Source organism: Castanea sativa, chromosome 12, assembly GCF_040712315.1.
Source record: "Castanea sativa cultivar Marrone di Chiusa Pesio chromosome 12, ASM4071231v1".
NCBI lineage: Eukaryota > Viridiplantae > Streptophyta > Magnoliopsida > Fagales > Fagaceae > Castanea > Castanea sativa.
Genome location: NC_134024.1, coordinates 9,070,152 through 9,190,013, shown reverse-complemented (window position 1 = coordinate 9,190,013; position 119,862 = coordinate 9,070,152). Strand labels below are relative to the sequence as shown.

Sequence of the window (119,862 nt, the reverse complement as noted above, 5' to 3'; positions counted from 1 at the left end):
GAGATTAAGATGAAATATGAGAGAGTTCCGATTCACCCTTCACAAGAGAAATCATGAAAAAAGCTTTATAATATTCGTCAAGGATTATGAGTTATGTTTTTATGTGTTGTTTTGTTATTTATAAGTTAAAAAAAAGCAGATATTAGCACACTTTGTTTAAATTAAAAAAAAATTAACTATGTATCAACAATGAAGGCCAATTGCACAAAAAAGCTTTGCATAAAGGTGTAATATATGCCTTTTGATTTCTCAAGAATAATGCTATAAGAAATTGTAAATGCATCCATATATCAATAATCCACTTTCTCATATGCTTTGACACCAAATGGTCTTAATTAACTTAATTCCACATCACTAACCCAATTCAAGTTCGTCAAAGACCACAAAATATGCATATGACAATAAATAGTTTTGATACGTTACATAGATCATAACAATAACTTTGAATTCGAACCGTTTTTTGTCAATAAATCTTGAGCAAAATTTTAGAAGCCTACTAATATGAACTCACGCACAATAAACATAAATATTGTGGTAAACTTATATAATCTCTAAAATTAAACCCTCCAAAATATAATTAAACCACACTCCAAATAACCATCAAACAACAACCATTTGATTTAGTCCCGCAACTTAAAGATCTGATTCCAACTACTATTTGCCCTCAAGATCCAATCCTTCTAAACCCAAATCACTTTTTAGATCAGGCCATCCAATCACTTGAATCTTCATTACTTATAACCACTAAAACCTTGTCATAGTTTTTTTCTTTTAAAGTGAGCTAAAAAACCACAGGAGAAAAATTATAGAGAAGGGAAATTTAAAACAATAAAAAGTAGTCCCTTTCTCATAATAATACACTATCAATACTTACTTTAGACTATCAAGCTTGCAGATTGGGTAGAGATGTTCTTTAGTAGACCACTTCTTTGCCAAGTTACCATCATCTATCAAATATAGACAGTCAAAAAAAGTTAGCTGACTAACCACCAGGTACCGCCGAACCACTTAGCTGTCCCTAACAATGGAATTGTAAGTGTGGTGACCCACTATGCTTTAACAGGATAAACAAAGCCATTCATCAAGAAAAAAAAATCGAATTTTGAATTTTCTTTTATTATTGCGTCAATACAAAATAAAACCAAATCTAACCCAAATGCAAACCAAAATCTAACCGCCAAACCTTTAAAACAATCCAACCAAAATATCTTATAAAAAAAATCCAACAAAAATACCCACAAAACAATTAAAACACATGGTTAAAATACTGTTTTAACAAAAGGGTCTACCGTTTGGTTTTATACCATTTCAAAACTAATAAAACACAAACAAAACAGCATGAACAAACAAAAAGTCGCATCGAAGGGCAGGGGTAAATTGTTTGATATGAAATCAATAATTGCTACTATGATCATCCATAAATTTAATCAATAGGAAAAAAAAAAAACTCATAATTTAATCAAGCCAAATAAACTAAAAAAAAATAAATCCAAATCTTTTCTCTTAAATACTTCTATCCAAATTAACCAATGATGAATTTGCATGGATTCTCTAGACCAAACCGAAAGCTTTTATAGTTCAGAAAATAGATTTCAAAGCAATCAATTCAACTTCACACGTATGGAACGAACGAACGACGTGGGTGTGGCAAACACTACCAAAATCTACTACATGAAAAAGGGTTGAATTTACAGCTTGGCGCCAGGTAGTATTAATTTGTTTGCTCATTATTAAACCCTTCTACCAAAATTTTGTCTTCCATAGGGTAATTATTAATTTGTTTGCTAATTTTTTTTCACGTATAAACTCATGTACTATCTCTTTCCTTTCCTACGTGTGATTCAAGAATTTTCACTACTTTGAATAACATACCATACCTCCATAGCCATTTGTGCAGGCAGAGCACCATTAAAACACAGCATACTTTTTCGATACCTAAGCCCCTTCTTGTGTTGGCTTACTCACTTGTAGAGTGTAGACCAACTAACCAGGTGGAATTTGTGTTTTCCATTTTATAGCTTGTTAGCACTATCGATCGGTAGTGGAAAAAGAGACAAAAGTTGCATACATTTAATAACTTTTTTTCCCCCAGAATCCATACTTTTAATAATTTAACAAATTCAAAGATTGAGTTGAAAGTATTTTTCTTTTAATTATCTCGGGCATTCACAAAAAGCATACACAACCTTTGTTGCTCACTAACAATATGGATAGAATTCAATACGGATCTCATCTAATCGGATTGAACTTTATTATTTTCATTCACTAACATTAAACAAATAATTTACTTTTTTTTTGGTGATTATTTTCTCAAGCAACCAAACGATTTCTTAAACAAAATCAAAATATTGAGACCTAAAACGTCATTTCTTAAAACTAGAAAAAAATCCAAGTCCACTCTACTTTATTTTTTCATCTCTTTCAATAGATCAAACTTTCGAAAACCAAAGTTTATGTAAGAAATACTACAATCAAATCAAAAGAATCAGAATAAACACATTCAAATTCCAAGCTCAAATTCACATAGAAGATCATTAGAAAACGCTGAAGAGATGAGATTTCAAAGAGAAATGAAAAAAAATTTATTACCACGGATCTCCTTGATAAGACATACAATCTCATATCCTCCTCCTCACCAACTCCTCCGAAGCATCTTAGACGCCAAACGCTCCTCTTCATGATGATGATGATGGAGGTGGTGGTCGTGATGGTGGCCATGATCGCAGTGGTGAGCATGGGATTCGTGTCCAAAGCTCGAAGATTCACAAACAGCCACCAACCAAAAGAGAGAGAGAGAGAAAAAAAAAAAAAAAAAAAAAAAAAGGGTGAGGAGGGGCTGGAGTGAAATCGAAGTTATAAATATGCTAGGGTTATAAATGCTAGGTTTTAATGGTTTTAAAAAATTAAAAAACTCAAATACGCTTACGCGAAGGCTCGAACGATAGAGCACTTAGCCGTTGCACTCACACCATACCACTAAGCTACAAGACTCTACCATGGCTCTCATTCACATATATATGATATATATATATATATTTATTTATATATATATATATATATATATATATATATATATATATATATATATATATATATATATATATAGTCAACTAATGAAATAACTGAAAATTAAACTTCAAAAATTTCACGACAATCCACCTTTTAATTACATTAGTCTTATCCAAAAAATTAAAACAGTTTATAAAACAAACAAAAGCCATTGTAATCATTTTATAAATAAATAATATTTAACGGTAGTAATATTTAAGTTTTATAAATAAATATTTTATACATAAATATCTTATAAATAGTAATATTTAATATTTAATACATGAATATCTTATAAATAGTAATATTTAATATTTAATACATAAATATCTTATAAATAGTAATATTTATATTTACATTTAATATAGATAGTAATATTTAATATTTTTTGATTAATTAAGAATCATGTGTAAATTAATGAAAATAAAAAAATTATTTTAAATAAAATAAAATTGATAATAAAAACAAAGTAATCTTTTACCCTATTTTTTAAAACAAAGTAACATTTTACTTTAGATTTATATATATATAAATAACTCACTTCAGGTTTCAATACAAAGAAAAAGAAAAAAGAAAAAAAAAATGACTCACTTTAGGTTTCACTACAAAAACTTGAATTTAAACAATTGATTGATGACATGGCTATTAATCTTTGATCACCTTGAAATTTTTTAAGCATGAAAAATATATGAAGATAATGTAATCTAACGGTCGATTTGTCAAAATTCACATTGAATTAAGAAATATAGGGTTGGGTTTAAGTTACACTTGATGTAACTTTAAAAACTGTTACACCAACCAATAAGTTATTTTTGAATTCATATTTTGAAAATCCAACCGTTGGATCACATTTTCTATATGTCTTTAACATGCATGCCAATTTTCATGTCAATCGGATATAATTTACCATTTGATCTTTAAACTCATCATTTATGCGTTATTTTCAATTACAAAAACTTGAATTTAAACATTGATTGATGACATGACTATTAATCTTTGATCACCTTTAAATTTTTTAAGCATGAAAACTATATGAAGATAATGTAATCTAACGGTAAATTTGTCAAAAATCACATCGAATTACGAAATATAGGGTTGGGTTCAAGTTACGCTGATGTAACTCTAAAAGATGTTACACCAACCAATAACTTATTGTTGAATTCATATTTTGAAAATCCAACCGTTAGATCACATTTTCTATATGTTCTTAACATGCATGCCAATTTTCATGCCAATCGGATGTAATTTACCATTTGATCTTTAAACTCATCCTTTATGCGTTATTTTCAATTACAAAAACTTAAATTTAAACAATTGATTGATGACATGACTATTAATCTTTGATCACCTTGAAATTTTGTAAGCATGAAAAATATATGAAGATAATATAATCTAATGGTAGATTTGTCAAAATTCACATCGAATTAAGAAATATAGGGTTGGGTTCAATTTACACTTGATGTAACTCTAAAAACTGTTACACCAACCAATAACTTATTGTTGAATTCATATTTTGAAAATCCAACCATTGGATCACATTTTCTATATGTTCTTAACATGCATGCCAATTTTTATACCAATCGGATGTAATTTACCATTTGATCTTTAAACTCATCCTTTATGCGTTATTTTCAATTACAAAAACTTGAATTTAAATATTGATTGATGACATGATTATTAATCTTTCATCACCTTGAAATTTTGTAAGCATGAAAACTATATGAAGATAATGTAATCTAACGGTAGATTTGTCAAAAATCATATTGAATTACGAAATATAGGGTTGGGTTCAAGTTACGCTTGATGTAACTCTAAAATATGTTACACCAACCAATAACTTATTGTTGAATTCATATTTTGAAAATCCAACCGTTGGATCACATTTTCTATATGTTCTTAACATGCATGCCAATTGTTATACCAATCGGATGTAATTTACCATTTGATCTTTAAACTCATCATTTATGCGTTATTTTCAATTACAAAAACTTAAATTTAAACAATTGATTGATGACATGACTATTAATCTTTGATCACCTTGAAATTTTGTAAGAATGAAAAATATATGAAGATAATGTAATCTAACGGTAGATTTGTCAAAATTCATATCGAATTAAGAAATATAGGGTTGGGTTCAAGTTACACTTGATGTAACTCTAAAAAAGGTTACACCAACCAATAACTTATTTTTGAATTCATATTTTGAAAATCCAACATTTGGATCACATTTTCTATATGTTCTTAATATGCATGCCAATTTTCATGCCAATCGGATATAATTTACCATTTGATCTTTAAACTCATCTTTTATGCGTTATTTTAAACTATAAAAACTTGATTTTATACAAAAACCTTACCTATAGCGGCGGTCACAAAAAACGCCGCAATAGATCTCATCTACTGCGGCGGGCCAAAAATGCGCCGCAATAGGCGACCTATAGCGGCAGTTTTTGCACCCGCCGCAATAGGCCCGCCGCAATTTCGTCTGTGCGATCCGCCCGGTCATTGACCCGCCGCTATATCTCAACCGAAGGCCACTAAAGCAAGTCTATTACGGCGGGTCACTGGCCCGCCGCAATAGTACGCCGCAATATACTAGGTCTATTGCGGCGGGCCATTGACCCGCCGCAATAGATCTCATGTACAGCGGCAGGCCGAAAAAGCGCCGCAATAGGCGATCTATAGCGGCAGTTTTCGCACCCGCCGCAATAGGTCCGCCGCAATAGGCTAGTTTTCTTGTAGTGTAAGATCAATGTGCAACAACTTTAAAGGTCTTGAAGTTTGAACTTCCGTTACAAACGGATGCTTGGACTTCACTTGTTTACCCATCTGACATGATCCACATATGCACTTTTCTATCTTCTCAAACTTGGGCAACCCAATCACTACATAACACTTGGAAATATTTTCTAATTGCTTGTGACTTGTGTGTCCCAACGATTGATGTCATAAGTCTACTTGATTGATCTTTGCACTGAAACACTTGTTGCTTATACTTAGGGTTATACCATAACAGTTGTTAGCAATCCTAGTACCAACACATTTACAGTTACCTCCTCCATCAAGTATCTCACATTCGTACTTGGTAAACAGAACATTCAGTCCATTGTCACAAATCTAACTGATGCTGAGTAAGTTAGCCTTCAATCCATCAATAGACCAGACATCTTCAAATACCGGTAACCCTAGAATGTCCACAGTTCCAATGCCTCTGATCACAGATTTGGTTCCATCTCCAAACTTGAATGTCCCAATCTTTCCTTCAAAAAGTATCTTGAATAGAGCTTTATTTCCTATCATATGCCTGGAACAACCACTATCCAAATACCAAAGACAAGAATCATGTACCTTTAAGGCAGTTAAAGCAGTATAGCGCACATAATTATCATCACATGTAATTATACCAAGATTTTCAGGGAAGACTGAACACATGCAACAAGTGACACAAACCAAAAGTAAACAAAATGAAGTTTTAGCAATAAGAACTTCAAAGAATCCATGACAACAGATGTCAAGGATCAACTCTTAAATCAAATGATCTAAACACTAGAGCTAACCTGCTCTGATAGTACTTGTACGTTTTTAGACCCCTTAAAACACAAGTTGTTTAATCTAGTTATTTAGCCAAGTGATTAACTTAGGTAAATTATTCAGATCTAGGTTAAAACAATAACAATCATATCATGTATTAAACTAGTAGAAAATAAACACAACAATATGATAACCTAAGAAAATCAAACCAGTAAAAAACTTGGGGAGGATTTGACCTAGCTATCCTTAAGGGAAAACAGATCTACTATGAAAGAATTGAAGTTTTACAATAGCGGCTTAGACCACTAACATCCTATTGCTACCTCGAGTAGAAAACTTACTACCAGACCACGTGACAACTTCGAGTCCATGGACTACTTCTTTCTCAGATCAACAGCATCTACAAGTATACCACTTTTTTTTTCTTGAAGCTCTTTATGCAGCAACTGAAATGATCACCAAGCTCTGGACATCAATCTCGATCTTAATAACCCTAAATGTGTATAAAGACAAACACCTCTAGATCTCACAAAAAATTCACACACATAGCATAAACAATAACCTAAGAACGTGGCTAGAGTTTTTCCTTTTATATTTAAAGCAAAACATAAAACCCTACACGTCATATGAGCTTGGGCTAAGTTGAAAAATCTGCAGAAAAAACGTTTCGCACAAGGTTCGATCGATCGAATCTAATTTTCGATCGATCAAGCCTTTCAAAAAGTGAATAGTAATTTTCTGCAATTACTCGATTCTAACTTTACATTAAACATACTTTGAGGAGTCTAAATTTAGATTCTAAGTTTTGATCATAGTTTACTAACATTACATATTGAAGTTCTAAGACATTTAGATCCTAAATCCATAGAACCTAACAATATTGTTTGCTTTGGTCATATAGACCTCATAGCTTTAAAACGCATTATACCAATTAAGGTCCAAGGCCTACATATAATGCATTGTAACTTTCTCTACCTTGGCGATGTAGGTCTCAGTAAAAACTTGATTCCCCCTCACCTCATTTATCAGATCTTTTGGATTTCTGGGTACCCACAATCCACCTCCTTAATTTCCACTTGTCCCTATATGGGACCTACCCACCGGCCCCATGGACAAAGTTTGCTCTAATACTATTTTGTCATGCCGACTGGCATGATATTGTTTTGCTTTAATCATACAAACCTAATAGCTTTAAAACAAGTCATACCAATTAAATTCCAAGGCTTACATATAAAGCACAAAAATTGTAGAACCTAAAAGTCCCAAAAAACACTATAAGTGAGGAGAGGTTAATCAAGTCCTGACCGCGTCTTGCATTTCCAAGATAGAGGAAGTTGTTGTGCTTTATGGACTTTATTTGGTATGACGCATTTTAAAGTCGTGATGTATGTATAACCAATACGGATAACATCATGCCAATGACAGATTGGGATGTGATAAAATGATATCAAAATGAACTTTGCCCGCTAGGGTGGCAGGTAGGTCGTCCCACATAGGGATGTGTGGCCCTTAGGAGGGCTGAATTTTGGAGATCCATAAGTTCAAAAAACCTTTTAAGTGGGTTGAGGTGAGGGGTCTCATATCGTTAAGGTAGAAGAAGCTGTTGCACTTTATACATAGCCTTTGGATCTTAATTGATATGGTGCATTTTAAAGCCCTGAGGTTTGTACGACAAAAACAAACAATATTATGCCAACGATACGTTGGGGAATGACAATATTACTACTCTATTATGAAATTCTACTTATTATGATTATTAGATTTATAGATGAGGGTGATTCAATGTACTATTGTAACTTGTAATTTATAATAAAAAATTTCATAGACAAATTAACAAAAAGAAATAAAACCACAGACCACTTAGTTTTGGGCAGGTCGATATATATGTGCTAGCTAGAGAGTTTTACAATTCTATTATATATAGAGGAATATAACGTAACAAGGTCCAACCCGAACCAAATGTTTGCACTAAAGGCATGCTGCCAATTGTTTCATGTTTAGGCAGATCTAGACAAGTCACTCAGCATGTTGTCATAGATACATAAATTCAAACATTACAACTACTGTCTCATTTATAGGTGGTCCTAACACTATATATAAATATGGGAATATGGGACAAAATTTTAAAACAACTTGCTGCATAGTATAAATGTATTGGGGTCCTTCTAGACAAAATTCAAGAATTAAAACTTCATTCACTTCCCCCCAATCTGAACCCAAAATATATATATATATATAAACATCATTCAATATCAACCACGAAATGTATGAGAAAAACATTATTACTACTATTAGTACCAGTACACATTTACGCTTTCATGCAGGCTGCTCTCAGTCTCAGTTTCATCTTTCTCTTTCACTCACACCCCCGATTTGTTCGTGATTTTGCATGCCGATATGTAGAAGGGTCGACATCTTCGGGGAATTGTGCAGTCACAGTCGGATCGGATGGATGTCTGAGAGGACCCATGCAAAAATATTGGTTTGGTCCCACAGGCTTTGATTGCATATTAGATTTCCATGCCCCATTTGGGGTGTCATGTCCCTTTTAACCCGTTGGGGTTGCATCTCTCCCTTCAATTATTAAATTCACACTTTTTCTAAGATTGCTAATATATACAAAATTTTTGCTTCTTTCTTTCTTTCTTTCTGTCTACAATTAATCCGCACGTTTTCAATTAAAAATTAATGACTAGTACTGCTTTATTGTTTTATTGTTTATTCATGGCCAAATGTATCCAATATCAATTCATGTATAGGTTCTAGATTTTGATAAAACGACAAAGGGTTTAATTTTGGTCATACAATCCAACATATAGGATTGAAATGTACACTATTTTAAAAAATAATATAATACATTCACTTTTAACTTAAAATTTTTCACTTCAAGAAAGAATAGAGATGCGCATTGCCATAAACAAAGCTAAAGCTTGGTTTTGAATGAGTTTATTCTTAAACTCAGAAGAGAATGTACATCATATATGTTTTAAGATATGTAAAGCTCATGATCCTAATGCTTACTCATTTAACATGGCCATCTGGCGGTTGAATATTGTAATATTATTTTATGAAGGATTTTGAGCTTTGGTTGTTAGAGATACTAGCATGTAACCTATGCAAATGCATGGATGCATTTAAAATTAAACACAATTTTTATTATAAAAATATAAATAATTAGTCAAATTATTAAAAAAAAATAGCATGTAACATATGCATACATATGGATACGTACATTTATAATTAAATACAATATTTATCATAAAAATATAAATAATTAGTCAAATTTTTTTTTAAAGTAGACGTATTTAGTCACATATTAAATTTCTTAACCAAATTTAATACAACTTATGATCCTTTTTTTCCTAATTTTTAATAAGATAGAGTGTGTGATGATCTTTGTTGTGTTGTGATTTTTATTCAGTATATGTGATTGGTTTTTTTTTTAATTTTTAATTTTATAGTTCATTAATATTAGATTCTTAGTATCTTGCACTCATTAACTCACTTGGTACAAAGATTAAAAAATTAAGTAGACATATGACACAAACTTAAGTGGATAATTATGACATGATTCCCACATAGATTTAGACACATGGCGCAAAATTGGATTCTAATTTCAAATTCTAATTGAACTTTCTCTGAGCTTTGCATATTAATATATATAGATTACTTAAGAAGTCTGATTATATTTTAAGTCCATGCATACCTAACCTTAACTCTTAAAATCATATAAACCCTACTTAAAGTTCATTGTAACTATATATAACTGAAATTATTTTGAAAATGTAGCTATTTAGATTTTTTTTCCGTCAACGTAGGTCATGAAGCTAAACCATGTAAACCTATTACCTCTAACATTGGACAAACTAATTTATAGCCTAACCGCAATGCAACTACCATTCATAGCAGTTGAGAATTATATGGTAACAGAATGAAACATCAAGGAAGGAAAGTGTTGGATCTCATCAACACAAATTTTTATGTAATTCATTCAAATTTTTATGTAATTCATTCATTCTAGTCACCATAGCCCTTTTGGAACAAACAAGCGGGGAATAGAAAGAGAGAATGAAGAGGGACCTGCCCCATCAAAATTCAATCATATGTCCATTCCTACTAGGTAGCTACTCAACATTTGTCTATAATTTCTAAGGTGATTTAAGAGAGAATGAGAGAGAGTCTGACCCTTAGTACATGTAGCTTGCATGGTTATTACAGTAGGACCCAAAACACAAGTTGACGTAGGTTTGAGGTGTCCACTTCAATGTTGAAAAATGAAAATGTACCCAAAAGTTTGCCTTGAATGCTATTGTTGGCTTGGCAGGGCTCCAATATAAAACAAAATTTTGAATTAGCTGTGTCTCTAATCTCTAGACTCTACTGGTACTGGAGAATGGAGATGGTGACCAATGAGATAAGATGTGGTTCCGCTTTACACGCTTTGGCCCACCTCATGCTGCAGGAATGTCTCAAACATCTGGGGACCTTGTAATTAGTAACCTAAATTTCTTACCACAACCTGCTAGCTACTTCAAAATCAAATGAAAATGAAGAGCGAAGAAGTATATTAATTTCCATTTTAAGGTGGTTTTCCTCTTGTTCTATTCCCTAAGCATGACATTCTCATTTTTAGTTTAAATGTTACAAAATATATTTACCGTTATATTGTTTAAAATTTTTTCAATGATATCATATATTCGCAATAACATCTAAGGAGATAATCTTGGTCCACGCCCAGTTCTCTCTCTCCCACATGTGCCAAATTAGGGGGCTAAAGGGAAGACCAACTGCGTTGTGGTGACTATAATGAATGAAATTTAGTATTGTATTTCTTAATGAGATCCAAAAACTTCTTGTTTCACTCCATTACCTTATGAACTTATCCGCTTTTACCTGATAAGTCCTCTATCCTCTCATAGGCTCACAGTTGTGAGAGAAGGGAGAACTCTTCCCATAAGAGTGAATAATTTCTCTCGAGATTGATAATTGCACAATTTTAATTAGTCTAAATTGATTAGTGTCCAAATTAAAGTTCATTATGCGTTTGTATATATATCTAAACACGTACTTTATGTGTTTGTATATATATTTATTTTTTTGTGAAGGCAATGTGTCATGTTTGTATTGTGTTCGCTAATCATACCAATAGTAATACTGCCAATAGTAATACAGAGAATGAATTCCAAAGAATCACAAAAGCAAATGTTCTTTGCAATCATTGTGAAAGGTGCCTATTTTGAAAAATGCAATCCTTGTGTCCCTTATTGTAGCATGCCTGGTCCATGTCCCATCTTATATGGCTTCTCCAACTTTAGAGGATGTTAAGATTAAATGATTAAATTTTCTCTTTATTAATAATTTGAATTTTTGGAATAATTGGTTATTTATCAAATTAAGAATGCTAGAAAAATGATCATGGTAATGAAAAGCACTGCATCTACCTTGCTTGATGACATTTTCTTGCTTTGTCTATGTTTCCTGCCTTAGTGGACTTTGTGAATTGCAAGAAAATCCAACACAATGAGTTCTTGGGTGAAGTTTATGTTTTTATAACCATTATTGAAGGATGTTAGTGAGGAGCTAGTAACGACTGCTTTCCTTATGAGTTGGTGATGTGTTAGAGTTATGATTGAATGATCAAATTCACTATGATAAATTGTTGATCCTTTCAAAAATTTAAGGTGTTAGAAATATGTGAGTTAAATTATTTAAACACCATTGGAGGGGACTATTTTTTGCTTGGAAAACTGAAGCATGGTTTTTTTAATGCACCAACAAGTGCAGGCAAACCGGTGTGAATTTTCAAACTTTCAAGATTCTTTTACTTCACAGTTATTTATTTTGAACAAAAAGATTATTACACAAAAGATTTTTTTTTTTAAAAAAATCTTGAGGAACATGCATAGCGTGTAAATTAGGCTAGTGTATCTTTATGCCTGTATTTAATTTGTGAAGACACTGTAAATTATTGTAATAATTGTCTCCACTATACCTTTCAATCTGTTTATATAATCGGTATTTAATCTCTTTTATTGCAAAATCATCTCTATTCTTTCATGGAGTGAAAAGTTATTAAGTAAAAAGTAAAAGTTTTTTTTATTAAAAAAAAAATATGATGTAATACAAATCCTTTTTCAGAATCTATGACCAAACTTCAACCTCTTGTCGTTTTACAAAAATTAAAATCTAAAACAACAATTGTAAGTGCACAATTGCACCTGGACCCAAGAACAGTTATGGGCTCAGGCCCAATGAGCCTTAAACAATGAAAATTGTAGAGAGTGGGCTTGAAACCCAGGTTAGAAGTGAGTGAAGATTAAATGACAAACTAAAGATTGCCAGTATTAGGAAACAGCAAAGAGTAATGTAAATAGGTCCCCTCGGACGTAAGCCGAGAGCTGTTCTTATATTATCTCTCTCTCTTTGTCTTTTTTTCTTTTTAGGTTACAAAAAGTTCCGTCCACATTTCTGTTCTAGGTCTTTCCTTAAATACTCTTCTTCTTAATACTTTATACACGTGTTGCCCCCAACTCCTCCCTTAGTATAGATATTTCTTTTCTTAGTGCCTTTAAACAGTAACTAGAAGTTTCCCTTCCACTGTTTAGTGTCACCTCCCCATTAATGCGGCCGCTGTGGTAGGTGTGTGGTCTTTAATGTGGAGGTAGCAGCCTTTGTCTTTGACACTTCTTCAACACTGGTGCTTCTGGGGCATTCAAGGGTTCACCCCTTTTAACCGTTGGTCTTGACCGTGTCATTCCCTAACCTGTACCATGAAGTCCCGGGTTCTGAGTGTCGATCCGAGGGTAAGTTCACATCTCGGGTCCTCTTACCCCTCGGCGCATGGGCCGACCCATAGTATTAACAATTTCCAAACCCTGTGGTCAGGTCGGCCCTCCTTAACACGGCCCAAAAGGCCCATGTTCCCATCAGATCTTTTTACCCCCACAATAGCCCCTCAAACTCTAATTTTCAACGTCCGAGGAGAAAAATAGGGTTTTCGATCCGACGAGAACTCCGTCTACACACTTTATAAGTAATGGCACGTGTGGAAATCGTTTTGCGTCCCGTAAGATGACACTTGGCGGTTTTATTTTCGAAAACGCGCGCATTTATTATTAAGTTACTCTTTGTCTCCCACTTTCAACGCGAGATGGGCATCCAACGGTTCTCATTACTCCACGAAATTTTAGGCGGGACAGACATAATTTCGAGGCCGCCTTTTCGCACGTCGTGACGCTTCTGGAACCCGCGCCTTCATTTAATTCCTCGTGGGGTAATCCCATCAAGACATCGCCATCATACCTTACTCGGAAAACCGTGAAGATTTGCACATCTTGAACCTTGTAAGTTCTTGCTCCTATTCTAAACCTTTTCTCCTCAATATTTGTCCTCTACAACAATACAAACACTCTCCCTTTTAAAGTTTAGTCTATCGTCTCTGTAATGGGAAAATTCAAGTGTCTAGTTGATACCGCCGTCGGGATGGAAGGCTTTAGAGCCAAATACCATATTCCCGCCGACGTAGGGTTAGAACATCGTCGCGGCAACAGCCGTGCCGGTTCTAGGAAGAGGGAGAGGTTATCATCCCCTATGATAGCCTTCATAGAGGGTGGGATGACCCTTCCAATGAAACCCGTAATGAGGAGTATCTTCGCAACCACGGTTGTGTCCCGACCAATGCCTTCCAAACGTTTTTAGAGTTCTAGGTAGTGTAGATGCTCTAAACGAGCAGTATGGGTTTAAACCTCACATGGCACGATGTCGTGTTCCTATATGAGTCCCACAAACTTTCTAAAGTAGGTTATTATATGAAATCTCGGTCTAGCACCGTTAGGCTGGAATCTCCTCTCCGCCCAAATCAAACAAAGGCATGAAGGACGACTACTTGATCGTGTCCGGAACTGCACGATGGCTTTCACCGCCCGCCTGGGGGATCCAGTGCGACGCCGTAGGATTAATCTCCCCACAACACAACTTCTCCTAACACACACACGTAAATGCGTATTTGTATTTACTTAAACTTGTTAAATATTTGTGTGAATCTAATCAGGTTTGTTTGTTTTGACGTCTTTTTGCGTAGATAGAGACGTGCGTCCTCGCCCGAGTCACCGTAACGTTGCCGATTTAAACCGGTACTTCGCTCCGAGGTGTTCGTTAGCGAAGACTTACAACTCCGGGCGGCTCACCTCATTCTCGGATACACTCCCCTTTCCAAAGACTTCCAAGAGATAGAGGACGCCATTATTGCAGCGACCGAAGACGGAAGAGGATCAACGTAGCTCGGCGCCATTTTTTGACGACCGTGACCTCCCTGACGCTCCTAACACCGTTCGTACAACCGGCGATAGCAGAGCAGCAGCCCCCTTGCCGTGCATGCACAAACGCGTCATTCCGGAAAGAGTGGTGTCTTCTTCACACACCCTTGACGACGAGATAGATCAATTCCATCTCGAAGACACCGAGAGACCTCACGGGAACCAGTTTGTAGTGCTTTCCGACGAGGAAGAAGAAGCAACCGAGGCCTCGGAATTGCGGTGGTTTGTAGTTGCCCTTCCCGAGGACGAATCCGTAGAAGACATGGGACGAATGGAGGGTCTTCTCACTAATAGGGTCGCCAAAGCCGCAGAAGAAGAAAAGGGGACGTCCCAAGTTCTCCCAGCTTTACCTCCTCCTCCTCCTCCAGCCGAGCCCAAACGCCGCTAGCCGAGGATCCCAAGAAGAAGAGGAAGGGGGATGATGAGGGGACGACTAATAAAGAGCCTAAGAAACCACGCCAACAACTCCCCGGCCCATCGCCAGGCCTGGATAAGGGCAAGGGTAGATCCCGTCGGGTTGAACTCGGGAAATCGTGACGAGGCTGTAGTGCACCGAGCACCGCCACCCGGTCCCCCGATCTAAGGCCGGACGGCGCTCCTATCTCCCGCGATCCGCATAAGGGCGTTCAACAAGGCCACGCCCACCACCCGGCCGAGGTCCTAGAACGCCCTCTTCTCGCCGCCCAAGGACATGGAGACCTTGGAAAAGATGGGCCAACCACAACTATTCCTCTCTAAAAAGAGACTTAGCGCCGGTAAGTGTTTCTTCCTTCAACAATATTTATAAGTAAATTAGTTTTTCTTATTCCTAACTCCATCATGCTTTTTTTTTACAGCTATTCAGGAGGTCTTTGTAGCTGAAAAGTTTATTGAAGACGCTCGGAAAGCAGCCAGTGGCCGAGCTCGAAGTTAGGGTGGGAGACCTAGAAGACCTTAGGTACACTTGCCGAGAACGAGAAGCCGGACCTTGGAGGTAGCAGAAGCTGAGGGAGAGAGAAGAATGGGGTCGAGTCAAACTTGAAGACCATGGAGACCCGGATAGAAGGACAGCGCAAACTCCTTAAGGAAAGAAATGAAGAGCTCTCCCAAGCTCAAAGGGAGTGCTGATTCGAAGAAACAATCGGCTCGATGAAGGAAGAAGCCGAGCTCCTTCCAACTCTCTCTTCAAGCCGCCAAGCAGTAGTTTTGACGAAGGGGTAGCGACCACCGAGGAACATGACAGAGGAATTCGCGGCTTTATGCCGCGAATGCGTCAAAAAGTATGGGGGAAGCTTTAAACGTGGCAGAGTTCCCGCCTTCTGATTTGGAGGAAGAGAACGTTTGGCTTCCCCTAGAAATACAGGGAGATTGAAGAGGCTCCCCGCTCGCTACTCCTACCCCCGAGACAACTCTTCTCGTTCTACCTCCGATGGTCCCACAGCGCGATTCCCGATCCTACGCGAACCTTTTGGTTCCAATAAAGAAAAGGAAGGAGGAGTAGATGCAGAGAAGGACTTGAACCGATAATGGAACCCAACATCCTTCCAACAAAGACAATGGATAAAGGAAAGCAGGTTATGACTCCTTTTGAGCTGGAGTTGAGAAAGACCAGTGGCACTAGTACCTCTCAACAAGATCCTCCTCCAACAGGACTTAGGACTTAGCTTTAGGGCTTCTCTTTTCCATTCTTTTTGTTTTTGAATTATATATTGTAATGTATATTCAACTTGATTAATGAAGAACAATTTCGTTTGCTTTTCACTTGGATTGTGTCTCGCTTTTCTTTATTCTTTATGTACTTATTACAAAAGTTTTCCCATTAAGTCATATCAAAAGTTTCTCAGAGTATAAAAATCTAACTCCAAGGATTGCACAATCGTAACTTCCACATAATCATGCGTATATTACTAAAGATTTAATACGAGGTGACATAGTTAACACGTTTGAACAATGCCTTGATAAAAAAGGAAAGAGGACTTCATATAACGATTAAGCCCTTATAATGCATAACACTGTTTCTAGTAGGATGTAAGATCCAAGGACCATTCCTTACACAAATTCACTCAATACTTAAAGATATAAAACTTAAGATCCGAGTTAATAAATAGTAAGGTATTAACATCCAGACACAATCAGAAGTTAACTTTAAGCAAAGTCATAGTCCGAAGACAAATCTTAAGCAATCTTTCGTTTAACTGCAAATGTTAGTTTTCCCCAAAGTAGGAGGTCCGAGGACCCGGCATAACTAAGGTTCTGTTTGATTCTTTAAAACAATAACTTCAAATGTTAATTTTCCCAAAGTAGGAGGTCCGAAGACCCGCATAACTAAGGTTCGTTTAACAAATGATAAGACATCAATTTCCACAAGGTTTGTGGTCCGAGGACTACACTTAACCAAGTTTCCGTTTGAGTCTTTAGAACAAGTAACTTCAAATGTTAATTTTCCCAAAGTAGGAGGTCCGAAGACCCGCATAACTAAGGTTCTGTTTAACAAATGATAAGACATCAATTTCCACAAGGTTTGTGGTCCGAGGACTACACTTAACCAAGTTTCTGTTTGGTACTTTAGAACAAGAACTTCAAATGTTAATTTTCCCAAAGTAGGAGGTCCGAAGACCCGCATAACTAAGGTTCTGTTTAACAAATGATAAGACATCAATTTCCATAAGGTTTTTGGTCCGAGGACTACACTTAACCAAGTTTCTCGTTTGATTCTTTAGAACAAGAACTTCAAATGTTAATTTTCCCAAGTAGGAGGTCCGAAGACCCGGCATAACTAAGGTTCTGTTTAACAAATGATAAGACATCAATTTCCACAAGGTTTGTGGTCCGAGGACTACACTTAACCAAGTTTCTCGTTTGATTCTTTAGAACGAGTAACTTCAAATATGAGAGCCAACCATAACTTTGAAACATTAATTGACAAAAGCTTATTTGATTAATAATAATACCTTCTAAGATTATTTACATTCCATGGACGTGGTACAACTCGTTCATCCGTGTCAACTAACCTATACGACCCTACGCCTTCTATTGAAACAATGCGTGGGCCTTCCCGCTAGGTCCTAGCTTACCCCATGCCGGGTTCTTAGAAGTGCCTACAACTTTCCTTAATACAAGATCACCAGCGCAAGTGGCCTTAGTTTCACGTGGGCATCATGTCCTTGTTTTAGCTTCTCCGATAATAAGCCATTTGGACCATAGCCGCCTCACGCCGTTCTTCAAGTAAATCAAGATCTCTCTCTAGAAGTTCCTTGTTATTCTCTGGACTAAAAGAACTTGTCTTTAGAGTAGGAAATCCGTACTCCAATGGTATCACCGCCTCGGCTCCATAAGCCATAGAGAATGGCGTTTCTCCAGTGGACTCCCGCGAGTGGTCCGATACGTCCACAGGATACATGAGGGAGCTCTTCTACCCATCCGCCTTTCGCATCATCCAACCTCTTCGAGCCCGTTGACTATGACCTTGTTAACGGCCTCGGCCGTCCATTTCCTCGAGGATAAGCAGGGTAGAGTATCTCGTTTGTGATGCCCATGTCACTACAAGAACAATATCTAGTAACAATATTCTTCCAAATAAACCTCTTGGAATCAACATCTCGGATATTGGCTAAGTGGCTCACTTTCGACCCATTTAGTGAAGTAGTCCTGTCCCTACAAGCAGCCATCTTTTGTTTCCACAGCCTCTCGGAATGGCCCTACAATGTCCAAGCCCCATTGTGCGAAAGGCCAAGGGCTAGACAGAGGATTAAGAACCTCCCGGTTGGTGGATATTAGTGGGCGAACCTCGACACCGATCACACTTTCGCATAATCCTCGAGCCTCCCTCTCGCATATTAGGCCACCAATAACCCCAGTCGTGGCTCTATGGGCTAAGGACCTTCCCCCAGATGACTCCCACAAATTCCTTCATGCAATTCCTCCGATGATTCCCGTTGATTCGTGGTGTACACACAACAAATACGGTCCCGAAAAGGATCGTTTGTATAGCTTCCGGTCCTCGACAACCGTAAACGCGCGCCTTTCGACGTACCTTTCTCGCTTCAACTTTGTCTTCGGGAAGGATGTCATTTTTGAGAAAAGATATGATTGAATCCATCCAACTAGGACCAGGCCTTATTAAATGGATGCGAGGTGCGTTAGCAAGGCTATAAGAGAAGGTTCTATCAAATCCTCAACGAGAATCACCCTAGGTAGACCTTGAGCCGAGGATGTGGCCAATGTAGCCAAAGAATCCGCATGAGTGTTTCCACTCCTAGAGACATGAGCTAAGGCAAATGAGTCGACCTCGCCGACGTTTAACCCGGGCCAAATATTCTTGCATTCCTGGGGTCTCTAGCCTCCATGGTCCCCATGATCTTGGCCGACCACTAATTGAGAGTCCGAGAACACATGGATTTCTTTGCCACCCATTTTATGTACCATTTGCATGCCTACCAAGATCGCTTCATACTCGGCCTTATTATTAGTAGCCGAGAAGGCCAATCTCAAAGATTTTTCAAAGACAATCCCTTCAGGGGACACTAGAACAAGTCCAACACCGTACCCTCTTTGATTAGCAGCCCCATCCACGTGAACTCTCCAAACCGAGGGTGATACATCCGTGATCACACCAACTCGATTTTCCACCCATGTGTGCTTCTTTGAAGTTTCTTCTATCAATGGTTCCGCAAACTCGCCACCAAATCTCGCGAGGACCTGTCCCTTCACCGATGTGCGAGGCTCCGTATTTAACATCAAAGGCTCCCAAAATGGTTCCCCATTTTGCCACCTTGCCGAGTTTAATGATTACGCAACACAAACCGAGAGTACCGGGTCAAACAACCACAATGAGATTGAAAATAATGAGGGAGTTTGCGCGTGGCGTGGACTACGACCGAAGTGCTTTTTCCAAAGGCGATAGCGCATCTCGCCTCATTCAAGGACTTACTAACGTAGTAGATCGGTCTCTCGTAATCCATTTTCATTCCTTATGAGGACTAGGCTCACCGCGTGAATGGCTACGGCCGTGATAAGCGAATAAAACCTCGTCCACCTCGGGCGAGATAAAACGGGTGGCCGAGAAAGATATTGCTTAAGCGTTGGAAAGCTACCCCGCAATCCTCGGTCCATTGAAACCCTTTCCACTTGTTCAACAACCGAAAGAAAGGACGGCACCTGGCGACCGAGAAATAAATCTATTCAACAAAGAATCATTCGCCAATTTTTGAATATCTTTTGGGTTCCGAGGCGGCTGCAAATTCGAATAGCCTTAACCTTGCATTTCAGGGTTCACCTCTATGCGCCCTCATGAGTGATCATATACCCTAGGAACTTTCCGGATCCCACGCCAAAAGAACACTCTGGAGGCGTTGAGGCGCAACTTATACTTCCTCGCATTTTGAAGGTGTCGGCCAAATCGTCATGTGCGAAGGTACCGCCTTACTCTTCACCACCATATCATCCACGTATACTTCTATGTTTTTCCCCGCTGTCGTTCAAACATTCGGTCATCATTCTTTGGTAAGTAGCCCCGCATTTTTTAACCCAAATGGCATGACCTTATAATGATAGTTCCCGTTGGAGTAATGAAAGCAGTTTTCCCCGATCCTCTAACGCCAAGGGAATTTGGTGGTAACCCTGAAGGCGTCCAAGAAACTCATCCGAGGATGTCCAAACGCAGTAGCATCTACCAGTTGATCAATCCGTGGCATTGGGAACGAATCTTTAGGACAAGCCTTGTTCGGATCAAAAATCTACACACACTCTCCACCTCCGTTCTTCTTCTTAACGACAACGTATGAGCCAACCATTCAGGGTAGAAAACTTCTTTGATAGCCCCCGCCCTTTTGAGTTTAAGAACCTCTTCCTTCACGGCCTCGAATGTTCTCGGGAAGATCGCCGAGGTGGCTGCCTCCTCGAACAATGGCCGGGTTGACGTTTAAACGATGACAAATAAAGCTCGGATCCACGCCCGCGGAGCCTCATAAGGGTCCCACGCAAAGACATCTATATTGTCCTTTAGGAACTCCAACAACTCCATCTTCTCTTGGTATGGCAAAAGTATGCCAACTTGGAAGAATCTCTCTAGATCATCCTGCTATTACAAACTTCTCTAACTCCTCGCAAACATCTTCTGTTATCGCTCCTGTGTGCCTCCCAAAGCCGTTAATTGCTATGACTCCGGATGGGCAAGGTTGATAACTCGACTTCTGACCGACGAAATCCGCCGCCGATATGCATTGCTCGGCCACTAGCCGTCGCCGAGGATCTCCTCAACGTGTTCCCCGAGGGAATTTAACCTTAACGTGCAAGGTAGAGGAGACGGCTTCAGCGTGCAGCCATGGCCTCGGCGAGGATGGCTGTATATGGAGAGTACGCGTCAACCACAATGAAATCTACTTCAACCGTTTCGTGCAGCATTGAACGGGTAAACGGATCCGTCCTTTTGGCACAACGGCTCTCCCTTCAAAGCCAAGAGGTGAGTCATAAGGAGTTAAATCTTCCAACTCCAACCTTAACCCCTTAAATAGATCGTGGTACATGATATCTGCACCGCCGCCCGATCTATCATCACCCTTCTCACATCATAGTTGCCTATTCGAGGGTAACGACAAGAGCATCGTCACGGGGCCGGATAGTCCCTACCTTATCCTCCTCGGAGAAACCCAAGACAGGTAAGGCTCCTTAATCTCTTCGGCCGCTACCGACATCCTCGCTGCGGATGAGAACCCATAATCCTAGTGGGACCCGAACCGGTCCTACCAGTGCGCCGAAGATAACATTAATTGTTCCCCAATGCTGGCCGAGATGAACTGTTCCTCCGGTTGTTTGAACCAACTTGACTTACTTGCCCGGTGGGCTGACACAAGTGCCCGCTTTAACTTTCCCTCACCGACGAGTTGCTCCATGGTTCCACGTGGTCCGACAGCTTCGCAGTATGGCCCACATCCCGATGGTATTCGACATTTAAAAGGTTTTGATTTCTTCTCGCAGGTCCCCTGCCATCTCTTGCCGGGCCATCCGAAGAAGGGCTCCTTGCGAACTTTTTCTAATAACTGGCTGATGCGGTTCTCGAACACCGTACTTACGACACTGGGTGCTGCCAAGCCGGATTGTCCGATGTAATCCCTCCTCGGCTTGTTGTTGTGATATCCGTCCGACCCGAAATCCCTTCTCTCCCGCGGATAACCTTCTCCTTTCCTTTTCCTTGCTCGGTCTTCCTCTACCCTTTTATATTCGTCGATACGATCCATAAGACGGCGTACGCCGCGGACGGGCTTTTTCGTCAAAGATTTTCTTAGGTCGTGATCGCAGAGAGGCCTACCTTAAAGGTATTAAGCGCCACCTCATCAAAGTCGCCATCTATTTCATTAAACATCTCCCAATATCCGTCGGAGTATGCTTTCGTGTCTCCCCTCCTTCATGACCATGGATAGCAACGAATCCAATGGCCGAGGGACTTCGCTACACGTGATGAAGCGCGAAGCAAATGCCCTAGTTAACTCCCCAAACGAGCCCACAGACTCCCGATTTCGAGACCGTTAAACCATCTCATAGCCACAGGGTCCCAAGTCGAGGGGAAGACTTTACACATCAAAGTCTCGTTATGAGAGTGCACCGCCATCCTTTGGTTGAAGTGACTCACGTGTTCCACCGTGATCAGTTCCCGCCATTGTAGATGGTAAAGGTGGGCCGGGTGAACCTCCCCGGGAAGCCTTCCTCTCAATCCTCCGCGAAAACGGAGATTTAGAGAGTTGGTGCAACGCTCTACTCATGGTATCGTTGCCTAAGCCCCTAGAACGAAGCTTCTTACGTCTGCGAGTTGATTGGTCGTCCTCCTCGCTGGAGGATGTTGCGCTAGTGGGGGAATATGACCTTGAACTGTAGCCAACTCCCTATCCTTCTCCGAGGAAGAACTAGACGAGGACGGAGAAACCTTACGTTTAGCACGGCGTAACTTCTTCTTCAAACGATTAATTTCCTTCTGCATGGATTTAGAGCCCTCATCGTAGGTAGTGCTACCCCCTCCTTGAGTATGGCTATCCCCTGGGTATTCTGTATGGACGCTTCCCTCACGATCCCTATGACGTTCAAGACGTTCGAAATGATCTTCCGATTGTGATCCTTGTGACTCTGCATGGTGAGAGCCTAAGCCTGCCATAATATCTCTACTACTTCCGACTAGATGCCCCACAGACGGCGCCAATTGTAAGTGCACAATTGCACCCGGACCCAAGAACAAGCATGGGCTCAGCCCAAATGAGCCTTAAACAATGAAAATTGTAGAGAGTGGGCTTGAAACCCTGTTAGAAGTGAGTGAAGATTAAATGACAAACTAAAGATTGCCAGTATTAGGAAATGGCAGAAAGAGTAATGTAAATAGGTCCCCTCGGACGTAAGCCGAGAGCTGTTCTTATATTATCTCTCTCTCTTTGTCTTTTTTTCTTTTTAGGTTACAAAAAGTTCCGTCCACATTTCTGTTCTAGGTCTTTCCTTAAATACTCTTCTTCTTAATACTTTATACACGTGTTGCCCCCAACTCCTCCCTTAGTATAGATATTTCTTTTCTTAGTGCCTTTGAACAGTAACTAGAAGTTTCCCTTCCACTGTTTAAGTGTCACCTCCCCATTAATGCGGCCAGGGTGGTAGGTGCAAGGTCTTTAATGTGGAGGTAGCAGCCTTTGTCTTTGACACTTCTTCAACACTGGTGCTTCTGGGGCATTCAAGGGTTCATCCCTTTTAACCGTTGGTCTTGACCGTGTCATTCCCTAACCTGTACCATGAAGTCCCGGGTTCTCTGGTGTCAGTCCGAGGGTAAGTTCACCCTCGGCTGGGTCCTCGGACCCTCGGCGCATGGGCCGACCCATAGTATTAACAATTTCCAAACCTAGGGTCAGGTCGGCCCTCCTTAACACGGCCCAAAAGGCCCATGTTCCCATTAGGATCTTTTTACCCCCCACAACAATGCAGTCATTTTTAATTGAAAACGTGGATTGTAAAAAGAAGGAAAGAAAGAAATAACAATTTGAATTATAGTACAAAAAGGCTAAATAAAATTTAAATCCTTTAACTGACTAAAATTAAATTTACACCTCTAACTTCATACTTTTGTTTAATGGGCAATGCTAACGGATGCTCTTGGAGTAATGGATAACAATTTATTTAAAAAAGTTTTTATGGGGAAAAAAATAATTAATATTTTAACAATTTTTTCTATTTTTCATAAAAATTATGTCAAAATTTTCTTAAAATAAATTATTAACCATTGCTCTAAAGACACCCATTAACATGACCCTTGTTTAATTATATTCTATAACTTTCAAATATTTAATTTATTCTTTCTATTAATTTCCTTTTAAAAAGCTCCATTAAGGACCTTTTAATCGACAACATTTTGTTTAACTAATGAATGAGTTAATATAGATTGAAATTTTGTCAAGATTAAAGGATACAATATATAATTTACCCTAGTAAAAATCTTATAAAAACTGTGAATTTAATAATTGAATGGGGGAGATTCATCCCAACGGTTAAAGTGACAGGGAAGGAGACATGACAAGCCAAATGGGCCATGGAAATCTAATATACAATCAAAGCCTGTGGGACCAAACCAAAATTTGCATGGGCCCTCTCAAGACATCCATCCGATACGATTGTGACTGAACAGTCCCCAATAAATCCGAAATTGTCGACCCCTTACTTATCGGCATGCAAAATGATGAACAAGTCGATGGGTGAGAGAGAGAGAGAGATGCTGCTGAGACTGACAGCATCTGCATGAAAGCTTAAATGTATACTAGTACTAATAGTAGTAATAATGTTTTTCTCATACATTTCGTGGGTGTTATTGAATGATGTTTTTTTTCTTTTTTTCTTTTTTAATTTTTTGGTTCAGATTGGGGAGGAATTGAATGAAGGTTTAATGCTTGAATTTTGTTTTGAGGGACCCCCAATGCATTTATACTATATAGCAACTAATTTTTGTTTTAAAATTTTGTCCCATATTCCCATATTCATAGTGTGTTAGGGCCACCTATAAATGAGAAAGTAGTTGTAATGCTTGAATTTATGTATCTATGACAACAATGCTGAGTGACTTATCTAGATCTGCCTAAGCCCATCATACCTAGGCTCAAAATCTAAGTATGAAACAATTGGCAGCAAGCATTTGGTTCGGGTTGGACCTTGCTAGTTAGAATAGAGTCCTATATAATATAAATGCATATAGTAGAACTGTAGGACCCCTCTAGTTAGAGTCAATCAATACCTGTCCAAAACTAAGTGGTGTGTGGTTGTATTTCGTTTTGTTTGTGTGAATTAATTACTTTTCATAAAAAAAATATAATAATCATATATTGCCCTTATCTTATTTACTATCCTCTCAAGGATCATCAAAATTCTTAGTTGTTCTTTTCTTGGCCAAGTGAGGAGACATCCAAGTGATACTGGAATAAAATTGGTTTCCTAGGAAAATGTGGTAGAGTTGATGTATATTGACATGTTTGGCCTCAATTTGGAAACCCTTGCATTAAATGTACACCTACTATAAACACAAACTTTAGAAACCCTTTTCATGATGAGCACTTTTATTGTAGGTGGAGTTCAAACCCCAAATTTTTTCTTTGAGAACAATTTTTTTTACCAATTGTACTAATTGGAACCCACAACTTAAAGAGTCAATTTAATATTATTAAAATATTAGGTGTATTGTACCTAAAATTATAGAAAATGTACAAATATATATATATATAATTATTAATAAATAAATTTTATTAATGACAAGACCAAAGTTACATCCCTACGAGATTACATTAATAATTATCTCATACATCATATATATGCATATTTCTTCTCACAATATTTGAGCCTTACACTTACGTAGAATTCATGTATTATGAAAGGGAAGATATGTATATATATATATATCTGATGCATGAAATATGTTCTTAAACTATAAATCCAACTCAATATACCAATAACTTGTACTAATAAGTCACAACCATGCACTAAGTCACAAACCTGCTAAAGTAACGTGAGAAATATACAATAAGAACAAAACAAACCATAAAAACTCAAGCCTTCCTACTAACATCAGGAACTGGAATACCCCAATCATAGCATAACACCCTATTTATAATTGAATGTAGAATTTCCGTTTAGCCATCATCATAGTCTGATTTCCCATATCATTACAAGTAAAATACTTTCCTCAAACTTAAAAAGACTCTCATTGATTCTACCATTTCTTTCTTCTCATATGTCGTAATAGCAGCCCCAATACCAATCTGCATAAAGGACCTTTAAAACTCGATCCCATACAAGACTTGGGTTGCTGACCAAATAGCCCTTCAAAAGCTCCTTCCAAATTCTTCTGGTAAAAGAACAATGAAAGAGTAAATGATTTATGTACTTCAAATAGATCCTACAAGACACACATTTTGTGCCCCCCCCCCCCCCCCCCCCAAAAAAAACCGCATTTAAACTTCCTATCCTATTACCAACTAAATGCTAAAGGCTAACAAAGTGATGAAAGAATGTTTGGGAATTTCACTCGATTACCATACCTACTTCATCTATGCTTAGTACAACAGCTTACGTAGTGTTAAAACAACTATACTTTTAAGAACTAGCAGGAGTCTAGTTACTCTATACTCTTCTTGCTTTCAACAAAATACATATATGACCATGTAAGGTAAACAAGCAGTTTTCAGATATTTCTGGCTTCCAGACCCCCAATTACCACTTTGTAAAACGATACACGTGTACATTGGCATTTAACTGGCTTGCTGCATCATCGAAATTTCTAAAGCCATATTTTTGAAACAAAATATTTTGCCAATCCCCCACTTAACCTTAGAAAAGGACTCGCCAAATACATCGGATTTAATATTTAAGATTGTCATGCTCTTCACTACCTTCTTTTTTTTTCTTTTTTTTTTTTTTTTTTTTTGAGAGAGAGAGCGAGAGAGATCTTCACTAAATAGGTAGATGCTCTTGCTTCTCAACGGATTAACATGAACCCAAGGAACCCTTATTATTAAATCATAATAAATCCATAAAAATCTAGTTGTTTGCCTAGGCATGGGATACAGGATTAAAAATCGCCACTATAGAAGTATTAAACATTCACTTTAATATGTTGTAATATGACATTAAGAAAATTTAAATAATCTAATTTCATTACGGGTCACAAAAAATTTATATTCATTTGCTTCATATTAATTTACAAGGAGAGTGAGAAAGAAGATTAAACTGAAGTTACAATTAATGTAACTGCTTTAAAATATTAAATTATTTAATAACTTTTTCGTAAATCTATGATGAACTATATGATTTGCACATAAATTATATGTGGGAGGGAAAACAGACCAACCCATGCCTAACCCAAGCCGATCAGCACTGACTAGGTGAATGCTGAGGTTGCTATACAGAAGGGGTACCGATGCCACCTTGACAAAAATGCCCAAACAAAAGTCTACCGTTGCTGAGGATGTAAAGTGGTGCCTTGGGAGAGTCCACCAGTCGGGCACAAGATTCAGTGTCTGGCACAAGTACAAAAAAAAAAAAATGATAGCAGGGTCACGAGTCCCACTCCCAATACATAATTAGATATGTTAGAACAGTGGTCTGGACCCAGAGAGCCATTCAGGCCTCGAGAGTGGAGGGACCCACACACGTGTGGTATATTCCATCATCATGATGGCCCCTTAGGAGGAGGATATAAAAAGAAAAAGGGGTGAAGGTAAAGGGCTTTGAACAAAAATTGGGGGGAAAGAAAACATGAAAGAAAAGGGAGTGATAATATTTGGGGACAGTGATCAAGCTTGGTCACTAAAGGGACTTCTCGGCTATGAGCTATCCTTCTCGAATAGATACATTCCGAGCAAGCAAATGCTATATTGCTACCATAAACCATTAAACCTAGGCCAATTTGCTTTTGAAATCTATACCCAGGAAAACATATAAATTAGTTGGGGAGTTAGGCCCAATGAGCTATAGGGTCGCTAGGAAGGACCCCTACATTATATTATCAATAATTTGATATCAATCAAGCATTCATATCTGATAGGTCAAAAATGTATTGACCCCTTATGATGGATTAATTGATTAATTAGCCAAGTTTAATTAATTAACCAATTTAACATGCAAATGCGTGGTAGCACAAACAAATCACCAATAAACTAAAGTGCAGCAGAAAATAAATTGACATAGTGATTTGTTTACAAATGGGGAAAATCTCCAAGGCAAAAACCCCATCGGGTGATTTTAAGGTCACTACTCTTGAGAATCCACTATTATCAAAACAAGCGGTTACAAGTAAAAGAATCACAGTACCTTTACCAACCTACAATTGAACCCTTACCCTAATACCCAATTAGAGTTGTTCTGTAGTGACAATCTCTCCTTTTGATACACGACTCCCAATACGTGACTAACCAATTGTGCGGATCCTAGTACGCGACTTCAATCACCAACTTGAAAAAGATATTGGCTGCAAAGTTCTTTAGTTCATCCACACGATGAAAATCAAGAAGATGTTTGGTTAAAAAACCCTACGGTGCACAAACACAGCAGCTTCTTCACAAAAGAGATGAACTAAAGCAAAATTTTTCTCCGGTCACAAAATAGCTTTTGCAACTTGCGCTCTCTTCTATGTAACTAGATACATCCCTAAAAATAATCATTTTATATGTCTAGGGTTGAGAGACAAGAAGATCCAAAGACATATCCACGGATTGGAATCAAAATAGATCTGAAATTCTATTTTTCTTAAACCTCGACAGATAAAGGTGTCGAGAAGCTGTCGAGCCAAGGAGCTGGAACAGCTTTTTAAGCTCGATAGATGCTAGCTATCGAGTTTTAATGACAGGCACTTCTTCAGCTTGTTTCTTGGACAAATTTGCATGGCTTTAACACTTGATCTTGAACCTTTGTTCGTTGAAGTATTAAACACATCCTAGATCTACCCAAATACAAGCAAAGTGCATTTTGTCAAAGGATTAATCAATTACATAAAAGAATTACATATGTTTTTAACAAGTAAACCGCATATGTCCTAACAATATCTAGTATATAAAGGACATTTTCAACACACACAAAAAAAAAGTACATAAAGGACATATGTAATTAAAGATGGATGTAGTTATAAGTTAATTTAATTGAATTTATTAAATAGTATAATATCATTGAAAGTAAATGTGATAAAACTTCAATGGGTGACTCATCCAAAAAAATGGTGATGGAAGGTTAATTATCAAAATTCTTCAACAACAACAACAACAACAAAATCGGAGAGAACTAGCGTGATACCGACTTTATGGCCTTTGATGCTTAAATCAATAAACCTCAAAGATCTCAAAGAATAGATTGGAGAGTAGAAGTAAAGTTTTGGTGTCTCATACCTTTGCAAATGGGGGGGTAGCTCTTTTATAGGGACTTAGATGATCATTAGGGGCCATTAGTGTAAAAAACATAAACATGACAACTCTTGTAGCCGTTAGGTAATGGTCGTACAGAGTCATCTTGTTGGCGCTACAGAGTCATCTATTAAGTTGAACGACCTTCTTAAGATTTTCCTTTGCTATCACTAAGTATAAGAAAAAATCATGAGACTCCTTCAAATATTTTGTTATGCATATCATGCGTGGCCTAAGCTATGGATATAAACCTTTTTAAATTAATATGGCTGGATGATCAGAAGGCTTCAACCAGCTCATTTGAAGCCATCCTTCTTCCATGTAACATATAATGTGTTTTTGTCTTGTTCAAAGTGTGTATTTTAATTATGTTAAATAGTTGAAGACTTTTTTTACCTTATTAAGTAAGCTTTGGTCCTCCTTAGGAAATGAGAGATACAAAGGATGGAGAAAAATGAGAAAGTGTAAGGACACAACAAAATATCACAACATTTATACAACATCTTTGTTTTCGGTTATGGGGTTTGGTGTAATATTTTATTACTTATTTTAACCTAAGATGGTCTGACATTTCAACTGTTATGACATTTTGTTAAAACTGTAGAACAACTTTTTGAAAATCAATCAAATAGTAACATAAATACATAATTTCCTCCTCTCACATAAATAGTAAGTCTTAAGATAAATTTAATTAGTAAAACTAATTATTATGTAAGAGGGGAGAGCACATATTTATTTTACTCTTTGAGGATTTTATAATTAGTTAATTGCATCCATAACATAAGGTGGAGAACAAAATCATGAGTTTAAAACAAGTACAGGTAATGATTTAACAAAAAGGTTAAATTATAAATTTACATCTTCTAATTTTAACTAACTTTCAATTCGTTTTGTTTTTTTTTTTTTCAGTCTTTAACTTTCATTCTTTGTCAATGTAATTTCTGTTTAGTTTTTTTTTACCTCATTAATTAATTTAATATTTTACTTTATACAATGACCATGTCTGATCTAAATTGTAAATATCTTTCATTAGAAACAAGGCTTACGGTACTCTTTCCGTTTGAATACAGCTAAAAATTAAAAATATTATAATAAAATAATTTTTAAATATGTAAATAATATTGTGAAACTCATTTTTAATGAAAAATTATTGAATAGTGCGTGAACTAAATAGTGCATAAACAGTATAAAACAGTACGTAAATAGTATTTTGTCCCTAGAACTGAAACGCATGCAAATAAAAAAAAATTATAAAAATTATAAAAAAAAAAAGCCCAACACCAGCTTTTCATATGTATCCAAACCAAGCCTAGAACAATCGTCAATATAGATGACTACAACGTGTTGTTGACGCGCCCTAGTTACGATTGTGCATAGAAAATATCAAAAACAGTACAAGTGTTCTTCAAGACTTCCTTTGTTATAAATATATATATATAAAATCCTTTTTTCTCTCTCGCATTCAACGGTTCTCTCTTTGATTGCTAGGTCTAAAAGTCTAATCTGTTTACTATTTCCTGGCTTTCCATTTTCTTGGGATTCTGAGTTCCACTGTCTCCCTAATTCCCCGTGAGAGATTCCTCAACAATTAACGGTCAAGACTATAGACTTAAGAACCCAAACCAGCTTTTCTTCAGAAGAGTTTGGTGGCGATGCTCAGTCTCTTTCAACTCAGTACGCTTATTTACTCCTTTTAGTATTCCCTTTTTCTTGATCTTGACAATCTCACACCCCCTACTTTTCCATCTGGGTCCTTTTCCTTTTCCTTTTCCTTTTCTCAGTCCCCACTTTTTCAAATCAAATAAGTAAAGCTCTTTTCCGACACTTTCTCTTTGCAGTTTGTTTGTTTCTTTTTGGGGGGTTGAATATGGGTGATAGTTTGTCTGGATTTTTTGATGAAAATGAGTTCGGAGAGAGCAACTTGGGCAGCGATGATCTTTTTAGTAATGATCTTTTTAGTATCTTTGAGAGCCTTAAGGGTGTGGTGGAGTTTCCTCCTGTTGATGAAGTTGTGGTTGGATCTGGTGAAGAAACGCCGAGACTGGTCTCTCAGAAATCCGCATCGTCCTGCAGTGCTTTGCAAGAGTCGGAGACTGAGCTTGAAATATCACCAAAGAGCAGAAAGAGACCGAAGCTTATGACTTCCTCAGAGGAAGCAAACCCTGAAGGGCAACAAAAGTCGTCTCATATCACTGTGGAACGCAACCGAAGGAAGCAAATGAACGAGCATTTGTCTGTGTTGAGGTCACTTATGCCTTGCTTTTATGTCAAAAGAGTAAGCTACAAGTTATTTGATTTTTTGCTGAATTTTTTTCCTCTTGAAGTTGTTTAACTTATGATGATATTTTAAAATAAATAAAATTTTAACAAATTCTACGTAAACAAATAAGTTTAAAAATTAAAGCTGATCACAACCCAACTTTTATTTTCTTGGCTCTAAACTTCTCTATGTATTTTGGGTTAGGTTTTGGATCACTATATATGCTTTACTCTCCATCTTACCATACCTAAAATTCATTCGATTTTTGGAAGAGAAAGGCTTGAGGCACTTGGTAGAAATGTAGAAAGATTTTTATTTGCTCCTTTGCAGAAAAGAGAAGTGATAGGGTCACCTTATAATAAATTTTGGGACTCCTATTCATGCTTTGACTGTACCAAAACATCTAAGAAACTTACATCATACCATTGAGAAAAACTACAACTAAAATCCAATAATTCATTTTGATTTCTTCCAAGTTACTTACAATATGTATTTATTTCTCTTGAATACTATTAAACTTAATCTTCTATGGTTAGGGAGATCAAGCATCAATAATTGGAGGGGTGGTGGATTACATCAATGAGTTGCAGCAAATTCTACAATCGCTGGAGGCCAAGAAGCAACGAAAAGTTTACACTGAAGTTCTAAGCCCTAGGCTAATTCCAAGTCCAAGTCCAAGGCCTTCACCACTTAGCCCTAGAAAACCTCCTCTAAGCCCTAGACTAAACTTACCCATTAGCCCAAGAACCCCACAGCCAACTAGCCCTTACAAGCCTAGGGTGCAACAAGGTTACCTCTCCCCCACAATGGCTACTTCGCTTGAGCCATCTCCTTCATCTTCTTCCACTTCCTCCAATATTAATGATAATATCAATGAGCTCGTCGCGAATTCAAAGGCTCCAATCGCAGATGTGGAGGTGAAGTTTTCAGGTCCAAACCTTCTTTTGAAGACAGTGTCTCCTCCAATTCCTGGCCAAGCTGTGAAAATAATGTCCACCCTGGAAGACCTCTCTCTTGAAATTCTCCACGTAAAGATCAGTACTGTCGACGAAACCATGCTCAATTTCTTCACCATTAAGGTAAAACAGTTTTACAGCTATTTTGCAGCTTAAAAAAGTTTACACACTTCTTTTCCTTTCCCTTTTTCTTTTGGGCTTTAATTTTAGGTCAAAAGATTTTTATTAGCATTATAGAGGTTTTTTTTAGATGAGAGCCCACAATTCACTTTAGTGATGAGAGTATATGCAGAAATTAAAAGTATCCTAACAGCTCTTAACCCCCTTTTTTTTTTTTTTTGTCTTTTCCTCGAAGAGTCACTGGAAAAGTTATTTTTAAATGGGTAATTATAGGTTTACTGTGTACTTTCAATATAAATTAATTAAGAATTTTCCTTTTTTTATATTGAGAAAAGTTAACAATGCCTCAAAGACATTGGTTTAGAAATTTTTTTTAAATTTTTTTATGGGAAAAAGTAAAAAACTATTGATTTTTGACACTTAATATATTTTTCATTAGAGTCATATTAATGGATATCCTTAAGGCGATTGTTAATAAAACATATTTAAAAAAAAATTATCATTTTTTTTGGATAATATAAAAAGATGTTAACATAATTAACTATTTTATCACTTTTCCTTAAAATATTTATAAAAATAGTTTATAAACCAATACTTTTAGGACATTCGTCAACATTTTTCTTTCCATAAAAGTAGTATTAAAATTTTTCTAAAATGATTCATTAGAGCACCTGTTAACAAAACCTTTATTTTATTAATTTGGAATGTCACGATAACTATTTTTAGAGAATAATTTTTTTTTTTTTTTTTGGGATGGTCTAAGTCATTTGTTGTCTTCAAAAAGGGTACAAGTGATACTATAAATTATATTATATAATGGTGAATTTTAAAAACATAAGAAATGAATATTTATATATTATTGGCCAATAATATTCATTATCACATTAATTTGTAAAAGTTATGTAATAAAATTTATAATATTTAAAAGAAAAATATATATATATATATATATATGTGTGTGTATAATATCTTTAATATTTTTACTTAATAATTTATGAATCTATGGAAATGCTCCTCATTTAATTCATTTCCTCACTCTTCTCTATCTCTCATAGGCATTGAAATTATTGTCTATAAACTTTTAAATAGATAACTCTGTAAAAATTAGAGGTAGTTCAAAATCATAGATTTGTATATATAGAACAGAACCTACTTGGGTCCAGCACACAAAAGTATAGGATCCGTTAAAATGTTGACATATATCAAATATTTGTTACGTCTCAATATCCAACGCATGTGCACTTTCGGAGTAGAAGAGCCACTGAAACACTGAACGAGGAAATAGTGTGCATGGTAGATTTGCAGTAATTTCAAAGTCCATATATGTTAAAACTGGCGTTGTCGTTGTACTGCACTGACCATTAAAGTTTAATGCACGTCTTGGAAACCACGAGATGTTGCAGAAAACTATGGTACCTTCTAGTCATTGTCCTCTTATATTAATTTATTGAAAAATTGTTTTTAGTACACACTGCTTTGATTAGATTAAATTCATTATCAAAAACTGGAAGCTAATGATTGGGTATGTCTTTGATTAATAGATTGGAATTGAATGTCAACTTAGCGCCGAGGAACTTGCACACCAAATTCAGCAAACATTCTGCAATGTCCACTAAGATAATTTGATGAGTCTCAAACCTAACAGGACCTTTGTCTCTCACTCTCAGCTGAAGAAGTTCACTAATAAAAGGGAATGTGGGAAAGGCATTTACCGACATTCCTCTTAATTAACTAAATTTGTAATTTTTAATCAGTCATGACCCTGTATTTTTTTTTTTTTTTTTTTTCTAAACGAGGCTGAACTTTATTAGTAATACTGGTCATTTTCTATGATAGAAAATGACCCGTATTACTATAATAGGTAGTGTAGCCCCCTATTGTAACTGAGTTCTCAAAATTTAAGTCAATCTATGAATTTCAAGTTTCATTTCCAAAGTTCAAATTAAATGTCCCGTATTACTATAATAGGTAGTGTAGCCCCCTATTGTAACTGAGTTCTCAATATTTAAGTCTATCTATGAATTTCAAGTTTCATTTCCAAAGTTCAAATTAAATGTCCACAGAGAGAGAGAGAGAGAGAGAGAGAGAGTTCAATTAAATGTCTTCAGCTACCATCCGTGAAGCAACATCTAATACGTGCATGCATGTATACACAGCTTTGGAGATGAAAACTTCAAGGTGCATTTCTGCCATGAACATGTTTATATCTCATTATTGAAGAAACATTACTTTATAAAAAGAAAGAAAGAAAAACTTTGTGGTGTAATTGCTTTAAAAAGGGTGACTATTGGCAAATGGCCTCACCATTTTTATTGTTGTGTATTTTGCCCATAGACAAATGTTCAACAATATGTTTTTCCCTATACAAAAAAGAAAAGGTTGACACTGACAAAATGTTTTCTATCAAATTCTTAAGGATAATGTTAAACTCATTTCTAGTTTTACTACAAAATGATTATAAATTAACATGAAAATGAATTTGATTGATATTACTTTAGTAACATGCATGATAAAAATATATGAATTGCTTTTTAATGATTGGTGATACATAGTTTATTAGATTTATATAATAAAAGTGTTATTAACAAGTGTTCTTAGGACAATTATTAATAAACTATTTTAGGAAAATTTTGTACACCACTTTTGTGAAAAATATAAAAAACCGTCAAAACAATTAATTGTTTTTTCTTTTCTCATAAAAAAGTTTTTAAAAATATTTTATAAACGAATGTCCTTAAGATATTCGTTAAACATCGAACTAATAGACAAGACATTTGGTAATTTATTTTGGCCATGATCAGCAAGACATAATTGGTATTGTTACTGAAAAATGTTGATCCAAACTTTTCCCTAATATATGTAATATTCTAGAACTTGGTAAATCTTATTCCAGGTATAAATTTATAAATTAGCTGAGTTAGGAGAAATTTCAATTCTACAACTCACATAACTGCAACACTAGACTCAAAAGTTATTTATGTTGTAATAAGCATAATAAGCATGTAGATCCCAACATTCATCTTAGATGCTTGTAAGGTTGATTGCGTTGATGTTGGGTCCTCTGTTTGATTAATGAAATTTTTAGATTAAAAAAATACCATTATTAATTTAAGGATAGCTTTACATTGACAAAAGATACATAAAGCCTTGTATTGCTTGCAAAAATTTCATGAAGCCATTCCACCAAAAACGGAAAAAATCAAAGAGTACTTGAACCTTAAAGAAATCTTGATTCTTTGTCATAACTACAACTTTTTTTAGATATTAGAAATTTTATTACATAGCCTTTTATACTATGATGTTTCACCAATTATGAAAAAGTAATATTAACATTCATTTATTATGTTTTGAAAGATATCAGTCACATTCATTATTAAGTTAGTTTGTAAAGTATATACAGTAAGTTTCGTAGTATCTTTAACATTTTCCTTTTATTTTTGAGAGAAGTTTTACATCCTTGTGAGTTGTGACTGAACCTAAACGGAATAAAACGGAATAATCTATACATCCCTAAATACTTGAACCATACAATTCACTACAAGACATGCATGGCAAAAGTGGCAGTCGACCATTGGTTCCTCACCTCATTTATTACCTGCAATATTAGTTAATATCATGAAGAAGCCTACCCAATCAAATCTAGCACTAGATGTAGCATAGGTTTTAAAAATTATGAATGTTCCCCTAGTCTAATGTTAGATACGAGCGTATCAAAAAAAAAAAATGTTAGATACGAACCTAAAAAATAAAAATGTAAGTTTTCTAAATATTTGAGTTATTAATTCCCTCCAACTTCAAAGAACCCTATCCTTTTGGCAGCATAGGGTTTGTCGGAACCGATCTTATCTTAGCTTTAAACATTGATATTAAAAATACAAAGAATCGACCAGGGTTTATATATTTCCACAACCATAAATACTTTTTGTTAAATTAAGACCTGATATACCATAAAATATTATAAAATTATTGAATTGGTTTTTTTAATAATTTAATTGTCTCAGTGGGGGAGGAACAGTGGCGGCTCTAGGATTTTTTTTCTGAAGGGGTCAATAGCGTTGTAATTTTTGTGTGCTAAAAGTGGTGTAATTTTTTGTTAATGAATAAGAAAAGTGCAATTTATTAATTTATTTATTTTTAAAAAAGAAGTAGCAATTTTAAGAGTAGAGCTACTGATACAACAGTTTCACAACAAATTAATCTATGTGGTAAGTTGTTAAAGATATGTAAAAAAGTGACGTTATTTGTAGGATCTAGATAAAAATCAATTAAAACTTGTCACTTAACTTTTATTATAAAATTATTGTGAAAATAATATTGTGAAAGTGGTACTAAGATTTAAGATTAGGATTAAACTAAATTTAAGATTAGGGTGTTCAAAATTTTATTTTAGGAGTCAAAAAAAATAAAAAATAAAATTATATATAGTTTTTTGTTTTTTGGCCAAGCCAGGGGGTTCATTTGAACCCCTGGGCTGGCTGTAGAACCACCACTAGGGAGAAAGGATTTAAACCCTAGTTATTCTATAAAGGAAACCAATCAATGTCACAAACACATAATCGCTTCTTGAAATTAATTGAAATATATTTTACGTGCAAATGGCAAAATCAAAAGACACCTATGTCCAAGATTCAACTAAACTCAAAATTCATTATTCTTTTTATATGTTTACAAGAGTTGCACTTTTTTTTATACAAGATAGAAAATTTATTCTAGCGTAATCTAATTGAATATGCATATGTGTAAAACTCACTCCTAGAAAGTTGAACTTTAGCTCTTACCCTCCACACCCTATAAGCACTTATACTTATAGAGTAACCATCACGTCAAAGATGCGTGATGGTAGAGTTGCGCTCTTTTATATGCTAATGATTACGTTTCAAAATTAATGTTAACACTAAGTTACACCCATTAATGAAGTAACTACTTCAATAAAACTTTGTGTAATAATATTGCGTTAATATCTGTACTTACATGACGAGAAATACTTTGATATTCAAATTGTCTTAATTGATGCTGTATGTAAACATACTCCAACAGGTTTTGATAGTTTTATTGTCTGTCTGACCTAATTTTAGAGTAGGGTAACACTATCTCATCAATAATTGTATGCCTTTTATTATGGCCTATTGTAATAGGGTTGGACATTCTTGTTGTCTCTCTAACCTAAATTCATAGTGGGGATAGTCTACCCCAACTTTCTGTAATCTTGAGTTATGACATTCATGTATGTGTGTCGATTTTAATGCTAAACCTTTTGTTAGCTGCTGCCTTAACTAATTTTGTCTAGCTAGTACTAGTAGTAGTATTGTGATGAATCTAGGTATCTACAATATTGTAAGTTTAGTTCCACAATGAAAACCCTAACTTTTGAAATAACGCAAGCAAAAATAGGATGGACCCGTGTTCTGGATCTTTTAAGAGGTAATTAAAGCACAGTGGAATGAAAATGTATTTTGATTTTCACGAAGATTGATTGATCAAGAATCATAACTCCAATGGAAGATTACACAGGAAGAATATTCATCCACAAATTATGAAGTTATCATTGCTTAGATCGCTTTGTAATGGTTGCAAACTCATAATGATAATATGATCGACTTTTAAATACCACTCTATTGACAAGGATGGGGCTACGGCCTACAGTGAAATTGACATATTTGGGTAGTTGAAATTGAATGCCATGAAGATTATAAGACCTTTACTTTTTTTTATGTATCCATATATGGGCTATGCTATTGATTTCCTTTTTCATACCCTTCACCAACTCCTAGGTAAATAGGATTGTAGCTTATGAACATCTCGAAATTTAGCAAAAATAGACATTACTTCAATGGTGAAGTGGGCCCAGTGAGTCAAATTTCCTACTACATTGAACATTGATGTGACAACCCTTCCCCCCCTTGGAAGACAACCATCCTTTTAGAAAAGAAGTTGCATGTTTGAAAAAGTAAAAATGTAGGAACCAGTTTAAAACTTAATAATTCAATTCGTTTCATACTTTCTCCACTTGGATGGACTAAGTCTGTACCTAATTAGAACTTTTGACATAAACCAACCCACCTTGTAATCAACTAACGCTTCATGGTGTTTTTAAAGGAGACAACATATTATATTTAGTGCTATTTCGGTAAAACTTATTTTTATGAACTTATTAAACTTCAACAATAAATTATATAAAAGTATCAAAAGACTTGTAACTTAATAACATAATTTTCCCTCATTTATTAGCTAGGAGAATCGGGATTCAAATTTTCATCCATTGTAATATCAAGTTACTTAAAAAATAATAATAAAAAAAAAACTTAAAACAAGTAAAAATTTAATTTTTTTTTTACATATATAAACTAAATGGCAAAATTTAGGTACAGTACTTAGGTGTTGTTCTTTCAATTCTTTTTTTTTTTAAATCAATTATGTGGTTGTAATTAACTAAAAATACACTTTCATCTCATGAGAAAAAAGCTACATGATTGAATATTAAGAGTGGAACCTAAGATACATTACATTAGTATTGTACCTAAGTTTTATCTTAAACTAAATAACCTAGATAAGGTGATAAAAAGTTATGGTGAATTATGAGAAAATTTCACTTCCTTTCTGAAGTTTTCTGTTTATTACACACTCCTTTCCTAAAATGTAGATTATTTATATTGATCTCCCCTAAATGATAGGAAAAATGTTTTAAAATATTCCACACAAAAAATTTAAAAACCTACCACTGCTCCTCCTTGGTGCGATGGTCACTCTACAAGTATAAATACTTGTGGGGTGTGGGGGGAGAGCAAGAGCCGAGGTTCAAGTCTCCAGGAGGGAGCTATACACACATATACACTTAGATTAGGCTAGAGTAGAAATTCTATCTTGTATCAAAAAAAAAATTAAAAACTTTAAATTTCCTAATAGAGGGGTTGTGGATAACAATTTAAGAGTAAAATAAAATAGGAAATTAAAGATTTCTTAAAACCTTTTTTCAATCATCTAAGGCATATTAGTGTAAATAGTTTACATTTTAGAATAGATGAATGTTTTTTATTTCAAACTAAAGGAGAGACAAATGTAATAACGAAAAAACAAAAACAAAAATCCGGCCATGTAATTTTCGGAGTGAATAGCAATATGATGTTTAGGTTCAATTGGGTTGACTCATCTCAAGTTAAATTTTAAGGAAAACCATTAAATACATTTATTGTCAATTTGTCACACCGTTATAATAAATGGGTTTTGCTTACTTCTAGTACTTTTTAAACTAGAATCTCTTTTTGTTTTAATGAGAAACTGTCATATCATCCGCTAATTAAATAAAATGTAAAGATTAAAATCCACTATCACTTACTATTATATATTTAAAACTATTGTGTATTTAAAATAAAAGAACACCTCCAGTTAAAAATGTACTAGAGCTGAGTCAACCCATAATAGATTTTGATAATCCCATTTTTTCTTTCTTTGTGCGAATCTAGTCAGCTCCAAATTAGGGTCATGGTCCCGTATAAATGCATGCCTTGAAAAGGCCCACTAACTAATTTCAGTAATCACATCCCATTCAGAAGAGAATTTATTAACTCAATTCAAGTTTGATTGAACTAGAATATACTGATATGGGTAGGCATTCAATTCTATAAATAAATTTGGTGATGGCTAGAGATTTTCCTACCATAACAAAAAGAATCAAAAAAAAAAAGTTGGTGGGGTTCCTAATAAGCAAGGTGCAGGTAGGCCCAGTTCTTAGCAAAAAATAACAATAATAAAAAAAATGTGGTAGGCCCAGCTCGCTATGGTGCCCTAGTTTAAGGTGGCATGGGTTCTAGCTTAGATGAGACGCGTGCTAGGTCCATTACTGAGTTTTCAACCATATAATAGCAAAAGCCCAATCAATTACTTTTGGGTCAACGGGTGGACTGGAGCCCCAATTAATCTTACACGACGTTAGAAATGGAATTGTATACATTCAATAAGTTTTTACAGAAACCTGGGCCTGGATCTACTTAAGCATTTGAAGTTGAAAACTTTGTCCCTTCGTTAGTAATGATCGCTGGATCTTTAATGGTTCAGAGCCCAGATTTGTACTCTTAAGAATCAATGAGCCTTGAATTGAAGCAACTCCCACTTCCACGTGAATTTTTTGAAAATTTACCTAAAATAAATTTTTGGTATTAAAGGAAAATGTTAATAAATGCCTAAGGTCATTAGATTAGAAATTATTTGTAAAAATATTTTTTTATGAGAAAATGATAAAGTAATTAATTTTGTTGACAATTTATTATATTTCTCATAATATTAGCACCAAAACTTTCTTAATATAGTTTATTAATAATTGCTCTAAGGACACCCGCTAACATGATCCTTAGTTAGATCTTTTATGGTTTATTAAGAGCATGATAAGTAAGCAGTGCAGTAAGGAGCATATGGTTGTAAAAGAACTAATGGGGCAATCCCTGCCATAGTTTTTAAAGGCAAAAACAACACCTGCAATGAAGATAAATGACAATGTTGCAAAAAGAATATTCAAGCAGTTACAGGAAGTTACAAACACCTTTAGGAGATCTTTCCGTTGGTCGTAGGGCTGTGAAAAATTTAAGCTTGTAAGTGTTTCTTTGTAACTTTCTGAATCAATTTAATCATATATACTAAAGTTTGATTCCATTTTGTATTAGTGTGATAGTTTAGGCTTTGATCAGTTTAATGCCAACCTTGGCATTAGAAAAGTTGAACCAAATTCACTCTTTTCAATTATTTGTGTTCCTTTCTCATTATACTTGCATTTTTTACAAAAAAAGAAAAGTCCTTAAAAAAAAAAAAAAGTATTTTTAACTCCTCCCCTAATCTGCAAGGTCAAATTTTACTTCCAACCATAAAAATGACATAATATGAGGCCACTAATTGTATAAATCATGAAGGCACTATCATCCATGTATGCACATCTAATTTTGTTGCTAACAATCTAGCACTTTAGGCTGTTATTGTAATACATGGGGCCTTTCCCATCTCGAGTGAGAATGTGAGATGGGTTTGGTCCCCTTTGATTTTTTGTACTTGTTTTTATTTCCAATAAAGTGTTTTGTTCTAGAAAACGAAGAAAGAAAACATTATGAACTAATTGAGTAGCTAATTTATGGCCTTTTGCACTTTGCAGCTTAACTTTACACCACCATCTCATAAAGAAGAATACCCTGAGTGCTATGTTGTATTTGTTATAAAAAAAAAAAAAATCAATTATTCAACAAGATCTTATTGAACCATTTAATCAGACTAATTATCTGAATTTAAATTGGGAAAAAATTACACATTAGACTATCAAAAGGATGTTACACGCTTTCCTATACTTTTATCCCCCATTATCTAAAGAATCAAAATTGCTACTAAGCAGAAAATACAATCATTATCAGGTCAACATCTTGAAAGTACTTATTAAGCTTTTTGGAGCAAATATATCAATGTGTATTTTGCAATTTAAAGCCAAAAAGACATAAGTACTTTCAAACTGCAACCTACCTACGTTTACAACCCAAAATTCTATAACCACCCCCCCCCCCCCCCCCCCCCCCCCAAAAAAAAAAAAAAAAACTGTTGCCCCACTTAAAGCAATAATTATGTCATACATCCAACATATATATCATCTCTTTCGTAACATGTGGATTCACAACCCGCTTATTATGACAAATATGATACATATGTAAGATGCAAAAGTTCCTTCTCCTTCTAGGATACCTCACCACTTGTATGTAGACAAGCCTCTCTCTTTTAGTGAAGCATGCAGTCAAGGAAAGAATCCGGAGCTCCCAAATGTGAAGTTGGGGTCAAATTCCTGATCAAATGGAAAATCCAAAGCAGCAGTTGGAGAGTTTTTAGTTGAAGTTGCAGCAGACTCAGAAGTCTGCAAATTCTGGTGCACTCCAAAGCTATTCGCCCCAGTTGGAGACACAGTGAAATAGTTAGTTCCAGATGTTGCAGAAGACATGAATGAAGGAGAAAAACTTCCCACAAAATTGTTATCGATCAGGGAGTCCGGGAACACTTGGTTTTCAACCTTTGCGCTCGATGTAGAAGCAGCAGCAGGGAAACCAAATGAAGGAAATGGTTGCTGGTAGTGGTGAGTAGTGTCTAAGTTTTCAGTTTGGACTTTGAGGGCTTCCCTGAAGTTCAAGAGCATTTCTTGGGATGGTTGCTGAGTTTGCTGTGGTTGGAGGCTTTGAAGCTGAGCAGGGTTCCTGCTGTTGATTGGTTCATGTTTCTCAGGTGATGCTGGGGCAGGAACTGTGTGGGTGGCTGAGGCTTGAGCACATGTGTGCCTTCCTCGGTATGTGATTTCAAACACATTTGGGTCTTCATCGGATCTTTGGACTTGCTTTGTAGCCAAACAACCTTGGACATTTCGATGCGTGCATCTATAGTAGCCTCTGCAAGTTGGAGCAATTTATTGTTCAGGTAAAAACAGAGTTGTATAATGACAGAATACAATTTATAAGTTTATTGGTTTTTGAAAATGTAATGTCCAATGCTTTAGTATTGCCTAGCTAGCTAAATCCTGAACCCGCCACTAATGAGGACCCCATGAAAGAAGAGTTCCCTGACCACCACTCATGAGGACCACATGAAAGAATAGTTTCTTTACCACTTGGCCATATAATTAGGTGTAAAGGTTATAGTTTGTTTGCTTCCATGGCCACTTGGACCACAGGTGTAAAGGTTGAAGTTGTTTGTTTGCTTCCATAGCCACTTGGGCCACAAGTCTAATAGTAATAGGTTATAATTCTCCTCCCACTCTCATGTTGGTATTTCTTTAAGAAAATTCAACTAAACAAAAACAAAAAAAATGTGATAGTACAATGGGGAAAAAGACATTTGAACATTGAATCTTTCTATTGAAAATATAAAGAAATGTCAATTAATAGAGCTATAAGGCTCTTAACAAAAAAAATTCAACTTTCTAAAGGGATTATACTTCTTGGTTCCATATTGTTGATGGATTTAATAATTTTTTTTTAAATGATGTTATCTAATATACGGTATTTTAAATAAAAACATCTAGTTTAATTTAAATTCCAATAGAATAATGAAAAGAAAAAAAGTGTAGGCTTTCCAAATAATGGCAAATAAAAACTATTATCAATAACCTATTTATTAACTTTTCAAATAGGATCGTATTTGGTAGATTTTAGTTAGTTTAATTACTAATATTTCTTATCTTTAAACAAAAGATTTAATCACAAATCTTGCAAATGCAAACAAGAAATTCATTGATATTTACACATAATAGTAAAGATCGTAATCATAATAGAGATAATGTTATAGGTTCAAATCTTATCATATCTAAAAAAAATAAAAAATAAATAGTAATAATAAAAAACATATATTCCAAAATGAAATAGAGAATGCTGGCCGCCAACTTTTTGGGAAGGGTATAAGTTATTTGTTGCTTGACATCAAAGGCAGCTATTTAATTTGGAGGGATGTGCCTTAATAATTAGGTGGTGTCACTAGATTAGAAACTTAAAACGAAGAGTAAGAGCTTAACAAATGAGCATGATGTAAATCTTTAATTTATTGATGCAGCTTGCCATATATATATTGATCGATGCATCCGACATAACATATAACTAGGAAACATGACATATAACTATATAATTAAGCATCAGTGCAATTACCGTAAATGCTTTTAACATTTAACAATCTTGAATTGTCGGCAAGGGCTCAATGAGGATTTTTTAGGGCGTCTAACTATAGTATCAAAACACACACACACACACATATATATATATATATATAAAAGGAAGAGGTATCACAATATTTGGTCAAACTATTTTACTCTCTCCAATGAGCCAACGTAAAAATCTAAGGACCAATAATGTAGTGGATTGAATTTGATATTTTCAAATTTATGTTAGGCCTCAAACCAATGAATCCACCCTCTAATTACTTCTGTGAGGATATTACATAACTAAATTTAATATACACATACACATACCTTTACATTTTATATCCATGCATGCATTCGTATATGTGAGTGCATGCATATTTAGAAAATTATAACCGAAACGCTTCATACTTTCAATGACAAAAGCTAAAAGTAACACCTCTAAAAAAGTTCTTGATTCAATTTTTCTTCTTAAATTTTAATATCATTAGTTTTAATTAGATATCATCCTTTCAACATTAAGCACTTTAAATATTTAACTTTTATTATTTAAAAACAATAAAAAATATGAATGGATATATTCTCTATGGAATATTCTTATAGTTTTATTTTAATTTTATGAAATAATCTATGCTAGCTTCCTTGAAAATTCCAACTACTTGAATATTTGAATTTAAGGGAGGAGCATATTTGGGGGTGCATGGAACACAAAATTTTTATTGATAATTATATTTTGAAAATAGATGAATAAATTTTTCAAATACTTGGAGGGAACCATGAACTTTTAGGCCTCTATCTTCCACTTCTGCCTTGATGAATGTTGGCTAATAATAAGTCCAAGTACGCAATTCAGTTAAATCTTAACTGAGGCATGCAAACAACCATATGTTTAAGTTTATATCTATTACCTAAATTATTCAATGCAATTATGAAGTACTTGGCCAGAGAAAAAGTCAGGTTTACAGACTTTGTTTTTTCTGCTAAGTCAGATAATACAGCACAAAGGACAAGAAAAAGTGGTTTCTGTGCTTTTAGTTACATCTAGAGCTATATACTAATAATCTTGTTATAGTTCACATGGATATGAGCTATGGACAATCTTGTTATTGTTCAGAAACCACACAAAGCATGTTATCAACTTATTCAAAGTAATATACAATAACCAAAATAGATTTAAGGAAAAATGTTGTACCTGGGATATTTGGCTCCAAGAATGTCTTTCTGCCCATATTTCCTCCAACTAAAGCCATCATCAAGAGGTCCTTCAAGCCCCACCCCAGGGTTAATTCTTACTTGTCGTGTCCATCTTGGCAAGGTCTTTCTGAAACATTAAAAGTCCAAATATTTATACCCCAAAATTTACACAAGATTAAGTCAACTCCTAGTTATATAGCTTTTAATTAACTTACCTCTTTCTAGAGGCATCTCTTTGCTCCTGATCCTTGAGTTCTCGATCTGAATCCTCACTTCGTGGACTGCCCGTTAGAGAAGGTGGAGATTCGGACATTCGAAGAATTGCACCTCCTATGGCTTGTGGCTCACTCACCGAGCTGCTCATATTGAGCATTGAAAGTGCCTTTTCATAAGAAGATAAGATCTTTTCGACTAAGAATTCACGAGCCTCATGTGATGAAGATGGCACATTGAGATGGATTTGGAGCTGCCTAGCTAGCTCCATGCCTTGTGCTAGCTCATTTATGAGATTCTTTTGCTCCCAATCTCCCATGTTATCCATTTATAAACCACACAAAAATATGAGGATGTAGACAATGTTTGAGCAAATACAGCCTATAGTGTTAATAAGCTGATTTTGTTCAAATTGCTAGAAGTACTGGTTGCTTATATATGTTAGGAAGAAGAAGCATGAGAAATTGGAATAAAAAATCTTATGCCAAAAACGAGCTATTAGACAAAGAGCCAATAAAATGAGGAAGCTAGAATATTGAGCATACGGAAGGTAAGCCAAAATATGAATTTTTTTGAGAATTTATGGTTAAAAAAGGAGGCTGCTATCGCTTAGCTGCAAAACTTGGACACTAATGAAAAAGTTTTTTTTTTTTTTTTTTTGTATACGGGTTTCTTGAAAAGATCCAAAATAATAGTTTAAGACAAACAGAACAAAACAGAAACTGAAAGTGATTAAAGGATGCAGTAAAGGCTGAATATTTGAAGATGAACAAAGAAAGATGAAAGACTGAGGAAGGAGGGAGTCTGGGATTTAAGGAATGTGCAAAATTTGAATATATAAAAAGAGCGAGGAAGTTTGACCAAAGAAACGCCGAGTGGATTTTCCTCATTGAGACCGGTCTTTGGTCATAGGAATAGGAACAGTAAAAGAAGTTCAAAGAGAAGAGCTAAGTCCAATTGCTGACCATTTCTTCTCCTTCCTTAAAGTTCATAACCTATAGGCTATCTCTCTCTCTCTTACTTTTTGAATTGATGAATGTCATAGAGGTCCAACCGAAGCCACAAAAAGACTAAAAAAATAGGAAAAGAAAGTCAGAGATGGAGCATGGGAAGAATCTTCAAACCTAGTTCCGCGTTACTACTACTAATAATAAATAGTAAGGGAAATAAATATCTTTTTTTTTTTTGTTAACTATTACTGCTTCTAAAAAGTGAGAAAAATATGAGAAGACAAAAGTGGTGATGACATGAACGTGACGTTCACTTCAAACCTCTGATTACGTTAAAACACTTGCAACAAAAACAAAAGCGTATTTTGTGGAACGTGTAAGCACTTTGAAGTGAGCGATCACACGCAGTCTCCACTGGGCGTGATTCCCTCTCGGGGTCTTATTTTATAGGGCTGGAATATTCAACAGTGTTCTTCCGCAGTTTTTGTCAACAATTCTAATGTTGCATATCTCTAAAGTAATTATTTGTATTATGAATGCGTTTGGGAGCTGCGTTTTACGTCCATGTCTGGATACAAAATGCGTTTCAGTAAATTTTTTTTTTTTGTTTCAATTGCGGGGGACAAAACTGCAATGCGCGCACTGTTCATGTACTTTTTTAAAATTTTTATTAAAAATGAGTCTTATGGTACTGTTTACACATTAAAAAATTATTTTGCTTCTATATTTTTCAATTTTCAATTTTCAATTTTCGGTTTCAATTGCATCCAAACGAACCCTATTTGTTACTCGTAATTTGTCATATTAAAATTGTAACAAAAATTGTGACATAAATAATTAAAAGTAATATTCATCATGAGCGGATGCCAAAAGTCATATGTTGAAATTCTCTGTATAAAAAAAAAAATTTAAAAGTGGTGTTCATAAATTTTCTCATATAAAATACCTTTAGAAGTCCATATTATTAGAAACATACAACACCTTACCCACATTAAAAAAATATATTTAGGTTTATTATTTATTATGTAATGGTCTACGAGACCCAATTTAGTGTATAGCTCATCTAGAGCTAACCCTAAACTCTACTACTCTATATAAACTCTTAGTATTCTCTATACTTCATTACACATAATACAACTGAACCATGTAATTCTCATGTGTTTAATTTCTCTCTCTCATTTTATGCTTCCACGTCACTATAATATTTCTCTCTTTCAATTTATATTAACATGGTATTAGAGTAAGTGATTATTAGCCTTTAGGGGCAAAATTTTACATAAGGATATCTGTCGTAGCCATAAAAACTATTTTCGCATCCCATGTTAGTATTTTATGTACAAAGCAGCCGGCTGCCTAGGTAGTGCATCTTATGTACAAGACAGTACTAGAAACAAACTATTTTCCCACTAACGTAAAGTCGGTTTTAAAAAGTCCTTATGCTCTGTTTTCTCCATTTAATTATCTCTTTTTTATTCTTCTTTTCTTATTTAATAAAAAAACCATTTAATTCTTTCTTTCACTTAAAAAATAATAAATTGAAACTTGGACTTGGATTCCATTGGTCTTCCCGTCATGGGTGAATAGGACATGTCTGTTGGCAAATCCCCCTCTTCACAATAATCCACCTCTTGACAATTATAATATAACGTTAATGTATGGTATTAACATCAAGCACACGGTTTTTAGCTTTATTTAACTCCATGTGCTTATCCATTATCCATCTTAATTCTGACTTTATAAGGCTGTACATTGATAAGTTATATCTTAAGATTTTGTTATCTGTCTAATTTAATGAAGTACATGTTTTCTACCCATTAAAAAAATGTTAAGATCTGCCCAGGTTAGCCGAACAAAAAATAATATACAACTATCCCTCATTTGTATATATTATAATCGAACAGTAACATAACATTAATACTATACAGTATATTTTTGAAGATTGGTAATAATAATGTTTATGTTATAAGAGTTCTAATTGAAGTCTTTTGGTGTTGTAAGTTGTAACAAAAATGTGAAATGAATCAATTCTTAGTTGAAAATATCTATAGATAACGAGCGAGTTATCCTCAAACCCAACTTTTAGAAAGAAAAAAAAAACAAAAACAAAAACAAAAAAGAGAAAATATATATATATATATATATATATATATATATATATATATATATATTATATTTTTGGATTTATCACAAGTATCCTATTTCATGCTTCTTTTTTTTATGAACAAAAAAATGGGTTGGGGCCTTATTTCATGCTTCTTATACCGTACTTTTGTGAATGTGAAATGTGTCATTCAATTCAATTCAATATATATATTGGCTTTGATGAGTGGGCTAGATTCCTTATTTAATTTAATGCTTCTTGTTTCTCAAGAAAAAAATGTAATGCTTCTTAATTATGTTGTACTACTGTGAATGTGTAATTCAATTCAAGATTTTGTTTAATTCTTTTTTGGCTAATTAAGTGATGAGTGGGCTAAATTCCAATTAAGCATGACAAATAGAGGGTCAAACAATCACAATAAAATCACTTGTATCAAAGTAACAAAACTTTCAGAGAGACGTGTGAAACCTATCGGATTCAATTCAAGACTTTTAGTATGAAAATCAAGCAACTCAAGCTTTACTAAGACCATGAGGCGTGAGCCAATGATTAAGGTGGATTTTTAGATTACGTACTGTTTTTGAAAAGGAAAATCAAACCAAAAGGGAGTATAGATCCGCCAACAAATCTTAAATATTGTTCGTAGCATTCATACAAGAGCAAAATCATGGAACTCATGCATGAACTAAAATACAAAGAACCTCATGGCTCATGCAAGACTGGCATATGTAGGATCTTGTCCTAACAACATTTGCAATACAAATGAATGTATTTTATATAATGTAATTGTCTTCCGTAAATGCCATAGGCCTTCCCAACGAGATTGGACCTTTCTTCGATTTGGTCACCTTGCATGGAGGCAGGGGCTGTGGAAAAATTCAAATAATAATTCAAATAAATTGGACCTTTCTTCGATTTATTTATTTTTGTCTTTTACCTTACTTTGTGGTTTATGAAAAATGTGTTACTCAAACGTGTTTCCTGATTTTGGGATTGTAAACTAGTTTAGTTTGCAACGTGAATTAGTTTTCCTCCTTTAAAAAATACAAAGCAGCCGGCTTTTGTTGGTATTTTTTTTCTTTCTAAATAAATACAAGGCAGATAGCTAGGCAGCTGGCTTAGTGTGCACCTGATAGTTAAATAAGCTTAAACTTTTTTGAGAGATAGCTATCTGTAATGTCTGCTGCTGATGATTGTTCTTTATCTTTTAATTAAAATACAAATTAGTATTTTTGTATAAATTGGTGTAGGTGGGGATCGAAACCCAAATTTCTTATTCTAGGACAATAAACTTTACCAGTTGAGCTAACTGAAACCCAATTAAATAAGTTTAAACTATAAAACCCAATCAAATAAGTTTAAACTAAAAACAAAAGGCTAATCTACACTCACATTTATATTATTGTTTACTATTATGTGAACTTTATATATAATTTGGTCTGATATCTGCACGGACTTTTTCTATCCTTACATATACAAAAGTTTATGTTGATTGCTCAAAATTTGAAACTTTGAAGACTTCAACGTACAGATGGATGCACAAAATAAAATATTCCCTATCAATATATAAAGAACTTTCCTTCTAAGTTGCTCAAAAAAAATTTACATGCATGCATCCACCACGATCCACGAATATGAAATTGTTTCTTTTTTGCATATGCATGCATGTAGTTTATTTTAGGCAATAAACTCTACCATTTGAGCTAACTGAAACCCAATTAAATAAGTTTAAACTAAAAACAAAAGGCTAATCTACACTCACATTTATATTATTGTTTACTATTATGTGAACTTTATATATAATTTGGTCCAATATCTGCATGGACTTTTTCTATCCTTACATATACAAAAGTTTATGTTGATTGCTCAAAGTTTGAAACTTTGGCTTCAACAGATGGATGCACAAAATAAAATATTCCCTATCAATATATAAAGAACTTTCCTTCTAAGTTGCTCAAAAGAAATTTACATGCATGCATGCATCCACCACGATCCACAAATATGCAATTGTTTCTTTTTTGCACATGCATGCATGTAGTTTATTTTAGGCAAAAACACCTTTTTCTTTTTCTTTTTCTTTTTCTTTTTTTTTTTTTGTCCCTGTATTTTGGTCATTTTTCAATTTCATTCTCAAGTTTCACAACTTTTATTTTAGTTTTTATATTTTAAAACTTATTGTCATTTTGGTCTATGATGTCATCTCACTAACAAAAAAAAATGCCCAAATGACTGTTGATAATTAAATTTTTAATATGAGATATTTTTTGTAAGTGAGATGATAGTAGAAACTAAAATGATAACAAATTTAAAAATATAATTAAGGACTAGCTTTGAAAAATTTGAGCGCTAAATTGAAAATTTGGTAGAAGTTAATTTAAGGACAAAACAGAAGGTGTTTTTGCCTTTATTTTATGGTATTCGTATGAGTTATAATTATATATTATTTGTTATTTTATATTTTATTAATCGTTTAATTCAAAAAATATTAAATTAAATTAAAATAAACCATTAATTAACCAAATTTATGTAATGTTTGAAAATTTTGTATAAATAAATTATATTTTTACTAAAGTATATTGTTACATATATTCCTATATATAAAAATGATGATATTAATAATAATATGCTATAAAATACTAATAAATGAATAAATCTGGATATCCACATTCCCAAATAGTTTTTTGACGAAACATATGATTTTAAGGTCTATTTGGAATCCGCTTATTTTGCTAAAACTAAAAACTTTTTGCTGAAAGTATCATACATAAAGGTAAAAGTTAATTGAAATAGTATAGTAGGATCCATGAATAGTACCAAAAAGTGCAATAGAGCCCATAAATAGTAGTAAAAATAAATTGAATAGTAAAATAAGCTAACTTTTTAATTTTTATCAAACACATTCATTCAACGAAAAAGAGAACAGGAGTTCCTCTTCTAGGAATCGTAGGCAACATCATGAGGAAGAGTCTCATCATTACAACAAAGAAAATTAACAAAGCTAACACATTTAGCAAAGGCACGAGCCACATCATTGCCTTCCTTTTAATCCACTTTCTTGGAAGATAACAACTTAGGGACACTCAAATTAACCACTCAATTAAAGTCTCCTAAATGTGTTATCTACTCAACAATTAGCACTAAAATTGATATGTCAGGAACAAGTGTTCATTAGTACATCCCACCAAGTAGATCAAGGAAGACTCTAATGTCTGCTCCACATGCGTAAAGGGGACATTTATTGTAATATTCATATATAAGTAGTGTCGTTAGTTAATAATGAAACCTCACATTGGATCCAAATAAAAGAAGAATGAGCAATTAATATAACATAATTGGGCTCATGCTTGTAAGTTTAAGATTTTGAATTTTGGGTTAAATTGTGCCATATGAACTACTGAATTAATTAGAGCCTCCACAACGTTTGCATTGTTGAGCATAGTAGAGACATACCAACAACCTTCCATATCAGCAATGTTGATTAGGTCAAAACAAACTTTTTGCATCACCTTCCACCATAATATTCAGGAAAATTTCCTTTTTTTGCTAATTGGAGAGCCCATACTATAACAACAATTTCTGTAGATTGTTAATAATCACATGACAAGTGAATCCTAGAGCATACTTGAGGATAACACCATGTTCATTTTTGGCAACCACGGCTAAGGAGGTGAACACTTTGGCCACAGTTGCATCCATGTTAATTTCGATGGTACTTAGGGAGGGACATTGCCATTGAGAAGGATTAGTTTGCTTTTGGACCTCAACTAAATCCTCCAAAACTGTATGCTGCTTGAATCTAAATCATTACCTCAAATTTATTGTTATGGGCTATATTATTCCTCAGATTCCAAATGGATTCTAAGGTTAAGGCAAATTGAAGACCCACTTGATTGTATTGATGATATCTGCTTTGTTGGAAATGTGGAGTCAATCATGTCTCAGCCCCAACAACTTCCAAACTATATATCTCTAGCCATTGAGTGCTGGAAGAAGATATGAATAAAAGTCTCACTTGCTAGCTTAATTAAAAAACTTTAAAAAAGTGCAACGTTTACCACCAAATTCTAGCCTCTTGAACCAGATTATCTCTTGTAGGAAGCAAACCTAACTCAACTCTCCATAAAAACATATTTAATCTATCTCGGATCTTCAATTGCCATAATTTCTGCTAGTCAATTAATGTCACTATTACTGCCATCTAGGGGCACCTAATTTAGTCTGAAAGCATACTTGACTAAGAATTGACCTCTTGAGTGCTCCTTGGTCCATATAAGTTTCTCATCTCTTAGGCCAAGGGATTGAGATTCCTTTTATGGCATGAATGGATTCAATAATAATTCAATGTCAAATCATTCCAGCAACAGAGATTCCTTCTAGTTATTTCTTCTTTGCCTCTTGCATATAATTACACCAATTACCACAAAATGAAAAGTAAAGTAGGCCTAGATTTTATTTTAACTAGACGTAAGCTCTTTATTTCATTAAGGACTCCTTTGAATTCATAATGATAAAACTCTAATGTACTAGAAATGTTGTAATATTTACATGAGAGTTGTGTGATTACTGATTAGTTGATTATTAGATTCTATATTGAATAATAATAACAATAATAAAAGTGAGTGATTAATATAAAATAATAATTGGGTCAAGACCCATTGAATTAAACTTTTGGGTTAACTATTTCGCATTTCTTTCTCCTCTGAGTAGGAGTTCTTCTTCTCACTTCGGGTGAACCATTTTATATCACTCTTCCTTCAGGACGGCAGTGATAGTCTTTTCTTCGCCTTACCTACTATTCCTATAGTTAGTAGGGCTATGGATTCTGATTTTATAGAAAGGTTACAAAACCTAAAACTCACGATGGAGGAAGGAGAGGAAATAACAGTCCAATCCACACAGAGAGAGAACATACTAGAGAAGTGGTCACTTAGTCTTATTGGCAAGTTCCTGTCATCTAGACCCTTTAATCAGAGGGTGGCGAAGAATGTACTGCATTCAGTTTGGAAGATGGGGAATGACCTGAGAATAGTGGACATCGGTGAGGGATTATACCAGTTTGAATTCTCCATTAAGGGCCAGATTAAATGGGTCCTAGACAATGGCCCATGGAGTTTTGAAAATCAGCTTTTGGTGTTGAGACGATGGGAGAAAGGGATGACGCCAAGATCAGTAACTTTCACCACAGTTCCTATGTGGGTGCAAGTATGGGGTCTGCCATTCGATCTCATTAACGAGGAAGCAGGGAGAGATATTGGGAGTGGCTTAGGCCGTGTGGTGGCAGTGGATTCAAAAGCTATTACGGCTGACCAAGCTAGATTTCTTAGAGTTCGGATTGAACTCCCATTAAACAAGCCGCTTCGTCAGGGCGGTCTGGTAATTAGTCCGGAGGGAGATAAATCATTGGTGACCTTTAAATATGAGAGACTGGTTGGATTGTGTTTTCGGTGTGGTATGTTGGGCCATGAGGAAAAATTTTGTAAGGTTCTCTTAGAGACAGGGGAAGACGAGAATCCTTATGGTGAAGGGATGAAAGAGGGTTATAGGGGTAGTCAAGGGAACATGAGGAGACGTCCACAGGGTGTTCCATAGAGACACGCAAGGGCTGACAGGTTTGATCAGGGAGAAGGCCCACCACCGGCGGCGGCAGAACCAGATTCAAACTTGGGAGCGTTGGTCATTTATGAGGCAGCCGAAAAATCCGGGATTAATGAAGAAGGAATAAAAATCCCACCCGTGGTGGAAGAAAATCAATCCGTAATAGATTCGCATTTAATGTTGGTTGACTCTACAAGTAAGGAAGCAGATATATATGGTGTGAATGCGGATATCTCTGAAACCGAAAATCAAGGTAATGATCTTTATAGTGTTCCTATTGAATACGGCACCTCCTCTACTCCTTTCCCAGCAGAAGCACACGTTAAAAGTAATCAGAGTACATGTTAGCCACGTGTCACACCACGTGATGAGGTGCTATACATGCAACCAACCAACCCCCAATGTCAGAAAAAAATAGTAACAACTAAGAAAGGGCTACGTAAAAGTGAGGAGGCCAAAAAGGTGGGGACGTATGGAGTGGAAAAAAAGATAAGGCAGAAAAGAGAGAGTAGAGCTTAGGAAGATAATGAAGCTCCTGAAAATACAGAATGCAAGAGGGCTAGGCTGGAGGTCAAGAGTACAACAACTAATCCAACGACGGAGGCTGATTTTCAGCCCCGCCGATCGCAATGAACGTTATAAGTTGGAACTGTCAGGGGCTTGGGAACCAACGTGCAGTTAACGTACTCTCTTATGTGGTGAGAGAAAAGAGACCTAAAATTATCTTTCTCATAGAGACTAAACAGACGGTTGAAGAAATGAGAAAGGTGAAGGAGGAGTTACACTATCAAGGAGGATTGGTTATACCTTGTGAGAGAAGTTAGGGAGGAAGACGGGGTGGTTTAGCAATGCTTTGGAAGGACGAGTTTCACCTGCATATACAAACCTATTCACCGCACCATATCAATGCTATTATTTTGACATACACAAGCACTCCATGGCGGATCACTAGATTTTATGGTTACCAGGAGGAGTCCCACAAACCTAAATCATGGAACTTGTTGCACCATCTCCACTCTAGGATGGTGATGCCTTGGCTATGCATAGGATACTATAACGAAATTCTATCCTCTGATGAAAAACAAGGGCGGGTTGAGAAGGCATTCCCACCCATGTTGGCCTTTAGGAATGCACTAGCTCATTGTGGGTTGTTTGACTTGGGATATCAAGGAAGCAAGTTCACGTGGAATAATGGTAGACCTGGGGGTGAGTTTGTTCAAGAGAGGATTGATAGAGCCTGTGCAAATGGAGATTGGTGCGTTTTATTCCCACGGAGCCAGGTAGTACATCTTCCTACATCTTATTCAAACCATATCCCGATCATGGTGGCAATCCATGCAAACAATATTGGTAATAGGAAAAAGAATACTCCCAGGAGGTTTGAGGAGAAATGGGTGTCCCACTAGGAGTGTAGAAATATTATTAAGGGAGCTTGGCGGCAAACCGTAGAGGTGGGCAACCCAATGTTTTGTTTATTTCAGAAGATTAAAAATACAAGGTTGGCATTGCTCAAGTGGGAAAAGGTGGCTTTTGGCAACACTAAAGCCTCCTTTAAAGAAAAACATCGAGTATTGGAAGAGCTTACTCGTAGAAATGATCCATCACTATTGGAGCAAATAAGAGAAACGAAGGCTGAAATAAATAATATGTTGCACCAAGAGGAGTTGGCATGGCGTCAGAGATCTAGAGCAATATGGCTTTCGGCTGGTGATAAAAACACAAAGTTTTTTCACCAAAAAACATCCCAAAGAAAGCGTAGGAATCAAATTGTGGGGGTTTTTAATACAGTGGGGGAGTGGTGTATAGATGAAGGCCAAATTGCGGATGCAACAGTGGAGTATTTGCGGAACTTATTCACTTCAAGCCAACTTGAAGAAGGAGATTTTGCCCGGGTCCTTGAAGCAGTGGATCAAAGGGTCACAGATGAGATGAATGGCTCACTATTAGAACCATATACGAGCGAAGAGGTACGGAGAGCATTATTTCAAATGCACCCCTCAAAGGCGCCGGGGCCAGATGGTATGTCTCCCTTCTTTTTCCAAAAATTTTGGGATATAGTTGGACATGATATTACTAGAGCTATCCTTTCTGTCCTTAATTCGAGATTTCTATTACAAAAAATGAATTACACTCACATTGTCTTGGTGCCAAAAAAGAATGATCCAAAATATGTAGGTGACTTTCGGCCCATCAGTTTGGGTAATGTGATCTCACGCCTCCTCTCAAAGGTCCTAGCCAACCGGTTGAAGCTAGTTCTGCCACAGGTGATCTTCGATGTTCAGAGTGCCTTCATCCTGGATAGAATCATTACAGATAATACTACTGTAGCCTTTGAGTTGCTTCACAGAATGAGGAATAGATGGAGGGGTAAAAATGGTCAAATGGCAGTAAAATTGGATATTAGCAAGGCATATGACCGTGTAGAGTGGCAGTTCTTAAGGAAGATGATGATTCGATTGGGGTTTGATGAGAGATGGGTGGCACTTACAATGGAGACAGTTCTTTCTACCTCATACTCAGTTCTCATAAATGGTGAACCCAAGGGCTTTATCAAACCCACAAGAGGGATCAAACAAGGAGACCCACTATCCCCTTACTTGTTTCTTCTATGCGCTGAAGGTCTCTCAGCCATGCTAAAGAGAGCCGAGGAACAACAAAGGATTCAAGGCATTTTATCCTGTAGGGGGGGAATCCATGTATCTCATCTCCTTTTCGCCAACAATTGTCTATTATTCTGCCAAGCTAAAGTTGAGGAATGCCAGAATCTTCTAAACCTCCTCCACACCTATGAAGTTGCCTCCGGACAGGCTATAAACAAAGGAAAGACAGCCTTATTTTTTAGCAAAAACACGAGGGCCAACATCAAACAGACTATACAAAGTATGCTAGGAGCTCAAGTTTTCCATGACTATGAGCAGTATCTTGGGCTTCCTATGATTGCTGGTAAGTCTAAAACTAGCACCTTCAAAGGCGTGAGGGAGAAAATTGCAAAAAAAGTAACCGGGTGGAAGGAAAGGCTTATCTCAAAGGCGGGAAGAGAAATCCTCATTAAAACGGTTGCTCAAGTGGTACCAACTTATACGATGAGCATTTTTAATATACCTAAGCAAATCTGTAAAGATATCAACTCTTTACTAGCACGATATTGGTGGGGACAACTACGGGATGAACAGAGGGTACATTGGATGAGTTGGAAAAGGCTGTGTAATCCGAAGAAGATGGGAAGGATGGGGTTTCATGATTTGCATGCTTTTAATCTAGCATTACTCGCGAAACAAGCTTGGAGTTTGGTTCAGGAAAAGGACTCTCTGTTTTTTCGTATCTATAAGGCCAGATATTTTCCAACCACAACGTTTTTGGATGCTGAGGTGGGACACAATCCATCTTACGTTTGGCGTAGCCTTTTGTCGGCAAAGGAGACTCTCTTGGCTGGGTCAAGGTGGCAGGTTGGTAACGGCAGAACCATAAAGATTTTGTCCCATAAATGGCTTCCTCACCCCCCCCCCCCCCGAGGCTAAATGGAGTTGTATCAGAGGATATGTGTGTGCATGAGCTCATTAATCAGCAAATAAGGCAGTGGGATCGAGGGAAAGTGGCTTCTCTATTTAGTAAGGATACTCATTAAGAAATTTTGGCGTTACCACTCACAAGGATGGAAGAGGAGGACATAGTAATCTGGAAGGAAAATAAGGAACAGAGTTTCTCGGTTAAGTCGGCGTACCAGGTGGCTTTGAGGTTAGCCCATCAGTCAATTGGTGAGAGCTCGCATACTCGGTGGAATGAAAAATTTTGGAAGCTCATTTGGACTATTAATGTACCCCCAAAAGTAAGGAACTTTGTGTGGCGGGCATGCTCAGACATCTTACCAACTAGGGACAATTTGAAAAGGAGGAAAGTAGCAGTGGACTCACGGTGTGAATTTTGTAAACAACAGCCTGAGACAGTTGGCCACATGCTGTGGGAATGCCCTTTTGCCCGCAATACATGGGCTTTGGTAAGAGGTAGAATACAAAAATGTCCTAATAAGGCTACAGATATTTTTATACTGCTTAAGGGGCTCCAGGAAAGACTGCAACGGGAAGATATTGAGGTCTGGGCTGTCACTGGATGGGCCCTTTGGAATGCTCGTAATAAGTTCTATTTTGAAAAAGTGCAGATGCAGCCAAAAGCAATTGTTGATGGTGCTTTAACCTTGCTGTCAGAATACCAGAGACTGATGGAAGCTCAGAACAGTTCCTGATCTTTTGAGTTTTTTAGTCTTATTTTTTTGTTTTGTCTGTAAACCCAGCTGGGCCCTACGGGCGGCTGGGTAGCATGGGTCGGTATGTGATTCACACTGGAAAGTGTTTCCAGGTCTATTCTCTTTGTTGTATTTACATGAATTAAGCAATAAAATTCTATCGCTAGGTTTTAAAAAAAAAAAAACTTTTGGGTCAACTAACATCTTTATATGTTATATTTACTATTAAGACCTTCATTGTAGCCTTATATTCCCCCAACAAGTGGTATCAGAGTTAATGGTTTGAATGATTAATTATTTGTTAGTCAATCCCACCAAATAAAACAGAAGACTTTCATGCATGTCAGCTCCACTAATGGTTAAGTAAAGATTCTACTAGTGATGATTCAAGGCAACTGTGCATGTTGGCAACTCCCACAACGGCAAGAAAGACTCCCATGTTCACTCATTAGAAAAAAAAAATTCTCCTAACTCATGTTCAAGGGAAAGACTAATTAAAGTGTAAATATGTAAAATTGGAGATTTGTTGTAATATTCACATATGAGTTGCATAGTTAATTAAGTAGTGAAATTTACATTGATAATGACAATAACAAGTGGATAATATAATATAATTACTAATTAATTTAAGAGATGAGTTCAAATTACACATAGTATAACTTTTGTAAAGTTACACATTTTTTACACCGTAAATTTCTAAAAGATCTAAAAGTTAAAAAAGACACCATTAAATGTTATTACTTTCCACTTTTGTCTCTCTTCTTATTTATTGTTTTTCACTTGATTAAAGGGCACTTGTCATTTTCAACAACCCACTTTTCAAATGAGTCATTAAACTCTCTCCACCCAACCCGTATTCTTCTTCTTCTACTAGACCTCTCTGAACTCACCTCCTTCTCTTGCATTGAGCCACACAACTTATTGGAGCTACATGTTAAATTTATTAGCTTGTTAAATTAATTCAAAATTATAATATAGTTTTAGATATCAATCCAAAACCAACTAAGGCGAAAAATTTTAACTTTTTTACTGGTTATAAGTCCTCGATTTGTCACTTGGCAATGGAGTGAGGGAGATCTGGTCTAAATGTCAATTTAGAAAACTAAACAAAAGACGTTACTTTTTTCTTGAGTCTTTCCTTAAAATTTTCTTTTGCTGTGTTTTTATCGAAAGGAAGCTCTAAATTTTCTTAGAAGTAAGTAACAAAACTCAGCCTACAAAAGATTTGCCTAAGTGGCTGAATGTAGCTGATCAACAGCATGCAGTAAATAGCTATGTAAATAAATAATTGTGTTAAAAAATTTGATATCTGTCATTTGTTTCTCCCCTAATTCTCATCCACTTACTACAAAAGACTTCAAATTGTTATTTATAGAAGAAAACTGAATGGCAAGGAATGTCATAAGGTAATTTTTACTTAACGACATTCCTTTTCACCTTTAGGCCTGAAAGATTAATCAATAGGATGAGTGCTAATTTCTGACTTAAATGCAAGTTAGGCCAACTAATTTGAAACTGAGAACATATTGAAACTCTTTTATATGAATGATTGAAGCATGGAGAATGGAGGTAACTCACCTTACTGACCAGTAAAAGGCTTAACACAACTGTCAATCTTCAATCGATTAAGTTAAAATCATATGTTTTTTTTATACATTTGTGTGTATGTACAAGTGTAGGTAAGTATACATACAATAGTTTATTCTACTAGAGAATCATTGATAAAGGCGTACTCATGTAGCTTCATTAGTTTATCTTTTCAGTAGAAAGATGGACTGTAGATTTCTAATGTACTGAAAAAATCTGGGCATGGAAACCATGTGAAAGATTTATGCAATACCTAGAGCCACCAAATCCACAAAAGACTACACGTGAAAATTTAAAAATTTATGTTGTAGCTTTCACTTGCTTGTCAATGAAATGGGAGGTTTGGCCACGGTGGGATGCTCTTTAGTAGATTAGTATGGTTTCTAGGTTGTTGAAAATGGCGTGTGCCTTTTATCAAGTGAAAAATAATAAAACATTAAATATGGAGAGAAAAAAAAATTGCTGGTATTAATTAGGAATGAGGTAAAAAGTAATAGCATTTAATGATATTTTTTTAACCATTAGATCTTTAGAAATTTATGGTATAAAAAATGTGTAACTTTACAAGAGTTACACTAGGTGTAATTTGAACTCATCTCTTAATTTAAAACCAATTTACTTAAACTTTTGAGTTAAATGATGTCATTATTTGTTATTAACACATCAATTGAAGTATTATCTCCCCAAAGCAAACCATAAGACATACAATTAGTCAATTACACTACAAAATTGATTACATTGTCTCAGAGGTATTTCCCTATGGTTTATAATTTTCTAATCCAGCACTAGAATAACTTTACTCTTGAGAAAACACTTGTAGTTGTATGTCTTTAATTTTTTTTTTTTTTTTAATTCTCCTTTTTCGAACCCTTGTCTGAAACATTCAAAACTAGATTTTGGACCAATTCAATGTCAATGATAAGCATTCGGGGAACATGTTTTATGAGGAAAAAAGTATCTAGTCTAATAAATGCGGTTTGAAAAGCGAAGCAATCCGTAATCCCTTCGAAACGGGGAATTGCTGAGTAAGTCACCGAGTAGAAAGCCTTCGTTTGCCCGTAGCAGCAATATTGGGTTTCTACTTTCAAGACCTTTTTTTCTTTTTTTTTTTTGAGAAATGGGTTTCTAGACTTTGCCTTTACGACCAAGATGCATGTGGACCAGAGGTTTCCAAAAAAAAAGAAAAAAAATGTGGACCAGACTTTCTAATAATGTGACTTTTTCAATCTTTCCCTCAAATTGGATTTAGACGGGAAATAACAATTAATTTGTTTCGATAGAAAATGCTTACTTAAAAATAATTTGTTTTTTGAAAAATGGCTTTTACAAAAGTGATTATATTTTTCTCTGATTGATTGCAATTCTGAAAACGAGAAAAGAAACTATTTTCAATTATTTGGTTTGCATGGAAAATCATTCATATATTTGTAATTTTAAATAATTGTATGATCAAAAAAATTTGATTCACAAATATAGACCGTAAATAGAAAATGGATTATATTTTAGGCCATGTGGGAGCTTCAAATGAGTACATATAACCTAAATTAGTAATTTACATGAAAATTTAAGTCTAAAAACAAATGGTTTGAGCAATAAGTAATTATTAGGTATTTTTTAAATACGGTGAAGTAGTGCTCTCTCTTTTAACATTCATGGTTCATCCTACTAATTAAATTCATGATAAAATCCACCATGAACGTAAAAGAAAAAATCACCACATCACCGTAATTTGAGAGTACCTAATATTTTCCTTGAACAACAAAGGTTATTTTGGGAAAACATCATCTATCACTCAATACCCATTAATGGTTGGTGAACAACTAGTTAAATGATGGTCAGTAGTTGATCTATGGAGAGAGAGAGAGAGAGAGAGAGAGAGAGAGAGAGAGAGAGAGAGAGAGAGAGAGAGAGAGAGAGAGAGAGAGAGAGAGAGAGAGAGAGAGAGAGAGAGAGAGAGTGTGTGTTTTGTGATGTGAAGGATTAGTAGTTTGTTAAGTGTTTGTTTGGGAAGCGCACTTCCCACGTCCAACATTTACCTTTTTTTTTTTGAGCCGTGATTGTTGACTTTTCTGTGTAAATAATGCACACTAGTGGGTCCCATGCACTGTTCACGGGACCCACAAATCTCACTTTTCAGCAACTATTTCATTAAAAATGGGTCTCACGGTACTATTCACACATTTAAAAATTATTCCGCTATAATGTTTTCAATTTTCTGCTTTCAACTGTATCCAAACGAACCCTAAGTATATAACGTCCCAAAAAATGTATTCCACTCTTAAAAGTGACAAATATTTTCCTCTATTATGCTTGTTTCCCTTTGATTTGCGATTTTCACCATATCAAACCCCACAATATACTCAAAATATTTTTCTAATCTTTTTCTACTAAAACAAACACAGCAATTGTGACTAAGATTACCAATAACTCACTGACATCGATCCTTTGTCATCTCCAATAACAATGTTGAGCATTCAATCCCTCATCTCTGATAGAATGTATACAGAAATAAAAATGACTAGCTAGATAAACTTAGACTAATTGCAAAAACACCATCAAAGTTTGATATCATTTTGATTTTGTTCACTATGGTTTATAATTTTAGATTTTTTATCCCTAACATTTTATGGTATTTTGATTTCAGTTTTTTCCGTCTATATCCATTGCTGAGTAGTCATTAAATGATACCTCAGCTTAAAACATAGTCTTAATATACCAAAACTATATATGTTGCTTTGAACAGGATATGAAAGAAAGAAAAAATTATTTTCTGGATTTTTATCAGGTTTTTTTTATTATAAAGAATTATTATAGATAAACTTCCAAAACTTCGACCACCCACCACTGGTAAAGATCCATCCAAACCCTCAATTCAACAAAATCATGGTCGGGACTCAAATTTTAAAGCCACCCACAAACCAATCTCATAGTAAACAAACAAAATAATAGCTCAATCTAAATAAAAAAACTAATAGCTTTGCAAAGATTTGTTTCTCTAGCTAGCTTTTCACTAAATTATGAATCAAATCTAATAAGGAGAATACCCAATACTTTTTTCCAATACTTGTGCTTTGACTTTGACTTGATTCTAATACAATGGGCTTATTTTTTACACAATATTATTAGGCTACTTGGTTGAGCCTAATTAAATAATATGTTCATGAGGTTTATATATATATATATATATATAAATTGACCTTAAATAGAAAATGAATTATATTTTAGGCCATGTGGAAACTTCAAACGAGAAAATATAACCTAAATTAGGAATTTACAAGAAAACTTATACAAATATTTTTCTTGTCATTTCACTTTTCTATAATTCCAAACAAACAAAACATATACCCCGTATTTAAATTCATCTTTTGATGATACGAGCTTCACTAAAAATATGAAACTTGTCTAGAGAAATGAGTTCAGAAAATTGTTATTTCTCAAAATAACTCTCAAATATTAATATTTTACTAAATATTTTTTTTTAAAAAAAACTCCAATACCTATAACAATAAGAAAAATAAATAGGAAAAATAAAGTAAGGACCCTCGTAGGTCCTCAAGTTCTACATATGGTGTTTTAGTATTTTTCATATGGCTGTTGTTAAGCAACGTAGAGATTAGCCAGACCATCACAAGAAGTGGGTCCCACAAATTAGAAACAGCCAATCAGATCTGCCCACGCTTCACCAACATCATCCATAAACTATAATTTCTTTTTCTTCCCAAAATACCCTCACCTCCACTCCGAATTCGCCACGTAGGAACATTCCCAAAGATAATTTCTCTGCTTCTAGACTAGTCCACGTTAACCACCACCTTAAAATGCCCGAAGATCAACGTGTTTGCTTTTTAAGCCGTCGGATTCCTGAGACCCCGAATCTCCGCCGTTGATTTATCAACAGCTATAAATTTTTGTGGACACCGTAATTCACGTATTTAGACGAGTGTCGTACATAAAAGCTCGCAAAAATTCCACAGTTAGAGATTCCAGAGTATTCAACAAACCTGTGTCAAACTCTGCAACTCGGATCAGACAGTATCAGGTAGTTCAGATTCTACATTGAATTACTTGTTTTTTTTTTTTGTTGTTGTCAATTTCAATTCTCATTATGGGAAAAGTTTGTAATGGTGTTGTACTTTGTGTGTATCTTACTTCAGAATCTTGATAGTTGATACCTTATACTATGATATAGTTTCAGTACTGAATGCTTCAATGATTTTTAAGACGTTAAAAGTGTTAGTAATGCAACAATTAGATTAAGGGTGCCTATTTAAGATTATATATGTTAGTGTTATATGCTGTATTGGATTGGATAAGTGTGTGTTATGCAGACAAGTGCTTAGTCCCATTTTGGGTGTTTATTAGATTGAATTGAGCTATATAACTCACTACAAGGAGCCCAATTGTAAATTGATTAGTTTTTTTGGGTAGATAGCTTGGTTATTTGATGAGTGTGATCATTGAGTTCTAGCAGTTGTTTGATTATGCTGATAGTTAATTGATTAACGTCAAATGCTGTATTGAACTGTTTAGACTCGTTAATTTTGAAGTTTATATCAATCATAACATGATTTTAATTCTTGTAATTAAAACATGCTTTCTATCTGGAAGGATTAAAATTTGAGAATGACTCCATTGGAATCAACCTAATTGGGTTGTGTCATAAGGTGACCCCTCAAATAGGAGGAGCATTAGTTGGTGCATGCTTCACAATTGGATTTGCAATTTTGCAGATGTCCCTAGGACTGATGCATGCAATGATGGCTCTTAGAGCTATTTGTATGAAATATTGGCAGTTGGTACACAGAACCTATATCATGAATTTTATGCAAATTACACAATTGTGTAGAGGAAGTAGTGCTTGCTTAAATTGCTGGTATTGACAATAATAATCTTTGCCATTCATTGAAAAACTAAGTTTCAGGACTGAAATGAACTGAGAGTACATATTTCTTTTGTTGTAGGAGGATTTGGCTAGTGAGGAAGCTGTCATTCATCTTTTGAAACTTTGCTTAAGCAACTTGGCATGGGAGTTGTGACTGTTTCTAGCTCAGCTTCTCGAACTCCATTAGGACTGGGTGCAAAATTCTCAGCTCAACGCTCTACATCAAAAAGACCCTTGATAGTAGCATTCAAAGTAGATAAACCCAATAGCACAGCATTGGGTGCACCTCAGGAGCAAATCCCTTTGCCCATAGAAACTTGTAAGGCTCACAAAACGAGAGTAGTAAAAGCTAATAAACCTTCGAGAAGAGTGAAAGCTGTCCTTACAGATGAAGCTTCGCCATGTACCTTGGAAGTGGATTACAATGAAGCCGCTGCCCAACTTGAAAACATATACAAGCTTAGCCCAACAACTGAAACTTCTGATGTGGAAAATGTAGATGGCACAAGAAAAAGCCGGGGAAGGAGGAGGAAGATTATTGAAGGTGATTTGAAAGCAGAAAATAGAACTAGTAATAGTGTTATCAAGAACCGAATAAAGAAGGTTCAGAGATTGAGTCTTGACAAAAGAATTACATTGAAAAAGAATAAGGAAAATGAAGTGGTTACTCTATTACGGAAGAGAAAAGTTATTAAGAATGAAAATGTGAGGATTGAGAAGCTTGTAAGGGAGTACTCGGCTTCTACTGATTTGGTTAGTTTGGACTGGAGAAAAATGAAGATACCTCCAGTTCTTTCTTCTTCAGAGCATGTTTGGTTGTTCAAGTTGATGCAACCAATGAAGGTGAGGCTTCAAATTCCTATTTGGAAAAAGAAAATTTCCCTTTTTTTTTGTGTTTCAATTTCAACCATTAGTTGTATCCTTTTTTCAAATGAAATTGAGTGATCTTGGCTGCTAAGTAACCTAAGTTATGAATTTTGAAATTTAGGCACTCCTTCAAGTAAAAGATAACTTGCAAAAAGATTTGGGAAGAGAACCAACAGAAGGTGAATTAGCTGAAGCAACAAATATGAACGTGGTTCAAGTACGAAAACACATGGAGGTTGGTCGAGCTGCAAGAAATAAGCTTATTAAGGCAAGTTTATTTATTTACTTTCAGCTCATTTTGGTTATGCAGAACAATACTACTAAAAGTTTCATTGAACTAAGGTGGCCCTTCGATGTTGTCTGTTGTGTAAAAAAGTATTTTAACATGTTTATTTTGTAGTAAGATGCAACTTATATGTTAAGGTTCATATTTTTCTTGGGCAACAAAAATCAGCTGGTCTTCTAATCTTCATTTAAGTAAAATTCAGATGTTATCATCTTCATTTAAGCAAAATTCACATTTATAGAGACTTAAAATTGAGACAGATATGTCTGAAATTGGTCTCCTCCTAGGGTCAGTGTGAATGTGTGATCGATAATTTGTGGTGTATATAGAATGTTCCATGAGTAGCACTTATAACATTTTACTTCTGATCCAAGTGAACTTAACTATGGGTGCATTTTAATTTCTTTGCAATGATATGTCAAATCATTTTATGTGTATTAAAATCTCTGACTTGTTACATTCTGATTTGTCTATGTTACTTTTGACTTTCTAAATCTTTTGACCAAGATGTGAGGCTGAAATTCAGTAGATTTTGTTAAGCAAAGAAAAACTTTGGCTACTTTCAAGCTTAATTAGCAAGAAATGTCCCAAATGTATTGATTCTATTAAGGATCTTTGTACTAACAGATAATTCTTATATCTGTTGCAGCATAATCTCCGTCTCATTTTGTTTGTAATAAACAAATATTTTCAAGAATTTGCAAACAGACCAAAATTTCAAGACCTTTGTCAGGCGGGAGTGAAGGGACTCATTACAGGAATTGATCGTTTTGAACCAAAAAGGAAATTCCGGCTCTCAACTTATAGTCTCTTTTGGATCAGGCATGCCATTATACGCTCCATGACACTCTCAAGCTTTACTCGTGTTTCATTTGGCCTTGAATCAGTAATGCTTTCTTCCTCTCTGGCTCTCTATTCTTCTCTTAGTAGCACTTTGTTTTCTTGGAGGTCCTGTAACTAGTAGTGTGGACTGTGTGGAAAAATTCATCATTTGAAAGTCAAATGTTCTTGCAGGTAATATGAAAATTTAAAATCAAGGAGGTGAAATATTAGAAAACATGGCAAGTATGAAATTCTAAGCAATCATTTGTGGGCTAAGCCTTAAGCAACAAAGTAGTCATGAAATAGTGGGAGAACTAATATAAGAAGTAAGCAAAAAATGCATGTGTTGAAAATGTTTTATTGATGAAGATAGCTTATTTAAATGACATGACATGATATTCATCTTCATATTTGAGAATAATTAAATCCTCACCATGAAACAGACCCTCTACATTTCAAAACAAATGGAGAGGATCCTTTTCCTCTGCTTTGCCATTTATTACAAAAAAAAATGTTCTGGTTTAAGAATTATATAGGATATATTGCAGTTAGGTTAGCCAGAGCTCAATTAAACCATTACATATATGATGGATGCTTTAAATGAATAGGGCGCTGTTGTAACTTTGATGCTTATGTTTATGCAGGTTAGAGTGGAAATCCAGAGAGCCAAACTTGAGTTGTTGTTTGAGCTTCATAGATTACCAACAAAGGAAGAGATAATCAAAAAAGTGGGGATCTCCCCTGAGAGGTATCACGAAGTTCTGAAGGCCTCAAAACCTGTTTTGTCTCTACATTCAAGGCATGCAATCACACAAGAGGAGTACATAAATGGGATCCCGGATGTTGACGGTGTTGGAGCTGATAACTGGAAGCAACCTGCTCTTCAAAGGCTTGCTCTTGACGATGTGGTAACCACTAATCCTTTCCAACCTTTCCTTTTGCACTGCATAGCTTACTCTCTTCAAATTTTACAAGACCAACAGTAATATTTTTGTTTGGAATAAAGATGGAATATAATTTGATTTGATGACCTGTCAATGAATTAAATAAAGGTTAGTTTTTTGTATTTCATACTAAATTTTTTAGTTACTTCAGTTTCATACAAACATGAAACCAAGTTTTCTTTATGCCCCTATTGCATGAGCTATCCTCAATTAAAGAGTACTTTTTTCCTAATCAGAGATGGAATTAAGGTGTGAAAACCATTCATTTGGGTCATGGCCTAGCCATCTTTGCTATGGATTTAGTACAGTCTGCCAAACTGGGGTTATGAGGACGCTACTTCTAAGGGAACTTCTGCTTTTAAATTAAAACTTGCTCAAGATTAGAGCTAGGGGGATTGCCTTTAAAAGTTACAATGCCCTCTTTGAATTTAGAGATGTTCTGTTAGGTTTTAGATCGCCAAATTTCATGAAAATGTAATAATTATCAAGTCAGTATTTTGTTGCTCAATGATTTAGATCAAAGTGTGAAGATGCAACTCCAAGAAGATATTCTGTCAAGGTTTAGAGAAACTGTGGCTGTGCACCCTATAGAGAGAAAACCTAAACCTAATCTATTCAACCCATGAATTCATAAAGTCAATATTTTCAATGGTGTTGTTGCCATATTGGTGATCAAGACTGAAACCATAGAGAGGGGTTCATGTACAAAAAGTTCAGACATTCTGAAATTTTTGTGGGTCGCAGTAGTAAGTTCAACTACAGAATAGTATCTAAGGTCCAGTGAGTTGAATTAGATTTGTAACTTCTCCCCATATAGTGAATTACCTTTTTAGGGTAGGTAACCCTTGGAGTGCTTTTCCTTTGGAGTTGTTCTCAATTGGTTTTTCATTTCATTACCAAATCTGTATCTTTATTGTCTCTTGATATATACTTTTCAGATTTGGTACTTGTTGTGATTGTGATTAACTTATCATAATTGTAATCACTAAATTGGCATAATTGGTAAATAGCTATTGTGCTCTATCATATACGAAATGCCTTGTAATCTTGCTGATATGGTTGTTTGTAGAAGTAGTTCTTTTTTTCCTTTTCAGCTAGATTGTAGAAGCAGTTTTTAGAATTATTGTTATCATCTTCCTTTTTTCAAGGAGTTGTAATCACATTGAATCAGAACCTAAAACTTAACTTCTTTGAAAAATTTCTCCAGCTTGATTCCTTGAAGCCCAAGGAGAGCTTGGTTATCAGACAGAGATATGGGCTTGATGGTAAAGGTGATAGAACATTGGGAGAGATTGCTGGCAACTTAAATATTTCAAGAGAAATGGTTCGGAAGCATGAAGTTAAGGCTCTCATGAAGCTCAAGCATCCAGCTCGAGTGGATTATCTTCGCCAACATATAGCATAAACTGATCAACATCATATGTTTCTCTAGTATATAATTGTTTCCTTCTAAATGATTTCTGATTACCAAGTCCTACTGCAGACTAATGATCTGTATTATAATCTTTTTACTGCCCAAACATGGTCTCCTCCCTCCACCAAAAAGAAAAACAAAACCTAGATGAACATAGAAGTCCAATACCATGTAATTGAGTTTTAACTCAATATTGTAAAGGGGCAAAACTTAGATACAGTTACTTAAATACAATAAATTAGATTCTCCAATGAAATTCAAACACGTGATTGCCTTGATTAATGGTGCACAACAATGTTTTCTGTTTTTTAATGCAATTATGTGTTTAAGTTTAATTGGGGATTCTAACATACCGCAAAAAAAAGAACTGTACCTTAGTTTTACTTTGCTGCAATTAGCAACATATGCTTGACATGTATATTTCTCTTGTAATATATCAATAGGATCATATTATATTTTATACAGTTAAAAAAAAATTTCAGCCTTAACATACGACTCTATTGTGTTACTGTTATCTTTGTGATGGGCTGGTGACTATAATTTATACAGATACAAATATTTTCAGCTTTTCGAGACATACTACTCTATTGTGTTGTGTTATCTTTGTCATGGGCTGGTGATTTTGAAACCTAGTATTAGGTATTGGCTTCTTTAATTAATTGAGCACATATAGACTTTACCCCCTAAGATTTTGGAGAAGCAGATTTCTAAACATGGACCCACAACCTGTTGTTTTTGGTGAAAAGCACTTGTCATTTTATCTTATACAACTATCAATTCAACAATTTATATACAAAATCCTGGCTGAATACACACACTATTCTCAATTTTTAATAATCTTGTAAACGTCATGCTGGGCTGGCAATGTAATTAGGAAAAATTATTAACAGCCCTGAAAAGATAGTATTTGTTGGGCACAACATTCTTAACGTGAAGTAACACAATAAATTAAATCAATAATAGCCCTTCAATTATCAATTCAAAATTTTATTTACAAATCCAAGCTAAGGAAATAATTGATTCATAATTTTCACATTGTTCCGAATGTCAAATAGGAAAAACCATTAACAGTAGCTACAATTTAGTCTAATATAAATTAAGAAAATTCAATAAATAAATTTAGTCAATCCTAAAAACTATTCTAACCCAAATTCGTTAGCTAAGAACACAATCCACAAAGAAAATAAACCACACATTAAACATAAAATATATATATATATATATATTTACCTAAAAAATCATTTAATCTAACGACACAAATGTGACTAACTCTAAACAGTTCCATTATAATAAAATGAATTATAGTGTGTTTTCTTAAAATTAAAATTGCAACAAATATAAGAATATTCATGACTAATGACTCACTACTAAGAATATCACCTTTAGGAATATATACAATCTTATCATCATATTCATGACTTGCTAAAATCAACATTGCTACGATATCTTTATTTTGAATATTACAATTCTCTCAACAGTTCCATTATAATAAAATGAATTATAGTGTGTTTTCTTAAAATTAACATTGCAACAAATACAAGAATATTCATGGCTGATAGCTTGCTACAAATATAAGAATATCACCTTTAGGAATATATACAATCTTATCATCATATTCATGACTTGCTAAAATCAACATTGCTACGATATCTTTATTTTGAATATTACAATTCTCTCAACAGTTCCATTATAATAAAATGAATTATAGTGTGTTTTCTTAAAATTAACATTGCAACAAATACAAGAATATTCATGACTGATGACTCGCTACAAATATAAGAATATCACCTTTAGGAATATATACAATCTTATCATCATATTCATGACTTGCTAAAATCAACATTGCTACGATATCTTTATTTTGAATATTACAATTCTCTCAACAGTTCCATTATAATAAAATGAATTATAGTGTGTTTTCTTAAAATTAACATTGCAACAAATACAAGAATATTCATGACTGATGACTCGCTACAAATATAAGAATATCACCTTTAGGAATATATACAATCTTATCATCATATTCATGACTTGCTAAAATCAACATTGCTACGATATCTTTATTTTGAATATTAAAATTCTCTTATTTTGAATATTACAATTCTCCATTGTCACAACACCCAAAAAACTTCTCCTTGAGAAACCCCAAATTTTCTTTCTTTTGTGTAGGGGCTGTTAAAAGGATAAAATGGATCGGAATGGACTGAATAGAACCGATTAAGACCGAAGAGGACTGAACAAGATCAAAGAGGATCGAATAAGACTGAACAAGACCGAACAGGACCGAATAAGATCAAAAAGTACCGAATAAGACTGAAAAGGACCGAATAAGACCAAATAGACCTAAATGGACGTAATAAGAGCGAAGAGGACTGAATAAGACTGGATAGGACCGAACATGAACAAATGGAACGAATAGGACCAAATAAGACCGAAAGAACCTAATATGACCAAAGTGGACTGAATAGACCGAACAAGACCGAACAGAACTGATTGAGACCTAATAAGACAGAATAGGACCGAATAGGACAGAATAAGATAGAATACGACTGAACATGAAATAATGGACTGAATAAGACCGAATAGAACCGAGCATAAACCCATAGACCAAACAGGCTCGAATAAAAAAAGGACCGAATAGGACCGAATAAAACCGAAGAAGACAGAACATGAACAAATGGACCAAACAGGGACGGAGCCAGAACTTAGAGTTAGGGAGGGCGGCTCTGCTGTTGGTTGTGTACAATAACTTTGGCCTTCGACTTTGTTGCTACTTAGTCGCTTAGTTACTAGTTGTTTAAAATTTTTTAAAGGGTTAGATTTTTTGTTTTAAGTAAAATTGGCTGATCAGGCTTAATTTTTTATTTTTTTTAGTTTTACTATTGATAATTTTTGTTGTTGTACTAATTTTTTTGGACTTGTATATTTCTTTTTTAGATTTTTGACATATAAATATTTTTTAATGGTCTTTAAAATGTGGAAAATGTTTGAACTGCAAACCTTTTTACAAATTGCTAATAATGTAAATGGTAAGCCCAAATGCGAATCAATAAGAATTTGTTATCTTAACCGTCTGTAAAAATGTTATAGAAAAATTTGTGACTATAACAATACTCTTAAAAGAATCAATGATATTTTTAAGGGAGCAAAAGTGTAATTTTCTAAAACAAAATTGCTAAAATTAGTACCTAATATATATAATAATAATAATTTTTTTTTTAAAAAGGGAGGGGGGCCATTGCCCCCCCAAGTCCAAACATGGCTCCGTCCATGGGACCAAATAAGACTGAAGAAGACCAAAAAAGAACGAATAAGACTGAACAGAACTGATTAAGACCGAATAGAACAGAACAGAAATTTTTTTTTTTTTTTTTAACTCCGCGGTTTCTATTATTATCTCTTTTTCTCTCAGCTGGCTCAACTTCTCTCTCACTCACAGCCATGCTTTTGCGTGTGATTCTTGGCTAAAAAGAGGCAAAATAAATAAATAAAAATTTATGTTGTTTGCTCTCATTCACACACCACACTCTCTACCAAATACATATAAACACACGTTCCGCATTCACTTATATATTAATCCTCGCTCACAAACACTAATTAACTCAAGTTCCAAAATTCTGCTTGATTTTTGTGTTCCACCAAAATCCTTTTTCCCCCTCTCTCTTTGTTTCAAGTGTTGAAAAACTATATGCATCTCATACATATCAGGCATAACTGAATTAAACTAATAAACTAGGATCTACTTTTAATTATGTATATATGACATGCATGTATGCATGAATATGATTTGTTAACCAGAAAACATTTCAAACCTGCAAAACAAAGAACGAATTTTGCGAAAGCTTTATGAATTGTACCACCTTAATCTTCACCTCAACAACTATGCTTATGGTCAAGAAAGTAGGCAATTCCTCTGTTGAGAAAACCCATGAAAGCTTGAGAGGATGACAAAAATATGGGTTCTCTCTTTTCTTTTGTATAGTTGACACCCAGGTAGAATTTTTCTCTAAACAAAATTTTCTACATAAAATACTATGCACTAATGTGTGTGTGGCCAACCCTCTAACGAGGGTTTATACATTGCTTTAGATGGAACCATAGGGAAAAATAAAACTTTGCTCTAATAGGCCTTTTGGCTCTTGTTATTTCTTAACTATCCCAAAATTACCATTAATTATATTTTATTTTACTATAAAAATATAATTACACTTCAAGATTTATTTAATTAAACAACACATCCCTTGACTGCTTAAAAATTTCCTTTAAGCCCTCCATGAAATCTTCATAGTGAAATAAATTCAAATGTTTATTATCACTTTATTAATACTATATCTTAAGTTCTTGTGTTCCCAATTTAATCTTTTGATTGTTCTTATATTCTTGGAATCTAATTTTATAGAATATAAATTTTTAGTGACTCCTTTCTAAGATGATCGTGCCTCGGACTCTAAATAATTAATCCCCATCTAATTTTTCTCAAGAGGATATTCTTGTCTCTTATCGAGATTACAGTTGCATTTTGTATTACGGTATTTCTACAATGCTACATGTGATATTGACCATACAAGGTCTCACTCCTATATACATCAAAGCAACACTCACTTCATGTTTGAGTCCTCCTCTTTTTCAAGATTAAGAGTTAAAAGATAGGGCTATTTCAAAAAATTGGTGGACCAAACTGACCGATCAGACAAACCATTCTAATTAGTTTTGGGTTTTTTGCTAGTTCTGATCTGTACTAGTTTTAAAAATTGAAAAATTTTATCTTCCAATATGTATCAATACCAAAAGATTCCATTTTAGTTACCGGCCCTTTCTAGTATTATTGGTATATAAGGCTCCAATTTTGTTTTTATGATGGGCATGTAATATAACATTACTTCAATGACAAGAAAATATAAAAGGCAATCATAAAATTTTTCACAATTTATCATTTGTTGTGGTGACAAGTTTAGGGTTTTTTTTTTTTTTTTTTCAAAATAGAGAGAAAAGTGGCAAGTTGGTATTGGTGCAATATCATTTTTATATACTCCCAATTTTGATATCATTGTTATTGTTTTCTAATTACAATATGATGAGCTGACATATCAACATGTTAGAGCAACCACATCAGTGATTACAAAAGATTCCGTCTATTTTATAGAAAAAACCTATTTTTCCTATTTTGCATAACCAATTTTACAAAACACCCACATCAGTTCATCTATTATACACTATATTTTATATAAATAATATTTTTATATTATTTTATCTACCCGTTTCTTTTTCCAATACCTCCTCTTCTTGCTTCTTCTTTCTTTTTCCTTATCTCTGTCGTTTCCTCTTTCTTTTCTTCCTCTTCTTTCTTCTTCTTTCTCTCACGGTCAAAACCCAAAAGCACCAGAGCAAGATCTCCATCAACACCACATCCATCACAAGCACCACAACGCCTCTCCAATCCACCAATCTCCATCAACCCAGAAGCATCATCACAAGCACTCCATCAACACCGATCTCCGTCAACCCATCACAAGGACTCCATCAACACTGATCTCCATCAACACCAATCCACATCACCGATCCAAATCGCCTCTCCAATCCACAATCCACAATCCACAATCACCAATCACCAATCCAACGATTTTGTTCTAGTGGTTGATTTTGTTGTTGATTAATTTTGTGATTAATTGTTGATGTTTGTAGTTGATTTTTGATTTTGTGTCTGTGGGAGTGTGTGTATCAGAGGAAGAAAGAACATGATGAGGGAGAGTTAGTTTTGCAGATGGAGAAGAGAGAGAAAAAAAAAAGGAGCAAATCAGAAATTATTAAAATATTATATACACATGCTACAGTAACTTGTTTATTTGCAAGACCATTGTATATATTTAGACATTTTTACAAAGACTGATGTGGATGGTTTTTGAGTTAAAATTTGCAAAATTAAGCATATTTTGTATTTTACACATTTTTGTAACCACTGATGTGGTTGTTCTTATGAAACAAATTATGTGAATAGAATTAATGAGATGCAAATAGATAATCAAATCACAATAAAAATTTCAGAAAAGTTCTAAATATTTTTAATTTTTAACATCTCGGGTAAGAATGACACAAAGTATCGAGATTTGCAAACGTTGAAAAATTCAAAATATATCGTGTTCAACCCCATCAGATTATAGTCATGAAAATTGTAAAAACCAGATGAACGAAACAACATCTGGATTCTGGAGCTCAAAACATAGCAATCGAGATAAGATTTGACCTGGACCGGTGGCAGCAATGACAACAAAATACACTGCCATATGCTTTTTGAAATTGGTGCCTGATCTGCTTCACTGCAAAACCTTGAATTTGACATTTTTTAAACTCATACATAGCTTACCCTTATTTGTCTCGCCAGTAACATTGGCCAATAAAACGTGCGAGGGTGGAGCCAGAGATTGCTTATTTATTCATTGAAAGAGAGAACTTTACTTTCTGTAGCAATTAAAAGTCAATGACCAAAGACTTTATAATTCTCTTTCTTATGCACTTTTCTTTTACCAGCGACCCCTTCATGTTCATGGTGTCTCATTATCCAAAATCTCTCTACTTCTACGGCATTTCGGCCCGAAATGCGGCCAGCGATTAAATCCCACCTGAAAGGAATCTTTATGTGTTAATATTTAATATTACTAGTAACCTATCAATATATATATATATATATATATATATATATTACTAGTAAGCTCTGACAAGTATGTGAAACATCAAGATCTTTGCGATTCTGTGTATTATTTAGTTCTTTCTATTTTGGGTTCCGATTCTCCTCATCAATTTTTGTGCGAATATGAACATTGTACATTAGCGAAAAAAAAAAAAAAAAAAAACATAACTCAACCAGTATATATATACACTAGTTAGGTACATATTATAAGAGCAGGTAAAGCCACCGCTTAGGCATCTCCTCCATCATGTCTATAGGAAGTTTTCTTAGTCTAGGCTAGGTTGAATTGAAGATGGGAACTATTCATATAGGTTTTTTTTTTCTTTTTTTTTTCCTTTTTGAGAAAGTATTCATATAGGTTGAACTATGTATGGCCACTATAGTTTCCATGGTGTGGCCAATGATATCTGAAACATGTACACGTGAATAAGCAAATGGTGTGTTATTTGATTCTCTTGGTATTCCCCTTTTTATTGCAGGAACATGTCCTAGATTTTGAGCATTCATGTCTTATATACGACTGACAATGATCAATTTGAGATGATTAAACAAAAGAGTGTGCCCTCTCTAATTCTCACGTGATAGAATTAATATATATATTGCGAAAATGGACAATTTTGGTGTAAAAATAATAATAATTCCCTTAAAACATGTAGTTTTGGATCTTAGGTTTCTCACTTTCTCGTCAGATCAGTTGACTAAAACAAAACCAATATGCTAAGAATACAATCACAATAAGCAACTGAGAATTGTAAACACTATAAAGAAGGACAAAGTAACTACATTTAGAGAACAACATATAATTAATTCTTATTTTTGTACATAAAACCCACAGAAATAGCAATAACAATAAATTTGAGGCATTAGTTTTATATGTCAATAACAATAAAACACTTATTTCAAAAAAAAAAACAATAAAACACTTCTCAGTACAAAACACTTCTTTTAGCATGTTACTTCTTGGGCGTTCCAAATATAGTAGTCAAAAGTCACATGTTAGCATGTTACTTCTACTAAGTACAAAACACTTCTTTTATATATAGACTGACTCATGCCCATGTAATACAGTATTAAATTGTATAAGAAAAAATTATTGGCCATGCATGAATGGATCTTGCCTCTTGGCCTATGGTTAAAGACACTAGAGTTTTTGTTCAACGAAGATCTTTAGAAAGAAGACAATAAATAAAAAAAGATATTTTTACTAATATGTCAAAATTCACTAGCCTCTCAATTTTCTGTCAGCAAGTTGTCTATTATGGTTATTGGTTTTAGCCCAAAAATGAAAAGTTTGTATATTATGGGACCCAATTCGTTGGTTAACGGCGAACCATATCTCCCCAATTTAAATGCCATACAGAGTGAAAGAGATATGACAGACATGATGCTTATTATCACTAATCCAGTTAGGCCCAAAATAGAAAGCTTTTATGTCTTCATATGGAGATGAACTTGGGTACTTCAATATTACTAATGATGTTAATTCAGCCACCAAAAAAAAAAAAGGAAATTGATAAAAGTACAATTTGTTCTTAGAAAAAGTGCTACTTTATTAGATACAAAACACTGATAAAAAGTACAATTTGTACTTAGAAAAAAGCAATATTTTCAAATCTATATATGAACAAATTAATAAGTTATAAAAACTAAAAGTAAAAACATCGTAAAATAGCTATATACTAGCTTAGCAATTGTTAAGAATATAAAACTTATTGGTGTAACCACTAAGATTTTGATATGAACAATAACAAGAACTTTGAAATGGCTCTAATGATAGTTTTGTGGTGAACTTACCTCTGTCCAACAAGTCTATACATTCTATAGATGAGATCTTCTTCTTGTTCAGTCATGCTTATAACCTCCCATTTAATACTACTAACCTCTGCCACAGATAAACAAAACAATTATGGTTTACAAGGTTTAATCGAAAAGATCGGAAAAAAAAAAAAAAAAAAAAAAGAGTCCCCTTACAGAAAACGTATATAAAATGCATAAGAATTGGAAAAAGGAAGAGGGGGATTGGAACACTGACCTTCAGATTCAAAAGTGGTGATTTTAGCTTGTTTCTGGGGACCTTGGTCCATGGTTTCTACTAAGAGTGAGGAAGAGAGTTTGAATGGAAAAGAATAAGGGTTGAGAGAATGAAAGAAATCTAGTAAATTGCCTAGAGGAGGTAAAAGATATGATAGAGACTAAAGTATACGTGTCTAAAATTACAAAAGAAGGGAGATGACCTAGAAGATGTCTGGGCTTGTTGGCTTGTAGGCTTGCCTTGTAGAATTGTAGTTGATAAAGAGATGGAGGGATGAAACCAAACCTTCTAAAATATGTAGAATAGAATAAAAAGGATACAAATATCAGCTGGATAAGCTTTGAAAAAAACTTTTATTATATGATCAAACTTAATGGTATTCAAGTTGTAAAGTAACCAATGCGTACCATGACATGATAGTCACTTCACAAATATAATTGCGGCATGTTGACTTGCAGGCTTGCCTTGTAGAATTGTAGTTGATAAAGAGACACGAATGAAACTAAACCTTCTAAAATATGTAGAATAGAATATAAAAGATATAGATTTTAGCTAGATAAGCTTTGAAAAAATTATTATTATATGATCAAATTTAAAGGTATTCAAGTTGTAAAGTAACCAACGCGCACCTTGGCATGATGGTCATTCCGCAAGTGTAAGTGTTTATAGGAGTTGTTCATGAATTGCACACATATCGCAAAATGGAGAGTTTTTTTATAATTAACTTATCGTGACCTAGTCGCATTCGCGACTTGCTAGAGGATAGAATTCCAGCTCCTTAGTCTTATCCTAAGCCACAAAGAGATTTTTTGCCAAGAGCTCCAATTTCCTCTTAACACATTTTGGTGTTTTTGTGTGATTTACTCATTTATTATTCCACACTTTTTATTGCTTTATTTTCATTTATTGCTATTTGAATATGCATACAATAAAATTTGCTTAATCACTTATATTGGGCATTAATTGTTAGATTAAGCTTAAAAGTGTTTTCGCCATAAAATTGGTAATTGGGGTATAAATATATACTTAGGATGTTGGATATTATCTTTCACAAATAATGACTTGTATACTCATAGAAAAGCAAAAGGATTCAAATATTATATAGATAAGATTTAGAAAATATTATTATGTATATGATTAAACTAAATCAAGGGTATTCAAGAAATTATTTATCTGAAAATGATAGGTATTGCCTATTTATTAAGGGGGAAAAAAGATAGGTTCTATTTTGATATAAAGAACAAGATCCATACACATGACTCATCCACGAAAATTGTGCACAACATTTGTTCTTATAATGGTGCGATCACATCTAAGAATATTATCATGATAACATCAATTGTAAAGGTGAGTTAATCATTTTTGTGCACAAAATATTATATGCAAATACCATTATCCTCATAATATTGTTACATTTGAAAACTGTAGACTTATTATATATCATACCGCCGGCATGCTATGAATGGGAGCAAATAAACAAAGAAAGTAACAAAACGGAAAGGGATCCGATGATCTGACATGAGTGAGACACCTCCCCTCCGGTCCCCCACTTTTTTCTCTTCTTTTTCAAATAGTTCTCTGTTTATTTATGAATTTTACAAACGTGTGCCCTAAGGACATACATTTATCAGGCCCTTTATTTATTTAGTGCAAATAACTAAAATAATGCAAAGATTATGGAAAAGCACATGGCTAAAGCGATAGTACACAATTCAGCAAAAAAGAAGTGAAGCAGCGGCAAAAGAGGAAAAAAACAAAGAAACAAACAAAAAATGAGAATTATTCAGGGACAAAAACTATCACATTATGATCATTGTCATATATATATATATATATATATATATATTGGTGAGCAATTGCCAATGATGTTTTTATATGGTCCAGTTCTCCTTAAAGTGAGGTTTGCCTATTTCTTCCGTAAGTTCTGTTAGAGAAAGTTAAGGCCTAAATCCATTCTTCTCTAATCCAAATTCATTGTTTGAAAAAAAAAAAAAAAAAAAGACATTATTTCCCATATTGGACCTCCAAATCTTTGACACCTTTTCTCAAACTCAAAAGTAAAAATTCAATGACACATTAATTAAGTTTGGAATACAATATCATTAAGGAAAAATAATATAGCCAAGTTAGCATGCGTGTGCAAAAGTTTGCAAAATACAAAAGTGTTCAATTTTGCACATTTTAACCCAAAAAATAAACACCAATATTACTGCTTGCAAAAATGTGCAAATATACAACACTGTCACAGTAAACGTGCATGCATAGTTACTATTCATGTGCAAATTATTTTTTTATTCTTTTTTTCTCTTTCCCCCTTCGTCTTGCTCTTCTCCTCTGTCTTCTTCTCGCAACAAAACCAAAAAATCACCCCTATCCCAGCCTCAACCACCTATCTCTATCTTCTTCCAACAACAAAATCACAAAACCACCCCTGCCTAGCCTTAACCATAATAGAACCAGCAAGAACCAGATGAAATCAAACTCCAAAATTAACCAAAACCAAGATGAAGTCAATTGAGGACCATGCAGCACTACATCAAGATTGGAGGTGGCGATGGTGGGTCGCTGCAATTGGGGCTAACTTGGGTTGTTGGCGGCGGTGTGATGATGGTGGCGGCAGTGTAATGGAGTGGATATGGTTGATGAGGAGGATATAGAAATAGACTAGGGTTTGGAAAGGAAGAAGAGAATGGTAGTGGAAGAGGAAAGAAGAGTCCTAGGATTGCATCCGAATGAACCTATTTTTTGAGAAAAGAAGAGTCCTTGTTTATTAGACTCTTTGTGGTATTCCAAGCCAAGTACAAACGAAATGAAAGAAAGAGTTTGAAAAGCTAGCCAATCACGTGGGTAGGAAAATTCTAGGAAGCTTCCTCTTTTACAAATACCCTAATGTCTATGTTTATTTACCAAAAAAACCAAATTGTTTTAGTTTTTACTAACTAATCTGATTAGTATATTAGGAATTTTCTTAAATGTTTATATTAAAATCATTAAATTAAAAAATATGACCATTATATTTGAATTTACCGTATTGCAATCCGGTCACTTGAACCGCCATTCTGGTTACCGGAGACATTGTTTTGGCGATCAATGCTAGAGGTCCAATAATCGAAACTACCAATTCAACCACTAGTACTAGCAGTCCAATCACCAAAGACACCACTCCGACGGTGGTTATCGGAGTAATTATTCCAGTGGTCCGATCATCGGACCTCCAGCACCAATGGCTCTACTACCTGAGCCATTAGTTTTGGTGGTTGCTTGAAAAATAAGTTTAAATTTAAAAAGTACAATCATTAAATAAAATAATAAAAAATGAATGAAGAATAAATATTTTAATAAAATCTCTCCTAAAATATATAAATTGATTTGTGTGTTTTGGAAAAGTTGTATAAAATAAAAATAAAAATAAAAAGTAAATTTTTATGCTATTATAGACTGAATATTTTACACGGATTGGTGTGATTGCTCTTTAGATCGGATTGGATGGACAAAAGACCATAATTGACATGGAAGAAAACGCAAGAAGAGTCAGTGAGAGACAATAACTGGGGGATGACTGCTATGGCCACATAAATAGCTTCATTGTCGGCCGAAAGAAAGTCACAAGTGGCACATTTAACCCTTGTTGAAACCCTCAGCAGTTGCACAAAACCCAAAGTCCAGTTGCTCAAAGGAGCAAAGCCGAGCATGGTGTGCTTTGCTCGTTTACCTAGTGTATGTTTATCCCCTTGACGTAGCCATTGTGTGCTTTACTTGCGTACATACTGTATAAGCGGCCAAGGAACACCATAATTACTTTCCAAACACCTGCATATAATTAATTGCTCTACATCTACTCATTCATAAAGTGTATGCAACCACAGAAATACGGGGGCATAAAAGGTAAAAAGAAATTCAACCTTTTAACTAGTACTGGAATAAATTAGAAGTAATAGAAATTTGATAACTTTTGCATTCTCGATGCTATGGGGTGCCTAACACATTTCCTGAACATAAATAAATTCATTATCCATGATTCATAGACATTTATTGATCAACTTAAACTAGGAGAATTGATGCCTTTCTAGCCTGAAATTTGGTAATTATAAGTTAAGTATCTAATCACACCTATAAATCCTTTATAATTAGTGGTGGTAAAACACTCGTGTTTTTTTATTTTAGGAACTTGGTTTAAGTCCAGTGCATCCAGTGTATTAGACTCGGTCGGATAATGATATTTGTTCAAAAGTAGATACATGTCACCATCTCAACAGATTCAGTGCTACTAGAGATTTGACCCAAGTCTAACCCTTATTTTAATTACCAAAACACAGCAAATAATATAAAATAATGGTTTAAGAAATGAGCAGAGCTTTCCTATATTTAGAGCATCCACATCAGTCCAATTAAAATCATCTAAAACACAAAAAACTACCAATTTTACACATTTTGAGCCAAAAAATGCACACATCAATGGGTGTAAAAACATGCAAAATTGTGCATAAAAACATGCAAAATTGTGCAAATCCATCCCCGAGCTACAGTAACAGTGTATATTAACACGGTTACTGTAGCTCGTTTATCCGTTTTTTTTATTAATTTCCATTGGCTCCTTTTTTCTCTCTCCTATCTGTGCTCAACAACCCAGTTAACTGCTCATCTTCGTTTTCCTCAGATGCACATAAACACACCCACACACAAACACACAGACATCATCACAGTGATACACTTCTCAAAAAAAAAAAAAAAAAGAGATACACACACAGATAGTGGATCGGAGCTTGTGGCTGGTGGATCGTGGATCGGACCTTGTGGATCGAAGCTCCGAGCTGGTGGATTGTGGATCGGAACTCGAAGCTCGGATCGGAGCGGATCGGAGCTCGAAGCTCGGATCGGAGCTGGTGGATCGGCGCGGATCGGAGCTGGTGGATCGGAGCGGATCGGAGCTCGTGGATTGGACGGATCCGAGCGGATCCGAGCTCAGAGCTGGTGAATCATGGATCGGAGCTCGGATCCGAGCAGATCGGAGAGTTAATCGAGAGAGAGAGAAAGAGAGAGAGAGAGAGAGAGAGAGAGAGAGAGAGAGAGAGAGAGAGAGTTTATCTGAAACGGGATGATCTGAAACAGGTAGAGAGAGAGAGAGGGAGATGATCTGAAACGAGTAGAGAGAGAGAGAGAAAAAAAAAATCTGAAATGAGAAAGGAGAGAAAGAGAGAGTGAGAGAGAAAAGAATCAAAAATGAGAAAGAAGAGAGAGAAAAAAAAATCAAAAATGAGAAAGGAGAGAGAGAGAGCGCGCATTTTGTAAAAGTTGTTAGGAGAAATAATAAAAAATTGTGAGAGTATTGATTATTTAATTAAAAGATGGGTAGAATAGAGGAACTGATGTGGGTATTTTGTAAAAGTGAATGTGTAAAATATAAAAAGTAGGTTTTTAGTGTAAATAGCAAAATCCTAAAATGCGGAATAGATAGGGAGGTTACTGCTCACCAATCAACTCGGAAGTTGTGCCATTTAATTAGTGATATGAAAGGTTTGGTGGAGAAATTATTATTTACACTTGGTCATGACTAATGAGATGATATTATTTATGCAAATGTACGTGTGAACTTCCTAATCAGCACAAATAAAAAAAAATAAAAAAAAAACCAAATGATGTCATATTTGCATAAATATCAATATTTTATTAGTTGGAAAGTAAGGAAGGACCACGTCATCAGTCTTCTGGTAAATTTAATAATGGGTCTGGCTTACCTCCAGTGAAAATTTAACTGGATATCTCCTTTTGTTTTAAACAAAAGTTGCCACATCACTCATTAATAAACCAACGGTGGAGATTAAAAACTCAATGAAGGGTCTGGCTTACCTCCAGTGAAAATTTAACTGGATATCTCCTTTTGTTTTAAACAAAAGTTGCCACATCACTCATTAATAAACCAACGGTGGAGATTAAAAACTCAATGACACCTCATTAAATTTTTAGCAAAAACTAACAGACCCACCTAAGGCTAACTGCTGTTTCTTCTCACGTTAACAACGTTAACGTTTTCACTAACGTTTTTTTTTCCTTCTCACGTTAACAGTGCCCGCCCAAGTTCTCCCTCTTTTTCTTTTTTCCAGCCTGCCAAATCAGATTTTAGAACTGGGCTAAAGCATATGTGAAGATGTCATTTTGCTGCTTCTTCTCACGTTAACGTTAATGGGTTTTTTTTTTTTTTTTTCTTTGACTTCATCGACTCTTCAGTTCCAAAACTTAGCGCCAAAATACAAAAATAGCAATAAAAAAAATATGTTTTGCCACCCAAGCTCTCCCTCTCTTTTTATTTATTTTTCTTTTTTCCAGCCTACCAAATCAGATTTTAGAACTATTCGGTATAATCTTTAGAAAAAAGAGTGAAGAAGAAGAAGAAATTTCTTTGCAAACTGTCAGAGTATCAGAGAAGGTATTTCCATCTTTGCTTTTGATTTCTTATTCAATCCTATGTATATGAGATGTCAAAATAATTAAAATATTAAGTTTAGGCTAAATATTATTAAATCTGAGTTTTTCTGTCATTGTTAATAAATTTAGGCAAATAATGTATAAGATTACAAAATTTTGCCATCATTCATTCATTTATTTTCATTTTTCATTGGTAATTCACGTTTCTTGTACATTTTGATTTATATTTAACAGTTACATGGAAGAGGAAAACAATGATGATAGTAAAAAATTGGATACTGATTATATTCCAAAACTTGGCATTGAATTTGGTTCTAAACAAGAGGCATATGACTTTTATAATGAGTGTGGACGAAATTCTGGGTTTAGTATTCGAAAAGAATGGTGCAATAAAAGAAAAAAAGATGGCGTGGTGACTTCAAGAAAGTTTACTTGTTGTAAAGAGGGAAATAAAGCCCCATGGGAGAGAGATGGTGAAAATAAGTATGAACGGGCTGAAACAAGGACAAGTTGCAATGCTCATATGATAATTCGGCTTGATAAAAAGAAGGGGAAATATTTTATACATAGCCTTGAGCTCAACCATAATCATATTCTCCATATTCCACAATGTGTTCACATGATGTCATCCCAACGAAAGGTCTCAAAAGCACAAGCAATGGAAATTGATTTGGCTTATGATAGTGGTATAAAATTGAAGGATTCATATGAGTTCATGGCCAGGCAAGTTGGTGGTAGAGATGCTCTTGGCTACACCAAGCAAGATCAAAAGAATTACCATTATAGTAAACGGCAAAAAGAACAGAAATGTGGTGAGGCAGGGAGTTTATTTAAATATTTTCAGAAACAAAGGAAAGAGAATCCTTCCTTTTACTATGCAGTACAGTTAGATGCTTCAAAACTAATAACAAATATTTTTGGGCAGATGCGCAAATGATTGTTGATTATAAGTTATTTGGTGATGTGGTTTCTTTTGATACAACGTACAGAACTAATAAGGAGTATCGACCCCTTGCAGTGTTTGTTGGGTTTAATCATCATAGAGAGTCTACGATATTTGGGGCTGCCCTTTTATATGATGAAACTATTGATACATTTCAGTGGCTGTTTGAAGCATTTTTTGAAGCAATGTCTGGGAAGAAACCAAATACAATTTTTACCGATCAAGATCCGGCAATGGCAAAAGCCATCTCATTGGTGATGCCAAATACTTATCATCGATTATGTAAATGGCATTTAATGCAAAATGCTCTCAAGGGTGTCAACCACTTATTACGAGGTGAGAATGAATTTAGAAGTGATCTCGATGCATGTTTTAAAATTTGGGAAAAGGAGGAAGAGTTTCTTAGTGCTTGGGATGCTATACTTCATAAGTACAATGCTTTTGATAATTCTTGGCTTCAAAGTGCATTTGAAGTGAAAGAGAAATGGGCTAAAGCATATGTCAAGATGTCATTTTCTGCAGGAATGACTACAACTCAATTGAGTGAGAGTATAAACTCTGATTTGAAGGATTATTTACAGTTAGACTATGATATTGTAAAATTCTTCATACATTTTAAGAGACTACTTGATGCAAAACGTTACAAGGAGTTGAAGGGTGAGTACAATTTAAGGCAAAAGTTGCCAAAAGTTAAGATTGCGTCACCTATGCTGATTCAAGCAGAACAAATTTATACACCTAAATTATTTTTGAAGTTTCAAGAGCAATATGAAGAGTTCCAAGGAGCTTTTGTGAAGGAGCGTGTTGAAAGAAATGCATCTCATGAGTATATAGTTTCAATATATGGTAAGCCAAAAGATCGTCGAGTAATTTGGAATCCTTTTGAAAAGATTGTTTCATGTAGTTGTAGAAAGTTTGAAAGAGGTGGAATTTTGTGTAGTCATGCTTTAAAAATTCTTGATGTTATGGATATTAAGGTTCTTCCAGAGAAATACATTCTTAAGAGATGGACAAAAGATGCAAAAAATGAGATTGTGCAAGACTTTAATGGACGTGATATCAAATCTGACACCAAGTTGGAAGTTACAACTCGATACAAGTTTTTGGGTCCAATGTATGTCAAGCTTATAGCTCGAGCAAGTGAATGTGAGGAAGCATACGAGCTAGCATTGGGAAGCTATAATGAGTTGAGCAAAAAAATTGATGATATCCTTAGAAAAAAATCTAATCCCTGTCAAGTTGATATTAACCAAGAAAATTCATCAGATGAGCTGACAACTATTTTTGCTAAGGGTCTCCATAAGAAGCAAGGTTGTAAAGGAAGACGCCGGATTAAAAGTTGTCATGAAAAGCCCAAAAAGAAGAAAAAAGGAAGCTTCCATCAACCCATACAAACAAATCAATGTTTACAAGTACTAGTCTCACCATTATAATTTTTAACATTTATACTGCTTCACAAATATTCTAGGTTCTTTATTTAATGACATAATAATTTACTAAACATTACACATTATGTAGGATAAGCATTTAACTTCATCTATGCAAGTTAATGGGGCCATTGGTTATAATCCTCTACCATACATAAATCATTCAGTTCAGGTAACTTCATCCATGTTGTTGAATCTTTTTTCCCCTTCATTTTAGGTTATTTTGATTTCATAAATTGTACACTATTATTGATCACTAATAAAAATAGGATTTGTACATTCCTCATTTTTCAAGTGTTGGTGAACCTTGTAATCCTTCGTTGTTATCTCAGGTACCATTGTATTAGAGTTTACTTTGAGTGCATAAATAAGAATTATTTGAATTTAATTTGGTAACAACTAGTTTTACACTATAAGATTAATCATCATTTTTAACTATTATGTTTCTACTATATACAGGGAAAGAGTTTTAGAAATGATCAAGAACAAAGTTCATTTGGAACTTTGAGAATTCAGTAAATTTTTATGGTAAGAAAAGAAATGAAGAATTTTCAAGAGACTTATGTGGATTTTCTAATAGTTAATATTTGGCTAATAGTTGTAATGTGTCAAGCAAGAATGACAAATCCTCATGTTCCTCTTCCATGTTCTAAGAATCTTAGTGATCTTGAAGGGGATGATATCAGTCCATTGCTTACAAAGTTTACAACTAGTAAAATTGAAGCTTTTTCGACTTGATCTTCGAATGGATGCAGCAAATTCTTAGTTTTGACTGATTGTAAATAACCATTGTTTTTAATTGTTGGAGCTGACAATTTATACTACTTTTTGGAGCTCAAAGTTTGTAATTGTTAGAGCTCATGATTTATGTTTTTTTTTTTTTTGGAGCTTGAAGATTGTAATTGTGGAACTCACAGTTTATGCTATTTTGTTGGAGCTCAAAGTTTGTAATGGTCAAAGTTCTTTTTATCTCTAATGCTACTCTGTACTTTTTTAGCAAACAATTTATGCAAATGAGAAGAATAGTATGTTGCGGTGCTATTGCCTTGCCGGAAGAATATATATATATATTAATCTATGTTGTTGCGATTTTAAAATTTCTAATAGGTGCCTAGTGAAGTGCTGTAACTGCTGCATAACTGGTGCGTGCTATAGTTGCTGCATAACTGATGCAGTGCTGTGGCTGCTGCATAACTGGTGCAGTGTTGTGGCTGCTTCAGTTTGCTAGCTGGCCTTAGCATGATTCCTTCAAATACAATGCTTCCTTCATAGTATATGCTAGTTGGCCTTGGCCCTATTTGAAATTCTTTGGGAACTTTTCTCAAGCACTTGGCATGCATTTTTTTTAACCCAAAATAAAAACTATCCATTCAAAGAGCACACCTCCTCATTACAAACAATTAAGGTAGTAATCATGAAAAACTACAAAATTACGAGACTGTCCATTCGAAATTACTGTAAATAATCCTTTTTATTTTAATAGGTGAAAAGTTCAGAACTTTATATAAATAATCCTTCAAATCAGTGTTTCTACTCTAACTCAATTGAGTTTTCTTTTTTGAAAGGGAATATATATTGCATTGCAATAGAGAAAGGGATACAAAGAAAAGATCCTGCTGTGCAAGATTAGTGCAGCATTTCTGCTTGTACAAAAGGATCAAAAAAGGAGGGATTAACCCCTTTCCACAAATGAGTAGAGCTATTCCTACGGGCAAAATGAGCAAGTTCATAGGCTGCATAATTGAAGGCCCGATCAAGATGCTTGAAGGAGCAGAAAATGAAGGAAGCTTGGGCGTGGATAATGTTCTAGATAATGTACCCGTATGGGGTCCCAATAGCAGATTCATTGATAGCATTTATCACTGTGGTAGCATCACTTTCAAAGATCACGCGGGGAAGCTGCAGCTCTTGAGCAAGCAAGACACCTTGCTCCATAGCAAGGACTTGCACCAGATCAGCCGAGTAGTGAGTTTGATGAGGCTTGCAGAGAGCAGCAATTGTTCCACCTTTGCAGTCTCTAATGATGACTCCAATGCTGGAGATCCCTTCAAGGTCTGATGAAACCCCATCCACATTAATCTTGAAAACACCAGGAGGTGGAGGGGTCCAGCTGCAAGGATGAGTAGGCCTTTCTAACTCAATTGAGTTGTTGCCATTTCTGCAGAAAATGACATCTTCACATATGTTTTAGCCCAGTTCTAAAATCTGATTTGGCAGGCTGGAAAAAAGAAAAAGAGGGAGAACTTGGGCGGGCACTGTTAGCGTGAGAAGGAAAAAAAAAAACGTTAGTGAAAACGTTAACGTTGTTAACATGAGAAGAAACAGCAGTTAGCCTTGGATGGGTCTGTTAGTTTTTGCTGAAAATTTAATGAGGTGTCATTGAGTTTTTAATCTCCACCATTGGTTTATTAATGAGTGATGTGGCAACTTCTATTTAAAACAAAAGGAGATATCCAGTTAAATTTTCACTGGAGGTAAGCCAGCCCCTTTAATAATTTCTAAGTTTGACAAGTCAAAACTCCCATGCAAAGACTTGTTCCAATGGTTTAAAAAAGAGGCACATATGGCTGCTAATTAACTAGCTAAGGGTGGCTAGGTTATGTTAATAGATACTCTTAGGATAATTGTTAATAAATCATATTAAGAAAATTTTAACATAACTTTTATAGGAAATATAAAAAAATATCAACAAAAATAATTATTTTATCATTTTTCTATAAAATATTTCTAAAAATAATTCTTTAACTAATGTCTTTAGGGCATTCGTTAACCTTTCTATTTCTTCTAATGTAGATGCTTTGGTTTCGAACCACAACTTTTCAAATGAGGTGTTTGATGCCCCTCATAGGAATTGGACTGCTTATAGAATAATTATTTGCATTTATTTAATAATATTAATTTTTTTTTAAAGAACCTCAGATTACTTGGAGGGGAAATGTTAAGGATTACAAAATCTTCCACCTGCAGGCATTGTATGAATGAAAATGTTATTCTAATTTCCCCAAGGCTATTTCAAAAAGATTTGGCTTTATTTGAAAATTAAGAATTTTTGAAAATATTTAGAGTCATTATTTATTTTAATATATTTTACAATAGAAATAAAGAAATAAAAACCATTTTTATTATTACTTAAGTGAACTCTATATATAAGGTGAATTAGGCTACATTCAGGACAAGTTTGGGATGCGAATTACACCGTGAGAGTTAATGGATGGGGGTAGCCGCAAAAATACTCATCATTTTCTTAATTTATCCGATCTCAGTTTGCTCCTTCTTTACTTTCTCTAGTGATTGACTTTGTTTGGGGTAGAGTCGATCTCTAGGTGGTGCAAAAGCTGTTTTGAGAGAGAGAGAGAGAGAGAGGGACCTAGCCTACTTGGGAGATTTTCTAGGGATTATGGGATGGGGGCAAAGCTATAGGAATGGACGTAGAGGACAATGAATTAATGATGGTGATTTTTTTTATTTTTTAAGAGATGCACTTTCTCATTTTATATTTAGGGTAGTTCATAATTCTTCATCTTATCTTTGAAACCGACCAATTTTCTTTTCTATGTTTGAAAAAGAAGCAACACTCCAAATTTATTACTTTTTTAGTTAAATCTAATAGAATCACAATGATTAAAAATGCAATCCAAGAAAATAAAAAGATAATCCTCAAATTTTTCTCTTCTTTGCAATGTATGACTAATAACTTCTTGAAAAGATTTTGTTGGATTTAACTTAAAAAAGTTATTTGGGGTATTTGCTTATTTTCCAAATATAGAGGGGAAAAATAGTTAGTTTCAAAGATAAATTGGGAAATTGTGAAAGACCTCAAACATAAAGGGAAGAATTTTTTTTTTTAAATAAAGTTTAATATTAATTTTGATTACATGGTTTTCTCACTTAATAACTCATCAGGCCAGAAAAACTAAGAAAATTAAATTGGACTGCTCGATTTTTGTTGTGTAGTAAATAGCTAGTTGCACCAAATTTAAGAAAATTGGATAGGCACATTGCATTACTCTAATTGGATTTTATATAATTGGATTTGATACAATATGAACATGTATCCAAAATTAATCATGTGTCTATATTGTACTATTGTGTCCTGCCTAGTGCATTAGAGCATTGGATAGGAAATTTTCCCTAACAATTTATCATTCATATATAACTATGCTCATCTCATTTGTTTAAATAAAATCTAAAACCACGTCCTTTTTTATCACAAATTTGATATGACAAGTGTAAAGTGGTAAAAGAAAATTGATAGGTTCACATAAAAATAACAAATATGCAATCACAAGCTGCCACATAAGATAATTATTAAAAATAATATGGTCTAGAATTAGTCATAAGCTTGCTTTATTTCTTCACATGTTCGTTGCCAAGGAAATTCTGCTACTCATAACCTTACTAAATATGTTAGGTTTTGGGTATAGGTGAGAGATTTTGTTCCACATCTTAATGATGTAATCCAAAGCACCAATATAACTTCTTTTTAGTGGAATTTTTGGCATTCTTAAAAGAAAAAAAACAAAAAAAAAAAAGGCTTATTGCCTTAAGCCTAAGCAAAGAACTTGTGTCTTGTGTATGTGATCCAAAACTACCTACATCTGCCAAGAGAAGAGAAAAAAGGTGCTGCCTTTTATTTGGGGATCACATCAAAGTGTTGCCCGAACTTTACTTTGCATAAGTGCTATTTCCGCTACAATACAGAGAACCGACGTTAATTTGCATATGCCACGAAGTGCGATGCAATTTTTAAACACGTGACACATGCAGTAGCTAGTAGGTGACAAAATTATTCTTTTTGCTCTGGCCTAAAAGATTGATAACTTTTTTAATCACTCCTTTCTTCTCACATGCATTTAATTACATGCATTTCACAGTTTTTTAAATTTTCAACAAAGAGGAGAGAGTAATTAAAAAAAAAAAAATTTGAAAGAAAAGTACTGAAATGAAATAACAAATAAGGCCATATGTTGATATCACCTTAAGTTATATCATAATAAATTCAGCAAAACCCAAAAAAAAAATGGCATTTCTTAATCCAATTACATTTTATGAAATAAGGCTATGGTGATAACTGATAAGTTATTTTCATAACACAAATTCAGCATATATAACCACACACACAAAAAAAAAAAAAAAAAAAATTATTTCATAATCCAATTAAATTTTTAGACATTCCTCTCAATTAGTAATACGATTTTGTTATGCAACAGCAAAAAAAAAAAGTTATCAATCAAAGACGAATTTGCGATAGTGAAAATTAGTGAATGCTCTCTAGTCTACGTTTCTAATTAGTGAAAATTTGCAATCCTAAATTTTTTTTCCTTAACCAAAACTTTATATTATATCATGATTTATTTACCCCGTGTAATGATAAGGTTACCTCATTAATTTAATAGAGCCTTACCATTTTTGCATATTTGGTAGAATTTTATAGCAATTTATAACATCCATACATATCCCAATTAACATATGATGATATATGCATTATCTATCATTCAAATTTAAGTGAAAAAAATAAACAATTCGGTTCAATTGATTCAAACTAAATTTGAATGATGTCTACTTACTATTTGTAGATTTATGGGAAAAAAATTCATAAATATGATAGGCAGTTTGCCATAGAAGTTGATAAGAATTCACCCATTTTTACATACATAGGCGACTTGTACGTATGTACATATATCCATAAAATGCCTATTTCCTTAACAACTCTAAACCATTGAAATCAATTATAAACCAGTTATGTAATATGGATAGAGGAAAATTCTTATATGATTGAGTTTACATTTATTCAAGATGTATTGTTTAATTTGTTTTACTTCTTAATGAAATTTGCTATCTTCTTATAAAAAAAATTAAACTAAAAGAAGTAGATAACTTCTAAATTTTTCTTAAATTATTAAAGCATTAAGTTTTTAAAATTATTGGTCTTGCGAGATTAAGTTTCTTTCTTCTCTTTTTTAATTCGATACTCAATAGTTATAATGAAAGAAGAGGACCTGAACTGTAAATAATACCAATTAAAGTCCAAACTCTTGGATATATAGTACGTTTCAAACCAATAATAAAAAACAAAAAGAATGATAGGGTCCAACATGATAAATTTCATGGTGCAATACACCACTTTGGGACTATAATTTCTGAGATAAACTTAAATAAGAATGATCGATGTATTCCCTATTTTTATTGGGCTAATGCATTGAGCATATTTAATTGGACAGGCTTTGTGACATGTTCAGTTCCACTAACTAGCTAGAGAGCCAAATCAAATTTGTCACATTGCCTTTCTAATAAATTAAAGCTTAATACGCACGAGCTTACTCACAGATTAATTTTCCAAACAAAAGAAAAAGACCCTACTTCAAGTGTTGCTTTCCATAGTGTGTCTATATATATATATATGCGCTTCACCAAACTCTGGATGATGCGTGTTTATTTGGTTTTGGCATATATATCTTACACAGACCTAAGCCACAATTTTTAGGATCGTATGCACCAATATCTATCCACTTGAAAAGCAGTATTGAGTTATTCATTGTGCTGGACTATTGAAAATTTTGCCGTACCAATGGAGCATCTTTGAGCCAGTGAAAAATTCGATATTTCTTGTGCACCTTGTCTAGAATAATGGATAGCTTGTAGTTTACGATTTTGCTCAAGTTTCTAGGATGCTAAAAAAGGATAACATTTTTTTTTAAGAGTTTTAACTTATGGCATCTGGAAAAAAAAATGACAACTTATATATGTTTTATATATATATATATATACACTAGTATCTAAATATTCTATGTTAGAACAAAATTATACTCCCGTTGTGCCAAGTTAAAACTTACAAATTTTAAGTCAAGTTAATCAACCAATTTACTCAAAAAAAGAAAAAAAGTTAATCAACCAATTAGTTATAAAAATACTTGGTCAAAACATACAAGCCAAATCACAAAAACCAATAGTAGAAGTAAAAGAGACAAACGATACCATGATGAAGAGATAACCCAAATGGGGAAAAACTCTTTGAGGTCTTAACCACTAACCCTGAAGGAAAAATAGGTCCACAATAATAGAATATAAGTTTTACAAAAGTCATATATTGGACTCTTTTATCTGTGGACTCTGTCAGAAGTAAACACCAGCTCACAACTTCAAAAACTCTCTTGAAAATTCACTCTAGAAGCTTCAATGTATGTTGGATACAGCAACTTCAACTGGATCGCTGTATCTTCAAAAATCTTCACTTTGAACTCCTGTTGATGCTTTAAGAAGAAAGCTTGGTTAAATCTAATCCTAGGTGTACAGTATATGGTTCTTTAAGGGCCCGTTTGGCACATGTTTTTAAACAACAGTTTTTAATTTTTTTGAAAATACGTACAGGTGAAAAAGTGTATAGAAGTACGTAAAATGTTATTTAAAAACTAAAAACATGTGTTTAAATACACATACCAAACATGCCCTAAAAGTCTCAAAAAACGTGCTCTAAATCTCCCTTTTTATTTATACCTTGGCTTGAAATCCATGAAACGCTAGATGCATGATGGCCAATTGAGCTATATTAGGTTTCTGTCAACCCAAATCTTGATCGATGAACATGAGTAATAAGTCTTGATCATGTGTGGAGAATGTGTTGAGAATCCTATACTTGCAAATCTTTTTTAATAGAACTTGAACATGTCTTAGTCTTCAAATAATTTAAGGATACATCACAAGTCACTAATTTAAGGATACATTTGCTCATGGTTTGTTAACCTAACACTATAGACTAAATATTCTAAACAGTCTTTAAAATTTTTTATTATATAAGATTCATGAACATACTTTTATAGAGCTTTTCTCTCAATGGAAATTATTGGGGGGAAAACACTAGCCATAAGTAATGCATACGTATGCCATCACAATGGTCAAAAGTGGTATATAGGATAATCTTCTTTAGCGTGCTTATTTCATCAAGATTAACAGAAACTATAGTAAAATGTCAAGAAATATTTAGGCTCATTGGAGTCCACTTTTTCTCGTTGTCTGCCACAAGGACACCTCCGATATATATAGAATTAATTTACACCCCTAGACTTTTCCCTTTTGTCAAAAATTTTGAATTATTGGGAATAATATGAGAAACACAACTCATCCAAAAAGACAAGGTGGATCATGCTTGCAGGTTGTCTTGTTTTAGGGTTGATTATGACCAATCATCAAAATGTCGAGAATTTTCTGATGTTCATATAACCATGCATGTTGAAGGCTATGTTAATTGCTCAACAATTCTTTGAATTTCAAGTTTCTAGTTAAGTTCATGGAAACATGTGAGTTTTATCAATTGCAAAGTTCAAACATCCACAAAAAAGTAATTCTATGCTTCATAATTCATATCACCAACTAAATGCACTTGGTATTTTCTTTAGCTGAGAATATATTCTTCAAACTCACATGTCATTTGCTTATAAACATTGAGAATATTACTTCTATAACCCATTAGCTTTCTAGGTTGAGGAATTTGCATAAATTTGGACCACCACCTGATAAATAGTCTACAATCTTAGCAATGTGTGATGAATTGTCTAGACCAATAGTTGGCCGTTATTGACTCCACCATCCAAATTTAACTAGTTGATAACCTGACCTTATTTTCAATGTTCTAAGCAAGAGAGTCAATCTTGTACCGGAGGTTGTACCAGTTTGACTAATGGAACGATATATTTCAGTACCAATCAATACTAGTGTACTGTTTCGAGTATACTGTTATTTTATATGTGTGTGTGTGTGTGTTATAATAAATATAAAAGTTTACCATAAAACATTATCTCAATTCAGAACAAATTATTCATGGTTTTAGACTTTAGCATTAATTAAAAGAAAAAAAACACAATATAAAAAATAGAAAGCTTATTTGTTCATTGCATACTAAGAAAATAAATAATATTAATAAGTTAATGCAAATAAGTTACCATTTTTCCCTTACAAAAATTCAAAAATTAAAAAAAAAAAAAAAAAAAAAACATTTTTCTGTACTGGCTGGTACACCCGATACCAGCTGGTATTGCCCGAAATTGACTGGTATGACCGGTGTATGACCAGTACGGCCGGTATTTAAACCGGTACAAAACATTGACATTTCGATACAGATATGCATACTAGTACAGTACAGTACGGTACGTACCGGCCGGTACGGTTGGTACCGGTATGATATCAACTACATTAGTTCTAACTTCTAAGTAAGGTAATTATCCTTCTAAAAAAAGGTAAGGATATTACCTTGCTGTCAGAAATTGTTTTAAATTTTTAATTTGACTTGGTTTAACTTTTTTTTTAGGTGAAAAGAAAGTTTATTTCTTGTTAAATAAGAATGGTTATCCTTGTTTAAGAATGAATGTATTTGTTGTGCACTAAGAAGATGTACTCCTTGTCCACAAAAGGGTAGGTATTAAAGTTAAAAGATTTGGTGGCTTTAGCCCAAAGGTACTCCCACATAGAGAGAGAGAGACATAGAATTAGTTTAAGAGAGCCTTAGAGAAACTTTGTTATTTGTATTAAGTCCTCCCTTGAGTATGTAACAATTTGTAATCTCTCCTTGATATAGTGAATTCATCTCATGCTACTCATGGACATAGGTTATTGCCAATTCACGTAAAATTTTGGCATTCTCTTTTGTGTTTTTGTGCCTTTTTTTTTAAAGGTTTTCTTTGTTTTTCTATTATTTATTTGTGAGATATTTCTAATTAAAGACAATAATATTTAATTTCACAATCAATCTTGTGTGAGAATGTTATTTAGAGGTCTTTGCTCACAACAAATTGATATCAAAACTTCCACTTCCTACAACGCATCCAAATAAAAACGTTCTCTTTAGAGGTCTTTTCTCACAGCAAATTGATACCAGAAACTCCATTGTTAATAGAGAGCAAACTGAATTGATATGCACTTTAAATATAATTAAATACGTTGAACTTGAAATTAGACTTATTTAGCAAATTAAGGCATTAACTATGAGTGGACATTTTTATATTTGAGGTAATTACACATAACCCACCTGTGGTTTGGGAAAAAATCATTTTGCCTGCCCGTGGTTCAAAAAGTATCACTTAACCCACCTGTGGTATGTTTCGTTTATTTTCCATAACCCACCTCAATTAAATCAGGGGTAAATAGGTATTTTTGCTCAAATTTTATGTCTCTCTCCTTTCAAAACAAAAAATAGCGCAAAAACACAAGAAAAAGAAGATCAAAAAGGGAGGGTTTTGTGAAATTAAAACCCATTCTAAAATTCCAATCTAGTAAACTAAACACATTTTCCCACAACTAATCAAAAGACACACACACCCACAAAATAGAAACAACCAAATCAAACACCCAACAAGCAAAACACAACAAATCTCAAAACCCCGTCACACATGGCCAAGAAAAGTAGCGACCTCCCTCATCTTCTCAGTCTTGTTACTAGTGGTCCCAAACCCAAGTGGCTCGTACTGTGCAGCAACAAGAATGAACGACTCGTAGTCCCAAAACCCAACGACATAAGCCACATGCGAGTTCCTCTTGGAAAACCATTCCTCGAATTGATACACTTGGAAGTAATTAGTGATTGTCTCGTTACAGCAAAACTGTGACCACTAATTACACTCCCAACCTTTGGTACACACCTTCTTGCCATGCACTATCTTCACCTTAGTCATCGTGTCTGGGTCAGACTCCACCGCCACTGCCAGCACCACCAGTGCCAAAATTACCAAAATTCCCTTCGCTTTCATTTTCATTTCTTTGGTGGTGTTTTGGACAAAGAAGCAAGTTTGAGCTTCTAGGTTTTTCTGGGATGTGTTTTTGTGAAGGAAGAAGTAAGAGGAAGAAGAAGAGAGTTGGATCGATGAGTCACCATCACTCCTTTGATTGTTCCGGTGGTCCCCGACAAGTAAAATATCGCCGCCAAATTGGACTGTCTCACATCGACATGGTCCAGCTTTTGTATCAGAGTACTACTAGTCGTCATTGAGTCAAAATTGGGCGAGTCAAGGAGAATGGTTTTGAAACGGAGAGTGGTAATATTTGAAAGCTTGTGAGCAGAAGATGTTGGCTGCTGTTCCATAGTTGACGCCGATGGACAATGTGGCGGCAGAGGAGTGGTGGAGTGAAAACAAGGCCAGGAAGATGAGAATTGGGAGAAGTTTGGTTTGTGATTTTGAAAGTTTTGCCATAGCTATTAATTTTCACAAAACCCTCCCTTTTTTATCTTGTTTCTCTTGCATTTTTGTGCTATTTTTTGTTTTGGGAGGAGAGAGATATAAATTTTGAGCAAAAATACCTATTTACCCCTGATTTTAACAGAGATGGGTTACGGAAAACAAACGGAACATACTACAGATGGGTTAAGTGATATTTTTTGAACCACGGGTAGACAAAGTGATTTTAGCCCAAATCACAGGTGGGTTATTTGTAATTACCCCTTTATATTTAATTAACATCCTTCCTTAAATTGGAGGTAGAGTGAACCAGTTAACATCCTTCCTTAGAAAGTAGAAAGTTGAAAATAACTTGAATTTTTTAATAGAATGTGAGATTTCGATGGAAAACGTACATAACTAAATTGGAGGTAGAGTGAGCCAGTTTGGACTAGATTAAATGAAGCTCAGATGATAGGTTAGAATGAAGATTAAATTTGTGAAAATATTTGAGGTTTGAATGCTGAGTACGATGCATATCATACATGTGAAGGTTGTGATAAGAAAAGTGGTCTAAAAATCTCCACCTCAAGATGATAGAGATGCATGATAATTGAAAAAAAGAAAAAGTTTCCTGATCAAAGGTGTGATCCAAGTAGCAAGACCTACTGGTGATAGAGAAAACTTGATAAAAATATAAAAATAGATTCCCAAAGTCTAGCTAAAAGAACATTCAAGTACTAAAACCATAAGACAATAAAGAATCAGAAACCAAATGCTGGGTGGAGGATATAGAATTTTAAAACTGGCAAAAAAAATTGGAAGAAAGCCAAAAGGAGGATCATAGTTGATGGTTTTCTTCATTAAATTAAGAAAAAATGTTTTATTTAGTGGGGTAAAAAGGACCTCCACTTTTGGATATAAACATATTTCCCGAAGATAGACTTCTCAAAGATGTGCTTCGATTCGATTTAATTCCTCCAAAATCATGAGCAATACAACAAACTTTAGGTGCTGAATTGGAATATATTTTATTTCCTTGTCTTCTCAAAAACGCAAACCACTAAAAACAGTAAAGTCAGATATGTTGATTCCATTGAAAAATTCTTCTCCTGTAATTATTAAGAAAGTGTTTGATGTGTGCTTGGGATTAATTACTTTCTATATTCCAATAAGAGGATGTCTATCGATCTTAAAATTATTTTCCAGAAAGTATTGTACTTATAAATTTTTTTTATTTTTTTTTTAATAAATATGTTTTGGCCCAAATGAAGGGTGAATGGTTTGGTATATTCGAATGAGTGACATCCTGTGGTAACACCAAAAATAGTTCACATATCAATTGTGTACCACTTGGGATTTCTTTTAAATGGTATATATTGATGTGTCCAATGGAAACTTATATTGGTTGAGCTCTTCCAAATTTGATTTTGATGAGATAAACCATTTACTTAATTATTTGTAATGAAGAAAAGTAACAAGCTAGTGTGTACTGTGCATGACCTTTCATTTATTTGTAGCAATAAATATAAAACTCTTATTTTGCTAACATGCTAAGAAACATTCTTTGTTTCTTTTCTCAAAACAAAGGTTTTTGAAAATTATAAAACCACCGTACACCGACTCTATGGGTTGCTTGTAGGTCCTACTCTCTAATGAAAGCTACATCAATAGTCAAGACAATACTTCTATTTGTAATGCATTTTAAAAAATTAGGGGTTGTTTGATATATGTGTTTAAACACATATTTTTGGTTTTTAAACAACATTACACTATTTTTACATACTTTTTCATCTATACGTATTTTTAAAAAATATAAACAACGTTATTAGAACAACATTATCAAACGGTCCCTTATTTGTCAAATATTCTTATGCTTTGGAAACAAGAAAGCAAAATGCACTTTGTAATGCCAAATGTATCACATATTATGTATTACCAAATAACACCTTAAATATTATAATTGTCAATTGGTGGAAAACTTGACACCTGCACTAGAGAACCAAAACAAGTAGCAATTGCCAATGTGCGGTTTCTCTAATTTTATGCCAAAAAGTAACCAGAGTTTACAGGTAGCTTTCAATTGAAACAAATTTAAACAAAAGACCCACATTAAGAACAAGTTGTTTACATCCACGAGTTTACAATGACGTAGAAAACATTTCTTTTTCCTTCCAAATTTTTACTAGAGTAATGCTAGACAAAAAAAAAATTATAACAGTTGAATTAGCAACTTTTTATTTTTATTAATTCTTACTTTTATATCTATTTTTTACCTACTACTAACAATTAGCTATATCAACTTGGTGTGAAAATTTTCATCAAATTTTTTGTGTGTATAAACTTTTCTCTTTCTCTAGAAAAATGCTGAAAGTACAATTAATTTTATTATAAAATATTTATAGAGCAAGACTTAGGTATAATACTTAGGTGTTGTTCCTTAAATTCTTCTTTTGAGATTCTACCATATAGATTTTTTCTCATGAAAAGAGAGTGTATTTTTTAGTTAAATAGTCACATGACTGAATCTTAAGAGAATAACTTAAAAAACAACACCTAACTTACTATACCTAAGTTTTGTCCATATTTATATACTAAAATAATTAGTGCCCCTTTAATAAAATAATATATATAGATTATATTTTTTTTGTGATTTGTATGGTTTAAACCCCTTTTTTCACCTGTCTCCCCATTATATATATCCCCTCCCGTGTCAAAAATTAACACAGTATTCTAAGGTTATTGCTAATAGACTCTTGTTGGTGGAACCATTTCTTCATCTTAGAATTGTCTTTCCAGGCCAAAAAAAACATGGGAGATAAGTTGCACCTGGCAATGGGAGTCATGGGTACTTTCTTCTTTTCTTGCTTTCTCAGCTTCCAATCAGTATTTTTGACCAAAAAGTTCACCTACTAATCATTCTTGACTTCTGTTTGCTTGCAGGAAATGTTACTTCTTTAATACTTTATACTGTGCCCATGTAATATTGTCAACATGCTATTCTTCTTATTCAATTCCAGTTAGCAATACTTGATAGATTTGAACCACTTGATCGAACATGTAACTTATATATATTTCTATTTTGGGTTTCTCTATGTTTCCAGAGTAACTTTTGTAAGAGTCATAAAGAAGAAAAGCACAGAGGAGTTCTCATGTGTTCCGTACATCATTGCACTATTTAACTGTCTCCTTTATACTTGGTATGGATTGCCAGTCGTAAGCTGCAGGTGGGAAAATTTTGCTGTAGTTTCCACCAATGGTATAGGGATTCTTTTTGAGTTCTCCTTCATTGCCATCTATTTCTGGTACGCTCCTGCTAAAAATAAGGCAAGTTCCACACTTCACCTCTAATAGCAAATTTTTGTCTCAATAAGTCTAATAACACCACAACAAATTTTTACAATATTTGACACAATTGCTAAGATGATAGGTTGTAATTGATGAAAAATAAAAGTTTTGTAACTAATTATTGTCTAATCAAAATAGGCAACCTCAACAAGTTATAATATTTGTTATGTAACTAGTACTGTATACTTAAAATGTATGCATGTTGAACAGGGTGCACTATTTATATTTTCATGCAAGTTGTATATGTATTTTGTAAACAAACATATATAGGTTTTCCACGTTGCTACATTAAAATAGTGCATGCATGCATATACATATACATATACATATACATATACATATACATATATATATATATATATAGGTAAAGATCAATATTGATATTGATGTATGCAGAAGAAGGCAGCTATGATATTGACACCTGGTATTGTGGCCATCTGCATCACCATGGTTATCTCAGCTTTTGTTTTCCATGATCACCATCATCGAAAGATATTTATTGGGAGTGTAGGGCTGCTGGTTGCTGCAACAATGTATGGTTCTCCACTGGTGGTTATGGTGAGTCATCGTTTCTCTTAATCTGATCTGATGAAAGTGTTCTTTGGAGCAACCTAGCTAAGTGTACAACATGGAGCTTTTTGAATGATGTTACAGATTTTATTATATGAACTTTACAAATCGATGTATTATCTTTTAAAACGCAAAACAAAAAAATAATTAAGAAATTTTTTTTCTTATTTTACTAATGTGACACTGATTATATTTATTTTCATGTTAGTAAAATTAGCAAGTTTACATTTTTTAGTTAATATTTCAAATCCGCAAATGATGTCACAGATATGCATACATGCTACTTTATTCTAAGTTCATATATATCTTGTGCTAATTAATTTTTTCATTACTAGACAAACTATCTTGTTACTATCAGCACATAACTTTATTCTATTGCAGAAGCAAGTGATAGTTACGAAGAGCGTGGAATTCATGCCATTCTACTTATCCTTGTTCTCATTCCTGGCAAGTTCATCTTGGATGGCTTATGGACTAGTGAGCCATGAGCTATTTCTTGCGGTTTGTCTCATAACTAAACTCATCTAGTTTCTTTATTGTTGAAACAACAACTTCTAGAGCTCATGAAACTTACATTAGACCTAGGATTTTCTAACTTGAATTTCTAAACTTGGGCAGGCCCCAAATCTGCTTGGTAGTCCCCTAGGCTTCCTTCAACTTGTGCTCTACTTTAAGTACAGGAAGTGGGGAGTTGTAGACGAACCAAAAAAATGGGATTTAGAAAAGGATGGTGAGAAATCAAAGCAGCTGCAGCCTGTGATTAATGACAGTACTAATGGCAAAAGTTGAAGAAATTAACTAAGATATGATTAGGTTCGGTTTTATCTACTAGTTGTATCCCAAATTATATACAATGGGTCCCTATGAATTGTAATTCAGGACAGTTCATGCATCAATGCATGTATGTTATTACATGCAAGCATATATATATATATATATGTGTGTGTGTGTGTGTTGTCTTTCATCTTATATAGTGGTTTGTGCTTTTTTTTTTTTTGAGAATAGTGTTTTGTGCTGTTCCCAGAGGTTTATGCTGTGTAAGGAACTTTATTTTAGTAAGCAATACATTTCAATAAAGTTGCAAAGAAGGTAGCAATTACAACCTATCATATATATCATCTTCTTTTCTTTTATTATATGTATGTCAAACTTCCTCTTAAAGAATAGAACCACAGCTCTTACTTCTAACTCACAAAAATTTTGTACTACTTGTAAATTTTTTATTACACTATGGGTGCATGATGATGAACAAAAGATTTTCTTCCTATGAGATGTGAAGCATACTACAGTGAGGAATGTCATTAAAGGAAAATAAGTTTTCTCGCGTGTCATGGCACGAAACCACGCGATGTGCTGCCAAAGACAGCATCTCACAAACAACGAAAAAAGGAATGAGAGAGAGAAAAAGAAGAAGCATCTTGCGCTGATAGTCATAGAGAGTTTTTGTTCATTCTTTCTGTTCTAAGAAAACCATTTCGCAAATTATGTGTAAAACCAAGAACAATGACATAACATAAATTCTGAGATTTAGCTATGCTTAGAACAAAATAAACTGAATTCAGTGTTAAAAAATAAAATAAAATAAAACCATGTATCCATTTGAAAAATAAAACTCGTAAATGAATTATGAATTCATATGCCCGTAAAATGTCCTAATGCAATCCACTTTGCCTACTCATCGAGTGCCTTCTAGATATCGTTGTAAAAATTTGTGTTTGCTCTTATATATATATATATATCGACAATTAAGATCTGTTTGGAATCTTTGGATACAGCTGAAAATCGAAAACATTGTAGTAAAATAATTTTTAAATATGAAAATAGTGGCATGAGACCCATTTTTAATGGAAAAATTGCTGAAAAATAAGGTTTGTAGATCTCGTGAATAGTACACGGGACTCACTGGTGTACAAAAAAGTCAAAAATCACGGCTAAAAAAAAAAGACATGAAACGCCAGTTTGGCACTGTTCATAAGCTAAATGCACTGTTCATAAGCTAAATGCACTATTCATGGACAATGAACAGTGCAAGAGGTGCTATCCAAGACAAAAAAAAGCTGTTACGCGTTTTTAACAAAACGTGAACGCAATAATCTGAATACAAATAGATACTTAGATTCCAATTAAGGCCACGAAAGAGAGGAATGACTTGGCAGAGATAATTTTGCGTTTGTTAGTCAAATCACAAAACCAACCGCCAATTTGAATAATTTTTATTACAATCATAACTAGACATGAGAAGAATAAAAGATATATCCTCTTTGGCTTTGCATATATTGAACATAATTTTAAAGAAGAATATGTCCTAAGAACCCATTCAGCATCTACAAATGCAAATAACTCGTCATCATCCAATATGCTCCATGACCCACTACCACGAGGAAAAAGAAAACTCAAACTCTAAAACAAATCAAGAACTGAATTTGGAATATATATTGTGTGTCACCATGTATATGGGCCGTTGTTTAAGAACTTGCGACGTGAGTTGAACCCATTCACAACCAATTGAAAAGAATCAGTCCTAACACAACCATATATATATACCTTGTCAGGATTTTAGTGTTAGTCAAATTTCAGGTGAAAAAAATCATGTGTTAAAAGGGTTCTATTTAGATGTTACAAACTTAGAAAAAATTATTTGTAAGGAGTTGAAAGAAGATATTTGGTCTAGCGAATCAAAATCAGAACTCGGTCGAGCAATCATTTAAGTCAGACGAAAACTTCATGAGACTCTTACTCAACTCTCACTTAAGCAAGATTATAGAACAAGAAATCCTATTTCTACACCAAATCTACCTATATGAAAAAAATCTAGGACCACACAATTTTATGTCCAAAACTTTGTCATAATTCTAATATATCAATTGTGAGTGGTAGAGAAAAATAATCAATTCATTTGAAATTGACAGGCCGCCAATTATAACGTGTCTCATAGGATAATTATGAAAAACGTGGTCCGGATCCTAGAATTACTCTACCTTTATATTATTATATACTTCTTGATGTACAACTTTCTTTTAACATTCAAAACAAAAGAAAGTTGTAAACCAAAGTAGATTATAAAGTGCCTTCCCTTGGGAGTCAAAGTCGGAAAAACCTTGTGTTTTTTCAACCTCAGGAGCCAATATGTGAGCTAAGTTGTTTTCCTTAAAACCGCATATCTAGTGAGTTCATTTGGTGATCTCTCCTAGAGAGTTCTTTGGAATATTAGAGTTCTGGTAGTTGCCAAAAAGTTCTTTTATGGAGGAGGTTTCTATAAAAGAATTCTGGAGTACTTGGCCATTATAGTGGGAGGCGAAAAGGTCATTTGTTAGGATTGCAAATATCTATAAGCCACACAGTTTTTGTAGGTTCTAATTGAGGTATTCATTTCTTCTATAGTGAAATTACTACAGGTACTCACACAGTGGTTTTTTATTTTTTATTTTCTATTGAGTTATTTAAAAGTTTTCAACTTTATCAACAAATATGTGCATGCTATTTATGGCTTTTAGATTTTAGTGATAAGTACTGTGGTTATGCAATCCAACAAATTGCTAACTTCGGACTTATCATATTCAATAAATTAAACCAAGGTAGATGTAGAGTTTCCTTCTCTTGGGAGCAACAAAATAATTTTTTTTTATAAAAAAAAACTCCTTTTGTTTCTTCAACCCTGTGAGCCAAATTAAATATGTGATCGGTGAGTTTGTTATTGATCTCTCTAAAGACTAAAGAGTTCTTCGGAGTACCAAAGTTTTGGCAGTTTTTTTTTTAACCGTGAAGATAGGAGTTTTATTGTATTGAAAAAATGGGCTTTGACACCCCAATAAGTATACAGTAACCAAGGCCCAGACACAAAAACCTCTTGGTATGAGCCAGTACATAAGAAAAAGATAAAAACACGTACACGTAAACGTAAACTGGATGGTATTGTCCCCTCCAGTGCAGAAAAACGTTGGCCTCCCATGTGCTCAACCTGGTCTTGCCGTGGACCCATTTAGGCGTTGGAAGTCCTGCAACAGAAACATAGCGCCCTGTAGGATTTCCGTTGGTTGGGACTGTTTGTCTTTAAAACAATACCTGTTCCTGGCATTCCAAATGGCCCATGCCACCGTCGCCCAAGTTTCCAACTCCTTCCCCGTGAGCTCATTTTCCAGATCTCGGGTTAGGAGGAAGAAACATTGCGCTGATGCCACACACTTCTGAAGTCTTCCCCGAGCCACCACCCACACGTTACTGGCTAGAGGGCATTTCCAGATTGCATGCTTCACCGTTTCATCGGTCTGTCCACAGATAGAGCACAGCGGGTCAATTGGAATTTTTCTTTGATAAAGGTTAGCTCGGGTAGGTAGTATTTCTGTGCATGCCCTCCAAACGAAATTCCAGACTTTGGGTGGTACGTTCATGTTAGAAATACTGAATTGAATAGTATTGTATTTCTCACCGAAAGAATATACATAAGTGTCTTTATATAGGAGGCATATGAGTGCAGTACAAGTAAATATGAGTGTAGTACAAGTAAATATGAGTGTAGTACAAGTAAGAGTGCTATACAAATGAAAGTGCTAAACAAGTAAACTAGTTGGGCCTAAAGTCCACAACACTATATATGTTAACAGCCCCCCTCAAACTCAAGGTAGATGTGAGACCAACTTGAGGTGGTCAATCAAAGTACGAAAGCGTCCCTTAGGATGTGACTTGGTGAAGATATCTGCAAGTTGATCTGTAGAGGAGACTAAGATTAGCTTAAGAGCACCATGGACAAGATGATAACGGATAAAATGACAATCGATCTCGATGTGTTTAGTACGTTCATGGAAGATATCATTGTGAGCAATATGAATGGCACTCTTGTTGTCACAATAAAGAGGAGTAGCAAAGGATGTCGACACACCTAAGTCTTTGAGAAGCCATCGTAGCCAAAAAAGCTCAGATGTGGTATCAGCAAGGGCACGATATTCTGCTTCAATACTAGAACGGGCCACATGAGTTTGTTTCTTGCTTCGCCAAGAAATCAGAGAAGAACCAAGAAGAAAGCAATAACCAGTGGTGGACCTGCGATCAGTGGGATCTCCTGCCCAATCAGCATCAGAAAATGCACAAAGAACAAGAGGAGACCGAGCAGAGTAGAAAAGACCATAGAAGAGAGTGCCCTTTAGGTACCGAAGAATGCGCAGAACAGCAGCATAGTGAGTCGATCGTGGAGCAGACAGATATTGGCTCACCTGGTGAACAGCATAGGAAATGTCTGGACGAGTAACAGTGAGATAAACTAGGCTGCCAACTAAGCGTCTGTAAAGAGAGGGATTAGACGATAGTTTCCCCCCTGAGGGAGTCAGATGCGCATTAAGCTCGACTGGAGTGTCAACAGTCTTGCTATCAGTGAGTCCAGCTCTAGACAAGAGTTCAGAGGCATACTTGGCTTGAGTAATGTAAAGTCCATCTGTAGAATGAGTGATTTCAAGACCTAAGAAGTAGCTGAGATGTCCAAGGTCTTTCATCTCAAACTGCTGACTGAGAAAATTCTTGAGTTCTTGAATGCCACTGAGGTCATCACCAGTTATGATCATATCATCCACATACAGGAGAAGTGAAATAGTGCCTTTGTCAGTGCGACGAAGAAATAAGGCAGAATCATAATGGCTGGCCATGTAACCCAAACGAGAGATGGTAGAGCTGAACTTGGCAAACCAAGCACGTGGAGCTTGTTTAAGGCCATAAAGTGCACGTCGAAGGTGACAAACCTTGTTTGATTCAACAGAGAGACCAGGAGGAGGTTGCATATAAACTTCTTCACTCAAATCCCCATTAAGGAATGCATTTTTGACATCCATCTGGAAAAGATCCCATTTACTGGCAGCAGCAACAGCTAAGAGGGCACGAACAGATGAGATATGAGCAACCGGAGCAAAGGTCTCTTCATAATCAATCTCATACTCCTATGTAAAACCTTTTGCAACAAGACGAGCTTTGTAGCGCTCAATGGACCCATCAGAGCGAGTCTTAATCTTGTAGATCCACTTACAACCAACCACAGATTTCCCAGGGGGGAGAGTGACCAAGTCCCAAGTATGGTTTTTAGATAATGCATCAAGTTCCTCTTTCATTGCAATCTGCCATAAAGGGTCAGTGGAAGCCTCACGATAGGTGTGAGGCTCGTGCAATGTAGCAAGGGTAGTGTAACAATGATAGTCAAGTAAATGTGCAGGAATGGACCTTACCCGAGTTGAGTGACGAGGTGGAATGTCTTGTACATGATCTTCAGGCGGAGCAGGAGCAGGGGAACCAAGATCAAGGTTGGGTAGCTCGTCTTCGACCTGTTCATCTTCCACCTGTTCATTAAAAGGGGAACTAGGAAAGGGATCAAGGATTTCTGGTGGTTGGACAGAGAAGTTAATAGGAGAATCAAGAGCAGCTACAAGAGAATCAGGATCAGCTATAGGAGGGTCAGGAGCATCTACAGAAGGAATTTGCGTCTCATCTGGAAATAGATCTAAGACAGAAGAGGAAGATAAAGAAGTACGAAAGTGAGAGAGCTCAACAAAGAGGCGATGTTCCCAAAAGACAACATTGCGGGAGACACGAAGACGATGAGAAATAGGATCATAACACCGATACCCCTTTTGAGTTTCGCCATAACCAAGAAAACAACAAAGTCTTGACCTAGGCTCAAGTTTGTTATGCTCATGTGGCGAATGAGCGTAGGTGGTGATAGTCTGGAGGTGACCCAAAAAGGCGCTCATATGGAGTTTGATTTTGGATAACAGGACTGAGAATGCGATTAATAGTATGAACAGCATGAAGAGCAGCTTCGCCCCAAAAAGGAGCAGGAACTTTGGCAGAGAGAAGAAGAGCACGAACAGTGTCAAGAATATGACGAAGTTTTCGTTCGGCTCTACCATTTTGCTAAAAGGTACCTGGACAAGTTAGTTGATGAACAGTGCCATAGGAATGCAAAATAGCTTGGAAAGCATATTGAGTGTACTCAAGAGCATTATCAGATTGAAAAATTTTGATACGTTTAGAAAATTGAGTTTCAACCATTTTTGCAAAATTAGAATACACTTGCAATAATTCAGAACGATGTTTCATATTAAAGATCCAGCTATAGCGAGAGTAATCATCAACAAAGACAACAAAATATCGAGATCCACCAATACTAGAGACAGAGGAAGGTCCCCAAATATCAAAATGAATAAGGTCAAAGATATCAGTGGATATAGATTCACTAGAATTGAAAGGCAAAGCTTGTTGTTTTCCTAATTGACATGAAACACAATCAAAATTTTCTGTAGACACTGAACCTAGCAAACCTCTAGAAGCCAATTGTTGTACACGGGAAGAAGATGCGTGACCAAGTCGAGCATGCCAAAGAGCAAGAGAAGGAATAGAAGAAACTGTAGCAGCTGCGGCAATAGAAACAGGAGCAACAAGTGGAAGATGAAGGTTGTCCACGGGAAACATACGCCCAACTCTAGGACCAGTCCCTAGCTCCTGTCCCGTCCTTGGATCCTACACAATACATCCAGAATAATCAAATATGATTCGATAACCCAACTCAGCTAATTGTCCCACAGAAAACAAATTGTAAGAAAGGTCAGGAACATTAAAGACCCCAGAAACGGAGAGGTTGGAGGTTGAAACGGAACCTATATTATGACCAGACATTGTGGAACCATTTGCTGTGCGAATAGTAAGAGGGTGTGGTGCAGGTTTAAGTTCAGAAAATAAGGACGAGTGAGGTGTCATGTGATTGCAACAAGCAGAATCCATAAACCAAGAGGAAGGAGACATACCGGACAAAACTGAGAGAGAAGAGGAATAAGATGCATTACCAACCATACGAATGACATTGGCGATGATGTTTTTAAGGTCATCTGTGGTCATGGTGAAAGTGCAACCTGAAGACTTAGACTGTGCAAAGACGGAAGCCATTGGTTGGACACTCTCAATGTTAACAATAGTGGCAGAAGAACCTGAACTAGCTGATTTATTGCGCTGAAAGCAAGTCTCAATATTATGGCCAAAACGTTTGCAAAAATTGCAAAAGCGTTTGCTAGATTGTCGGCGACGATTGTTGCAAAAGGAAGAAGACTTGTCCTTATTTTTCATTTAGAAGCAAAATATGCAAAAATGGATTGCAAAAATGAAATCTACGCGAAAAACTGGATAAGGAGCACCTGGGCTGCAAAAAAGTCAACTCTGCGAAAAAGTCAACGACTGGTCAACGGTCAACAGAAGTCAACAGTCAGCGGTCAACGGTCAACGGTCAGTCAACGATGACGTGGCGGGTGATGTCAGCAGCGCGCTGGAAGGTGACATCAGCGATGACGTGGCAGGCTGACGTGGCTCAGGGCTGACGTCAGCAGGAGCAGTGGTCTTTGCAGTGTTCGAACTCCCCAACAGCGGCTGCTACAGGTCCGGAACCTGAGGACGATGTCTGGAAGACTCGAAAGTTCAACGGCAAAAGGTTGTGGCAGTTGTTGTGACAGCGGAAGCAATATTGAGAATGGAGTTACACCAATAAAGACAAGACTGCTAAGAAAAGGTCAGAGCAGTGGCTCTGATACCATGTTAGAAATACTGAATTGAATAGTATTGTATTTCTCACCGAAAGAATATACATAAGTGCCTTTATATAGGAGGCATATGAGTGCTATACAAGTAAGAGTGCTAAACAAGTAAACTAGTTGGGCCTAAAGCCCACAACACTATATATGTTAACAGTTCAACTTCCAAATCCTGCTCCAAAACCTCTTATCATCCCTCACACTTGAGTGTTCAGCCCCCGTCTCGCGGTGCATACGGAGTGCTTCCTGGTAGGCCATTTTGACCGTGAAGTGTTGCGCTTTATTTTCTTTCCAGCATAGTTTATCTCGGGCATGCATATTGCTGAGTTGGGTGCGTAGTATGGCTGTTTGTGTGGGTTGCATGAAGGTGGCTTGTATCAGAGAGCGGTTCCATTGCATGGTCTGTTGATCGATGAGGTCCCCCACTTTCATTTTAGTATATTTGCACTTGACTTAAACAAAGGAGGGTGGGGCAGCCAAGTTTTGTCACTAACTTCAACACTCTGCCCATTTCCTATTTTCCATATAGACCCTTTCCGAATTAATTCTCTTGCAGCAAGTAGGCTACGCCATACAAATGAAGGATTGTGGCCTAACTCTGCCTGCATGAAAGAACATCTAGGGAAATGTCTTGCTTTGTAGACCAAAAGAAGAGGGAGTGTGTGCTGGTAGCAAATCGCCAAGCTTGCTTTGCTAACATAGCAAGATTAAAAGTATGAATATCTCTAAACTCCATACCTCCCTTCTTTTTAAGTGTGCACAATTTTTTCCAATTTATCCAATAGATCTTTTTTTCACTCCTAGTTTGTCCCCACCAATATTTAGCCAAGACTGAGTTGATATCATCGCACACCCTTCTAGGGAATCAGAAGATGCTTATGGAGTAAGTGAGCATTGCTTGGGCCACTGACATGATCAAAGTCTCCCTACTGCCTTCAATATAGTTTTTTCCTTCTACCCCCAATCACCTTTTTTATTATCCTCTCTTGGATCTCCTTAAAGGTGCCAACCTTTGATTTACCCCCAACCATGGGCAAACTGAGATACTTTTCACAGTTATTCAGGACTTGTGCCCCCATCAAGTTTCGGATCTCCTCTTTTTCCCTACAGCTTGTATTTTGGCTGAAAAAGAGTATGGTTTTTGACCTATTTATGGCCTACCCCGAGGCTTCCTCATATTGTGTAAGTATATATATCAAGTAATTGGCGGCATTCCCCAACCTTTACTTCACAGAACAATAGGCTATCGTCGGCAAAGAGAATGTGAGAAATACGTACCCCACCCTGGCAAGAATAAATGCCTTTCAATCTATTTGTATCTGCTACTTTCTAGATCAAAGAGGATAGCTCCTCAGCACAAAGCAGGAAGAGATATGAAGATAAGGGGTCACCTTATTTAATGCCTCGGGTTGGTGTGAAGAAGCCTTTTGGTTCCCCATTGATGAGTATGGAATATGAGGCTGTTTGTACCGTTTCCATAGCCAAGTTTATCTATTGTTCAGGCAGCCAAATCTTCATCATGATCTGCCGTAGGAATTCTCACTCCACTCTATCATATGCCTTGCTTATATCTAGCTTGACTGTCATATGGCCTGTCTTCCCTTTCCTCCTATTCCTCGTCCGATGAAGCATCTCAAATGCCACTGTAGTATTATCTGTAATGAGTCTATCAGGGATAAAAGCACTTTGGGCACAGAAATAACATTGGGTAAAATGGATTTTATCCAATTAGCTAGAACTTTGGATATAATTCGTGATACAACATTACTCAGGCTAATGGGATGGAACTTCGTGATAGACTGTGGGTCATTCTTTTTGGGAATGAGCACAATATGTGTGAAATTCATTTTCTTTAATGATCTACCAAAGTGTAGAACAGATAATACCGTAAGAGTTAAATCAGACCCTACAATATGCCAGTATTTTTGAAAAAAGAAGGGAGACATACCATCTAGTCCCGATGCTTTTGATGGGTGCATGTTGAACAGAGAACCTCATACCTCTTCCTCAAAGTACAGGTGAGTCATTGAGTTTGCCATATCCTCAATGACTACCTTATCTACTGCCTCCAAAACCCTTTCCATGCTCCTAGGGTAAGATGTAGTGAAAAGTTCAATATAGTATTCCTCTGCAATGCTACTGACTCTGCTCAGGTCTGACTGCCATACCACGTCCCTGTCCTTTTACCCTTCTATCATGTTTTTCATGTGTCTTTGGCTTGCCCTATGATGGAAGAAACGGGTATTTTTATCACCTGCCTTGAGCCATAATGATCTAGAGTGCTACCTCCAATACACTTCTTCATGGTGCAATAGGGTGTTAATGTCCCTCTTCAACTCAATTATGCGGTGTAAGTTCTGCCCATATCCATGCTCAACCAAGTCCTCCAGTTCCTATTGTTTTTCATTGAGCCTATGTCTTGTGTTACCAAAGGCAATCCGACTCCAAGCGACCAAGTTTGCTCAACATTGCTTAATCTTTTCAAACAGGCAATTTATGGGGCTACCCGAGGCTAAAAACTAGGTCCATGAGTTTTGGATCACTTGCTCGCACTCTGGGTGAGACGCCCACCTCTCTTCAAACCTGTGTAGTTTGTGTTGACGTCGAGGAGTAGGAACAAAAGTCGGTGTTGTATCCAACAATACCGGATCATGATTAGAATACGAGGCTAACAAATGGGTCACCTTCGCCCTCGGGTGTATCTCCGACCACTCGACCGTTGCACATACTCTATCCAACCTCTCCTCTACGAATGCTTCCTCATCTCGCCCATTTCGCCATGTAAACCTGTAATCACTATATCCAAGGTCAATCAATCCACAAAAGAGTAAGGCACTACGAAATTCAAGCATGGGAGGCAGTGGCTTTGGTAGTCCTCCATTTTTCTCCACAGAGCTCAAAATCTCATTGTAATCTCCCAGGCACACCCAGGGAAGTGTTGACCGACTACAAAGATGAAAAAGCAACCTCCATGTCTCTGATTTCTGTTGCTTATCGAAATAGCCATACATACCTGTTAGTCTCCACAGTTGGCCCGAGTAAGGGATGACATGTGCATCAATGTAGTGAGGAGAGAAGGTGTTTGTATCAACGACCACCTCTATTTTCAAAAGCAATGCCAAACCTCCCTGTCTTCCTTTGCTAGACACCACCAACATAGATTGAAAATCTAGCTCGGCCTTTATTTGTTCCATCTCTCGAACATTCAGTGTTGTTTCCATGAGAAACCAAATTATGGGAGCTTTACTTCTCACCAATTCAGCAAGAACTTCAACTGCCTGGCGATTCCCAAGCCCCCTGCAGTTCTACCTTATAATAATCATTGTGACCGGCAGGGCTGTGCCGCAGCCTCCACCGTTTGGACATTAGGTTGTGTTGGTTCAGCCACCACCTTGAGCCATTTGGTCTTTGCTTTGTCTCCTTGAACATCATCTAGGCATACCTGGGCTGCTTGTCTCTTTTTTCCCATTGGGTTGGTCCCCACTAAGGTGTCTTATGAGGTATTGGTGTTTGGTTTTAGTCTTGAGATTTTTTTTCCACGTAGTATTGTTTTTTACGTGTAGGTCTACTCCATGTGCACGTGGGACTACAGTAAAGCACGTGTCTATGTCTTTATTTCCCCATGACTAACAGGAACGTAATAAAGTTCCTCCCCATGATTTTCGGACACCATGCTGGTGGGGCTTTGGTTTGGCGGAATATTCCCTATTATATTTCCTTGGTCAAATGGTAACGTGTTTGGAGATAGAGGTGAAGTGATTGTGGGCTTTAAATTTTGTAACGTATTAGGAGAGGATATTGGTGTGATTGCAGGATTTAAGGTCTGAAACGTACTTGTCGGGCTTGGCATAACAGTTTCCAAATTTTTCGGCTTTTCTGTATCAGCATTTAATGTGTCTAAAGGATTAAATGGCATCTGTGGTGGTGGAGTCTCTGCTTCAGGTTCACGCCAGCATTGTTCTGGGTTTTTCTCGTTGCTTCTCAGTGTGTCAGGTCTGCCGCGAGTGCCTGCTTTCAGCCATTCTCCATACAGCTTGGCCCTCATTTCTTCCTCGCTCGCTGACCTACACTCTTTAACCTCGTGGCCTACTCTCCCACATGCGAAACACCAGTCGACCGCCTCTCATATCGGAAAGCTACTCTAGCTTCATCACCTTTAGGACTAACAACTGGTCCACCCTACCTCAGTGGCTTGTCCAGCGGCACCTCTACCTTGATTCAGAGGAAACGGGCTTGGTCCGTTTTGAGTGCTTTACAGTCCACCTCAATGACCTTGCCCAGCCCTCGCTTGGTATCCTGCGCAGCTTCTTCAGTGATTAAGTCAAATGGCACCCCCCAAACTTGGACCCAAAACGGCAGGTGGGTGAAGGTCACAGAACGGGCCGTCATACCTTTTTCCCATCTCCGCAAAGCAAGGATTTGGACTAGTTCATTTGTGGATATACACAATTTCTATAGAAGAATTTTAGAGTTTTAGGGCCACTGCGGCGGGAGGTGAACGAGAAATATGTTAAAGATTTCATAGAGGGTTTAGGTTACAAAGGTAATTAGGTTCTGGTTCCTCAAAAAAAAGAGAGAGAGAGAGAGAGAGAGATAATTAAGTTTTGACTATTGTAATAATTTCTTCTATAGTAATTTCCTATAGGGTCGGGTACCATCAAAATGATTTTTTCTTCAAAGGTTTTCCACTTCATCACAAAATCGGTGTTGGGTATATAATTACTTCTTTTTACTGCGTTTAGATTTTGGTGATATTTATTGTGATTGTGCAATCTAACAAAAAAAATTTTATACAACAATCTAACAAATTATTAACTTTGTAGTTAATTAGAAAATTAAAGTAGTCATAGTTAATCAATTAATCCCTTGCTTAGAAGTTTGGGGTCTAAATCATATATTTTCAATTGGTATTGATGATGCAAAGAAGATCAGTAGGCTGGATGTGTCGGACTTCAATGGACTACTGGTTCTCTCTACGGCCTGAAAAAGAAAGAAAAGTGAATCAAAGGCGACCGGGGCTGCCGGCCAAAAACCCTCCGATGGCAAAGTTAGTTTTTCTCTCTATGTTATCTGAGTTCCAACTTTTTTGGAGTAAAGAATGAACATACCTTGGCCTTGTCTGAAACAGCCTTTATATAGTGTTCTTATAGGCGGTTATCAAAATTGGAACTTCTCCTGGATTCGAGGAGAGGTAGAAATCAAACGTAACTTGCATAACCGTTTGGAAGTTATGCTCTCGCTTCACAACGGATACCTGGCGGTTATGCGTGGGATAAGGGATTATCACATCTTATTCGGAGATTTTCCTAAGTGTGATACCCTCGTCCTGGGGTTCCTCAGTTGGGTGTGCTTTGGCACACGCGCAGGGGCTGTTTCGTCTGACGGGCAAATTCCTTCAAGATGAGACTGTCGGCACTCTGGACGAGTGCATCACTCTGGCGGTGCTTACCTCGTCCAGAACTCTTCTTCCTTGGACGAGGTAATTGTAGGCAAGTTTCTGAGGGTGTTTACAGTGGTAGGTGGGTCATGGACGGCCTGTATGGACGAGACAAAGATAGGCTAAATCAGTTCCCTATCAGGTATCAAATCCTAGATACACTGGGTTAGGAATTTATCCCTGAGGACACTTACCTAGCTTTTAGGTCACTACGTACAAAACTTTGACCAATATTAGATTGGTTTTGAAAACTCTTTAGTATAAACCATATTAACAAAAAACTCAAAAGCTTAAAAAAGATTATAAAAGCAAGATCAACAACCTTTCAGAGAGACTTTTTTTTATAAAAAAAAAATATTCATTTTTTCCCCTAAAACTTTGAGGGTCCGTTTGGTTGGAGGAGTGGAAAAGTGGGATGATAGAAAATGGTGGGGGAGTGGAAAAGTGGGAGGATAGAAAAAATTTTATTTTCTCTCTTATTTGTTTGGTTGAGGGTGAAAAAGTGGAGAGATGGAAAAAATGGGTTTGAATAAATTTACTCAAATACCCTTATTAAAGAATGATACCCAATTAAAACAAAAAGTGACAAATAACCACACAAAAAAAAATCACCCAAATTTATTAAAAAAATAAAAATCATGTAAAAAAAATCACTAGTTAAAATATATATATATATATATATATATATATATATATATATATATATATATATATATATATATATATATATATATATATATATCACGCCCAGGCTTAGAAAATCAAAAGAAGAAAAAAAGAATAGGAAAAAAAGAAAGAAAGAAAAGGCACCGGCCACGTAGAAAAAAAAAAAAAAAAAAAAAAAAAAAATAAGCCAAATGTTGTTGAGAAGAAAAAAAAATAAAGGCAATTTGAAGAAGTGTGTTGGGCCAGGGGAGAAAATGCCTGGGCCCTACTATTTATTTTCCTTCCTCTCCACCCAACTAAACACACTTCAAAAAAGTTTTCTCTCATATTTTCTCTCCAAAGTTTTCTATCCTCCCTGTTTCACCTCCAAACAAACACACCCTGAAAGAAAGAGGAAGAATGTAATAGATCATCATGGCCTTGAGGTTTTTTTATAGAGGTAGGGGGGGTGGTTGTGCATATCACAAAATCCCTAAAATGCCCTTGAAAATTGTGGGCTCGGCAAGTTTTATATAAGAAAAGTGGTCTTGGGGTTTTTTGCCTCTAGGTGTGCGTACACAATTGCATGCACCAACCATGCATATTGCATACACAATTGTATGCAGTAACAGTGTGAGCCTCTTGTATGTTTGAACTCAAATACTGGTTCAAAAGTATGTAAATATTATTGGAAGTAAATTGTCCAATGCATTTAACAAAATAAGCCCAAAATATATAACCGAACCTGGTCCAAACCAATATAATGTGGTTTGGTTTAGATTTATTATTTTTACACTGTTTTACTCGGACTTAGTTGATGTGCATTTTTTTTTTAACCAAAGTTGATGGGCATATATAGCTAGTGACATGCTTAGCAATGAGATAATCAAATCAAAACTGTCACAGTCAGATTAGTCACAAGTCACAACACACTACATATCGTTCAATGGCTAATATACAGACACAATTAGTTAATGTCATAACGAGAATATAAATTTATAATTAATGATTGTCGGTGGGTGGATTGAAATCATTATCTTCTAACTTACTAATAGCTTAGAACTTCAATTATTCTATATATTTGTCTCTGTTTCATTGACAATATTGGTCCACTGCGGTAATAGTGAGGATACAACTTATTTCTTAATCATTTTTTACAACTTATTAAGGTACTAGATCGTAATTAGCAGGGCCGACTGAGTGGCAGAGCAAGAGATGCGTTCGCCTAATTAAGGCCCCAAGTAAAAACAAAATGCCCTCAAATTTTAACTAATAAGGTTATCTATAATTAATAAACAATTTTTTTTTTTTACCTGATGAAAAACAAATAAAAATAGAGAAAAATACAACGTCCACAATATTTTCACAAAACTTTTATAATTAATGTTAAATAGCAAGTTATTACAGTCTGTTATTGATGGCAAAAAATAATTGTAATGATATTTTCAAATAAAAAACAAAATGCAACTTAAAACTTAGAATTTGTTGTAAAAAGTATTGTGAATGTTGCAATTCTAAAAAAAAATAAGAAAAACTAGCATCTAAGCACGTGCTCACGCTCCTGCTCAGAAGCTCTTCTATTTTTTTTGGGTAAAATTTAATAATTTGCATTAATTATAATTTTAATATTTTCGGCCAATTAAAAAAATAAATAAATAGAAAAGTTTAAACGTGAAATTTGTTTCTGAATAAGTGGTTAGTGGGAGAGTAATCCTATTTTGTAGGCAATGTTTTAGTAAGAGTTAAAAATGCATTTTTACTTTATTGTCTTTTAGTTCTGTCTCTACTTAAACTTAGGGACATATGGGGTATTTTGGAATTAAAAAAAATATGGTCCAAATAAGGGCAGCCCCTTAAATAGTAGTATCTGTATATATTAAGAGGATTCAGAAAGTTAGTTATTACTTTTTTTTCCTGTCAAAAATACCCCTAAATTAATTAACCAATAATTTAAAAATTGGGTTAAAATAGTAAATTGGTAAAAGAAAGTTAGCTTTTGCTTTTTTTTATTATCAAAAATACCCCTACCTAAAGCTTAAAAATGGGGTTAAAATAATAAATTAACAAAAATAATAAATTTCTACATCTATATTGAAATGATTTCCTGCTTCTAATAAACTCCTACTTTTATCTATACTACTATTTAAGGGGCTGTCCCTGTTTGGATTCCACATTTTGGATGCCTAAAGTATCCTCATCATATTCACTTACAAGTTTTCAACTAACAAGGATAAATATGTAAATTAAAACTCCTACACTTTAAAACCCACAAACTCACGTACGCTTTGCAGTTTCTATAACACTTTCTATTTCTCATTCTTCTTCAGATTGAAGACATTTAGTTTAGCTCTACATCCTCATTTCTTTTTCTTCAGATTAAAGATATTTATTGTCAGAGGCTCCAACAAATTTCCAGGTTCTATCTTTTGCAAATTCCTTTTTGTTTTCTTTTGCTTGGTTTATGATTGACTTACTTTTTGCTCTACTTTTTAAATGTAATTTTAAAATGAATGGTTCCTTCATATGCTCTACCACTGTACTTCTTAATGAATTGTTATTTCATGTTGTAGGTATTGTGATCTAAAAACAGGGCTGTCTTATGCTACAAAAGAAGCAATCAACCAAAAAATTTTCAGGTTCTATCTTTTGCAAGTTCCTCTTTGTTTTCTTATCTTTAGTTTATGAATGACTTTCATTAAAGTTTTTAATTCTAAAAAAATATTTATCTTCTATTTCCTCAACTTTTTTTTCCCCTCTACGTTTGTTTTCCATTTTTAAGAATTTTTTTTAGCTTTCTATTTAGTTTTTTAAGAAATCAATGACGTTAATTTTTTTTTTAATCTTTTTTTCCCTTCTACGTTTTCTTTTTCTTTTTAAGAAAAGCTTTCTATTTAGTTTTTTAGTTTTTTAAGAAATGAATGGTGTTAAATTTTTTTTTTGTTTGCAAATTACGTTTTTTTTTCTTTTTAAGAAATATTTTTTAGCTTTCTATTTAGATTTTTAGTTTTTTAAGAAATGAATGGCGTTAAAGTTTTTTAGTTTTTTTTTTACCATCATTGTATATGTTTTTGGTGTTAAATTTTATTTTTTCAATTTAGTTATTTATTTAAATAGTTGATGATGTGGGGATTAGATTTTAAAGAGTCCATGATAGAATTAAATTCTAACTTTGATTTGTTGATTAAATTTTTTTTTTTAAAAAAATATTTGGTTTAACCCTAATTCTTTTATTTCTCTCAGGTTCACGTACACACAAATTTTTTGGATTGTATTGAGGAGTCATTGGAATGGAATATTAGATAAGTTCGGGTGAGAGACTTT

General features: G+C 35.0%; 6 protein-coding genes across 6 annotated transcripts; 4 read left to right on the top strand and 2 right to left on the bottom strand.

Annotated features, from left to right (window-relative positions):
- The first annotated feature begins 30,766 nt into the window (after positions 1-30,766).
- LOC142621091 (transcription factor SPEECHLESS) lies at positions 30,767-34,478 on the top strand. The gene is made up of 3 exons (XM_075794405.1): positions 30,767-31,547; positions 32,069-32,611; positions 34,150-34,478. The coding sequence occupies exons 1-3, from the start codon at positions 31,140-31,142 to the stop codon at positions 34,222-34,224; spliced, it is 1,026 nt and encodes a 341-aa protein (XP_075650520.1). The 5' UTR covers positions 30,767-31,139; the 3' UTR covers positions 34,225-34,478.
- A 7,697-nt stretch (positions 34,479-42,175) lies between these two features.
- On the bottom strand, positions 42,176-46,446 carry LOC142618928 (putative WRKY transcription factor 53). The gene is made up of 3 exons (XM_075791984.1): positions 45,653-46,446; positions 45,436-45,564; positions 42,176-43,005 (listed from the first exon to the last, which is right to left on the bottom strand). The coding sequence occupies exons 1-3, from the start codon at positions 45,976-45,978 to the stop codon at positions 42,366-42,368; spliced, it is 1,095 nt and encodes a 364-aa protein (XP_075648099.1). The 5' UTR covers positions 45,979-46,446; the 3' UTR covers positions 42,176-42,365.
- Positions 46,447-64,034: 17,588 nt separating this feature from the next.
- LOC142621053 (RNA polymerase sigma factor sigE, chloroplastic/mitochondrial) lies at positions 64,035-69,826 on the top strand. The gene is made up of 6 exons (XM_075794371.1): positions 64,035-64,162; positions 65,085-65,848; positions 65,994-66,140; positions 66,808-67,044; positions 67,625-67,888; positions 69,132-69,826. The coding sequence occupies exons 2-6, from the start codon at positions 65,147-65,149 to the stop codon at positions 69,327-69,329; spliced, it is 1,548 nt and encodes a 515-aa protein (XP_075650486.1). The 5' UTR covers positions 64,035-64,162; positions 65,085-65,146; the 3' UTR covers positions 69,330-69,826.
- Positions 69,827-75,810: 5,984 nt separating this feature from the next.
- Positions 75,811-78,176, bottom strand: LOC142618424 (MYB-like transcription factor ETC3). Its single transcript, XM_075791356.1, has 3 exons — positions 78,056-78,176; positions 77,818-77,905; positions 75,811-75,955 (listed from the first exon to the last, which is right to left on the bottom strand). The coding sequence occupies exons 1-3, from the start codon at positions 78,105-78,107 to the stop codon at positions 75,811-75,813; spliced, it is 285 nt and encodes a 94-aa protein (XP_075647471.1). The 5' UTR covers positions 78,108-78,176.
- A 6,540-nt stretch (positions 78,177-84,716) lies between these two features.
- Positions 84,717-87,367, top strand: LOC142620139 (protein FAR1-RELATED SEQUENCE 5-like). The gene is made up of 5 exons (XM_075793556.1): positions 84,717-85,290; positions 85,404-86,833; positions 86,940-87,020; positions 87,118-87,180; positions 87,308-87,367. Exons 1-5 carry the CDS (start codon positions 84,717-84,719, stop codon positions 87,365-87,367), a joined length of 2,208 nt encoding a protein of 735 aa, XP_075649671.1.
- A 13,336-nt stretch (positions 87,368-100,703) lies between these two features.
- LOC142620030 (bidirectional sugar transporter SWEET3) lies at positions 100,704-103,018 on the top strand. Its single transcript, XM_075793469.1, has 6 exons — positions 100,704-100,837; positions 100,933-100,969; positions 101,094-101,316; positions 101,734-101,895; positions 102,289-102,408; positions 102,526-103,018. Exons 1-6 carry the CDS (start codon positions 100,801-100,803, stop codon positions 102,694-102,696), a joined length of 750 nt encoding a protein of 249 aa, XP_075649584.1. The 5' UTR covers positions 100,704-100,800; the 3' UTR covers positions 102,697-103,018.
- Positions 103,019-119,862: the final 16,844 nt, after the last annotated feature.

Coding starts and splice junctions, on each gene's coding strand:
- LOC142621053 (XM_075794371.1), top strand. CDS start 65,147: ATGGGAGTTGTGACTGTTTCTAGCTCAGCTTCTCGAACTCCATTAGGA. Junction 66,141..66,807: donor CAAGAAATAAGCTTATTAAG/GCAAGTTTATTT, acceptor TATCTGTTGCAG/CATAATCTCCGTCTCATTTT. Junction 67,889..69,131: donor GGCTTGCTCTTGACGATGTG/GTAACCACTAAT, acceptor AAATTTCTCCAG/CTTGATTCCTTGAAGCCCAA.
- LOC142618928 (XM_075791984.1), bottom strand. CDS start 45,978: ATGGATAACATGGGAGATTGGGAGCAAAAGAATCTCATAAATGAGCTA. Junction 45,565..45,652: donor AGAGATGCCTCTAGAAAGAG/GTAAGTTAATTA, acceptor TTAATGTTTCAG/AAAGACCTTGCCAAGATGGA. Junction 43,006..45,435: donor CTTGGAGCCAAATATCCCAG/GTACAACATTTT, acceptor TCCAACTTGCAG/AGGCTACTATAGATGCACGC.
- LOC142618424 (XM_075791356.1), bottom strand. CDS start 78,107: ATGGACCAAGGTCCCCAGAAACAAGCTAAAATCACCACTTTTGAATCT. Junction 77,906..78,055: donor CACCACTTTTGAATCTGAAG/GTCAGTGTTCCA, acceptor TATCTGTGGCAG/AGGTTAGTAGTATTAAATGG. Junction 75,956..77,817: donor TATAGACTTGTTGGACAGAG/GTAAGTTCACCA, acceptor GATTCCTTTCAG/GTGGGATTTAATCGCTGGCC.
- LOC142620139 (XM_075793556.1), top strand. CDS start 84,717: ATGGAAGAGGAAAACAATGATGATAGTAAAAAATTGGATACTGATTAT. Junction 86,834..86,939: donor AAACAAATCAATGTTTACAA/GTACTAGTCTCA, acceptor CACATTATGTAG/GATAAGCATTTAACTTCATC. Junction 87,021..87,117: donor ACATAAATCATTCAGTTCAG/GTAACTTCATCC, acceptor TAATAAAAATAG/GATTTGTACATTCCTCATTT.
- LOC142621091 (XM_075794405.1), top strand. CDS start 31,140: ATGGGTGATAGTTTGTCTGGATTTTTTGATGAAAATGAGTTCGGAGAG. Junction 31,548..32,068: donor CTTGCTTTTATGTCAAAAGA/GTAAGCTACAAG, acceptor TTCTATGGTTAG/GGAGATCAAGCATCAATAAT. Junction 32,612..34,149: donor TCAATTTCTTCACCATTAAG/GTAAAACAGTTT, acceptor TTTGATTAATAG/ATTGGAATTGAATGTCAACT.
- LOC142620030 (XM_075793469.1), top strand. CDS start 100,801: ATGGGAGATAAGTTGCACCTGGCAATGGGAGTCATGG. Junction 100,838..100,932: donor CCTGGCAATGGGAGTCATGG/GTACTTTCTTCT, acceptor GTTTGCTTGCAG/GAAATGTTACTTCTTTAATA. Junction 100,970..101,093: donor ATACTTTATACTGTGCCCAT/GTAATATTGTCA, acceptor CTATGTTTCCAG/AGTAACTTTTGTAAGAGTCA.